This window comes from Ahaetulla prasina, chromosome 2 (assembly GCF_028640845.1).
Source record: "Ahaetulla prasina isolate Xishuangbanna chromosome 2, ASM2864084v1, whole genome shotgun sequence".
NCBI lineage: Eukaryota > Metazoa > Chordata > Lepidosauria > Squamata > Colubridae > Ahaetulla > Ahaetulla prasina.
This window is the reverse complement of record NC_080540.1, coordinates 211,144,038-211,288,216: the sequence shown is the minus strand read 5'-3', so window position 1 is coordinate 211,288,216 and position 144,179 is coordinate 211,144,038. Positions and strand designations below refer to the sequence as shown.

General features: G+C 38.7%; 1 protein-coding gene across 3 annotated transcripts; it reads left to right on the top strand.

Moving 5' to 3' along the window:
* Positions 1-66,211: 66,211 nt before the first annotated feature.
* On the top strand, positions 66,212-130,735 carry LPAR1 (lysophosphatidic acid receptor 1). 3 transcript variants are annotated; one of them, XM_058173211.1, is made up of 5 exons: positions 66,212-66,615; positions 68,147-68,279; positions 98,000-98,173; positions 104,428-105,175; positions 128,049-130,735. In XM_058173211.1, the coding sequence occupies exons 3-5, from the start codon at positions 98,114-98,116 to the stop codon at positions 128,348-128,350; spliced, it is 1,110 nt and encodes a 369-aa protein (XP_058029194.1). In that variant the 5' UTR covers positions 66,212-66,615; positions 68,147-68,279; positions 98,000-98,113; the 3' UTR covers positions 128,351-130,735. The 3 variants fall into 3 exon arrangements, with proteins under 3 accessions (XP_058029194.1, XP_058029191.1, XP_058029193.1); XM_058173208.1 differs by lacking the exon at positions 68,147-68,279; XM_058173210.1 differs by lacking the exons at positions 66,212-66,615; positions 68,147-68,279 and adding an exon at positions 69,648-69,774.
* The last annotated feature ends 13,444 nt before the right edge of the window (positions 130,736-144,179 follow it).

The window sequence follows — 144,179 nt, the reverse complement described above, 5'->3', positions numbered from 1 at the left end:
ACCTATTTGCAACACACGGGTTGTTTCCGATAACGGCCCGCAATTCACGGCATCACAGTTTGAGGCATACTTGGCAGAAGAGGGCATCCGCCATGCCCTCTCGGCGCCTTTCCACCCTGCGACGAATGGCCTTGCAGAGCGTTTCGTCCAAAGCGCGAAAGAGGCATTATCCAGACTCAAGCCAGGCGACTGGCAATCCAAAATAGATATTTTCCTAGCCGTCCAACACCGAACCCCCTGTGCCACCACCGGCAGAAGCCCTGCCGAATTACTAATGGGCCGCAAACTCAGGTGCCCACTCGATCGTTTAAATCCCAACTATACACCGGAGGGATACAAGGGGGAACTCGAAAAGACAAGGGGAATGGATATAGGCGACCGGGTATGGGCACACAACTATGGTGAGGGCCCGACCTGGGTAGCAGGAAAAATTCTAAACATAACAGGTCCCAAATCATACTTGGTAGAGTTAACTGATGGCCGAGTATGGAGGCGACATATAGATCAATTGAGGAAAGCAGTTGGCGGACAACCCGAGTCAGACGAAACAGGCCCTGACTATTCCATGTTTGAACCAACAGCTGACCTAAACCCGGGAAAATCGCAGGACTTAACTGAATCCCCGGAGGTCCAGCGACGCCCACAGGTTCCTGTAGAAAACAGCAGGGACAACTCGGAAAATAATCCAGGGCCGGATGGCCTAGAGGACGAGCCGAGAGGAGCAAACAGCCCCTCCGGCCAACTCAACCCGCTCCCAGAGACTGTACTGCGCAGGTCCGAAAGAGTCAGGAGACGCCCAGTCTATTTACGTGATTACGTGGAAAAGTAATATGTAAATAAATGTAAATGTATGGGTAAAGTGTTTTCTGGGAGGGAAGGAGTGTAATGTATCTTTAAATATTTTGGCGGGAAACAAGCACGTTGCTGATTGGTTGAAGCCGCTGGTTAAACTGTATATAAGGAGAGGTTTTTCCCCAGCCCAGTTGCTGGGTTCACCATATAGTAAAGAGCTGTTGTCACTACCCTGGTCTCCTGCCTCGTTATTGCCCGAATCTAACAGATAGATAGATAGATAGATAGATAGATAGATAGATAGATAGATAGATAGATAGATAGATAGATAGATGATAGAGATGTTGGAGATGGAGATAGAGATAGAGATAGACACGTGAATATATGTAGGTATGGAGAGAGGGGGGTAGAGGGAGGGAGAGGCAGGGGAGAGAGAACACCCCTGGGTACAATTGCAGAATTTGGAACTAGCTACCATATTACTAACGTAATATCCAGAATGAAAAAGCATATGGCTATACAATCAAAGACTGAAAACACAAGAGATTGAAGATGACTGCTGACACATATTCCGTAGATTAGAAAATTGAAAATTCCCCACTCTAGAAATTAAGGCAGTTCCCTACTCTGGATTAGAGGTCCAAAACCGATAAACGATGAACTACAATATTGTCTCCCCAGCCTAACTAATACATACCCACATATCTGGAAAGCACCAGAGAGATAATATTGTTAGAAATAGTGTAGGAAGTTAGCACCCCCCACCTCTCCTAGAAGAATGAAATATTTTAGGAAATATTAAAAAGGCAGCATATATTTCCCTGGATGAGAAGTGGAGAAACATGTTTTAAAGACAAAACAACTCCCACCTTCCTGCCCCACCCACCTTTGTCAATGGACCATCATCAGACTAAGACTGGCTACTGTTGACCTCACCCCATTCCTAAGAGGTCTGTAAGGGGCGTGCATAAGAGCCCGAGCAAGCCTAATGTCCCTATCCTAACGTTCCCTTTAATTTTATTCATTTTATGTATTCAATTTATGCTTATACTTGTATATATTATCTAATATGTACTCAACAAAAATAAAAATAAAAATAAAAAAATCTGCAACACAATAGGACCCGGTTTAGCTCTGCCTGGTAAGGCCTGTTATTAAGAACACAAAGCCTGCAATTACTGCAGGTTCGAGCCCGGCCCAAGGTTGACTCAGCCTTCCATCCTTTATAAGGTAGGTAAAATGAGGACCCAGATTGTTGGGGGGGCAATAAGTTGACTTTGTAAATATATACAAATAGAATGAGACTATTGCCCTATACATTGTAAGCCGCCCTGAGTCTTCGGAGAAGGGCGGGGTATAAATGTAAACAAACAAAACAAACAAACAAACAAACAAACCATATGGCACCCGGGAAGATTATATCAGCCAGCAAGGCTAGCTAAGACCCTCACCCCCTAGGAGTCTGACAACCAATCAGGATACTCTTCCTGTGCCCCAGGAAGTTCAAAGCTCAGAGAGGGCATAAAATCAAGGCACGCTCAGCATCTCAGTCCCTTTTCTGTTCAGGAACTCAAACCATGTGATCATGTCCACCATTAAACCATCTTTCCAAGCAGTCTCCGTGTTTCCAGTGTCTTTTTCCCCACTTGGAACTGAACTCAGATGGACATTTCTTCCAACAATAGTTATTGCCTGATCATATTTTAAAGGAAGGTTGAGTACTAAACAAGCCAGCTGAGAATTATATTTTATTGTGTCCCATACAGCAATATTTTTATAGATAAAAAGCATGTACAAAACAAGAAGAGGGACACAAATTGAGCTTTAAAAAAAAATAAAGGAAGCGTGGGAATGATGTTACAGCAAAAGTGACTTGAACGAGCACAGACTATGCATCTTTTGAGAAAGCTCACTATGAACCCTGGTTCTACAGAAGGCCGTAGGGATGGAATCCAAAAACAGCTGCTAGAATTTGCTCCCATGCCAAGACATTAGAGGCTTAAGCCATTTGTCTCTGTGGGTTGATTCACTCACTTCAAAGTAAAGCAACCTTAGGAGGCAATGCGAGAAAGAGAATCCTTTCATTAAAAAGGAAAAACAAAATTGGGGAAGGGTGCAAAAGGGGAAAAGAACAGAGAACAAAGGGAATAAAGCAAATAGCAGGCATTTCTGGACACAAGATATACAGCGCCCAAAGGAGCACCTATCCTGTGCTCAGGCAAAATAAAGAAAAAAGTTCTATTTTACCCAAAATAATGGCTGGCGTGATATCAGGCATTAATGTTGTCCTTAATAATTCCTGGATGGATCAAGTTGAAAGGGACTACTGTGTAGGTAAACAGAGACAGAAATTTTCAGTTCTACAAAGAGGAAGAAGAATCAGAAAAATTAAACTTTAAAACAAATTTAAAGGAAACCGCCCACTGACCTCTGGAAGTTCTGGGTGTACTCTGTAATTATGCCCTCATCCACCAGCTTCACATAACTACAGTACTAGGGTCATGCTTGGTTTTTTTTTTTTAATGTTTCTCTGAACAAATTTTGCGCTCACTATTGTGTGTAGGTAGGAGGTTATTATTTACTTTTTTTAGGTTTTAAATATACTTGGTACAAGTATGTTTATATTTGGTTGGGTGGAAATTCTAGCAGTAGCAAAAATGACGATTGCAAGTCAGAACATCAAGAAACCAGACTTGCTATATGATCAAATTCATTCAGTGCTTAAGTTGTACCAAAGAATGAGCCAAATTCTATTGAAATGAGGGTGTTTCTTTCAGATCATCCATGTTTAGTAACAAACTTAGATGATTCATGCCTGTTCTTCAGGATGTTTAGAACAAACTTTAGACTTAAGAGAGAGAGGAAAACAGTCAAATGTAAGAATTAGAAACATGCCGTTGATTACATTTTGTCTGTCTTTGGAGTCTTTCTTACAATGTCTATTACAGTAACACATGTTATTTTATCAACGCACTGTGTCCTTTACAGTATTATAATGTCTAGCTGGAGCCTAAGAATAATCTGAAAAACATTTATAAATAAACCTTAAAGTTCCATTTGCCTTAGATTCCCAGTTGTTAAACGTTGAGGTATCCTACACTAAGGAGCTATAATAGCTCAATGTATTTAGCAGCTGTGAGGTTATTTCTAAACAACTGTGCTCAAAATATTAAGGGACAATATTTCAATATATCACTGATTCAGTTGTGAGTGGAAGTGTACAAAGCAGTCCAACATCTTCACAAAGCCGCAAATGCTAGTATTAAACAAAATCCATTGTGGTGTGCCTTTCTCTTATCAAAATTAGAAAATGGCCTACCGCCGTGATGGCGAACCTATGCCACGCGTGCCAGAGGTGGCACACAGAGGTGGCACATATGCGCCGTTGCCAGCTGCTCTTCCAGGTTCCGTCACGTGCATGCATGCCAGACAGCTGCTCTCTTCCAGGTTCCGGCGCTTCTGGTGCATGCTCCAGTTTCGGCACTCATTGCCGAAAAGGTTAGCCATCACTGGCCTACTGTGCCTAAAAAACAGTTGCCTACAAACCCATAACTGTATAAAAGAGAGTATTTTATTTATTTTATTTTATTGATTGATTGATTTAAGACATTTCTATAACCATCCATCTTTTACCAAATTCTGGGTGGTTCCCAATCAAGAACTAAAACAATAAAAAAAAACATGCAAAAAGTATCAAAACCGTAAACATTTTTTTAAAAAATGGTGCCAGGTCAAGCTTCTGACATGCTGTCACCCCATTCTATCCCAGACCTTGGGGGGAAAGCAGATCCTCAGAAGGTTAGAAGTATAAAGCTCTGCGAACTTCATTGGGAAGATTTTTCTACAGGGCAGGGGTGGCTATGGGAAAGGCACACTTCCTAGTTCCTATAAAGTGGGAATATTTAAGGAAAGGGACTGGGCCATCCTATTTAGTCTAAGGAGTATGTAGATGTCCTTAGAGAAATGCAGTCTGCATGAAAAATGATCATAAGTCACTTTTTTCAGTGCCATTGTAACTTCGAACAGTCACTAAACAAACTGTTGTAAGTCAAGGACTACCTGTATCTATGTTGGAAGGTTTGCATCTGTTGTTTATTACATTCTAAGCACAATTTGTTGTGGTCCGCCAGCAGCCTGCGAAGCTGGCAACGGAGTCAAACAGTGATGAGGCTGAGGAAGAACATGGACCAGTCCTGGAGGCTGGGGAAGGCCCGGATGAGGGCTCTGTGTCGGAGGCAGAGATGGGGCCAGGGCCATCAGGGAGTGATGTGCAGATTCCAGAGCCTCCAGAGACTGATAGTAGTGAGGCAGAGGAACAAGAGGAGCCTGTTCCTAATGCACGCAAGAGCTGCCAGAAGGCAAGAGCAGCTAAAGCAAAGAGGACGACTCAGGAGTACAGCCAAGAGATGATTGGCCCCTCCCATAAGGCTTAAAAGACCAGCAATGGCGTTTGGGCTCTTTGCCAGAAAACAACATTGATAGCTTTGTCTTGCTGCATTTGTTTCTTATCAGCGTCTTCTGAACTTTTGCCAAGAAAGGCCTTTGGCAGTTTGCTTAATTAGACCAAAGTTGGTAATAAGACTGAAGAATTGTGTTGGGAAGAATTTGCTTTGATTTAGTTGGAACTATGCTGAGAATGAGTTAATTCTCAGTTCTAATAAAGTGTGTTTGGTTTTTTTCTGACAGAGTTTACTACTTGGGCCTGGGTCACAACACAATTTCAAGTGTTGATTTTAACCTGTAAAGCCTAGTAGAAGTGGTTGGAACATGAGCACAGTTCTCAAAGATGGGGCTCTTCAATGATGAAGGAACTCAGGTTAACTCCACCCATTGCAGCAGTTCCAGCCAATGGGAGAAAGGAAACAGGAGAATCATACCACCATTTTCTCCTTCCAGTACCACAGTGGTGGCAAGCTTGAATCCTGTGAGGGTTTTCCTTTTCACAATTACAACATTTGCAGCATCCACATGATCATGTGATCAAAATTCAGATGCTTGGCAACTGGTTCATACTTATGACCGTTGCAGTGTCCTGGGATCATGTGATCAGCTTTTGCAACATTCTAACACACAAAGTCAATGGGAAAGCCAGATTCCCTTAACAACCAGGTTAGTAAGTTATCAACTGCAGTAATTCACTTAACAACTGTGGCAGTGGGGTGAAATTCACTTAATAAATTCTCACTTAACAACAGAAATTTTGTGCTCAATTGTTTTCGTAGTTCAAGGACTACCTGTATTCATGTCAGCCTCCTCAACAGGTTCCTTCCCCCAAAATCTTAGCTTTCTGAAAGTCTCTCTTCCATATACGGTATATTATTTCAGCCCTCCAGAATAGATCAGATTACGAAATTAAATTTTAGAATGCTGATGGCAACTCTGGGCCAGTCATTCACTCTGTCTCTCTCACTCAACCCAACTCACCTCACAGGGTTCTTGCTGAGAGGAAAAAAGAAGGAGGGAAAAATACTATATCTATCCTTCAGCAAGGTGTCATTATAGATTGGCTAAAACATGATAAAGAAATTTTTAAAAACTGGGATTAGTTTTGGAGTAATACAGGTATCCTCAACTTTCAACCACAATTGAGCCCAAAATTTCTATTGCTAAGTGAAACAGTTGTTAAGAGAATTTTGCCCCATTTTGCAGCCTTTCTTGCCACAATTGTTAAGTGAATCCCTGCAGTGGTGAAACTAATAACATGGTTGTTAAGTGAGCCTGGTTTCCCCAATGACCTTACTTGTCAGAAGAACTTGTTGGAAGAAAAATATCTATCTGCTTCAGTTCCAAGCTGGAAGAAAGGCAGGGTCCATTTATTGATGAACAGAAGCAGATGTTGGTGGTCACCACATGGAGTTGAAAGTGGGGGGCTTTTATACCTTCTCCTGGGCTTTGCACTTGAGCTTCCTGTTCCTGTGCAAGAACATGTATTCTATTGGCTGTTGTCAGATTCCTACGGGGTCATGTTTGTCTGAGCTCCCAGGTTTGGCTGAAGCTTGAAAGATGATGATGTAATGAAGAGGCTTGTGTTCTGAAAGGATGTTGGGCAATTCCTGTTGTGTCTTAATGCTTTGTCCTGATTTGGATCTTGAGTGAGGGCTAATCTCATCACCTTGAGGCTGAAGGATTTTTGTTTTGTAGATAGGATGGGCCAGTCTTTCTTAATGGGCACCAAATATGTGCTGGGGGCAGGGAGTTTCTGTCTTCCTTAGATTTCTTAAGATTTTTCTTTTAGGACAAATATTTTGTCCTGCCTTTTTAAATATTTCTCAAAATATTTCATTCTTCTAGGAGAGGGGTGAGTGCTAACTTTCTACAGTCTCAAAAAGTGACCACATGATCCCGGGACACTGCAACTGTCATAAATATGAACCAGTTGCCAAGCTTCCAAATTTTGATAACATGGCCATGGGGATGTTCAATGGTCGTAAGTGTGAAAAACACTCATAAATCCATTTTTTTCACTGATGTTGAAACTGTCACTAAATGAACTTTTTTGTAAGTCGAAGACATCCTGTATATGGAGGAATGATTCACACTTCTCAAATTCCTGATGTAGGATTGTAGCATCTCAGCATAGGAGAAATAAAGGTGGGTTTCAGCAGGTTCTGACCAGTTCTGGAGAACTGGTAGTGGAAATTTTGAGTAGTTCGGAGAACTGGTAAATACCACCTCTGACTGGCCCCACCCCATCTATTCTCTGCCTCCTGAGTCCCAGCTGATCGGGAGGAAATGGGGATTTTGTAGTCACCTTCCCCTGGAGTGGGGAGGAAATGGAGATTTTACAGTATCCTACCCCTGCCACGTCCACCAAGCCACGCCCACAGAACCGGTAGTAAAAAAATTTGAAACTCACCACTGAGGAGAAAGAATATAAATCTCCTTTCATCTGGTAGAATAAAAGCATAACCCATTATCAAAAATCTCTTTTTAGTTCCTTCAGAATTTCTCAGACTCATTTAAGATCATCCCAGATCTTTTATATGTTGCATTAACCAAGGACAGCCAAGGGATACTTTGAATCTGACTCTTCCCCACCCCAGTTAATGAGGTTTTGTAAAGCCTTTTGTAAAGCCTATTTGTTGGCTTTCATCCAAACTCCTCAGATGCTTTGCTTAAGACACTCACAGGTTTGCCTTGACTTACTGCAACCTTTCCAAAACTGGTGGTGTTGCCCAGATGCACTGAACTACCATTTACACCGTTCCCAATCAACATGGGAACCAGTGGTGGGTTTCAAATTTTTTTACTACTGGTTCTTTGGGTGTGGCTTGGTGAGCATAGCAGGGGAAGGATACTGCAAAATCCCCATTTCCTCCTGATCAGCTGGGACTCAGGAGACAGAGAATAGATGGGGGCGGGGCCAGTCAGAATTTTTACTAATGATTCTTCAAACTACTCAAAATTTCCGCTACCGGTTCTTCAGAACTGGTCAGAACCTGCTGAAACCCGCCTCTGATGGGAATGATAAAAATGGCCAGGAAAGACTACTTTATAGGATACAATGGCAAGTCTGCTTTTGACAATAGCGTCGGTGTTGGAAGATGGATTTATTTTTTCAACATGTACGGCTGCCACCGCCTTGCTTATTATTTCATGCTTGCTACATTCCCCTTCCAGCATTGAAAAGGGATGGGAATCCTCTTTTTATGATATGGTAATAAGGACCAGCTGTTTCCATGGAAAAACACATACACACCCTACAGCAGGAAACTTGTCCAATAGGGCATTTTTATTGATGTGTCACTGAACAAAAGGCACACCCACATTCCCCTCCCACCGAAAGCATCTGTTTCTTGTTGTTTGTACAACGAATTAAGAAAAGAACATAAAAGGAACCCAAAGACTCAGTCTAGTCCCACTCAATCTCCTTTCCTTTCCAGACTGGGCCACCAGAAGTTTATAAGAAATTGAGCAACAGGAGAAATGTCCGTCTGGATATTTACATTTTTTCCTCTCTCTTTCTATTATATATTCTTTTAAAACAGTAAACTTCCAAGTCTTTTCGGAGTTGGGCGACTTCAAAAACCAAATAAAGTTGTACATGCTTCTAGTACGGGAGGTAATAGGTAGTATTACAACAAATAACTTCAGGAAGGAATTGGACAGAAGAACGCCCCCCCCCAAAAAAAAAGTCACTGACAATGATCAGGAGACCAGAGGCAAACTCATATTTGAGGAATAAGGTATATTGTTTTAACTCTGAGAAGAAAATACTAAGGAGGAATTTGATAGCACTGGGGTTTCATGCAGAAATGGTATTTTCTACATGAAACCACGCCTCAAGCCCTTTTGCATTTTTTGAAATCTTTGGAAGGTGAAAGGGCAAAACACATGCCATAAACCTTCCAAGGCAGCTGTTTCACCCCTTAAAACCCTCAGAGCCTCCTCTGAATGAGTCCTGGCCTTGCTTACTTTTAAACTGTGCCTACCAACATGTGTAAAACCTTATGCAGCCTTCAGGCTCCTAATCTCTCTCTAACGGAACCATTACTGTCCTTTTCATTAACTCCCTCTAGAACAGGGGTCTCCAACCTTGGCAACTATAAGACTTACGGACTTCAACTCCCAGAATTCCACAGCCAGCGAAGTGAAGCTGGCTGTGGAATTCTGGGAGTTGAAGTCCACAAGGCTTAAAGTTGCCAAGGTTGGAGACCCCTGCTCTAGAACTAGACTGGGTCAAATGAAGTTTTAGGGTCTGGGGCTCCCATCTTAATTTCCATATTCCTTGACAAGCCACCAATTTCTGGGAAAAGAAATTATTTACTCCCAATTATTTGCTCTGGATGAAGAAGAATGTTGGAGGAAGAATCTTGGCAAAAAGAGAGAAGGCATCACAAAAGGAACCTACCATATTTTAACCCAGACTTTAGCACTCTCTCACAGATTGTTCTCAATCATAGTTGAATATCGAGGGAAAGGGGGAAGAGGAGAGTGGATGGAAATATTGGACAAGCAAAGAGAGTAAAGGATTTTAAGAGAAAGAAAAAAAGGAGAAAGAGAGAAAAGAAGAAAATAAAAAAATAGCTGACAAATATATTAAATGGTTTAAAAAATAATAATGGAAATTGAAAGCATAAAAATAGCATAAATATATATTATGGTTTAAATATCAATAATGGAAGTTGAAAGTATAAAAAGTTTTTAATTGTAATTATGGAATTTACTTAAAGCATTAGAAATGATACTATGAAGATTAACAGAGTTCTTTTTCTTTTCTTTCTTTGATTATGGTTAATATTATATGAATTGTTTTTGAATTGTAAATATATGAATGACTCTAATGTTTGTTAGGTAGTTGATATAAAATTTTACAAATATTAATTGGGAAATAAACGGTTTAATTTAGAGGGAGTAAGGAGAGGGGGGAAATAATAGGGAAGTTGATAAATGATTAGAATTCAATGTGAAGGGTAAGATTAGATATACAACATAAATAAAAGAAAGAAAATAAAAATGAGAGAGAAGAGGTAAAATATATTAATATAAACATATAAAATGTGTTGGGAGAGAACTAAAAGTTGTATGAATTTGAAACCTGGCCAATATTCTGTTCAGAAAAAAATGTATTGTATGTTTCTGTGTGTGTTAAAAAATAAAAAACGTTTTACCGGGGGGAAAAAGATTCTCAATCATAGTCAAGGCAGTCCTTGATATACAACCATTCATTTAGTGACCATTCAAAGTTACAATGGCACTGAAAAGAGTGACTGGTTTTCACATGACCATTGCAGCATCCCCATGGTCTTTGGACTTAGATCCTCCCATGCCATGTAGCTTATTGGGCAGCAAGGGATCTCCAGAATTCTCGATCTTGGGCGAGTACTTCAGTTGTCTTCCCTTGTGATGTTTAGAGTCTTTAAGTCTTCCAGAAAGGTTCTTTGCTATGTATTTCAAGGGTTTCCTCCTGGTCGTTTGGCATCAGGGGTGTCCATCTCATTGTTGTGTCTTGTCCGCTCTCACCGCAGCCGGGGTCTGCTTATCTGCTCCCGAACACGGAGGAATGTATGCCTCCCGGCCCCAGCCCTGGCTCCATGCCCAAGCAGGCTGCAGAGGAGGGAGCATCCCCCGGCCCCAGCCCTGGCTCCATGCCCAGGCAAACGGAGCAGCTAGACCCCTCCCCCTCCTCCACAGCATGTGAGCCTGAGGAAAGTTTACTTCCAACAACAGCTGATTGGAGTGACCCTTGCATCAGAAGATTGGATAGGCGGAGGCAACAGAAGGAAGGGAGGGGCAGGCCTTAATGAGTGCTGAGTCATGGAGCCACACCCCATGGCCTATATAAAGGATCTGCTTTCTGGCAGTCTCTGAGTCAGGCAAAAGTCGAACTTATCTTGCTGAAGTCACTTACTGGTCTCCTGCCTGCTCTGAGGACTTTGCTAGGACTTTGGGCAGAGCTGCAGAGGCAAGCCTGATTCTGATTTCCCTGACCCGGACGTCAGCGGAGGAGTGGGACACGACACTCATTGTCATCTTCAGGATTCCATTGTTCTCCATTCAGAGAACATGACCTGCAAATTGGAGTCATTTGCATGCGACAATCTTATATAGATTGCAAGAGAAACTCTTTTGGAGCACTTCTTCATTAATAATATGGTCAAAATAGCAAATCTTTAGGATTTGGAGAAGGCATCATCGCCATGGCCAAATGGTCAAAATTCAGATGCTAGGCAACTGGCATGTATTTATGACGGTTGCAGAGTCCCGGGGTCATATGATCCCCTTTTGTGACCTTTTGACAAGCCAAGTCAATGGGGAATCCAGCTTCACTTAACAACCATGCTATTAATTTAACAATTGCAGTGATTCATGTAAAAATTGAGGCAAGAGAAACTGTAAAGTTAGGCAAACTCACTTAACAACTGTCTTGCTTAGCAATTGATATTTTTGACTCAATTGTAGTCATAAGTCAAGGACTAGCTATATAACAACCAGGATTACCACTTCCAGGTCTGACCTGGAGACAATGGGTTTTAGCCCACTATTTTAGTTAGATGGTTAATCATCTATAACATATTAATCAATGAAACATATATTCATGTCACTAATGCTCCTTGGGATGTAATGTTGTGGGAACTATATACATTATTGTGACAATGTATAGCTTTAAACGATGTATTTGTATGAATTACGATGATCAAATAAAGGTCTCTGGGAGACCCACTCAAAGTCAAAGAGGCAGAAAGATTTGTTCAGGCATATTCCAATTTGAAGAAGATATGACAAGATACAGGTGTCATAACAAAAGATGCTTCCTAAAACCACAGATAGTTCTTACGTTAATTTGTTACATTACTGGCAATCTGATGGGAAAGTACTAGGTCTATGATAAAAGGGTTAGGTTGCATCAGCCAAGCTTTGTTGGAAGCTATAAAAATGTATGGAACTGTAATCCTTTGGAACCATCAGCTAGAACAAGCCAGTATAAATGGCGCGTCTTCTGGAATTCAAACCTATCCTGGCCAGCTAGTCTTTGAGACAAATAGACATATATGGCTACTAGAATAAAAAGAACCAACAAAAGGGTATTTTATTTATATTTCCTTTTTTTCTAAACTGCCCATCTACCTCAGAGAAGGGCTCTGGACAGTGGACAGTATAAACAATATATGAACAATGTATGAATATATATGCTTATATATCGTATAGTTATTTCATATAGTTATTTCATGCTTATGCTTATATATACTGTTGTGACAAATAAATAAATAAATAAATAAATAAATAAATAAATAAATAAATAAATAAATAAATAAATATTAAACTGATTGTAGGAGAAGACTAGGCTGAGACTGCGGGAGAGGTCAGACAGGAGATCTACACAAGAGATCTAAGCCCAGCCGACCTTGAATTCCTTTGACTTCTATCTACCACCAATTTGACCATTAGTAGCCCAGATTCTTGTAGAGAGCTTAAGCTTGCAATAAATCTCTATATTATTTGAATTGCCTGGATTTTCTGATTTTCCTGGGGCCTGATATTGTCATTAAAATATTACATTATTTTAACTCGTGTTTATAAAAAATTATAACATTATAAAATGTCATAAAGGTAAAACAATTCCCAGCTGGGCATTTAGCATTGGTTAATACAGGGAGTGGTGGTGGGTTCTCAGGAGGCCACTCACCCACCCACCCACAGTTGCATGGTCCCCTGTGTTCCCTACACAGGGCCATAGAGTCACGTTTTAAACCCTTGTAGAAGGTCAGGAAAATAGTTGCAAATCTTCATTTTGTCTCTGCGTAAGAAAAGAAAAAGAAGCAACATTGGTTGGGTCTTCTGATCCCAAAGTAGAAGGAGAACTTTGCTGACATGGGAGAACAATCAACCAATGGAACAGCTTGCCTCCAACTAGATGGCCTACAAGGTCCCTTCCAACTCTGTTAATCTGTTAAAAGCGAGTAGAAACTAGGCTCATATATCTGGGCTGAGCAGCAGAATCCCTTCCATGGCCTTTAGCAGAACAAAACCTCCTGTACTGCATTAACTGACATAGCAGCCGACAAGCACTGATGAGAGCTGTAATAAGCAGGAGAAGAAAATCCCTCTCCATAGCAACCCCGCCCCCCTCATTGCAAAATGCAAGACAGTCTTCCACCATACTACGCATTCTCCTCTGCATATATATCAGCTGTGAATTAACAGCTGACAGACATATATAGAGGAAGATTTTCCACTGGCACTCTCCAGCTAATGGTGTGCTTTTCAAGTTATGTTCGGCTGAAAGTTTAGTGCTTTCAGCTTTAGACTGTTCAACCCATGCGCAAACATAACGGCAAGATTGCACCATGAAGTCTCTCTTCTGTAGAACATCATACAGTCCACCTATCTCTTAGTTGTTGGTATGGTTTATCCCTCTTTTAAAATTAGTATGATAGGATAACAGAATAACAAAATAACAGATTTGTAAGGGACCTTGGAGGTCTTCTAGTCCAACCCCTGCTTGAGCAGGAGACCTTCCAGACAAGTGACTCTCCAGTCCAGCACCCACAAAGGCAAGCCAGTTCCACTGGTTAATTGTTTTCACTGTTGTAGGTTGCTTCTCTCCTTCATTAGTTTCCATCCATTCTTTCTTGCCTTGCCTTTTGGTGCTTTAGAAGGTAGAGTGACCACCCCACTCTTCTTTATGGCAGCCCCTCAAATATTGGAACACTGCTATCATGTGTGTAATAAGTCATGTGTGTAAAAGTATGTATATATATAATGTGTGTAAAAAGTATGTAATAACTATATTAATAACTATTAATATAGTTATTACATACTCGTATATATGCTTATATATTGTATAGTTATTTCATGCTTATGCTTATATATACTGTGTGACAAATAAAAAATAAATATATTAAAAAATGTCACCCTTAGTTCTTCTTTTTACTAATTTAGACATACCCAATTCCTGCAACTGTTTTAGTCTCCAGGCCCCTAATCATCTTCGTTGCTCTTTTCAGCACTCACTCTATATAGGAGACTGACGTCCCTGCTGCTCCAAACCAAATAGTTATGGAGAACAATATCCAGGAACTTGAGTAGAGGAGAAATACTTGAGTTGCCCAAAGTGTCTAATTTTGTTAGAGTTAATTTTGTTAAAGTTGGCCATTAGGAAGTAAGCCAATCCCACCTGCTTTGAAACACCATGCTACTGACTGAATAGTATCATATTGCATTTGTGAAAGAAAATGTCCGGGAGAGGGAGGAAAAAAATTAATTCTGGAACAGATATGGACAACTTAATTCCTTCAAGTAATGGTTGGGAATCAGAAGTAATATGGCAGGGATGCAACAGAAACAAGGATTATTATGTTATGGTTAGATTGTGCCTTTTGTTGCAGCTCAGGGTCATTAGCCATGTGAAGGTAGTAAGTATTGACAATAGTTAGCCAATCTTACAATATTGCTAAATTTATATATTACATCATGGCGTAATCTAGTTTTATTTGCTTTGGGGTTAATGGAAACATTTGTGAACCATTTGTGGTCATTTGTAACCATTGTTTGTGAGTTTAAGGTTAATCCAAGGACTACTTTCAGTTCCAGAATGGTTTTTATTGGACTTTCCGACACGAGCTGAAAACATGGCTGTTTCATCGCGCAGGACTGGCCTGATAGTTTTAATTAGGAATTTTAAATGGGCTTTAAATGGAGTTAGCCTAAATTTAAATATTTCATTTTAAATTATTTTAATGTTTGTAATATTGTTTTTATATGGCTGTAAACCGCCTTGAGTCCTTCAGGAGAAGGGCGGTCTAGAAATATAAATAAATAAATAAATAAATTTATTGCAAATTATATTACTAGTAGTGCCATTTTGTCTCGTTGGAGAAGCAGTAGCACTTAGACTTAGATACCACTTCACAGTGCTTTACAGCCCCCTCTATAAACAATTTACAATGTCAGCACATTGCTCCCAACAATCTGGGTCCTCATTTTATTAACCTCAGAAGGATGGAACCTTGAGCCAGTCAGGTTCGAACTCCTGTGGAGTGAGCAGTAGATTAGCCTGCAGTAATGCATTCCAACATTGGCTTAAGAACCAAGAAAGATAGCAAGTTGTGGCCTATTTCTTCAATAGCCAATCAGAATCTTGGACAACTACCACGATAAGGTCAATTCATCTAGCTGTCTTTCATCTGTCTTTCTCTAGAGACACCGGAAATAAGACAGGTCCAAACCCTGGTTATCTCCTATAAAGCTACTATCTTTTTTTCTGAAAGACATCTGTGTAAAATAAAACTATAAGGCTGTATTTTGACTTGTCATTCATACACCCTGGAAATTCAGCCAGGAAAAAGTTGGCAGCTCTATGTTTCCCATCCGAGCCCCTGTCTGTGCATCACGTTTTTCATTCTCTGCCTTACGAATGAATGGCTTTTTCTTTTTTTTTGTGGCTTATGGTTATGTAACATTAGAAAAAAGATTCTAGGAACTTGTTACAGGAAGTACACTTTATTTATCTTGTTCCTTTTCTTGAAAGCTCTTATTGCCATAACAGAAGAATATGTTTTAATAAACATTTATCCCAAGAACAAGTAGAAGAGATGAAAATGTGTTGGTTTTGTTTTGTTTTGTTTTAAAAAAAAACAGGCATAAACCTTTGAGGCACCAAGAGGAGGAACAAGTCCAAAATAATTCGATTATTCATTTATTGCAGTACAGAATTGCAAATTATGAGGCTTCATTCCAGTTAGCACTTAGCCCACATTCCATTTCAGATATGCCCTAATATAAATCTTCTATTTAGTAATACATTTCTGCCTTCCAGAACTGTCACATTTCTGTCCTTAGATGAGTATACAATCTTTATCCCCTTCTTCCTCGTGCTAGAGATGACCATATTATGGAATTATTAAACGTCTTTCTGAGAGATGATATCTACCTGCTCCTTGATACAATAGCTGGAGGAAAAAGTAACCCAAGAAGAAGAATCATTTGTTTCAAAGCCTGGCCTTCATTCATCTATGGCAGAGGTCTTCAAACTCAGCAGCTTTTAGACTTGTGGACTTCAATTCCCAGAATTCTCCAGCTAACTGGCTATCCTGGCTGGAGAATTCTGGGAATTGAAGTCCACAAGTCTTAAAGCTGCTGAGTTTGAAGACCTCTGATCCAGGGGTGAAATCCAGTAGGTTCTGACAGGTTCCGGAGAACCTGTAGCAGAAATTTTGAGCAGTTCAGAGAACCGGCAAATACCACCTCTGGCTGGCCCCAGAGTGGGGTGGGAATGGGGATTTTGCACTATTCTTCCCCTGCCATGCCCACCAAACCACAACCACAGAACCGGTAGTAAAAAAATTTGGATTTCACCACTGCTCTGATCTATGGCTTCTTTTAATCCCAGGATCTTATGTGATGTTTATCTTCTATCTTCTGAACTTGCTGCCTTTCACAAGATAATGCAGACCATGATGAGATGGTAGAAAAGTGGACTTTTTAAAAATGATGTGAACTTGGTACTCATTATACCAAAATCTAATAGCCTCAAGATATCTTGGTTTTGCAATTTTTCACAATTCTAGACACCACATCCAGTAGACATCAAGCTGTGAAAGCTGCCATGAGTCATTTTGGAGCTCCAGTAAGGCAACAGGAGGATGAGATCATACTGCTGACTTCCCATGATGTTACATGAATCACCAAAATAGATTAGTGGTTAGTAGATTAGACTAATTAATTAATTAGTAGATTAGATTAGTGGTTAAGGCACCAGGTAGGAAAAATGGGAGTCTGTGAGTTCTAGTCCTGCCTTAGCCATGAAAGCCATCTGGGTGAACTTGGGCCAGGCACGTTCCCTCAGCCCAATCCTCTTCACAGGATTGTTGTTGTGTGGGGGGGGAGAAGGAGGAGGAAGATGCATTGGATATATTGGCTGCCTTGAATTATTCATAAAAACAATAAAGGCAAAACTGTAATAAATAAATAAAATGCCTTTTGAAAGATATTACATTTAGCTTTTAGGTGTTGTTTTCAGTTGTGTCTTAGGCAGGTAATGTTTGTGAGGAAGGTTTTGGAACCTTCCAACACCACTTGACTGACTAAACAGTGAAGGGAAAACTACTTACTTCTCATAAACTTGGGAATAGCAATAGCATTTAGGAGCTTTATGGTCCCTCTCTAAGAGGTTTACAGAGTCAGCATATTGCCCCCAACAATCTGGGTCCTCAGCCTTCATTGACTCCAAGGAAGTATATCCTAATGTTGTAATCTGAGAGAAAAGCATCTGCAGAATATTAGTAATAACGTTGACATCAGCTTCCATGTTGTAAAAATCTCTTCCAAGGAGCAAATTACCCTAGAACAGAGTTTCTCAACCTCAGCAACTTAAAGATGTATGAACTTAAGTTCCCAATATTTTTCTGCTAGCTTTTGAGTTCAATCCTATCTTCTGCACTCACAGCACTGAAAACAAAGAACAAATAATCTTGCTTTCTTGAGAAATAAACCAACAAAGGAAAATAAAATGCTTACAATTTTTCCATCCATACCCCAATTTCCTATTGTCTACATTAGGGATGTGTGTGAGAGGGAGGGAGGGAGGAGAGAATGAAAGTTGTTGTTATTAGTTGCGAAGTCGTGTCCAACCCAATGCGACCCCATGGACAACGTTCCTCCAGGCCTTCCTGTCCTCTACCATCCTCTGGAGTCCATTTAAGCTCACGCCTACTGCTTCAGTGACTCCATCCAACCACCTCGTTCTCTGTTGTCCCCTTCTTCTTTTCCCCTCAATCTTTCCCAGCTTCTATCAATTGAAAATTCACCCTTGTCATTGAAGGTCATGCTAAGCAACTGGAGTTGAGAAGTTGAGGAGACAAGATTGAGGCAATTCCCCTGTAATTGAGAAAGCTCATCTGCTTACAAGTTAAAAAAAAGTTCACTTTTCCAGAGAACTCACATGTTCTCCAGTAGGGAGATGCCTCAGATTTGAACACTGAGGTCATCATGTGAATGGTGAGGTCAAGCATTGGTTTTGAACGGGGACTGAGTTCTCATGTGGAAGTACCTGAAGATTGCAACCATATGCACTTTTAGAGCAAGACTTCCTGGAATTTACTTTATTCCGAAGTTCATAGATTAATAGACATCATTGCTTTGGAGAAATGTGAACTGGGAGCCTGAAAGCTCACGTCTGTTCTTGGGACGTCTTGAACTCATAATGTGGCTTTAATAGTAATGCCTCTTTAATCTTCAGGCCCTCTTTCCACAATATACAAATAATATTGCTATACATTCAAATGCTTTTCTCTGGATTTCTGAACTAAAGAAAGCTCCTTGGACCTGCTAAACACTGTATGTCTATACACTAAATCAACTAATTCCATACCCTTTTTAAATGCTGGGTTAGCAAAAGTAAAACATGGCTGATACTAGTTCAGTGATATCACTATTAATTATGGTGAATGTCAGCACAGGGGGGGGGAAGGGAAATAAACATAAATTTAGCATAAACTGCTGAAGATAATTTTACAGAAATTCATCTATAAGTCTTAGATCCAGGGGTGAAATCCAGCAGGTTCTGACAGGTTCTGGAGAACTGGTAGCAGAAATTTTGAGCAGTTCAGAGAACATGACCATGGGGATGTTATAACAGTCATAAGTGTGAAAAATGGTCATAAGTCACTTTTTTCCGTGCCATTGTAACTTTGAACAGTGATTAAACAAATGATTGTAAGTCAGGGACTATGTGTATATGGTTGGTACCAGGAGAGTTGAGGTTTTTTCCTTTCAGAACAACCCCTCCATTGTGCAAATATTTTGACCTGCAATAGCCAAGTTTCAGAGCCAAAGAGATGCTTTTGTTCTTCTTTTGCCATTTCTGCTGTTAGAAGGTTTTGTCTTACTAGGTCAGAAATGCCCTGCCAATGCCAATTTTAAAAAGGAAATTAATGCAAGAGCTCCGTCAGTTGGTTCAGATGTGGTCATCAGCCACAGCAATGACAGCACATTTTCTGTTTAAAGAAATGCAGGTCAGCTCTGTTAAGATCTGCTGAAGGGAGAATGAGGAAGCTGCCTATCAAAGCTGTCCAAAATGTCTATCTTTGATGCCTTAAAGATGCAAACATTCTACATTTTCTATAAAGAAGTCTCCCTTCAGGAAGATGCCCTCTGAAGGACCACCTAATGAGGATCATTTTTAGTAAGAAATATATATCATAGAAGGGTGGCATGGTGGCTCTGCAGTTAAGATATTGGGCTTGTTGGCTGGAAGGTATAAGACCCGAGACCTATCGAAGGGGTGAACTCCCCCCTTGCCCCCTCAGCTCCTGCCAATCTAGCAGTATGAAAGCATGCAAATGCGAGTAGATTAATAAGTACCACTTCAGTGGGAAGGCAATAGTGGGAAGGCAATTCTGTGACATCATGTTGGCCACATGACCATGAAAATGTTTCCGGACAGCGCTGGCTCAATGGCCATGAAACATAATTAAGCACCGCCTCCTAGAGTTAGCAATGACTAGTGGAGTAAAATCCACAGGGACTCCTTTATCTTTTGTTTATATATATTGTAGAATCCCTAATAAACTCTATAGGGTAGTATAGTTACATATTATGAAAAATTACACTGTAGGGCTACCTGAACCAAAAATCTTGAGGTTTGTGCCAGTCGGGACAATACAACAAAGTAGATACAGTGAATACCTCAGGGTTGAAAATCTGAGGGTGAATACCTCAGATTTTTATATTGGGATGCCTTAAGGGCAGAAATGTTTAGATGTTTGGAAATCCTACAGAAAACTGCCAGCCAACCAGTGTCCTCTTGCCAGTCGTTGCCATATCCCATGTCCCCAGGACTGAGCATTAATTTCATCTAGCCACAAAAATAAAAGATAATAAAACTGCCAACTTTTCCTATTGTTTCTGTCCTTGCCATGGTGGCAAAGCTCCATTGCCTTTCAGTGTGGTGGTTCTGGATGGCAGAGTGAGCTAAGAATCCTTTAACAAGAGCACAAAACACCCCTTTCAGGCATAAGACAATGTTTTCTTTTATTCCCGAGTGGCATTCGCTGTCTTGAAACGTTTCCCGTGCAAAGATACAACACTGCTGGCATACAGATATGTAAAAAATTGTTCACAACTGCAATGACATCACACAATCAATGAGGACTCATCTCAGGATAATGTCTTATTGTCCAGGCTCTTCTCTTCCATCCTTCATTCTTACTTTCTTTTACAATTACAGAAGTATCTTTGCTTTTGTTTTAATCCCTGAAGACCTTCTGAAGAAATACATCTTCATCCTAAATGAAATTGATGGTTTAGATATTTTTCAGATTTCTCTAGTAATGGTTCAGAAATGCAAAGGTGCTCTATAACTTCTCCCTCAGGCTATTTCTGAATTCAGGTCTAGTGCTCTGTTGAATGGATGCTAAACCCGTGTTCAGTAATAGCCTGACTATCGCAGCTATGGAGGAGCACTTGATGAAGCAGGAGAAAAAGCTCCAATTCTTCTCACAATTTTTCCTCCATGCTGGGACCTTGGACCTTTGTTTATGCAGCTTTACATACATGGGATTAGTGCTGCCAAAAGAACCCATTCTTTTCATTTTTAAACTACCTGTCTGAGGATCTGCTAAACCTGTATTTAAGCAATCCATTTAGCATTTTTTCTGAAGGACCTGTCAGATATTAGGTGAAGAGATACATTTGGAGGATGTATAGTTTGGTCCCTCCTGCAGCCGAGGACAAAATGACTATGGAGCAGCAATTGGAGGAGGCCACTTCACTGAAGATAGAATGGGAAGCAGATCTGGGTGGGTGGGTGTGGAGTGAAGAAAGAGGCTGTAGTTTGGAAACCGCCATTGGTTTTGTGAGAAATGGCAAGCAACCCATTTCCCTTTGCAAGCATGTCACCTGCTAAACTCTGATTAAGACATGAAGAACAGTTGCAGGAACTGGGTATGTCCAGTCTAGAGAAAAGAAGGACTAGGGATGAGGGGCTGCCACAAAGAAGAGGGGGACAACCCATTTTCCAAAACACCAGAAGGCAAGACAAGAGACAGTGGATGGAAACTAATCAAGGAAAGAAGTAACCTGGAATTAAGGAGAAACTTCCTAACAGTGAGAACAATTAGCCAGTGGAACAACTTGCCTTTAGAAGTGTTTCATCACTGGGTGTGTTTAAGAAGAGACTGGACAGCCATCTATCTGAAACGGTATAGGGCTGTAATGGCGAACCAATGGCAGGCATGCCACAGGTGGCACGCATACCCCTCTCTGTGAGCACATGCAGCGTTGCCAGCTGCTCTTCTGGGTTCTGTCACATGCATACGCGCCAGGCAGTTGCTCTCTTTCAGGTTCCGGTGCATGCATGTGCACTGGCCAGCTGGACCAGCTGTCCAGCACCTATGCATGTGCTGGAACCCAGAAGAGAGCTGCTGGCTGGCGCGCATGCGCACTGGACCAGCTGGCCAGCACACATGCGCATGCGCACTGACCAGCTGCTGTCTTCCATGCATGCTCCAGTTTCAGCACTCGGTGCCAAAAAGGTTAGCTGTCACTGGTATAGGGTTTCCTGCTTGAGCAGAGGGTTGGATTAAAAGACCTGCAAGCTCCCTTCCAGCTCTATTCTGATTGATTAAGGAGCTCTTAGATTGCTTGGTAAAGCCATAGCTATAGTGGCTGGTTTACATAGGATGGCACTAACGACTCTAGCTACCAGATAGTTACTCTTTGGAAACAGAGGCTAAGATGCTCTTTGACCATCAGTATGCATGGCATGGTCTCCTCAGATCATTCGCTCTCCTTCTCTCTACTTGGCAGTGCTTGGCCCTTCTCAGAGTTTCTCACTGCTGCTGAGGCCCTGTTGAAGTAACGTTGACATAAGAGTAGATAATCACTGTGACACCAGCCTTTGAGGTCGCCAGAGGACAAAGCTGCCATTTGTTGGGTTTCACACATTGCGAGTCTTTATTCCTCAGCTCCGTGGTGGCCTGTAAAACCCACAAATAATTGCACAGCCGGAGCATGAACAACAAGCAAATGAAAGCAATTTTTGTTTTCTTGTGTTAGTAAACTGATAATATGGATGGCAATTTGTTGGCTTGGAGACCAAAAATGATCTAAATTAGCTTATAAAAACAGTGCAGCTTTGGTGGCTCTGAAACAAAAGAAAACAAGAGAGTTTCTGGGTGAGTGCTAATAAATCAGGCAGGAGATATGTATTTCAACATGCAGTAGAGTTACAATTCCTGGTACATGGAATATAATTAGATGCTATATATTATTTTTATTATAATAGAAAATCATTTCTATAATACAAAATGATAGATGATAGATAGACGATAGAGAGATAATAGAGAGACAGACAGAAAGACAGACATAACTCAGAGGGAGAGAGAGAAAAACAAATAAACAGGTTTTTTCACATATATTTGTTTCTGTGTGTGTGTGTGTGTGTGTGTGTGTGTGTGTGTGTGTGTGTGTGTGTGCATTATAATTATCACTGGTGGTGCAGTGGTTAGAATGCAGTATTGCAGGCGTACTCTGCCCAATTACTTCATCTTATTATATAAGAAAGAGAAATATTGTAGGAAAGTACAAAATATTATCTATTTGAGGACAAGAGAGTCATATATCAGAAAGATCTACTTCAGCTATACTGAAAGAATGACTTTAACAATATATATCCTTCCCCTGAATTAATAATTCTTCTCCCATTGACTGATTTACTATTGTCTAACATGTTTCTCGATCTTGGTGTCTTTAAGATACATAGACTTCAACTCCCAGAGTTCTCTATGGCTGGCTGGGGAATTCTGGGAGTAGAAATCTATATATCTTAAAGTTGCCAGGGTTGAGAAAAATTGGTCTAACACAGGACTCTCGTCTTGAGATTTTATCAAATCCCAACTGTGATTAGGAAGCAAAATCTGGGATAATTCATTGATTCATTCTTTTTATTTTTGTAATGCATCTTTCCAACTGACTCTGGGAAAAACAAACATAATAATACTATTTGACAGACAGACATTTTGTTTGTTGAGAAAAATACATAATGTAGTTCTAGGAAAAGTGACTCAGATATCATACAATTGGCAAGCAAAGGAACTTTCTCAAGAGATTTTGGAGTTCCTTGATTGTTAACAGAGTTGCACAGATTAATGTGCTCAAGGTTGACTCAGTCTTCCAGGTTGAGATTGGTAAAATGGTGATAAAATGATGATATTGTAAACCAGTCAGAGAATGCTGTACAGCACTCAGAGCAGTATATAAGCCTAAGTGCAATTGCTACTGCTCTTGATATCTATCCCTCCATCGCCCTGTTCATCCATCTATATCTTTCATGTTATTTTAGCTATTTTCAACTTGGGTTCTAAAGGTCATGGATCAACTATTTCCAATTTCCAACAAGCCCTGTAGTGACTGCTCACTAGACAAAATAATGCAAGAGGATGGCACAAGATTTACTGACAAATAGGGATGGATGTTTTATTTGGCTCATTTTTTTCAAAACTGTAGTTAAATTATCAAATATTTTCCTAAGTGGAACAAGATGTTGATAAAGTGGATGGATGGATGGAGGGATGGAGGGATGGAGCAATAAAAATTAACAGATTCATCAGTACAGATTGAGAACTTTGAAACCTGACTTTCAGCAGAAACATCTGAACTTGAATTTTGATGTAAGTTTATGCCAAGTTTGTGTTGTGTACTGGAGCTGTCATTTCTTCTTTCAGGCAGTCAGTTCATATTTAATTTCTTTCAAAGATAGCAGGCAAGACAATATAGTCTTCTCTGCGTTAGAAATAAGTGCTGAAGCTGGATGGTGCAGATGGAGTCTAAATGTCCATTCTGGATCTAATCATGATAAATAGGCATTTAAATATGTAACACTAGATTTATTTATTTATTTATTTTGTTTCTATGACATAGTAGAACTCAGAGCATTGGAACTTAGGACAATCTAATAAGTATAATTTTTTTTAGAAAGGTTCTAATGGATATCACAATTTCAGATTGTTCTGGGTAAATCCATTCACTCCTGTTTGGTCAATGACTTTATAATGGGAAATTGACATTTTGATTGATTGGCTGGCTGGCTGGCTGGCTGGCTGGACCTAAAGGGATTTCAATTTGTTTCCAGATACAATTCAAAGTGCTGGTAGCAATCTTTAAAACTGTTTAGACCTGGATCACTTTTGAAGGATCACATTGTACCATATCATCTACAGACTGAAATCGTCCCTGAAGGCCTCTTTGTATTTTAATAGTCTCTGTGGTGCTATTTTCAATAGCTGGCTGGCCCTTGCTTTAAAATTCAGAGTTACTTCAGAGTAAATAGCACCTAACTTCCTCACTAGCTATATTCCAGAAATTGTGAGGAATATTATTGTTATAAAGGGTTTTTTAGTTGTAGTTCTTGTTAAACTGCTGTTTCAATATTTTTTGATATTTTTATTCCTGCTGTTCTTCTCCACTGCAGTTTATTTTTTCATCTTTTTTCTGAGTCTCCTAGAAATCTGTCAATGAAATTGTAAATGTTTAAATAGAATAATAATTGAATTCAATAAAAATCACATTGTAGCTGCATATATAGATATATATAGCGATATAAATGCTCAACATATAATATACTCACTGTCTGTGAAGTTGACCCAGTAGTATTTTGATTCTTCATTTGGATCTTTGTAGACATCTAAACCAGAAAGAAAACTTATCATTTGTAGTAGCATAATGCTATATCTTAAGCATTATTATTGAATGCTGTACAGGTAGTTCCTGATTTATGACCATAATTGACCCAAAGTTTATGTTACTAAGTGAGACAGTTGTTAAGTGAAGTTTGACCCATCTTATGGCCCTTCTTGCCACAGTTGTTAAGTGAATCACTGCTGTTGTTAAGTTAGTAACACGGTTGTTAAATGAATCTGACTTCCCCTTGTGTGTCAAAAGATCACAAAAGGTGATCACATGATCCTGGGACACTGCAACTGTCATAAATACAAGTCAGTTGCCAAGTGTCTGAATTTTGATCAAGTAACCATGTGGATGTGGATGCTGTAATGGTGATTAGTGTGAAAAACGGTCATAAGTAACTTTTTTCGGTGCCATTGTAACTTTGAACGGTCACTAAATGAACGGTTGTAAGTCAAGGGCTACTTCTACAAGGGTATCTATGGGTACTCAAAAATCAGTTACCAGAGTTAATTACATAATTTTGCATTAAAACACATCTTATATTGGTTTCGTCTCCTAGAGCACCTAGCTGTTCTCTTGAACAAATGTATCCTACCCTAAAGCTACTAGAAAGATCAACTAACTTGTCAAATCTCAGGTTTATTTGTTTGTTTGTTTATTAATTTTTAATACATTTTCATGCCTGTAATATTTAATGATACAAAATGCAGACATCCTTTAGCACTTTCACTGCTGAGACTTTATATCTCACACGAATAATTGCATTACAAAAAAGAGGCATCTAATCAAAGTGTGAGTCTAATGTCACACTTGGGATTGTCCTGATAGCAATCTATTAGTCTGGAAGCTCTTATCGTAGAAAGCTTGGCTATCGATGGCTATTAGTGATGATGGCTATGTGTTATCACCTCTTTCAGATGTTCTTTCCTTTCAGTTTTGCGGTAATGAAAGTCATTCGGTGATGTTGCCTTTGGGTCTCCTTTCAAAGTTGTTGCTACTGCCCTTTGTTCTCACCTCTCAAGGGTCAAGCAGACTTCTCTGTCACTGCACATGAGGGAACACATGCGTCATTTGCAGATAGTGGCATAGCTGTTGCATTCGGAATATTTGTGAATTTTCTGGCTAGGGGCACTCAAACAGCAAAGCACGGAGCAGGAAGTCAGATCAACCAATCAGCATGCAGGATGTGCTTCTCCACTCAATGCACAGACGGAATTTGGGAGGTGTTTCCATCAACCTATACTTATACATCAACCCCTTTGCAACTTAGGTACGCAGTGATGGCTACGGGCAGTTGTGTGTAATTCTATATCCGCCTTTTTGTCTTCCCTGGAATATCCAGTTAGCCACAGCTGGAGTGGTAATTTAGATAGGCCTGAAGGCTGATTCAGCCTGGCTCCTGCACTCTCGTTGTATCTGAGCATTAACAGAAATGAAGACCTTATTTAGGCTATTAGCATCATATGACTCTACAGAGCCAGACATCAATCACCTGAGGGCATGGCATTTGCTCATTCTAATCCATTTGAACCTGTCTTTCAGGGAAAAGAGACCCTGATTTCTTTATTATATCAGGGGTTACTCACGAATGCATCACGTGCTGGCCACACTCACTGGTTTAGCAAAGGGGGGAAAGTTGCAATATGTCATGTGACGACAACGTGGTGACATTGAGTTTGACACCCCTGATTTATATCAAGTATGTAAACTGAAGAGTTCACTTGATATATAAATGCAAAACATTTCTTCTTGACACTTGTATTTGGTAGACAACATTTGTTCCAGAAGCTCAAGCATTATATAGGCTAGATCTAGATAAGCCTCTGTGCCAAATGACAGGTTTAAGAAGTTCAGAATGAATTTATTTATAATAAGGTTGTCCCTTGGCAAGGCTTGCCAAGATCATATAAGAATTGTGATCCTGTTTGCTTGAACATATTCCTTTTCAAAATACTCAACATTTTTTAAAAGTACATCCTGTCTTTTACAATAATTTTTCCCTCTCGGCTCATAAAACTCTTGGCAGTTTACAATAAGATTAAAAATAAAGAGATCAATCAACAAGGCTAAAGTCAGTGATATGTGGCAACCCACCCATCCTGTATCTCCTGAGTTTTCTCTTTCTACTTCTCTTTCAACAGTACTGCTGTTTGTTACTACATATGAAAGCAGGAACATTAATGTTTTCTTTAATAAATGAAATATTAGGGTTGTGCAAAATGTTTCAGCTTGCAACATTCTAAGTCTGAAATGGTTGCTTTGAGTGTTTTAAGCTCCAAAGAAACATCAATCAGGATAAAGCAGCTTTTCATATTCCTAAGAAGCTAATTTATAAGGATAAGCAAAAGCCAGTTCTGTCTTAACTGCATTAAGTCTTAACTGCATAAAGCGGGGTGGGGAACTAGGGCCCTTTTATGACTTGTGGACTTCAACTCCCAGAATTCCTGAGCCAGCATGGATTCTGGGAGTTGAAGTCCACAAGTCATAAAAGGGCCCTAGTTCCCCACCTCTGGCATAAAGCAATGCAAGTTAAAACACAGTAATTAAAAAATGATTTTTTTTTCAAAGTTTACTTTCCATCTTCGATTTCATACCAATATGTTTTGAAGGGTTTATTCTGCCGTGAATCATGAATCTTATCTTCTATACCATACTGTACATTTCTATCCTACATGATAGGTTTTGAATATGTTTGACATGGACAGACACACTTTGACAAAGGAAGAGGGAAACAAGCAAAAGTCTGGGGCAATGAAGTCTTCTATTACGCTGACCCTGTATCGGTCTTAAGAGGAAACTGGGAGCTTCTGTCCATGATCAAAATGCAAAGATTGTAATGATAAGCTAAATGGGTCTTTTTCATGCAAGTCCCGCGAGGGTCAAAAGGTGATAGTTCAATTCTGCCAAACATGACTCCAAAGCAGTAAGACTGGATTGATGGAGGACAGGACACTCCAAAGGAATTTTAGCTGCTAAGGTATTTGGAAAAAGCTGAGAAGAGAAAGTTTCTTCCTGCTTTGTGCCCATGTCTAAATTCCATCAAATATTCTGGTTTTATCTGGAACATGTAATTTCAAGGGCAAAAATAAAAATACATTTCTAATTTAACTTTTTTGTGTGCTCATAATTAGAACTGCCTGTATTGTGCATAGCTCAGTTTCCGCTACTAGATGTTAACTTTCAAAATCACACATAGGCATTGGACAATGTTGCTTCGAAACAAACAGCCCTCAGTGGCTAGCATTTTATGTCCACTTGCCTGCAGAGGTTTTTGAAATCTCACAAGTTGAGCATGAAAGTGATGTATTCTCCCCATTGTAATATTCAGAGATTCACTGCCTTGATATGTTTAGCTATCATGTCTAAAATCCATTGATAAGCACACAGTAAAAATTTTTAAACTTTTCAAAAGATTAATCTTCTGTTTCAGAACAAGGAATTTTAATGATTGAATGACAGATCAAGAGGAAAGGAATATAGAAGTAGTGTTTGGGGGGAGTTAAGAATTATCCAAATATAATCATATTATAGTACATATAATATGTGTACCAAGCAAAGCTGTTTGTTGTAAGATGAACATGCTGAGGTGAAATAATTCTAATTTGGGGGACTGTTTTGATAATTCTATTACAGATTACAGATTAACAGAGTTGGAAGGGACCTTGTAGGTCATCTAGTCCAACCTCCTCCCAAGCAGGAGACCCTACACCATTTCTGACAAATGGCAGTCCAATATCTTCTTGAAAGTCTCAAGTGATGAAACTTCCAAAGGCAAGCTGTTCCATTGGTTGATTGTTCTCAGTCAGAAAATTTCTCCTTATTTCCAGGGTAAATCTCTCCTTGTTCAGTTTCCATCCATTATTCCTTGTCTGGCTTACAGGTGCTTTGGAAAACAGGTCGACCCCCTCTTCTCTATGGCAGCCCCTCAAATATTGGAACACTCACTGCTATCATGTCTCCCGTGGTTCGTCTCTTCACTAGACTAGCCATGCCCAGTTCCTGTAACCGTTCTTCATATGTTTTAGTCTCCAGTCCCATAATCATCCTGGTTGCTCTTCTCTGCACTTTTTCTAGAGTCTCAACATCTTTTTTATAGTATGGTTTCCAAAATGCAGTACTCTAGGTGTGGTCTTACTAAGGCTTTATAGAGTTATATAAAGTTATATTGTTAGAACTCCTAATGTTCCAATAACTATAGAGAAAACCTTTGCAGGTTTATTCCATAATCTCTGTATTTCAGTTAAATTCTTATATTTTCCTGTTTTTTTTCAGTTTCTTTTCAGCTAGTCTTCCATCATATTGCTATATCTATTAGTAAAACTTAATTTTATTAAGAAAGCAAAAGCCAGTTTGGTCTAGCAGTTAAGATACTAATAGCCATGAGATGATGAGTTCAAGTCCTGCCTTAGCCCTGAAAACCATCTGAAAGTCATTCTTCTCAACTTACCTCATAGGTTTGTTGTTGTGGGGAAACTAGGAGAAGGAAGGAGTATGTGGTATGAAGGCAGGGTCGGAGCTCTGTGGGAGCTCCGACCCTGTGGAACGAACTTCCCCTCGGACTCCGACAATTACCTGACCTTAAGACCTTTCGCCGCGAACTTAAAACTTATTTATTTCATATGGCTGGACTAGCCTGATTTTTATTTTTATTAGATGGGTTTTTAAAATTGTGTTATTTTACAGGGGAGTATGTTTTTAACGTTTTGGGCATTTAAATCAGTTTTTTAAGGGTTGTTTTAAATTATTGTGTGTATTTATATTTTATCTGCCTGTTCACCGCCCTGAGTCCTTCGGGAGAAGGGCGGTATACAAATTAAAATATTATTATTATTATTATTATTAAGGCAAAATTAAAATAAATATTTTTTTCCAATTACATAATTTACTGTGATATTATGTTCTAAAGGTTGGTTGATAGTTATAACTATCTATCACTAGTGGCACAGTGGTTAGAATGCAATATTGCAGGCAAACTCTGCCCACAGCCTGAAATTTGATCCTGACGGGGCTCAAGGTTGACTCAGCCTTCCGTCCTTCCAAGGTCAGTAAAATGAGGATCCAGATTATTGGGGGCAATATGCTGAATCTGTAAACCGCTTAGAGAGGGCTATAAAACACTATGAAGTGATATATAAGTCTAAGTTCTATGGCTACTTTTACTATAACAGCCTTAGCAACAAAATCTTGCAATTCTGAATGTGCATTCCCCTCCCTCAGTTTATATCAATGTGTAAACAAGTGGCCAAAAGGCATTGTCCATTATCATGAAAAGGGCCAGCAACTAGAAGCATTATAGTGGTGCTGGCCGCAATCTGCCAAAAAACACATTGTGATCTGAGATTTTTTTGACTCTGAGTAGTATTCCTGCCTCCTTCACCCTTTACAAGCTACTTATCCTTCCCAGAGCTCATCTTTTCTGATACAGACCAGAAGTTTGTTTTCAAACATTGTGTAACATTCCAGAGCAGGGCTTTGCTAATAAGGAAGAGGATTTGTTTTCCAGAATTGTATATCACTCCAGAGAAAGGCTTTTCTGAACACAGCAAAGTCAGTATTATTAAAACCTCATTGGTGCTCTCTTGCTAAATAAACATCCCAGCCAAAATATTGTGAGACTGTGCTGAGTTCTTCGTATTCTGCCGACTGCAGGGGGTTTAATAAAGCCTTGCAGAAAAATAAATGTGTGTGATTTTGGCGAAACCTACTGTGTGCCTGTAATTTTTCAATGAGAGGAAATCATGGTCTAAAGCGACATAAAGAACAGGGTAGTGCAAATGTTTAACCATCACCTCTCCCCAAGTGGACCAATTCACAGAACGTAGTAATAGGAAAACCAAATGTAGAAATAGATTTTCAGTTTTTAGTGCAGCATAATCCGTCTTTTATAATGAATGAAAGTTTTATTTACAATGAATGGCAGTATACATTATCTCATGCTTATTATTTTAGATGTATTTCTTGGTTTGGTGTTAGGGGAATTCTGCTGCCACCATAACTAACACTGCCTTAGTCTCAGTAATGCTTCACTCAGTTGGATTTTTCCATTTAGGACTTGAGACACAATATATAAGCTAGAGCGGAAAGGGGAAAAAACCCATAAATAATAATTAAATAGTCCATGCCAAGCAGTATTCTAAATCACTCTGATTTATATATGATACTTTCTTATTTTGTCATGATGGTAAGTATGGAAATGGCCAAAGAATAGACAGCAACATTGAATCAAACTTCTTTACTTTTTTGCAATCTTCCTCAATGAGAATTTTCCTCTCTTTTTCTTTTGATCACAAATGAGCATGGGGCCTAGAATGACAAACCAGTTCTGAAATTTGAGGAGGCATGCCAAACCTGAAAGCAAATTGGTATGCTTTCCTATGCTTGCCATAGGAAAGCATACCAATTCTCTAGAGCTTTGGGGCAAAAATGGAATATGTTTTTCCAGTGCAGAATGGAACAAGAAAGAGACAATGTCATAGTTGCATTACTGGTAATTCTCAGCCTGGTCCATCCAAGTGTTGCACAAAAGCATCATAATTCTGTTTCTTGTAGAGTTTTGGAAGCTAACCTGCTTGGTATTGGGGTGACTGCCCAGAGCCTTGCAGTTTAGCCCCCTACAGCAAACTGTCAAGTTATCTAAAAATAATCTTAAAGATCACCAGGAGAAACATTTGGCAATAAGCAAAGTACTATGCCATGTTATATTATGGTATAGTACTTTAGTACTGATAGTTAAAGTAGATTATTCATTCTTTAGAAAATGTTGGAAAGATAATAGACAAGTTAGATCGTTTTTTCCCCATGGCAATGCTTTAAAAACCAACAATCCTGGAATACTATTTATAACAGAATTAAACAATTTTAATGACATTTTTCTAGTAAATATTATCAAATTTCATATTCTCATAAAGTATAACAAATTGGCTTTGAATATTGTAACAGCTGCTAGGACTGTGTTTCTTATTAGAATATATAATTCTGTCTGTAGAAGAATGGCAAATTAATTTGTGGGAATATACATCAATGTCAAAAATATTGTAATTGAAAGCAAATCAGGTCTAAAATTCAGTTCAAAATGGAAACCATTCTTGGATGATAGTTCTACATATGATCTTGTACTATATCTGAAGCTTAAATTTTCTTCTAGTATATTGTGCTAAATTTCTTTGATTTGCTAAAAAGTATAGAATGTTTACATTAAGCAAAAATAATTATACTCTCACACTGATTTATAATTTATACTACACTGCCTATTGCTATTATTGCATATTGTCTTGACATTGTCTTGATCTCAGTAACCATCTGAAATTTTAAATTAAAGATAAAGTATTTAAGATACTTTAATATTTAGAACTAAATTAATATTATTTTCACATTTTCATTTTATTCTGTAATCTTTGTAAATCTCACATTTTTTTGTTTTTCCTGCTTTTCTTCCTAGTTTTAGGGTTTTTTCTTTTTGGGGGGGGCTTAGAAATAATTAATAAAATGTTCTCATTTGTTATTTTCTGTGATTTAGAATTCAATGCATCTCGATTATTCTGTTTCGGTTATAGGTTCTATATTGTATTGAAATTTCTAGTGATGAAACCACTGACATCAATCAGTGCAGCGGGTGTTATAGAATGTAATATAAATTTTAAATTACCATGGAAAGATGTCATAGTGTTTGCAGTCCAGCTTTGAGACAGAAAAGAAAGAAATAAGTTTGGCTGACACTGAATGCTGCTGCAGTGGAGAACTTTTGTGAGACATGCTGAAATGTGAACAGGTCCAGCAAAAATAAACGAGAGCAGACAGAGGAAATTAATATTAAGCACCATACACTTCACTCCCATCTACTTCTGACATCTAGCCTCTGATAGATTATTCCTCTCCCAGAGTGAAGTTATCTTTTAAAAGAAAAAGGAAAAAAACCCTCCACCCCTTTTTAAAGTTGAAGTAGTGTTATACTATTAAAATAACCACATTATCTGTCTTCTTTCTGTCATCTTAAAACGACAGTCTTTTAAGAATACTGAGTGATGCCAGTTAACAAAGCAGGATGTAGTGGTGACAATGTGAGATTTCTGAGGGATTTTTTGTTCCTCCAGAAACCACTGCATGTAACGTTTAATGTGACACAAGGAGAACATCTACGTGGCCCCTTTTATTATTTTACATTAGCAGAATTTGACCACAGGAGTGAAAGAAGACATTCCAGAAGCCAGGATGCAATGGAGGCCTTGAATCTCCTGAAGTAAAACTTGTTTCTGTGTCCTTCCTCAGCCCTATGGCCTATGGGGAAAGCCACATAGATGACATTTATTCATTGATATAATTTCAAACATAAATTAAATTAAAGCCAATATACTGCTAGTTCTAATTCCTACTTCTTTGTCCTGATCCTGCCTTTATGTACTTGTGTGAAGTGTAACTCTTAATCTGTCACTCAAAGGTTAAGACAGGAAAGTCTGCAGAGATTCTCAGTCATCCAGATCATGATTGTCCCAAAGGTGCTTTTTCAGGAGGCAACCAGACTTTCTTGTTTGTTTTCTCTTTGAAGACATTTTGCTTCTCATCCAAGAAGCTTCTTCAGCTCTGATAGGATTCCATTCCCCACTATCCTGTCAGAACGGAAGAAGCTTCCTGGATGAGAAGCAAAATGTCTTCAAAGAAAAAAACAAGAAAGTCCAGTTGCCTCCTGAAAAAGCACGTTTGAGTGATGACAGAGAATGATCAAAAAGTCAAGAGGGCGGCTACAATGGTGGAATCAAAGTTCTGCCGTTTTTAATATGTATTGCACACACAACATGCATAAAAAAAAAGATGGAGTTTTGATGGTCATGGTCACCATCAATTTTTAATCACACTCTGCAGGTGGTCCTCGACATAAGAGACGCCTTTCTTCCATCAAACTGAGCAAGCTTCTAAGATCAACTTTTTAAAAAAAATTTACATTTATATCCCGCCCTTCTCCAAAGACTCAGGGCGGCTTACACTACGTTAGCAATAGTCATCATTCATTTGCATATTATATATAAAGTCAACTTATTGCCCCCCCCTCCAACAATCTGGGTCCTCATTTTACCTACCTTATAAAGGATGGAAGGCTGAGTCAACCTTGGGCCTGGTGGGACTCGAGCCTGCAGTAATTGCAAGCAGCTGTGTTTAATAACAGGCTGTCTTACAGCCTGAGCCACCCACCTGGATGCTTCCCAGAGTTCAGGAATGACAGTCCAGCCATCCAGACAAATCCAGACAAACTATCATAGAAGGGGATCATTGTACCCATGATACAACAGGGGGTTTGACCAAAAGCTTGATCAACTTCAAAAGAGACATGGATGAAGGGAGGGAGCAAAGACGATGCTGCTTCGTTGAGAGAGAAGCCATTTGAAGAGCCTGCAACACAAAGTGAAAACCAACTGAGGTTTATAGTAAATGTGCTGACCTCATGGAAGAGAATAACATCTCTCCAGTGGAAGATATGACTGGGAGGGCTGAACTGATCACCACAGAGAACAAGACGTTCTTAAGAACCCTAAGGAATAGAGTCACCCAGAAGAATATTGCTTTGTTTATTTATTTATTTATTTATTTATTTATTTATTTATTTATTTATTTAATCAAATTTATATACCGCCCTATCTCCCGAGGGACTCAGGGCGGTTAACAGCCATGTAAAATATACATAAATACAAGTTAAAACCCCAATTAAAAAACTTATTACATACGGCCGAATATTAAAACCCCAATAAAATAATAAAAACCCCATTAAAACCAAATTTAAAATTTAAAATCCTAGTCCAGTCCTACGCAAATGAAAAGATGTGTCTTAAGCTCGCGGCGAAAGGTTCGAAGGTCAGGAAGTTGACGAAGTCCTGGGGGAAGTTCGTTCCAGAGGGCGGGAGCCCCCACAGAAAAGGCCCTTCCCCTGGGCGTCGCCAGCCGGCACTGCCTGGCTGACGGCATCCTGAGGAGTCCCTCCCTGTGAGAGCGAACGGGTCGGTGGGAGGCAATCGGTGGTAGTAGACGGTCCCGTAAGTATCCCGGCCCAATGCCATGGAGCGCTTTAAAGATAATTACCAAAACCTTGAAGCGCACCCGAAAGGCCACAGGTAGCCAGTGCAGTCTGCGCAGGAGAGGTGTCACATGGGAGCCACGAGGGGCTCCCTCTATCACCCGCGCAGCCGCATTCTGGACCAACTGGAGCCTCCGGGTGCTCTTCAAGGGGAGCCCCATGTAGAGAGCATTGCAGTAATCCAGACGAGATGTCACAAGGGCATGAGTGACCGTGCATAGGGCATCCCGGTCTAGAAAGGGGCGCAACTGGCGGACCAGGCGGACCTGGTAAAAAGCTCTCCTGGAGACGGCCGTCAAGTGGTCTTCAAAAGACAGCCGACCATCCAGGAGAACGCCCAAGTTGCGCACCCTCTCCATTGGGGCCAATGACTCGCCCCCAACAGTCAGCCGCGGTTGCAGCTGACTGTACTGGGGTGCCGGCATCCACAGCCACTCTGTCTTGGAGGGATTGAGCCTGAGCCTGTTTCTCCCCATCCAGACCCTTTTTGGAGGAAAAAGCTGAGATACAGAAGCAACATAAAGGTAAAGGTTCCCCTCGTACATACGTCCTAGTCGTTCTTGACTCTAGGGGGCGGTGCTCATCTCCGTTTCAAAGCCGAAGAGCCAGCGCTGTCCCAAGACGTCTCTGTGATCATGTGGCCGGCATGACTCAATGCCAAAGGCGCACTGAACGCTGTTACCTTCCCACCAAAGGTGGTCCCTATTTTTTCTACTTGCATTTTTTATGTGCTTTTGAACTGCTAGGTTAGCAGAAGCTGGGAGCTCACCCCTTTACATGGCAGCATTAGGGATTCAAACCACTGCCAACCTTTCGATTGACAAGTTCAGCATCTTAGCCCCTGAGCCACTGCGTCCCTAGAAGCAACATAGCAAAGCCTTAAAAAGTCAGAAAGGAAAGTTACAATGAGCTCTGCCTACAGACTGAAAGGCCAAGAGATAGAACATTGCACATTCAGTCTATCCCTATAAAAGCTGACGTCTGTACCTACCAAATACTTCTGCACAACACAAAAGGAAAACACACACACACACACCCCGAAAAAACCCCAAACAATGGTGTGAGCTGTGCCGGGAAAATTGTTGAAGGACAGGAGAACAATTAGAACAAACAAAGAAAAAGATAAAATCCCCAGTTTCCTTGGCAGGAGCAAAATGTATGTCAGGGGCAGAATTTATCAGAAAGCATCTGTTCTAATGATAGCTTATCATCCTGGATGCTGCCCTTATGAAAGATATTATGGGTTGTTACTGAGAACAGGGGTTTTTGTGTGCGTGTGATTTATCTGTATTTTTTTCTTTGGTTTGCTACTGAATTTCTACCCTGCCTTTTGGTTCAATTCTAATGGAATTTTTAGTTCCAAGAGAAATTTACACTATTAAATAGAAAATATCACAAAATTAATACAATGAAAACTCGTGATTAAAAACTGTGGTTAAAAATGGTGTATGGCAACTTGGATTCTATAATATTTTAATGTTGTATTAATGGCTGTGGTATTAACCAAAATGATAGCATGGGATCTCAGAGACACTGTTTAAGAAGCCCTCCCCCTAAATGGTACTTTCCCGCAACACCCATCATTCCAGGCCATTGGGGATGACAGGCGTTGTAGTCTGACACTTCTAGACGATAAAGCTGCTTACGGATCAAAAATCTGGTTTATTTATAGATTGTTATCAGGGGGGAAAAAACCTTGAAACAGTAAAATAAATCAGGATTACACTATCATGCCATTACTAAACAGATGGGATCACTAGGAATTTCATCCCATAAAGGAGAATATTTGTAGCTCAGGGTTGAAATGAGGGGTCCTTGGTGTTGTCTGAGCTTGCTTGTTTTCTTGCAGATGTTTCATTACCCAAACGAGGTAACATCATCAATGCTGGGTAATGAAACATCTGCAAGAAAACAAGCAATTATGATTTATATTGATATATTGACCATCAATTGTGTTGTAAATGTTGTACCTTGATGAACGTATCTTTTCTTTTATGTACACTGAGAGCATATGCACCGAGACAAATTCCTTGTGTGTCCAATCACACTTGGCCAATAAAAATTCTATTCTATTCTATTCTATTCTAAGAAAACAAGCAAGCACAGAGAATACCAAGGAGCCCTCATTTGTATCTCCATATATTTTCAGGGATGAGTGGCTGCTTGGTACCCACAATGACTATTATCCTGTAAGTATACAAAAGTGAATATAATTTACTTTTCTGAGTGCCTTATCTCCAGGCTTTGCTTGCAAGTTTTCCTGCAGTATGATTGACTAGTTCACGGTTCCCCAAGGGGTTGATATCAACTCCCAAAGATGGATGGCATTATCCAAGAGGTCAATATTGTTACCTATTATTTGTAGTACTGTTAGTTAAAGTAGCATATATTATGTTCATATAATAACTGTTTGGAGGTTGATGAACAATCTGAAACTTTATGAAGAGATCAATAAACCAAGGAGTTTGGGGATCTTTAATCCCACATGGGATTTTTGATGTGACTTTATCTTAGAAACATGAGTTTATAAAATGACAAATTTAGTGTTTTGCCTATATATCTTACTGGTACAATTATCCAATGAATGGACTATTTATTTATTTATTTATTTATTTATTTATTTATTTATTCATTCATTCATTCATTCATTCATTCATTCATTCATTCACTTTCTGCAGCTGCCCATCTCATCAATGATTCTGGGTGACTTATTTCTTTATTACTATAATCAGCTATTTTGATACAGGCTGCCTAATTATTGTGAAGTTCTACCCACAACTCTTACACAAGACAATTGTGTATTATTACGCAACACATAAGAATTATATAATACATGATTTTCTAGAATAAACTTCTTCAAGAATCATCTCTCCATAGTCCTCTCCTTGAAAAGTGGGAGAGAAATATTGGCATGCAGTGCTCACTGTTAGTACAGCTGAGTTAAAGCAGCTGTGAGCTGCATGAGAATTAAACCAGCCCACAGCCTAGAGCTGGCAAAGCGCAATACAGCATAGAGCAGAATAAACAGCAGGGCTGAGATACGTAAATAGCTCCTGATGTTCAATCCAGCCCAGCCCCAAAGGCCATTAAACAAGCCTTTGGCTTGTTCATTTTTATTTGTTTTTAGAGGAATAATGAATTTTCCATCTGTATTCAGTGCATTGTTGTCTAGCAACTCCAGAACTGACTGTTTTGATCTGCTCACCTTTCAAAGTTGGTTGAAGGCCTGGGGAGGGGGAAGAGTAGGAAGAGGAATCCTTCTTCAGGGAATCAAAAGAAAATCTACATTTCCAGTCAAAATTTAACATAAAGGAGACTTTTCTCAAGCCTGGTACAGCCATTCAATCTTCTTACACCGCCTCTAAAGATTTTAGCAAAGCCAAAAGAGATTGGGCATTTACAAGGAGCTCAGTAGCAGAAGCAGTACTAATTATTATTTTAATCAGATTTTTAACCTCTAGTAAGAGTTACCAGATGGCTTATTACAAAACAAAATGTAAAAAAATGAACCGTCCATGGTACCGAATTCTCTTGTGTTTGAGAACCAGGAGAGGTGACCTAACAAGGTATGGAATTACTCTAATATTTGCCTGTTCTTTTAAATAATAATTCTCAAGATGAGACAACTGTTCCTATATGCTGAAATTTTGGCAATCTGAACCTCCACTTTCAAAACAGCCATTTTATTTCAATTCTGTGGAGTCACAGGAAGGTAACCTGACCTGGACCAGACCAGTAATTAAATTACTTAATTATCCCACTATTTTTCAAATCACAAAAGTCACGAGGGCTTCTAGAATTTCAGCAACCTTTATCCACACTTCCTAATCTAGAATGCCACCCAATGAATCATGGAACGCTGTGTAATTCTTCAGAGTATATTTGCTGTGACATTTTGACTCAGTACAGTAATTGCATCTAGAGGTCGCAGAAGATTTATTAATTCAGAAGCTTTGAGGCCTGATGCAAAAAGACACATGTCTCTGGCTAGTACTGCAAGCTGTCAATTCCCCTCCACTTCAAAGCTTCCAGATTAGTACTGTACCTAGATGGGAAATTGTGGGAAATCTCAGACTACAGTCTACAGTAGAAAGGGAAATGAAAAGGGATTCAGAAAAGGACAATGTCAAGGCACTTTGAAGTGCTGCCAAGAAAAGTCACTAGGTAGCAAGTACTCTCGTTCTATTAAAATGTGCATCCAGACACAAAATATGCCAGGCTCTAGAGGGCATAGGGAATGGCCTTTTGAAGGATGGAAGACACAGCCACTACCAAGGCAATCATCAGATAAGTGGGATTTAAGCCTGAGCCAAGAAAACAACTTGAGAAAAGTTTCATACAAAGATAAAGGGAGGGAGGAGGAAAGCAGATTCAGATTTGCAAGATTCTGTTACTATAGACATCACAGTAAAAGTAGTCCCAGCCTATATAAAACTCCCTTTTTATGATCCTGTAATCCCTTAATTTGGGGTAGAGTCAAGGAGACTGCATGGAGCTGAGCATTTACTGGCTGGATGCCATTCCTGACGCCATGTAGAGTGCACAGCAGATACTTTTTCTTTGTGCCCTAGGAGAGATACATCTGCCGCTACCTAGGATCAACCTTCCGAGTGAGAGACGAGCACCTTCACCACTAGGCCACCACACCGGTCTTAGTCCTGACCTACAATATATGGTATTGGTTTATTAATCTGGCCTATTTTATAGGACTGAAACATCGTGGGGAAAAATGATTGGTTGGAAAATTCAAATAATTTGAACATTGCATTATAGTAATAATGTAAAAAGCGACTGATAGCATTCAATATTTAGATAAAATATCAAGACTTCTAATGAGCTCCTATCCATCTACATATTAGCAATCCATATGTCTGTGAATATAGCAACATTTGATGCATTAGCTCCTTATAGCATTGTGACCTAGTAGAATTATTCAAACTCTGGAAACAAGTTTATCCACTGCCTCTCTGCTTGAGGTCTAATCTAAAGGTATGTACATAAGTAGAGACCTTCAAATTTCTAGGTTCTACCATATCGCAAGATCTAAAATGGACAGCTAACATCAAAAATGTCATCAAAAAAGGACAACAAAGAATGTTCTTTCTGCGCCAGCTCAAAAAGCAGAAACTGCCAAGGAGCTGCTGATACAGTTCTACAGATGAATTTTGAGTCTGTCATCTGCACTTCTATAATTGTCTGATTTGGTTCTGCAACCCAGCAAGACAGACACAAACTTCAGAGGATAATTAGAACTGCAGAAAAAACAATTGCTACCAAGCTGCCTTCCATTGAGGACCTGTATACTGCACAAATCAAAAAGAGTGCTGTGAAAATATTTACAGATCCCTCACATCCTGGACATAAACTGTTTCAACTCCTAACCTCAGAACAATGCTATAGAGCACTGCACACCAGAACAACTAGACACAAAAACAGTTTTTTCCTGAACGCCATCACTCTGCTAAACAAAAACTCAACAGTGGCAAACTATTTATTAAGTTTGCACTACTATTAATCTTCTCATCGTTCTCACCACCCATCTCCCACTTATGACTGTATGTCTGTAACTTTGTTGCTTGTATCCTTATGGTTTATATTGATATTGTTTCCTGATTGCTTATTTGTACCCTATGTCTATCATTAAGTGTTGTACCTTATGATTCTTGATGAAGGTATCTTTTCTTTTATGTACACTGAGAGCATATGCACCAAAGACAAATTCCTTGCGCGTCCAATCACACTTGGCCAATAAAAAATTCAATTCTATTCTATTCTATTCTATTCTATTCTATTCTATTCTATTCTATTCTATTCTAAAAATAACTCAGGTTTAAGCTAGCACTATTGTTATTGCTACAAATTTTAGGTGCTTTTGAATGCCCATGAGATATATCTTATTTTAAATAACATGCTGCACCTATCAGAAATTTAAATACACACTGCTGCAACCTTTTACTGCCATATCTTGATCATTCCTCAAATCAAGAAACTCTTCATTCATTTGTTACAAGCCCGATTTGGTTTTCTTGGACTTGAGGATTACTTCATTCCTGAAAATCGCCAAGGGATCTTCTTTTAAAACTACTCCAGCAAATATATTTTCCAGGTAACAGAAACAATTCTAGGGGACAAAAATAATACAAGAACCCACTGTTCTTCCAAAATATTCAAGCAGGGTTGTTGTTTTTCTGAACTGAATTTTTAACTTCTTATTTTTATTCTCTAGGTAATAGCATGGTGGATTCTTTTCAGGCACATGTCTTTGTAAGCACGTTCAATAGCCTACAAGAGAAGTTTTTCAATCAGCAAAAACCAAGTTGTAAAGCAATTCCAGGCCTGCTCTTGGGATATCCTAACTCTTCAGGCAGCACTGCAGGAGACCTGTACGAGGGATTCGAACTGCTGACCTTTCTGATCAACAAGCTCAGTGTCTTAGCCACTGAGCCACCTAATGTAATGGCAACTTCTACCATGAAGATAGATTTTATAGAATAATGAGGGAACATAACTCACTGAATGATTTGGGTTTTGTATCAATAACTGCATTATTTTGTCCTAAAATTTTTGTCATGTAGTTAATATCCTGTGCATTATTAGAAGTATTATTTGGAACATCAGACTTAAAGGAGAAGAGTGGCAACCAATAGATTTAAACTTAATGTTAACCGCTTTAATCTAGACTGCAGAAAATATGACTTCTGTAACAGAATCATCAGTGCTTGGAATACTTTACCTGACTCTGTGGTCTCTTCCCATAATCCTAAAAGCTTTAACCAAAAACTTTCAACTATGGACCTCACCCCATTCCTAAGAGGACCATAAGGAGCGTGCATAAGTGCACAAACGTGCCTACCGTTCCTGTCCTATTGTTTTTCTTTTCTTCTTCCTACATATATATATATATATGCTTATACCTCCTAACATTTACTCATATATATGTTTATATACTATATAATCTTTTTGTATGATGTTGTGACAAAATAAATAAATAAATAAAACTTAATACACTCTACTAGAGAGAAATTCCCTGTGGATGGGTTCCAGCACGAGTCTGAAAGCTTGAAGATTAAACCTCTGGTCCTGGTGACCAACCCAGATTGGATCCTGCAAAACTTAACAATGCTGTGATATTTGCTGATCCAGAAGAGAGCCACAGAAGGGCATTTACAATAATCACATGCCAACAGGTGGCTATTACACCAAGCATGGAAAAACTGAGTTCATGGAAATCCCTAGGTGTTGGGGATCATTTAGGATCATCCAAAGCAAGTTAGGATGCCAACATCCTTGCACTCAGAGATTGCAAGAATTTAAATCCAAAGATAAAAAGCATTTTCAGATAAGGACTCGAGAAGAAGTCTACATGCTGCCCTGATTTCAGGTACAGTCTGGCCAATGCTTCTCCAAGTAGGAGACCACACTAAGAGTATCTTCTAGCACTCTGAAAGATCAGGAAGACAAATGCTTAGAGATAAATCAATGTAAGTGCAGCCAATATTATTTTTCTTTGCTTTGTATCCAAAACTGCATGTACCTTGAGTTTAAACTAAAGCTGTCCTCACAAATCTCTCTCTGCCTCTAAAGCTATAAAGAAATAGTAATACAAACACCTCTTACTGCAGATGCACATTTTAAATCCAGTGTAGACATTTCACTACGGCAAAGTATAAACAGGGTGATGTTCTTTAGTTAAACAACTAGGATGGGATTATGAAAGTGTGTGAGACAAATTGACTGACATTTATATCTTCCTAATGTTATTGCTGGCTCTTCCCCTGAGTTCTGAGTTCCTATAAAGAGCAGTCATCCTTCCTTTAGGACAGGAAGTGTTTGTAGGGGATTTACATATCCCTTTGGTAGGGGAACTGTTCACCCAGATGGCATACTGCTTATTTCCTTTAAACAACAATTGAGGAAGCAAAGTGAATTGGTTGGACTAGATGGGAAATGCTTATGTTCTGTTCTTAACCTAATGGATAAGCACTGTTTCACTGAGATAATTATCCCTTACTAAGAAAATTCTAAGAAAATTTAGTTTTATACGGAAACTTTCTTTAAAAAGGAAAATGTATAAATATATAAATATATTTTAAACGTTTATTCAAAAAAAAAACACATTCTGGTGAGAGAGAAGTTCCCTGAGGATGGGCTCCAGCATGAATCCAAAAGCTCAGAAGACTAAACTTCTGATCCCAGTGACTGACCCAGATTGGATCCTTTCCAATGTTATTAAAGAATACAAATTCATGCTGCTGATCCATGTTTCTAGGCTCAATTATGAAAACGTGTTTCATAATTAATGAAATAAATGCTTTGAATGATAAATCTGACCCTGTATTTATTGGTCTAAAACAGGAGTTCCCAATGACTGAGCTAAAGGCTGCAACTGAAATCTGATGCTAAATTTAAATGGGGATAATGCCCATAGTATGTTATGGACATTATCATACAATAATTGCATCACTGAGAACAGCCATTCTTAAAATCTTCATATATCAGAGGATAAACAGACACAAGGGTGGGGTGGGGGGAATCACAGCATGCAGAAGAGCATATGTTCTTCTATTAAATATTGCAAAAAAAGTATCTGGAAATTGTTCAATCTATACATGAGTACTGATTTCGCAAACATGCATATACATCAAATGAATTGAAAAAATGAAAACTGCAGCAAGTTGTAAACATTTATACTCCAATATCATCTCATAATCAGCCCACAAAAAAGTAAAGGGACAGAATAAAGGAAACTCCAAGTCATTCTTACTGAACACATCAGCAAGACACAATAAAGGTAAAAGTAAAGGTTCCCCTCGCACATATGTGCTAGTCATTCTCGACTCTAGGGAGAGGTGCTCATCTCTGTTTCAAAGCCGAAGAGCCAGTGCTGTCCCAAGACAACTTCATGTTCATGTTGCTGTCATGACTAAACAACAAAGGCGCACGGAACGCTGTTACTTTCCCACCAATGGTGGTCCCTATTTTTCTACTTGCATTTTTACGTGCTTTCGAACTGCTAGGTTGGCAAAAGCTGGGACAAATAACAGGAGCTCACCCTGTTATACAGCACTAGGGATTCGAACCACTGAATTGCTGACCTTTTGATTGACAAGCTCAGCATCTTAGCCACTGAGCCACCGCATCCCCTTCAAGACACAATACCCTTCCTTAATTAACAGGAAAGCAAATACTTCTTTACAAAGCAACATTGAACCTTTCTGGAAACACACTAAATCTTCCAGAGGTCCTTGCAACTTAACTGCTCTCTTTAGAATATTTTGTTTGCTTTGTATAGATGCCCAAAGGAGAGAGAAAAATATGAATTCAAAAATGCCAGGGTTCTCTGTCTTTTAGGTTCAAAATTTATACAAATTCATAATGTTAAGAAGCCGCATGCTAGTTTTGTTTGGCTTTTTGTACATGAATAACTATCACCTAAAATGATAAGTTTTAAATTTTAAAATGTTGATGTTTTTCTGGCTATCTAAATGTCATCCCTTTATGATGAAATATGCCGGCATATGGCTTATTCAAATAATCCTTGCATTAGAGCAATATATGTTTGGTCATATGTTCCCAGGCCTGGACTAAGAAATAGATAGCACCATAGAATAATATGAAGCCCATTTACTAAATAAATAAGAGTGACTTCTTTGTTTGAAAATGAAACAAGAAGGGCACTTTGTCCTGTTCCTTTACAGTACTCTTAATTTAGCAAAAACATGTTAATAGCTAGCAGGGGAAATGGCATACTCTTTGTTTGTTCACTTGCTAGTCAGTTTGTTACCTGCTAAGGAGCACTTTTCTTCATCACAATGTTCCTTAATATATAATCTTTATTTCAGTTGTATTTAAAAGTTTGTCAATCTGGATTGAAAACAGAAAATGATATGCTTTCCTGTTAAGTAGGAAATCAGTTGGTAATCCTGGGCATGTTTGTTGTGAATGACCACATTTTAGTACATATGAGGTTTTAAAATGGCAACGTTAATATTTGGGCAGGAAAACCAATAAGAGCATGCTATAATTTTTGCAGGATAAACCATATACCTACTTCTTCATACTTATGTATAGAATTGCATTGTTAATCCAAAATGAAGTTAGCCAATTTAACCGCAGTCTTTCCTTATGTCTGTGTAATATTTTGAACTGAATTTCTCTAGTCCAATCCCCACTTAAATACTCCATGAGTATTTAAATAAATATACATAGTTTTATTTCTGGGTATAACAGAAAGATAACAACTATTAACAATTTTTTGATAGAATCAATTTTGGGGGCTCAATTTCTGAAAACTCACAGTAGCTTCTAGTCATACTGCAATTGTATTATTTCAAGTAGACCTCTGAAAAGCAACAAATGAGTAGAATTCTTCTAATCCTTTACATTTTCTATGTTAAAATTTCACAATCAATCCATTTTTTCTCATTGTTTGCTTTTGTGTAATAGAAATGTTTAACAGGCTTCATAAGGTTGAACCTGCATTTGAATGTGGATTGAACTGAATCATATAAGCATAGCCATCTAGACTTTGAGTGAGTTTAGGCTAAAATTATATATTGAATAATTTGATAAAAGAGTCTATCCTTGCCCAATCACAATGAGGAAGTTTGCTTATTCATTCTGATAAACTGTTTAATTTAGGATGAGAATTAAATCCAATCCTTTTAATTGTTTACTAACAGTTTCCAGTGCCTTCATTTATTTCATATAAATTGATACCACTTTCTAAACTTTGGAAGAAGAGGTAAAGAAGTGCGACATTTTAAAGAAAATCAAAGTAGAATTTTGAGCTAAGTTTATTAACTTTTTTTTTTTGCATTAGAGGAAGATTTCGTGTAATAATTTGTCTTCTCAATATAAAAAGTTCGAAAACAAGATGTCCACAAATATGCCTTTGCAATCCAACCCTTTTAATTGTTTACTAACAGTTTGCTGTGCCTTCATTTATTTCATATAAATTGATACCACTTACTAAGGTCAAAATATGCTTATTGTCACTGTTCTTGTTTTCACAAAATAATAGCAGCCTGACTCAATCTGCAAAAACCCAGTTGAGAAACAATATCCCTTGTTGCATCATAGCTTTTCTGTGTGAATTGCAGCCAAGTGCAGGGAAAACAACTGGACCCAGCAACCCAGTGAGACAAATGCTAGCAGCAACAGATGATAACAAATACAATTCTTTTTCTAGAAAAATGAATGGAAAACTCTCCAGTAAATATAGGCTTCGTCTACAATATCTTCATTTCTTCATTTCCCCCAAATTAAAAACTTCTTATTACAAAATTGAACTCATCATCTATCTCATGGCCCCCAGCCTAATTTTAAGTTTCCTGCAAGCAATCAGATTGAACCACCAGAACGAGTGAAATTTTATATGTGGTTTCTATATTTTATTGTAATCACTGGGATCTTTATATTATTGTTAGAGTATATAAATGTAATGAGCTAATTATTAATAACTCCCTGTTCTGTGCCACCTTAGGGTAAAGGAAAATATATTAAAGGCTATAAAATACCTCTAATTCACCCATTGTTAGCTTGGGTCCCATTCACTGCTGTCATATAAATTATCTCCTGGGCAATGCAACCCTTGAAAGCAAATTGTTGCCCATCTCTGCCTTTATGCCATTGTCCTGCTTATTTGTCAAGCAATTGTTTTGGTTAAATTATACATTTCAAATATTTTTAAAAAATGATAGTTCTATGATCTATTTTCACCTTTTATTTCTATCTCAAGATGGCCAAACATTTGGATCCACTGATTTTAAGAACTGCCAGAAAAACTAAACTGTGGAAAAAGAAGGGGAAAAGTGCAACATTTTAAAGAAAATTAAAGTAGAATTTTGAGCTAAGTTTATTAACCTTTTTTTTTGCATTAGAGGAAGATTTCATGTAATAATTTATCTTCTCAATATAAAAAGTTTGAAAACAAGATGTCCACAAATATGCCCTTGCAGTCTGAATTCCTTTATTTTCAAATATTTTGTCATTTTCTGTTAAAGTATCAGCTTCAACATGCTCATGTCCACTTCTTTCATAGTACATTTGTGGCTGAGTACCACAAAACTGCCGCTTATACAGTATGCATAATCCATGACATGTGATACCATGTACAACAAAGAGACAAAGGCTGTTACCTTTCATCAAAAAAAATTATAGTGGAAAATAAATACTCTCAGTATTATTATTATGGATTGTAATAAGAAATTGTAGTAAGATGGGTGGTCAAACTTTTTTATAAATAAATAATCATAATCTGAATTATTCTCCTGCAGCTTCTTGAAAATTTTGAGGCAACTTTCCTGAGTATTCTATTGGGGAACAATTACTATTTCTAGTCCATTAATAAGAAAACTCTTGAAGCTCATCAGATTTGATCCAATATTTTACATGTGCCAAGGGCAGTCCCATGGTGAGTCTGAAATAGATATGGACGGGTCTGATTCCCAAATGGATTCTTAAAAAATTGGCATTAATGAAGCCAGAACTTTAACTTGGCCTTTTATAGCCATGGAATATTCCTCAAAATTAATTAATGGTCTAACAACACCCTTCATGATCAGTAAATATGTAATCAGTGAGTGGACTGGACATTTCTACAATCAATGAGAAATATAATTTCACAGTTTAGATTCCAATGTTGTATAGGTTGTGGTTTACTGAGATCCTTCATCCAAAATGAAACACCTTCTCTATTTTAATTTTAACTTTACCTTAAATACTGATATTTTAATAAATAAAACAGAACACTCACCCTTAAAATGGGCTGTTTGTTTCCTATATTTGCATGGTTTGGATAAAAAATAATGAGTTTGGTCACTAAGTGCACAAGCAATCAGAATAATTCATAAGTAGCTAAATTAAGTAACTTGTCTGCTACCCAAATTACAAGAATGTCCCCAGATTGCTCACCTTCCCTTAGGAACAACTTGATAAGAATTCATTGATCTTGGGGGCAGTCAAGCCTTTTGCAGCTGTACAAGGACTCCATACCTAAGTCCATACTTGGTCCCTCTTTCCCAGTCTGGCTGGCAGTTTCCCTATACTAAGGGTTAAGGTTAGGGTTTCTAATGTGCTAGAAACCTTTATATATTCTTTAGCATCTGTTGTTTTTTTAACTTCATTTACTATGAGAAAAGGTTGTGTTGCTATGTTCATGAAATGAAAATATGTCATGAATATTTGTCAATGCACTTCAAGCAACATGTCTTGATTTAATTTCCGACTGCTGGACAAGTTCCCCCAACTGAAATTCACCATCTACTGAAGTTTTCATGCTGATGACCCAGTGTGGATCTGAGTACTGGACATCTGCTGTGCTGAAAGAATGTAAAGACAGTCAACCTAGAAGAACTGGCTTGTCTGAACAAGAAAGCAGTGGAAGGCCTGTGACAGCAACTGAGGAGATTCACATGAGAAAAGTTGATGAAATTATTAAGGACATTTGGTAGATCACTCAAAGGGAAATTGCTGTCAAGTTTGGAATTTCACAGGAACATGTGGATTGCTTTATTGATGTTCAACAATATTGGAATGTTTGTGCTGACAACAAAGCTGAAAGCTTCAAGAGCTTAAATTTGCCAGTAGTGGTTGTTATGCTTTGAGAATGAAAGTGAGAAATGTCTTCACAGCTTTGTGACAGCCAAAGAAACTTGGGTCACCATAACGATCCAGAAGTCAAAATCAATTCATGGAATATAATCCCAAACTTTATCGGGGGGAGGGGGGACAGATTTCAGCAGGATAATTCATTGTTACAGTTTTTGGGGATAAAGTGCCCTATGCACGGTCACTCACGCCCTCGTGACCTCTCGTCTGGATTACTGCAATGCTCTCTACATGGGGCTCCCCTTGAAGGGCATCCGGAGGCTGCAGTTAGTTCAGAATGCGGCTGCGCGGGTGATAGAGGGAGCCCCTCGTGGCACCCACGTGACACCTCTCCTGCGCAGACTGCACTGGCTGCCTGTGGCTTTCCGGGTGCGCTTCAAGGTGCTGGTAACTATCTTTAAAGCGCTCCATGGCATTGGGCCGGGTTATCTACGGGACCGCCTGCTGCTACCAAATACCTCTCACCGACCCGTGCACTCTCACAGAGAGGGACTCCTCAGGGTGCCGTCGGCTAGGCAGTGCCGTCTGGCGACACCCAGGGGAAAGGCCTTCTCTGTGGGGGCTCCCACCCTCTGGAACGAACTCCCCCCAGGACTTCGTCAACTTCCGGACCTCCGAACCTTCCGCAGCGAGCTTAAAACATATCTATTTGTCTGCGCAGGGCTGGATTAGGTTTTTTAAATTTTTTAAATTTAGATTTTAAACGGGTTTTATATATATTGTTTTAATTATCGGGCTATATTTAATAAGTTTTTTAACGGACATTTTATCTTGTATTTATATGTATTTTTTCTGCCTGTGAACCGCCCTGAGTCCCTAGGGAGATAGGGCGGTATACAAATTTGAATAAACTAAACTAACTAAACTAAAGATAGTGATTATTCATGTGAATTTCCTTGAACCACTATCAATTTAAGCCTCTAAATTACAATGCACAAAACTTTGAAACAATGTATAAATGGGGGTTGAAAATACAAGGATATTTTTCTGTATGTCCTCCTTTTTTTTCTTCTCCTCATGAGGCATCAAATATTGTCTGGCTTTTGAGTATCTCACAACCCTTATTTTTCTGAGCACTTTTTCCTGTGGCATAGACCTTCCTTAACGAATGCTAACTACATGTTAACAATCTCTGCCCTTTGATCTTAATTACTGTACACCGGTTCAGTGTTCTCAACCTATGGTCCGTAGACTCCTGGGGGACCTGGGCAATCCATGAAGGCTTGACGAAATAAGGTGACTTAAACCTTGAGTTAAGTCTTGGGGGGTCCTTGGCCATGATCAGTGGCCACAAAAGGAATTTAAAGGGGATTCGTGTTGAAGAAAAAGTTGAGAACCATTGCTCTATGTTCTATCCACAGACATTGTTTTGTTCTTTCAAATGATCAGAATGTTCATCCATTTCCACCAGACTTTCTATTTTCTCCGCACCTTTTGAAATTCATCCAAGATTGGTTCAGACTGTTTTAACCTATTTGCAGCTCTATGAAGGTGGTCTGAGCATGATCACATCATATGTTGGCAAACCTATTGCTCCCAGAGATGATGATGTTATCCATTCAGCCATGTCCAATTCTTGGTGATTCTATGGGCCCGGTCTCTCTCTCTCTCTCTCTCTCTCTCTCTCTCCCTCTCTCCCTCCCTCCCTCCCTCCCTCTCTCTCTCTCTCTCTCTCTCCACTGCACTGCTTCTTTGAATTGTTCTATGCTCTTGCTAGTGTCAGCTTTGACGGTGTTCAGCTATTCATGTTCTTTGGCGACCTGATTTACTTTTACCGCTAACTCTTCCCACCTCATGACATGACCAAAATAAGTGAGATGCAGTTTTGTGATTTGTCCTTCTAGTAACATGTCTAGTGTTCCAGGCCTTGCTTGTTGGTTGCCGGCTTGTTCCTTCCAAAGAATTCTCAGCCAATTGAGACAGTTGATCTCTTTTTCACTGCTGTCCTTTCAAGCTGGCTAATAGCTATCTTGTCCCATTCCCCCACATGAGGTCTGTGACTAAACAAACAACCCTTCTCCCTTTCACAAAAAGAAAAACATCCCTGTCTTCCCCTTGATTTGTTTTGGTTTTGTAATGTCTGAAAGTAAATGTACATCTAACTTCATTCTCAGAAGCCATAGAAAAACGTTGTCTGAATTTTATGTTCTGAATATCAGGAGTTGCTTTCATATTTAGCAACAGCAGTAGGCATATTTTAGATATACTTTGTTTTTCACAGCTATTCATATTTTTGAGTTGAGAAACAACTTATAATGATTTTTTGGGGGGACCTGAAGGCAACTATACTTAAGTCTGATATATTTTACTGATCTAGATTTTGGTTTTCTAACCATACGTAAAACAGATTGTATCTAAATAAAATCTGAGAGCTTTTCTTTTATAGAAATTTCTTGTGCCTAAAGATATTAAGTTCAAATATAACTAAAAGCACAGTTAAAAAGCACTTTGTAATATTATACAGATATCAGCTAGGTGGGCAGAAAACAGACTTCAATTTAGTGTTGAATTTTCTGCTTTTTTAAAAAAAAAATTAGACACTTAAGCAAGACATAGAATCAAGTAACTAATCTTGATAGGAAAAGTATGAATTTTTTGAGTTTAAAAGAAATGCCATGTTTTATTTTAAATGTACTTATTTGTTTAAAACAAGCTTTTGATTTAAACCCTTCCATAAAATTTTGCCTTTTCTGGTTTTAAGATGCCTATAATGTCTTCCATAATTAAATGACATCTGTATACAATTATACATATAATCTTTCATTTCTTTAAGTTCCATAGTTTAATGGCTGTTAAATTCTTTCATTGTCTTAAAATTTGATTAGTTACTTTTTTCCCCCTCTGTTGCTTTCTCGCTGGACCAATCACCAGGCTACATACTATGACAGACTATAGTTATAGAGGCTAGAAGTTTTTTGAAATATAAAATACAAAGAAAAATGGAAATAATGGAAAAGCAGGGGGGGGGGGAAGAGAAGAGGAAAAAATATAGGAGAAAATAGCAAAGAAAAAAAGCATTGACTTCCTATACTTTTTAGTCCAGTACAATACAACCTCAACGTTTTACTTTTATATAGTAGTATGTATGAGCCATTCTATAACAACAAACTTATCTAATCATCAAAACCTAAAATCAAAGTTTCATTTTTTTTCCACCTCAAGCACAGTCCAGAAGTGGTTTCCAAGTAGAAACAAAATTAATTGTATTCTTTTCTTTAATCAAAGCAGTCAGTTTAGCTATCTCTGCTAACTTCATTGGCTTTTGCAACCAGCCATCCATTCTGGGAATTAAAGTATCTTTCCATTTTTGTTCATAGAGCATTCTTGCTGCTGTCAGTATACATAACATCAAAGTTCCATTTTTTTCAAATTATTTGTCTATTAGGCCTGAAATAAAATCTCTGGTTTTATCTTTATATTCACTTTAAGAATCTAGAGACCAAAATTTAATAGATCAGTTAAAACAAGGCAAAGCTCTTCGCAACAAGGAGGAGCAGGATGAATAAAGGGCAAAAGTATGGATGGATCCTTTTTTGGCAACATTGTTCTACTTATACCAGCGGTTCTCAACCTGTGGGTCGGGACCCCATTGGGGGTCGAATGACGATTTGCCAGGGGTCGCCTAAGACCATCGGAAATATGGGAAGTATACTTGTGAGTTAAAGAATCGCGCTCCAATGGTTGACTTCACAAGCCAGCTGCAGGCTCTTCAAATCGCTAGCCGAATTCGGCTTCAGGCGTGATCAATTAAAAAAGAGAGAAATCTTTGCTCTGATGTCTCCCTCTCAAGCCAGCTGCAATCACTCCCAATTGCTAGCCTAATTTGGCTTCAGGTGGGATAAACTTAATAGGGGAGGAGTCTCCGCTTTAATGCCTCCGTCCTCAAGGCAATCGCAAGCAGTTCAGATCGCTAGCCAATATGGCTTCATAATTTTACGGCTGGGGGTGGCCACATCGTGGGGAATTGTATTAAAGGGGTCGCCACATCGTGGGGAATTGTTATTAAAGGGGTCGCAGCACTATAAAGGTTGAGAACCATTGACTTATACAGTAGTAACATGCAGTCATGTTGGATAACTGTCCACTTCCATTTCAGTGGTCAAGAGAATCAAGTAAGGATGCATTTTGGGTTAATTTTTCCCCAAAGTAATTGTTTCATTTCATTATAAGATCTGAATATTTCATTATAAAATACAGATATTATCTGGGTACAATGGTATTGATATAATATGTACTAGGAAGTGTTCGCGCTATGCTGGTTTTGAGAAGTTGAACTTTTAAAGGTAAGAAGAGAAATGTATATAACAATGTTGAATACAATTTATAAAATGTTAAGTCAATGTAAACTGAATATATTGCAAATATATTGACAAATACTGTACATTGAATTGTTTTATAATAGAAAAAGTTTCTGTCTTGAGCTTAATGCTTAATACTAAGATCTCCACAATTATTATTTATTGTTGTTCATAAATGTTAAAAGAGAGAGGGGAGGGGGAGGGGGAAGGAGAGAGGGAGAGAGGAAGGAAGGAAGGAAGGAAGGAAGGAAGGAAGGAAGGAAGGAAGGAAGGAAGGAAGGAAGGAAGGAAGGAAAAAGAAGAGAGAGTGACTGCTTGAAAAAGTAGGTATTTAATTTCTAACTTCCCCTTTTTTTATACTCCAACTGATTGGAAGATTTGTAACATTTAGAACCTTTTAAAAACTGTATTGTGGTTGTATTTGCCTTGCTTTGTTATGTATTGTACATATATTGTCACTGTTCTATCTTTCTTCCGATGTTTGGCAAAGTTTATTCTCATATGAATGTATAACTCAGTAAATTGTGATGTTTATTGTTAATATATTCTGGAACTATACCTTATTTTAAAAATTGTGATTTCATTTCAAATTTCATTTTTTAATTATCTGGATAACACTGTATATTTTACCTGTACATCTTGTTTTTGAGTTTTTTAGCATGTGGAAAAATGTTCCTTCTGTGTCCTAGTATTTCCAATATTTGTTAATGTATGATTTGTCTATCTTTGAAATTATTGACGGAATTGTGTATCAACAGTAAAGCAGTTTATACCAATGTTCTCTTAGGTTACAACTTGGAGTGAATTCTATGAATTTGGTCCATAGTTCTTCCCATTGTTGTGTTGTAACTGTTTCTTTATAGTTTGCATCCACTTTATCCTGTACTAACTTTGTTCTGTCTCTGTATCATATCTGAGTAGATGTTTAAATATATGTCCTAACAGATGGTATTCATTTTGTATAAGTGTTTAAAATTCTGTCATACGTTCCTTTATGAACACCTGTAGGGCAAACCTCTTCCTCTTTCACTTAATGCTGATGAAGCTCATCTGGTCACATAGCCTTTAATAGAATCCTTAAGGATTCTTTTTTAATGTTACCAAGAGAAATAGTTGTTATTAATTTTTTTAAACAAAAGTCACTCAGTTTGAAAGATGGTATATGGATAATTATGACATAGAAAAATTCAATACTTTACATCCCTTAGAATGTTTTTTTCCCAAGCTTCCTGAAAGAAAACTGCTCAAGTTTACTACACCTTCTTAACGGTTGAAAAAAAAAGTATCCTAGTAATAATAAATTTCCAATTAAATCAAAGAGTAGCTATTAATCTCTATGCTATAATTATTATATGGGACATAATTAGAATTTGGTTCCAGCTAGACCTGCTTTTCAAAAGTTCAATCAAGTTTCTTAAATTTTGATTTTCAGCTTCATAGATGTTCTTCCAATATAGTTGGAATGATTGCCTTCCTAGTACAATGGTCAGGTAATTAGAGGCTGTGTTGCCCAAAATTGAAGCCAAAATGTAAATAGTTATCCTGCCTATCTAGCTAAGACTCATCCTGAAATCAAGTAGATTGTGGTGATTAGTACAATTTTAGATACACTGACTGCACATAATGGAAAATCATGAGACAAATATATTCCTACTGTCCAAACATTTATTATTTTTAAGACTACATAAGCTGAAGAGCTTTTAAAACAGAGGTTTGGGATACAGAATTACAGAATAGCATATATCAACCCCACAGAGATTTCCTAATTAGGCAGCTTTTCTGCTTATCCAACCCAAATACTCTAGAGCCAAATTTAATATTCTGCCTTTGACTCTTTTCAAAAGCAGGTTTCATAAACCCTCATTTTCTCAGAAGTTTTGTCCAGTGAATTTGGTAAAATTGAGACAAATGCACTACTACTACTACTACTACTACTACTACTACTACTACTACTACTACTACACAATTACCACCACCATTAATATTAGCGTCTCAGCTTAATTTAATTCAACTTTTATTTTCATAAAATCCAAGATATTCAGATGAATTTTATGTTCAATTACTTAGCTGATAGAAATTCTGAGGTCATACTTAAGAGTTGCCAAATTTTACTCCTTAGCAACAAGAACACACAAAGACTCCAAAGTCTGACTCAAAGACATTTGGAGGAAAGGCAAACATTTATATTATTACTCTACTCAACTCAACTCTACTCTACCCTACTCTACTCTATCCTACACAACACTACACTACACTACACTACATTACACTACACTAACTATATTATACTGAATATATTTAATTTGGCAACTAGTACTTTGACTGTATTCTGGTTTAAAACCATAATAAAGTTTGATTTGATTAATAATCTTTCAATCTCCCCCCCCCCACACTTCCTTCCTTCCACATTTTGACATAGTTAATTTGAACAACATATAGTTCATATGTGAGACTTGGTAAATTTGACTTCTTAAGGTAACATTCTATATTTTCCAGGGAAATGTCCTTCCTTTTACACAAATTAGAATAGTATTGATGAAAAGGTTTTGGCAGAAAACAGAAATTATCTGTTAAAATCGTATCTCCCTGTAGCAGCTTGAAGATCATTCCTTTCTCTTTCCTTAATCTCCAATCCAACCACTTCTCAAGTTTGTTTGCATATTTATATTTCTATGCAAAATATATGACATCAAAGAACTGAAGTCAACAGTATCTAGAATAGAATAGAATAGAATAGAATTTTTTATTGGCCAAGTGTGATTGGACACACAAGGAATTTGTCTTGGTGCATATGCTCTCAGTGTACATAAAAGAAAAGATACGTTCATCAAGGTACAACATTTACAACACAATTGATGATCAATATATCAATATAAATCATAAGGATTGCCAGCAACAAGTTATAGTCATACAGTCATAAGTGGAAAGAGATTGGTGATGGGAACTATGAAACGATTAATAGTAGTGCAGATTCAGTAAATAGTCTGACAGTGTTGAGGGAATTATTTGTTTAGCAGAGTGATGGCCTTCGGGAAAAAACTGTTCTTGTGTCTAGTTGTTCTGGTGTGCAGTGCTCTATAGCGTCGTTTTGAGGGTAGGAGTTGAAACAGTTTATGTCCAGGATGCGAGGGGTCTGTAAATATTTTCACGGCCCTCTTCTTGATTCGTGCAGTGTACAGGTCCTCAATGGAAGGCAAGTTGGTAGCAATTATTTTTTCTGCAGTTCTAATTATCCTCTGAAGTCTGTGTTTTTCTTGTTGGGTTGCAGAACCGAACCAGACAGTTATAGAGGTGCAAATGACAGACTCAATAATTCCTCTGTAGAACTGGATCAGCAGCTCCTTGGGCAGTTTGAGCTTACTGAGTTGGCGCAGAAAGAACATTCTTTGTTGTCCTTTTTTAATGATGTTTTTGATGTTAGCTGTCCATTTGAGATCTTGCGATATGATAGAACCCAGAAATTTGAAGGTTTCTACTGTTGATACTGTGTTGTCAAGTATTGTGAGAGGTGAAGAACAGTACTGCCTGTAAAATCCAACTGCATAGTAACAAACCTTGGGAAGTAAACTGCACCTATATGTTGTTAGAAGACTCCAAAGAAGAAATAATGTCAGATAATTAGAAATTCATTAATCCAGGCAGAAACGTAAATGAGACCTTATTCAAAATTGTTTTTAATTTTATCAATTTGAGTGTTACTGTCAGGTACCAACAACCAGACCCACATGCAGAGTTCAAATTAGCTACTTTATAGCTCAATCCTATTTCAAAGCAATCTTCCCAGATTAGCAGTTTGTACCTGGGCAAGATAAGGTTCAACAGAATTCAAGGGTGTGTGTGTGGTTGGATGTTGATCTCTCTGAGAGTTGCCGTATTACTTGTCAAATTTGTATTCTACTTTTAAAGGCTAGAAAGCATATTTTTTGATATTATTAATTTTAAAATGAATAATAAAGCTCAGAAATATAAATTGAAACCATATGTCTTCTTGTCTTTTCAAAAAGTGAAGAGATTGGGATTAATCACAGTTACTAAATTTTAAAGTCACACAAGGAAAGGACTACCATCTGCCTAATAGAGGAACTTTTACAATAGGTGCTCTCCTACAGATCTCAATTTTTTTTAAAAATTACTACTGTTTATTTCTGAATGTCTTTGGGGAAGCCTGAAAAACATACCAGAAGTCTGCAATTTTAATATCCTTGTTCCCATGAAGTTCAGTTATACTTTCTATGTATACTCATGGCTACAAATATATACATGATAAAAACTAAATAAATCATGGTGGAATCTATTGGATTTATTTCTGAAATACACTACACAATGTTGCTAATCATTTCATTGGTTTGAAATTATAAAAATACGTTGAGTGAAATCTTGGTTTGCACATTTCTCCTCCAAAGCAACCAGCCATAATTAAGTTTTTGTGTTGGATGTTATACTAAACTGAAATGAAAAGTGAAACTTTTAAAATTCTATCACCAGAAAAAAGTGATACTGTATAGGAGAGTCCAAAAATCCATTCTGCTTGAAAACACCTATATAGATCTTAGCACAAGTTGTGTTTTACAGAAGACAAACAACAGGGAAAGACAAAAAGGTTAATTACCAGGAATTATTGGAGAATCACCATGAGGAATATAAAATAGAATAGAATAGAATTGAACTGATTTTTTTTTATTGGCCAAGTGTGATTGGACACACAATGAATTTGTCTTGGTTCATATGCTCTCAGTGTACATAAAAGAAAAGATACCTTCATCAAGGTACAACACTTACAACACTTAATGATAGTCATAGGCTACAAATTAGCAATCAGGAAACAATATCAATATAAGTCATAAGGATACAAGCAACAAAGTTACAGTCATACAGTTGTAAGTGGAAGGTGATGGGTGATGGGGAACGATGAAAAGATTAAGTAGTGCAGATTTAGTAAATAGTTTGACAATGTTGAGGGAATTATTTGTTTAGCAGAGTGATGGTGTTCGGGATAAAACTGTTCTTGTGTCTAGTTGTTCTGGTGTGCAGTGCTCTATAGCATCATTTTGAGGATAGGAGTTGAAACAGTTTATGTCCTGGATGTGAGGTGTCTGTAAATATTTTCACAGCCCTCTTTTTGACTGGTGCAGTATGCAGATCCTCAGTGGAAGGCAAGTTGGTAGCAATTGTTTTTTCTGCAGTTCTGATTATCCTCTGAAGTCTGTGTTTTTCTTGTTGGGTTGCAGAACCGAACCAGACAGTTATAGAGGTGCAAATGACAGACTCAATAATTCCTCTATAGAACTGGATCAGCAGCTCCTTGGGCAATTTGAGCTTTCTGAGTTGGCGCAGAAAGAACATTCTTTGTTATCATTTTTTGATGATGATGATTTTGATGTTAGCTGTCCATTTTAGATCTTGCAATATAATATAATATAATAACAGAGTTGGAAGGGACCTTGGAGGCCTTCTAGTCCAACCCCCTGCCCAGGCAGGAAACCCTACACCATCTCAGTCAGATGGCTATCCAACATTTTCTTAAAAATTTCCAATGTTGGAGCATTCACAACTTCTGCAGGCAAGTCGTTCCACTTATTAATTGTTCTAACTGTCAGGAAATTTCTCCTTAGTTCTAAGTTGCTTCTTTCCTTGATCAGTTTCCACCCATTGCTTCTTGTTCTACCTTCAGGTGCTTTGGAGAACAGCCCGACTCCCTCTTCTTTGTGGCAACCCCTGAGATATTGGACCACTGCTATCATGTCTCCCCTAGTCCTTCTTTTTATTAAACTAGACATACCCAGTTCCTGCAACCGTTCTTCATATGTTTTAGCCTCCAGTCCCCTAATCATCTTTGTTGCTCTTCTCTGCACTCTTTCTAGAGTCTCAACATCTTTTTTACATTGTGGCGACCAAAACTGGATGCAATATTCCAAGTGTGGCCTTACCAAGGCATTATAAAGTGGCACTAACACTTCACGTGATCTTGATTCTATCCCTCTGTTTATGCAGCCCAAAACTGTGTTGGCTTTTTTAGCAGCTGCTGCACACTGCTGGCCCATATCTAAATGGTTATCCACTAGGACTCCAAGATCCCTCTCACAGGTACTACTATTGAGCAAGGTACCACATATACGGTACCGGTGCATTTTGGGGTTTTTTTGCCTAAATGTAGAACCTTACTTTTTTCACTGTTGAATTTCATTTTGTTAGATAGCGCCCAATGTTCAAGTCTGTCAAGATCTTTCTGTAACTTGACCCTATCTTCTGGAGTGTTGGCTATTCCTGCCAGCTTGGTGTCATCTGCAAATTTGATGAGTTTCCCATCTATCCCCTTGTCCAAGTCATTGATGAAGATGTTGAAGAGTACTGGGCCTAAAACAGAGCCTTGGGGTACTCCACTGCATACTTCCCTCCATGTGGATGTAATTCCGTTGAGGACTACGCGTTGAGTGCGGTTGGTCAGCCAGTTACGAATCCATCTGGTGGTAGTGCTGTCTAATCCATATTTTTCTACTTTATCTAGTAGTAGGTTATGGTCTACTTTATCAAATGCTTTACTGAAGTCCAAGTAAATTATATCGACAGCATTCCTCTGGTCTACTAATTTTGTCATTTTGTCAAAGAATGCAATAAGATTAGTCTGGCATGATCTGTTTTTGGCTTTTAGTTATTACTTTGTTTGCTTCTAGGTGTTCGGTGATTCGTTGTTTGATTATCTTTTCCAGAATCTTCCCTGGTATTGAGGTTAAGCTGATCGGTCTGTAGTTTCCTGGATCTGTTTTTTTTTTCCTTTTTTGAAGATGGGAACTACATCAGCTCTTTTCCAGTCCTCTGGCAGCTCCCCTGTGCTCCAGGATCTTTGAAAGATATTGTTCAGTGGTTCTGAGATCACGTCTGCCAGTTCCTTCAGAACCTTGGGGTGTAATCCATCCGGTCCTGGTGATTTGAACTCGTCTAGGGTAGACAGGTATTCACTTACCATTTTCTTCCCTATTTTAACTTCTGTTTCTAATCTGTTTTTTGTAGTGCTGTTTTTAATAGGTTGGATTGTTTTTTCCTTTTGTGTAAAGACAGATGCAAAAAATGAGTTAAGTAGATCTGCTTTCTCCCTGTTGCTTGTCATCTTCTTGCCACTTTCTCCCAGCAATGGGCCAATTGTTTCCTTGACTTTTTCTTGTTTTTAACATGTTGGAAGAAGCTTTTTGTTATTTTTACTTTTGTCGCTAGCCTTTGTTCATTGTGAGCCTTAGCTTTCCTCACTTCATCTTTACAGGCTCGGGCTATTTGCTGATATTCTGCCTTAGTTATTTGCCCCTCTTTCCACTTTTTATATTTGTCCTTTTTGTCTTTCAATTTGTCAGATAGTTCTTTATGCATCCATGCTGGTTTCTTTTGAGATCTATTATTTTTCTTCTTCATTGGCATTGTGCTAGACTGCGCTTTTATAATCTCACTTTTCAAAATTTCCCAAGCTTCTTGAGTTGTTTTCCCCCTGAGGATTCTCATCCATTGAATCCTTCTCAAGCTCTCTCTAAGTTTATTGAAATTAGTTCTCTTAAAGTCCAAGACTCTAGTTTGACTTTGTTCTACTTGTATTTGCTTAATGTGGAATTCCAATATTGTGTGGTCACTTGCCCCCAAGGTTCCTGTAGCTTCAACACCTTCTATCATTTCATCTCTGTTAGTGAGAATTAAGTCCAGTATGGCTGATCCCCTTGTTGCCTTCTCTATTTTTTGGGAAACAAAGTTGTCTGCTAGGTTTGTTAGGAACCTGTTGGATCTTCCACTTGGTGCAGAGTTTGTTTCCCAGTTGATGTCAGGGTAGTTAAAATCCCCCATTACTACTGTGATGTGCTTCCTACATACCTTAGTTAGCTGACTAGCAAAAAGTTCATTTACTTCCTTTGTTTGGTTGGGTGGCCTATAGTATAGACCTATGGCAATATCGTTTTTCACCCCTTTTATATTGACCCAAATACATTCAAGATGATTTTCATCATTGTTGTGCTCTATTTCTGTAGAGATGTAGTTATTTCTTATATATAGTGCAACTCCACCTCCTCTTTTATTTGGTCTATTTCTTTTAAATAATTTATATCCCTCTAGCTGTATGTTCCATTTGTCAGTTTCATCCCACCAAGTTTCTGTAATGGCAACAATATCATATCTGCCCTCATTTACTTGAATTTCCCTCATTTAATTGAATATGATAGAACCTAGAAATTTGAAGGTTTCTACTGTTGATACTGTGTTGTCTAGTATTTTGAGAGGTGGAAGTATGAAAGGTATCTCCTAAAGTCTACCACCATTTCTATGGTTTTGAGTGTCTTCAGTTCCAGATTGTTCCAGTCACACCACGAGGCTAGTTGTTCAATCTCTCGTCTATATGTGGATTCATCATTGTCTCGAATGAGACCAATTACTGTTGTGTCATCTGCAAACTTCAATAGTTTAACAGATGGATCGTTAGAGATGCAGTCATCGGTATACAGAGAGAAGAGAAGTGGGGAGAGCACACAGCCTTGGGGGGGGACCCTGTGCTAATTGTACAGGTATCTGATGTGATTCTGCTTAGCTTCACCTGCTGCTTCCTGTTTGTTAGGAAGCTTATGATCCACTTACAAGTCTGTTCCGGTATCTGTAGCTGGTTTAGCTTAGTTAGAAGAATGTCTAGAATGATGGTATTGAATGCTGAACTAAAGTCTACAAAGACGACCTTTGCATAGGTCTTTGGAGATTCAAGATGTTGTAGGATGTAATGCAGAGCCATGTTAAGAGTATCATCTGTTGATCTATTTGCTCGGTATGCAAATTGCAAAAGGTCTAACAGCGGATCCGTGATGGTTTTCAAATGGGACAGCACTAGCCTTTCAAAGGTTTTCATGATCACAGATGTTGGAGCAAATGGTCTGTAGTCATTCAATTCCATGATGGTTCCATGATGGTGGGCTTCTTCGGCACTGGGATGATAGTAGAGCATTTGAAGCAAGAAGGAACATAACACATCTCTAGTGATTTATTGAAGACATGGGTGAAGATGGGGGCCAATTGGTCAGCACAGACTTTTAAGGAAGAAGGAGTTATCTTGTCTGGGCCTGGAGCTTTTCCTAGCTTTTGTCTGTGAAATAGGTTTTGCACTTCCTTTTCTGTGTTCACTAGGGGTTGTGTTCACTAGGGGTTGTGAACCCAATGGGATGGGGTCAGTTGTAGGAGGCTTGGCTGTTGTTGGTGTGTCTGAGATGGGGGTTGTGGAGATAGGTGGCTGTAGTTTTCTTTCAAACCTGCAGTAAAATATGTTCAAGTCATCTGTCAGTTGTTGATTTCCTTCAGCCTGGAAAGGAGGTTTGCCATAGCCAGTGATATTTTAAAGAGTTTTCCATGTTTGCTGGTTCATTTGTTGAGAACTGATTCTTTAGCTTTTCAGAGTAGCTTCTTTTTGCTGCTCTGATCTCCCTTGTTAATACATTTCTGGCCTGATTGTACAGCATTTTATCACCTTTTCTGTTAGGTTCCTCTTTGGAATGACGTAGCTGCTTAAGTTTAGCTGTGAACCAAGATTTGTTTTACTGTATATTCGCAAGTTCCTTGTCAGTACACATAGGTCTTCACAGAAGCTGACATATGATGTTACAGTCTCTATGAGTTCCTCCAGGTCTGCAGAGGTATCTGCAAATGATATCAAGAGAGCAGTTAATGGCATAAGGCTGCATTTGTCAATACTTTTCATATTTGGGGTTGAATATGATTTTACTTTTGGTTTTCTAATTTCAATACCCAGTTTTTCTGTAACCACCATTGCTTTTTTATAGGCATGTTGTTAAATCTGTTCGATAGAAGTTATTTTAATCCTTGCAAGTGCCTTCCTTCATTAAGATGCCAGGGGGTTATTGAACACTGCTTTCAATGCTGGCAGTCTTTGTATTGTAATTCTGCTTATGCTAGAATTTTTTTAAAAAAATTCTTGTTGTCAGGGACTCAATTCATGGATTGTTTCAAAGCCGTCCTGCACTGGTTTTGTTGTTGTTACTTCTTCTAAGCTCTCATTTCTGTAGTTCATTTCAGCTGTTTTATTTATATTTGCAATTGTTATCTGAATTTCTTCTACTATTCTATTATTATTTTTGGGTCTCCCATTTTTGCAATTTCTCTGAATCTATTCCAGTCCTGAATTCCTAAATATTTTATTTCTGGTAATGAATATCCTTTGATCTGTTAATCATTGTTTAGCATATTTGAATTCTTTTCCAATGCTCAAACATTCCCTTTTTATATCCTCACTTTATTGTGTCACATTTATAATAGCAGATCATAAAAGTGCAATTTTCAAACACAGTAATTTTTGCCTTGTTTGTGATTGCTGTACTTCCAGTAATCCTACAGGGCTAGGCCTTGGTTGTCCAGCCATAGCTCCTGAGTTCTCCTGCCCACTTGTCAACAAATGCTTATTTGACATAGTCTTTGTTGAACTCAGTGGTGACCAATACAATATTTTTCTATTTTCTCACCACATTAAATGAGTTGATGGATATACTTTGTATGGTTCTTCCACTAAGATTTGCCTGGTAGAGGTGACCCTTTGGGTAGAATACACTACCACCAGCGTAGGTCTCACCTTCATTAGTGACATAAGCCCCTCCCTTATTATTAATATCATAGCTGCTGTAGAAAACAGGATGCTGGGCTAAATTTACTTAATGAAACAGAAACTTTTTTGTATTTGCATTTGTCCATGAAGTCCATTCCTTGATTATTATTTTTTAAGGAAAGTGACTGACAGTCTTACCAGTTCATTTTATTTTTGTTTCCTACTGACGTGAAACTGTGCTGACGTCAAGACACACTGACCAAATTATCCTTCAAAAGGCTATGTCTCAGGTATGCTTCAGCTTTCTTACAGAAAGACATACAGTATTTGTCTTTCAAAAACAGTGGTAATCCTGGGAATACAACAAGAAATACTGAAATAGCTAAAGAGGAACTGTTACAAGTAACCTAGTAAGCCAAATCTAGGATTTTCAAGCCAGGATTAGTTCAATTCATATACTGTAACAAGAACATTAACTTGCCACAATGTCTGAGTCCAGCTAAGGATTTCCCCACCCCAACCCCCTCTGAGTTAAAAGTGCTATTCACCCATTCTTGAGTCAATTAAAAACCATATTGTCCCCACTCTCAATTCCTAGCTGGCATCTGTTTCAAGTCACTGATGAATAGTGTTCTGCTGATTTGCAACAGTGTCACTTGTTTTAGCCAGGGCATTCAAGCTTTCTTTGGGTTTTGCTGCCAATTCTTTTCAGAATGTCTCACTCTCTCTCTCTCTCTCTCTCTCTCTCTCTGTGTGTGTGTGTGTGTGTAAGAGAGACTTTGCAACTCAATTGGGCTTCTCTTAACTTCTTGATTTCCCTTTCCTTCCACATCTCAAGTAGGCATTTCCATATTTTTTTTAAAGTGAAGTAATGAAATGACTGTACAATTGATTTTTATAGCTAGATAAACTAAAATTAAGTAACTTTTAAACATCCAAGGACTTTCTGATAAGCAGTTTTGGGTAATGAAGGGGAAAAGTATGGGAAACAGATATAAAACATTACCCATCCCAAAGCTGTGGCGAAATAATTCCAGTTTAAGTTTTTTTTAAAAAGTAGGTTTTATGACTTGAAAATCACTATACCGAATGATTACAATGAAAGCCAGTCTGGTCTAGCAGTTCAAATGCCAAACTAGGCGTGGGGAAAACTGAGTTCTACTTAAGGCATAAAACCCAGCTCATTGACCTTGAGCCAGGCACTCCCTCTCCACCCTAGAAAGATTCAGAATAGAGCTGGAAGGGACCTTTGGGGTCTTCTAATCCAGCCCCCTGCTCAAGCAGGAAATCCTATACCATTTCAGACAAGTGACTGTCCAGTCTCTTCTTTAAAAAACCCTCCAGTGATGAAGTACCCACAATGTCCGAAGGCAAGCTGTTCCATTGGTTAATTGTCCTCACTATTAGGAAGTTGCTCCTCAGTTCCAGGTTACTTCTCTTCCTTGATTAGTTTCCGTCCACTGTTTCTTGCCCTGCCCTCTGGTGTTTTAGAAAATACATTTCTAATTATGGTGGCCAGCAAAATGCATGGACTTGTAGTCATCAGGAGTCAAGTCTGAGTGGCATGCCAAGAAACAACACAAATCGCAAGGTTTCAACAGTGAAGTTATGCCTTGGGGCCAAAAGGGTGGAGTGGGATTGTCCTGTCCAAGCAGGATTGTACTATATTACAGTGCAAGTGGGATCAAGGTCATAGAGTTCAAACCCATCTCCTTAAACATCTGGACAAAGACCACATGGAAAAGTGGCTCTTGAGAAATATCACAACCGAGCAACTCAATAGATGAAGGGAGTTTTAAAATGTTCTTCCCAGGCCAAGAGGGGAATCTGTCATGCTCCTCCAACATATTTCCTGCTAATTTATAGTTTATAGGAAAGTGTTATAGTTTATACTTCCCCATCCCTCCAGGCACCCAGGTATGGATGTTCTCCAGAATGATGGGAAGAGAGCTGGCAGAACAGAACCAATGTTTATGCTTATCCTATGAAGTTATTCTTTTTCTTATATGTCCAACAGGTGAGCATTTAGCTTCAGTTCCACCAAACTGGCTGAACCACAATTTGATGATTCAAATTCAAAATAAATGTATGGTAATAATCCTTTAGATTATTATAATCTAAAGGATTATTACCTATAATCTAAAGGATTATTACCTATAATATAAAGGATTATTACCTGCGGGATAATCTGCAGGACATCTGGTTGAGGAAACCGAGCTGCACCGTTTGGCTTTTAACTACCATCTGTCCCCGGAGTTTAAAGTTCAACTCCGGCACAACTTGAAACCTTTGCTTACCAAGGAGACGAAAGTTGCCCGGGCACAACTTTCATCCCTCCCAAACGAGTTTTTCTGGTTTCGTATCCGTAACCACCTCGCTTGGTTCCTTTGGGGTGGCCCAAGGAACCGGCTCCAGAGGAGGAAAAGAATAACCGGACTTGGTCGGAGGAGAGGAAAGAGAGACACACCGTGGTGAAGGGGACGCAACTGAGAGACCCCCGTTGGCGTTAAGCGGAAAGATTTGCGCGCACAGCGACAAACCAAGCGGAGCGCCACCTCGGCACTCCGGGCAGGTGAGAAAAGGCGGGAAAAGAAAAAAGAAGAAGAAGAAGCCGGCTCGCAAAATTACTTCTAGCCGGGCCAGGAGCCAAGCGGAGGGAGCGCAAGGCAAACCACCCCACCCACCGGACTGCACACAGACACACCGCCCTGTGGCGGCTGCAGGCGCGGGCGGCGCCTCGCAACTTTTCCCTTCGCTCTTTTCTCCCCCCGCGTCGGATGAGCAGGGTTGCCGCGCCAGAGGCTGCCCCAGCCTCCCCTTCGCCTCTTTTCTCTCGGCCAGCGCGCCCTTCTCGCTTTCGCCCCCTGCCAGAAGCCGACGCCGGGGCGAAGGATGGTGTTCCTTACTCCGCCGCTGAAGCTGCTGCTGCTGCCGCCGCCACCGCCGCCGCCTCCCCGCTGCAGCTACCCCGCAGCCAAGTGAACGCCAAGAGTCCGCCGACTTGGGAAAGAGGCACACCAAGTAGGCGGCTGGCTGGAAAGAGGCGGTGAGGGCGGGAAGACCCCCCCCCTCCCTGCAAGCTCGGTGGGACGAGAAAGTCTGCGGGGGTAAAAACGGCAGCAGCCCCCCGGAGTGGGGGAAAGAGACTTCGCCTGGCCCAGGTAATTTGTCTTGAAGAATTTAAGGGGGAGTTTCTGGAAAGGCAACGGGCGTCCCTTCCTTCCTTTCTCTCTCTCTCTCTCTCTCTTTGCTCGGTCAGGGTTGCTTTTGGGGTCTCCGCCACCATTCTTGGCCGGTTGATTCGGTAAGAAAATCAGCCCAGGTTTGCTTTACTCCGTCCCACTCCGTTCCCCCCAGGAAAAGAGAAGCCGTCACGAAAACCTCGACTTTCTTCTCACCTTCCCTTCTTGCCTCTGGCGACTTTTTTTTGAGTTTTCTTCCGCTTCTTTTTGTATACTTAAAACTTACGCTGCTCCTGTGTTTTTTGCTTTCTCTTCCCACCCCCTCCTCCTGCCCCGCTGCTTGTGCATTTGAGAAAGATAATTTGGAGGGTTTAGGAATGATACTTTCTGGTCTGGAAGTCTCCCCCACCCCACTTGCCAGGGCTCTCTCTCCACCTCCCACCCCCACCCCCCCTTGCTGACACGTCTCTGGCTTTTTCAATTAGTGGGACTGAATTTTTTTTTCCCCTCGCTGCTTTCTTTTAGGGATGTTAATGGAAACAAGAAGCAGGCTATTCTGTGTGGGCTGCCTTCGTCTTCAAGTGTACTTTAGCTTTTGTTTTAGGGAAACTCCATATAATAAACAGGGATTCCTTCAGCATCTGTGGTTGGGGAATTATAGTTCTATTCAAGGGTGCGGGGAGGAAACTGCAGTTTTAAGTTCTTATCTTCCAAATGGCTTAAATGTGTATTTATGCCTCTCATTTGAAGCCATGTGGTATTTTAAAGTTTAAAGAGAGAAGGCACCCTACAGTTATTGCTTCCATCCTGGGTTGAAGGGCTGGGATACTTGAAAGGCTCTATTGGAGCATTAACTCCTTTAACTTTCTTCTTCCCAACACAGAAATTTACTTAGAGAGTGCCTGTAATGTCATTTAATGGGGAATGATGTATTCCATCCCACTGATTTATTCATCTTCACACTGGCAACCTTACAAAATGGTTGAGGGACTGTTATGCAATCTATGCTGGTGATTGGATTCTTTTCTGTGTTGTGAATTCTGTATAGCATAACCAGTAATGTACTAACATGGATTACAAAATCTTTTTGGTTTTAAATCAGTTTTGCATCACCGTCCAAATCTGGTTTATGAATACTGGAATGGGTAAATCAGGAGATTTTTCTTAGTTGATTAAATATTTGCATGTCACTTTTTGTAGAATTGGTCTTCTACATTTGGTTGAATGTAAGGCTATATGTACTGTATAGATCAGTGATGGTGAACCTTTTAGACACTGAGTGCCCAAACTGCGCACACGTGCATGCCCAAACTGAAAGGTGTGTGCGTGCACGTGCAAATGCGTGCATGCGTGGACATATGCAAACATGCGCATGCATGGACATGCATGAATGTGCGCAGCAGAGACCCAAAGACCAGCTGGCTGGCGGGAGGCAGGGCATCCCATCACCGGCAGCACAGCAGGAGGTAAGAACTTTTTTTTTCGTGAACTTCTGTTTCGTCATTTGCAGGAAAACAGAAGTTCACAAAAGAAACACCATGGAGAGCTGAGCTGGGGCAATGGCGCAAGTGCCAGCAGAGAGGGCTCTGCGCGCCGCCTCTGGCACATGTGCCATAGGTTCGCCATCATGGGTATGATGCTAGGTATGTTGTTACTTTCTTCAATGGACAATACTGACATTTCCAAAATAATAAGATGCACATGAGTTATATGGTACAGAATTGTCACAAATTCTAGACTGACTTAAGACCTTTCAGAGGTCCTTTATTTATCTACTTCACCATATATCCACAGGTTCCCTCAGCAAAGAGAAAATAAAGTGTATTGGTATAATTTTGTGGAACAATATCAGTTGAGGGATCATGGCAGAGAAGCTTTAATATTAGTACCTTGAGTATTCTATCCAATGAAATGTACAAAAGATTTGAGTAAGCTAAGCAAGCCTAACCAAACAGTGATAATGTATATCACATGAAAAACAAACAAAAAGAAAATAAATGAATGCTAAAATCAAATGGACCATAGAGTATTTTCATCGCTTGTCATTTTTGAAATGGAAATTCTTTTCATAAGGCTATTGATTACATATATTATCTTGCCTTGTTGGGTTACACTCCATGTTGCATGAGTTTGTCCTTTTTTGGAATTTGCCCAAGTCCATTACTGATTCTGAAGAAATTGCTACCTAATGTTCATTTATAGTGGATTGGAGAACCCAAACTTACTAGCACCCCCTTCTTAGTGAAAAATGCCACTGAACTTTAAAAGAAATAAAAATTGTAATGTAACATGTTATTGCTATAAGAGGCATCCAAATATTAGAAGTATTATGCCATTAGTAGACAGATTATCTAAAACTATGACTCTCGCATTCATTGTCCAAGCAGTAGATGTTCTTAATGGTTTTCAATTATATGATGATGGAGGGCAAACAAAGCAAAACCATTATCCTGAAAAGATAAAGATGCTGTTTAGCTAAAAGCTAAACTAGCCAATTAGAAAACTATAGGTTGTACATAATTTGCATGTCAATAAAGAATCAGTGTTCTAATTGGGGATTAAATGGTTGGAACAAATTAAATCAATTTGGAACTACATAATTAAACTGTTTTGCTCCCAGGAACAATATTGGCATTGGCCTTCTAACCCTTAAACAGTTTGGAGCCAAACAATTAAGAATACTCTTATAAGCCTTTGTTTTAACAGTAGTAACTAAGACTATCTGCCTTTGATAGGAAAAATTAGGTTGGTATGCATGAGGAATAAGACCTTGGTGGACATGCATTTATGGAATTACATCTTTGAATAAAATATATATGATTTATAATGATGGACAAGAACTATCATTCCAGGAATCAAATGTTTTGTTGGATCCTAAATCAGTCAAGTTCTTTTCCAAACCATGTTAGTTTGGGTGGTTTTCCAGAAGTTAATCTTTTAAACCAGAATCTATTTCTCATATTGGACGCAAGAAACCAGACCATAGGAACCAGTCTGGAAGCCATGTTTGAAGCCACCATAGACTTCCAGTTGGGAAGAGTAAAAACTGCCCAACCACTCCTGGAACAGCTGGATTTGTGAGATCCAGAGAACCAAATGGAACATTCAAGAGTTCACCAGAATATTTGATTCCTGCTGGTAAGTTTTATATATACATAATAACTTCCCACCTTGAGAAAATGTTAAATGTTTTCATATTATAATTATACACAATTATGCATGATTAATTGTACTAGATTTTAAGACAATATTATATGTCATTAGTTAATTTTTATTATCATGATTGTTTTTATCATTTTTGCCTCCCCATGAAGTTAGAATTGTAGAATACAATTCATAAAAATATTTAGGAATTATAACAAGGAAAATAGACCATCATCAATGAGGAGAAACACAAATCAACTCAACAGGATAGAGATCTGCCAGAACAAAAAGACTTTTATTGATCAAAGGAATACTATTCAGAATAGGGTAAAATAGACTTCTCTTAAGAATAACATTCCAGAGACCAATTTGAAAAAAAATAAATGAAAGACACAATTATACATTGATTGCCAGTAGTACATGTGAAAAGGATGTTCCAATAGATCATAAACTAAAAATGCGTAAACAATGTGATGGCAACTGTTAAGTAACCCAGAGCCACAGATTTGGTCTTTACGTTTCTCCCTGTTAAATTTCATCTTATTAATTTCAGCCCACAGGTCATGTATAGGTACACTAAAAAAACTCTTTCCATTTTAAAATGTTGACCACTTCTTATAGTTTTATGTATCTGCAGATCTGATAATCCCTTCATCCAAATCATTCATAATTATGTTGCAGAGCATGAAACCCAGGACAAAAATCCAAAATCCATACTGCTCATCAAGCTGATGGAAAACTGTTTATGAGTTCTCTCTGGGATGGTCATTCAGTTAATTCTGAATCAGTCTATCAGATGTATGATCTAAGCTCACATATTCTTAACATTTTCTTAATGAGGAGGTAATAAAAAGTTTCACCTAATGCTTTTCTGAGATCACAGCACACTGTCCACAACATTCCCCATATCTCATAAGTTAGTAACTCTGTCTAAAGGGAGATAAGGTTAGTTTATGACCTCTTGGGACAAACCTATGCTGGCTTGTGATTTTTTGAACTCCTATTGAAGTGCTCACAAACATGCTTCTCAAACACCTTGCCCACCATAAGTATGAAGCTATTACAGACAGATCTGTAAGATCATATGTCTTCCTTTTCTCTATTTAGCTTTCCTCTGATCTTCTAAGACTTTACTAGTTTTGATCAAAAAATATATTTGGAAGTTCTGGGATCACCTCCACTGGTTCCTTCAGAACCCTAGAGCAGGGGTTTCCAACCTTGGTCCCTTTAAGCAAAGCTGGCTGAGGGACTCTGGGAGTTGAAGTCCACAAGTCTTAAAGGGACTAAGGTTGGAGACCCCTGCCCTAGAGCAAGATTACTTCACAAAATTCATTAAAATTGGATATTTTTTTTTAAATTTTCTCCTCACCTGTCCAGTGTTACTAGACAATGATAGCAAGTGCTTTATGTCCACAAAAGCTTAATAAAATTAGTTAGTCAGAAAATGCTACCATGACTCTTCTCTTACAGCATTGTATTTTTAGAAACAGTCATTCACTGATACCAATACAGGTAGTCCTCGATTTACAACAGTTCATTTAGTGACCATTCGAAATTACAACAGCAGTGAAAAAAAGTGATTTATGGCTGTTTTTCACATTCACAATCATCCCGGTAGTCATGTGATCAAAATTCGGATGCTTGGCAACTGGTTCGTATTTTTTAGAATAGAGTGGAATTCTTTCTTGGTCAAGTGTGAGTGGATATACAAGGAATTTGTCGTATTTATGATGATTGCAGTGGCCCAGGGTCATGTGATCACCTTTTGCGACCTTCTGACAAGTAAAATCAATGGGGAAGTCAGATTCAGTTAACAACCGCATTATTAATTTAACAACTACAGTGATTCAGTTAACCATGGCAAGAAAGGTCATAAAATGGGGCTAAACTCACTTGCTTATTTATCAACAGAAATTTTGGGCTCAATTGTAGTTGTAAGCCAAGGAATACTTGTACTACATTATATTTTTTCTCCTCAAGAAACTTTTCCCCCAAGTTTGGGAAACATTTAATTTCTGTTCATCTGTGAAAATTGCTAGTTCTTCAATCCGCTTGCATTGTCATAGGGCAAAATTCTCATATTACTATAAAGCAGGAAACATATACACAGCAGTTTTTAGCATTTCAAACTTTAGGTTGTGATATTTGTGTCATAGCAGTTGTTTATACAGTTAATTTTGGCTCACCAGGCTTCTGCTCTGTCATTTGTAAAAGTGGTGTGTTTAAATGTAGAGGAAAAACCTTACATTTACTGAGAAGAAGGTCCTGCTATGTCTACAGAATTTAATCACAGGAAGGTCTGCCTAGAACTGCAGTCTTAAACCCTATATTTTCCTTGCAAAATCTGAACTGTGTTGCAATTGATATTTCAGTTTTATAATAGTAATTTGTTATGATTCAATATAAAAATGATAAACAATTTCTGGGCAAATTAAAATTCTGTACTAATAAATATTATTAATAAACTGCCGGTTTTTCCCCCAAATGTTTTATAGTATGAAAAGAGTCTGCTGTTAAGTTTTATTGTTAAATGCAGTAAAATATAATCCTGTGTATCTGGCTATCAAAATGCTTTAAATAATCTAATCTAATCTTTCTGACTGAGGATTCAGAATCTCTGTTCAAATTCTTAGCTGGATCAAAGCCTAGGCTTAAGTTCCCTTCAGTCTAATAAAAACAATTATGCTATAGTATATAGCCAATAAACTCTAATCATTGCTAGAGGGCAGTGATCTTTTACAGAGACAATTACAAAGTTTTTCACATGGGAGACAAAAATCAAATGCAATAGAGTTAAATATGTAAAGGAATAATATTCATTTGGATAATTGCTTGCATTAGAATACTTTAGCATAAGATCCTAATAGTAATAATGGATTTAGTCATTCAAAGAAGTGGCTTATCTTTCTTCCATATGTTCAAGTGAAGATATGGCTAATATGTCTGGGATGCTTTAATCTGGATTCCAATATGGAGTGTAGGACTGAGCCTACTGCCTAAACAGCTCCTTTCAGCTCTATAATTCTATGTGGAAATAATTTTCTATCAGGAGTAGTTGGCCAAAGAACATTGGAGATACGTATTCATCTTGTACATCCACTGGCTGAAATGTCTTGCTACGTACTTATCATTTTTAGTAGGTACTTATCATTTTTAGTAGGGTTTTTTTTAAGTTTATGTCATCCTCTAAGCCACATACTTAGTGCTGAGATGCTAAAAATGGTTAGGGAGTAAAATTCCATCCAAACGTTCTGGAATAAAGCTTCATAAACCTCAGCCAATGGGGCCACTTATCACAGTTTATAGAAATTGTAGTGCAGAGTATCTAAAAGTCTTCTTTTAGTCTAGTGTTGGTTAAGAGTCTTTCCTAAATAAGGGTTTAAACTTGTTTCAGGAATTATGACTCAGTGAACCATTTTCTGCATCTTGGAGAAACTTTTATCAAGACACAAATTGACTGTAGTTGTGAAGAAAACAGTATTTGGAATGGGGGGGAGGGAACCCTGTTCTTTCTGTTTACATTGCTAAGGATTTAGATTTGTTTTTCTTGGTTTATATCTATGCTATAACTATGTTTAATGGAAGGCCTGCCAGTTCATTAATACAGTTTCAGCACTATGTAAAAACAAACATATGTGAAAATAGGTCATAGCTTTTGACTACCAAAAATACACAAAGCTATGTAAAATAGATATTCTGATGTTTTAGCCTCATTATAAATTAGATAGATAGATGGATGGATGGATGGATGGATGGATGGATGGATGGATGGATGGATGGATGATGGATGATGGATGGATATATTTTGACATTTGTTGGATTAAAACGTGCACTAAATTACCATAGATTGTATACTGTTTTTTCTTTCAATCTGAGAATGAAATGAAGAGTTTTTATGTTAATTAACAGCCTAATACAACATGAAAATAGAACACCCCAGCTCTAGAAATATTAAGTCCTGACCAATTCAATAGAAATTTCCTCCTTGGTATATAGAGTGAGCCAGAAAATCCATTTACGTTTGCCTCTTTCACTTACCAGATGGATTTAGTAACCATTTGGCTGGGTTTACACAATTGTGTACATCGAAACTAAACATACGTCATGCTTAGGCAACATTTGATTACTCTGTAATTTGTAGTTTGTTTATGGTGTAATGTATTTTGTGAATTCATCAGCTGTGACATACTTAACAAACCCTGCCTTAATTAGATGCCAGAATCAAGTTACTGATATTTGTTGTGCTTTGGAATATTGGGGAAAGTATTGTATAATACTTATAGCAATAGCAATAAGACTTATATATACCTCTTCACAGTGCTTTCCAGCCCTCTGTAAGAGGTTTACAGAGTCAGCATATTGCCCCCAACAATCTGGGTCCTCATTTTACTGACCTCGGAAAAATGGAAGGCTGAGTCAACCTTGAGCCAGAGAGACTCAAACTGCTAGCAGCCAGCAGTCAGCAGAAGTAGCCTGCAGTACTGCATTCTAACCACTATGCCACCATGGTTCTATACTTCCAGTTATGGTGACTATGTCTGTCTCAGTGGACTTTCCAAGAAGGATATTGGAAATATGATTATGATTAAAGTTTTACTATGATGGGCTACCATAGAATATATGTCTTGCTTCTAATCACCCAAGTTTGGTTAATTAATATTAAGTTTGTATTTGCCCACCATATATAAAGTTAAAGGTTTCTCCTGTCCAGTCATGCCTAAATCTAGGGGGTGGTGCGGAGACATTTCCACAGTCATGTGCTATGTGCCAAAGTGGAAAATGGAAAATTATTACCTTTGCACTGAAGTAGTACACATTTATTTACTTGCATTTGCATGCTTTCCAACTGTTAGATGGGCAGGAGCTGTGGAGAGCTCACCCCATTGTGCGGTACTCAAGTCTCGAACCCAGCTTTCCAACTGACAACTTAGCATCTTTAACCACTAAACCATCGCACCCCCTCCCACTGCATATAGAACTTCATATTTTTATGGTATACACATTGCTATGCAGAAGGCCATCTTGCTATTGAACAACTCTTGCAGATAATGGAGAAAGTTAGAGGTTTAGAATTCTTCCTGGATTTTTTGCTGCCTATGAAAGCACAGGTATCTTGACAAAGTCCAGGAATACCTTTATCAAGTTGGATTTTTATATCTGCTCCAATCCTTTCTCAGGAAAATATATACAGTACTGCTTTCTTTAAATGCGCGCTCTATGTGAGGCTTCCCACTAAAAGCAAATCAGAAATTTTAAGATTATGTTTATTTTTCACTAGTTTTTTGACAATCTATTAACAGTTTTACTGAAGAGGATTAGAAAATATTTTATTTTCTTATTAAAATGGAAAATGAATAAGTAAATATGGGCTGAATGGTCTCTTGCTGACTAGATAGGAGAAAGTCAAGTGCCTACCGTTCCTGTCCTATTGTTTTTCTTTTCTTCTTCCTATATACATATATGCTTATACCTCCTTATATTTACCCATATATGTGTTTATATATTATATAATCTTTTTGTATGATACCTACATATATTGTTATGACAAAATAAATAAATAAATAAATAAATAAATAAGAAAGCCATCTCTTAAATTCTAATATGAGAAAGGAAGGAAAAGAAAATGAAACAAGTAGGCAATATGACTAACAGAAGACTCATCCCTCTTGTTATGTTTTGAGGTTACAGTGCATTATTATCCCAAATTCCAAAACAATTTCCATGTCAGTCTATGTCTGGCAAGTGCCTGAGGGCAGGTGTATTTTTAGTGATTGATTGAATGGTTTGGGAGACTGTTTGACACTTGTGTGTTCTGTTGTGAGGGTAAAACGCTTTGAAAGAAAGAATGTTTCTTTGATGTGGTAATGAAGCACTAATGCAGGATGCAAATACCAGTTTGACTCCTTTACCTGAGGTAATGTTTTACTGCCTTAACCTTTGTAGCTGAGTGTCTCCTGCTTTACTCCATAGCATTCCGTTTAATTTTCAAACAGTTAGGTTGAAAAGCTGGGAAGAAATTATGGGGAAAATATTTGTTTAGACTGAAAAACAAAACATTATATCGCAACTCCACTGAAAGTTATTTAAGACACACTGAGGACTTCAGATTAGGCTTCCAGAATTCTAGTTATATCACTGCTGTTGTACATCTTCCATATAATATAATGAATACCAGGATCAATTTACATTATTGTAAATTGACAATCATAACTTCTCAAGTTTTACTTGATTAAATTCAACAAATTTAATCTAAATCCAACCTATTACTAGGTTGGATTTAGATTAAATTTGTTGAATTTATTTCCTTTGAAATCAATGGGAGAAATTATAGCTGAGCAAAGGGGGAGATTGATTAATCCAGAGTTTTCCAACCTTGGCAACTTTAAGACAGGTAGACTTTAACTCCCAGAATACTCCAGTCTGGTTGTGGGATTCTGGAAGTTAGAAGTCCACTGCCTTAAAGTTGCCAAGGATGGGAAAACCTGGTTTAATAACTGTGAATCTGGAGTTGTTTTGCTTTCACTGAGATTCAGAATTTCATAAAAGAAAATGTAAATCTTATTAATAATATTTGAATGTCCTTAGTTGTAGTCATTACACTAAAATGAATAGGATACATTTTAAGGCCAGAATTTAAACAGAAATCTGATATTCTCTTATTTTCATCCTAGAAGGCGATTCAAAATAGGGAAGTCATTTGGTTCAGAGTTCACATTTTATTGCCTTAATCAACAGTAACTAACAGCCTATCACTGGAATAGAGAACCACTTGTAGAGGGCAGAAATGGATAACATTGCTTTTTATGGATCACCTACTCACTGTCAAGACAACTTCTGGGCATACTTTTTGTTGTCCACTTCTAAAGAACACTGTTCCATGTTATTTCTTGAGTTCTATTGTGCGCTTCAATTTATTTCAAACTAATGCCAGCAATTCAGTATCTACAATCCAGAGATAGGAATGCCCATGCAACTGAGTTACTGTAATTATTATCATGGTCCCTAATGCTATTTTGAGCAACTTTTTATTGAGAATATGGCAGTAGTACAGTGGTTACAACGTTTGCACTGTAAATAGAAGTTTGCTAGTTTGAAACCCTACCAAAACCTTTTTCAATATACTTTTTTATGTTTCCTGAGCAATCTATTTTTCCTGCATTTTTAAAAAGTCCAACATTGTATCTTTTCATTAAATTTTTAGTTATCTAAGGTTAAAAAGATTTCATCTCCAATTGCAAAGTAGTCCACATTAAACCATTATACACACACACACACACACACATACACATCAGTTAACTGGAAAGATCAAGAAATGATGCACTTATGGAAATTCATTTTAATAGTGTGTGTGTATTTGTATATTTATATGTACATATATCAAAGTGTGTATTCTGGTAAGGTCTATCCACTGGAATTACAAATTATTTTATCTGGACCAGGAAACTGGAAGGCACAGGAGCAGGGAAATTGTCCAGTAGGCCAATAGTACTTTGCTGAATGTTGCCAAAATATCACAGTCTGAACAGAGTTTTCTGAAGTTGATTTAGCGTTAAAACAGTGTAAGCACAGGACAGGAGCAGTTTGAACTGTAAGTGAGGATATGTCCTTAATTATACCTCAGTACTGTGAAACTTCCTTCTTTACTAATATGCACCTGTCTCTTTTATGCAGGCATTTAGACAAATGGGTATTATCTTTTGGTGCTCTTTGTTATATAGGAGGTTGAAGGTATACCATTTAAAATAACTAAAATATTTTCTCACTTCTAATGTCCATAGTAAACTTTCTATTGTTTAGTGACACATTATTTGGTGTATCTGGCTTTGTAAAATTACTGTAAGTAAATAAATTACTGTGTGCCAGTAAAGAGTGCTTTGGTAGCCTAGAGATGGAGCTATCGCCTCACAATCAGGAGAGTTTGATTCTAGGTAGCAGCAGATATTTCTCTCTCTAGGTGCAAAGAGAAAATAGCAATAACACTTAGACTTATATACCTCTTCACAGCGCTGTACAGCCCTCTCTAAGCCATTTACAGAGTCAGCAACAAAATATCTTCTGCTAACTCTGCATAGGCATCCGGAAGGGCATCTGGCCAGTAAACGCTCAGCTCCATTGAGTCGTCCCAACTCTACCCCGATGCAAGAGATTGCAGATTTAAAAAAAACTGTGACAGTAAAATACATTAACCTAATAATGGGTTTATTTTTTAATGAAACTACTCCAATTGAGTAAATGATTTTTAGAGATTTTTTTTTAAATGAAGTGCACTAAAGGGGAAGGAAGCAATGTATTTTGCAGACATTACTATATATTTTGTTAGAATTATTGTGGATGCTGCGTAAAGACACTTGAATAGTTTATTCATGTCCAATATCCTGTCAAGTGTTCATTAGTAATTTTATTTAAGACAATTGCTATTAAGATAAAGATGGATACAGGGCCAGTTTTATGGGGTTACAATTTATGAAATTGCATTGAGCCCCAAAAAAGAGATGAGGGTTTAAACAGGATGGAGGCTACAAGAGCGCATCTACGGGCATAGCAGCCTCCATTTATTTTCTATTCTATTTATTATCCTATGGGATATTCAAATCAGCAAATCCACCCATTGACTAATGCATCTCTCTCACCCAATGGGCACATCCTAATTACCTTTTCTACAGTATTAATTGGTACATGGAACAGGGTGATCCTAAACAAATTATTCCGGTTCCAGACCGTTTTATCAATGCCAAGGCAATTTCCGCTAGAGTAGAGCAAATTGCCTCTTCCTTCTCTCCCTCTCTTTCATTTTGCAAGAATCCATCTTCATGTTAATTTAGGGCCGTGTCTAAAGGGGCCCTCACAACCTTTCTTGTTTACCTTTATGGTCTCAGGATCATGATCTATTATCTTTTTGCTGATTTCTGTGTGTATGTTCAATTAAAATGTGCAATTTTTTTTTACAAAAATATGGTCTGGAGAGCTTATTTATAACATTTCATAAAAGATAATTGTATTTCAGTTTGCATTTTCTTCAAAGGCTCAAATATTAAATAAATTGGCATTGCCAACAGGTATATATGAGAATTACAGTGTTATTAAGGTGACCAATCATCCTCCTTTAGGGAGGACAGTCCTTCTTTTGTAAGTTCTGCCTTCTCTCAAAAACTGTCCTCCTACATGTTTTCCTTTTTGATATTTGAAGACTAATCTGTAAATCTTTATATTTGATGGATGCCAATCCAATCCGTTGCGTGTGATGTGACGTATTTGTATTTGACATGACGATTCATCAAGGCTCAGTACAGTGTGGCAAGATGCGATTATGAGACACATGCACTCCGCACAGGAGAATTGTTTTGAGAGAGTGTGCTACACGCAAGAGTGTGCTGTGCTCAAGTGGCTTTGTTTACTTCTTACTGAAACACGACACGGCACACATGCATGCATTAGACTCCCTTCTTTCTCAGTGAATATTCAGTCATACACAGGTGAGCACAATAATTCATGTTTTATTAATTCATTATCTATTTAATAATTTCCAAATATGTATAATTTTATTTACAAGTTTATTCGCTTATGTTATTGTTTCAGTTTTAATAATTAATTGATGGCATAATTACAATATAAATATAAAATGTTATTGTTACAAATGTTTTTATTATGCATTTATCATATTATAGTGTATTCTGTATTATTGTTGCAATGAATAAAATGTTTCTTTTATTTACAATATTTTTTTTCTTCAATTTATCTGTGTTCTTCTTATTGTAAAAAAGTTGGTCACCTTAGTGTTTTGCAACTAGAAGGGATACACTACATTTTCTTACTTCTGAAAGAAAATATTAGTAAGTTTATGAGTTAAATATAGTTGAATTTACTACTTGTGACTTTAACATTTCACAGACATTGAATGCTGATTTATATTCTCTTTCCCAATAATTCTAGGGAAAAGAACGGTCAAGGGGTTAAGCATATGAGTTCTTTGCCCCAGTTCAGAATCTGCTCCAAATTTCAGTGTTATCCACTTTTTCCTGGTTTTATACCAGCTTATCTGAAACTAAAGTAAAGCTGTGTTTTCTTCCAAGAGTTAATGGTTCTTGACTCATCCTGGCTCTGAATCTCAGCATTCTGTTCCTCATGTCTGTCTATAGGCAATGTAGCAACATATAACCACTGTTGAAACTATTGATAAAAGGACATAATTGCAGAAAATCATGTACTTTTGCTCCAAATCTGTCTGTTCATCTTCACAGACTACAAGGTGTTTTTAAAAAACAGCGGGGGGCGGGGGGGGGGGGGAAGGAACTTGGAAGCTGGAAAGTTTTTTTCCATATAGCATTTATTCAGATCTGTAGTAATACACACAACATGAACTAAAACTGTGAAATGAGAAAGGCCACTAGAAGTGTGGGAAAGAATTTTTGTGCGCATTCTGTAGCAGTTTATAATTCTAGATTGCTCAAGCAAACCGAGATATAGGTCTCCTTCAGATGGAAAAAGGAAGGGGCAGGTGGAATCTAAGTTTCTGTTTTTTCCATGCATTTTTACAACAATGCATGGGAGCTTAGTAGAAGGTGCAAAGAAATAAACTCTAGTGTCCAGCCACTCAGCTATGCCTTAGAGCCTTTGAGATGTCCATGTATTTTCTTTTCTACCAGATGCATGTTGTTTTCCTTCCTCAGTTGTTGCATATTTTTATATGCTATAAACTCTGGTATATTGACCTGCTTCTTTTTGTGATACAGGTAATGGAACTAATCTCTGAACATTAGACTGCCAATCTAGAGATCATAAAATATAGGCCTTACACCACACTTACCACTTAAGAGCATATTAAATAAAATATGAAATATTGTAATAAGTATTCAATCAGAATTTTGTGAAAGTCTTTTGCTTAACTGCATTCCAGTCCACAATGCTCTTTTCCTGATTGAACAATAAAACATTTATTTAGGATTCATTGAAGCTATATTTAGAGCTAAGGTTGCCCTGTGAATGCAAATCATATAAAGTTGTTAAACAGTGCTTAATACATTTTTAAAAAATACAACAGTGCTTGTTGACTTTAAAAAAGAATTATTTGAAACTTTTCAGCATGCTATTGTATTTGGGTGGAATGGTGTAATCTTGGTGCCTGACCAGAGAAATACCATTACAGGTAGTTGTAATGTATTTGAATTTTAGGAGGGAAATTTGGGCGGGAAAATGCACGTTGCTGATTGGCTGATGCCTCAGCCAAAATACTATTTAAAGAGGGGTTTTTGCCTGTTGGCTTTTGCTGGGATCACAATAAACCAAAGAGCTGTTCTCAATTGTATCGTCTCCTGCCTCTTCATTGCCCAAACTTAACATTGGCGACGAGGATGGGATTTTGAAGGCAGTGAGACTAGGAAAAGAGCTGAAGGAGCAACTTAGTTTCAAACCCAGCCAGTATCAAGAGCGGATACATAGCGATGTCTAGCTATACGCCGCCAGCGCCATTTGACCCAGCCAAGGAGAAATGGGGGTCGTACATGGCTCGTTTCGAGTGTTTCCTCAAAGCTAACGAACTGCAAGGAGTATCGGATAATTGGAAGCGCGCTTACTTCCTGAGCCACTGTGGGCCAGAAGTCTTCGATACCGCCGAATCGCTGTCGGAACCAACGCCTGTACAGTCGGTGCCATGGCAAACGCTACAGACGACGCTACGAGCACACTATGCGCCGGTGCTGTCGAAGTTTGTACAACGGTTCGAGTTGAGGCAAAGAGTTCAGCGAGAGGGTGAATCGATAAGCGTGTACATGGCCGCATTAAGGAAAGCCGCAACCCACTGTGAGTATAGAGACTTGGAGGACACTTTATTAGAACAACTCATTCGTGGGGTCAGGGACATCCGACTACAGAGGCAGCTGCTGTCGAAAAGCAACCTAACCCTGGCGATAGAATAGAATAGAATAGAATAGAATTTTTATTGGCCAAGTGTGATAGGACACACAAGGAATTTGTCTTGGTGCATATGCTCTCAGTGTACATAAAAGATACTTTCATCAAGGTACAACATTTACAACACAATTGATGATCAATATATCAATATAAATCATAAGGATTGCCAGTAACAAAGTTACAGTCATACAGTCATAAGTGGAAAGAGATTGGTGATGGGAACTATGAGAAGATTAATAGTAGTGCAGATTTAGTAAATAGTTTGACAGTGTTAAGGGAATTATTTGTTTAGCAGAGTGATGGCCTTCGGGAAAAAACTGTTCTTGTGTCTAGTTGTTCTGTTGTGCAGTGCTCTATAGCGTCGTTTTGAGGGTAGGAGTTGAAACAGTTTATGTCCTGGATGTGAGGGATTTGTAAATATTTTCACGGCCCTCTTCTTGATTCGTGCAGATACAGGTCCTCAATGGAAGGCAGGTTAGTAGCAATTATTTTTTCTGCAGTTCTAATTATCCTCTGAAGCCTGTGTCTTTTTTGTTGGGTTGCAGAACCGAACCAGCTAAAATGAGTGTTAAAGTTTATGTTTAGTATTTACAGCAGGATTAAGTTACAGTTGTGGTTAGATGCTAAGTTTATGTAAGGTTTAAGGCTTAGCTAGTATTTGTTTTTATGGCCAAATTTTAGGGTCGAATTAGAATAGAATAGAATTTTATTGGCCAAGTGTGATTGGACACACAAGGAATTTGTCTTGGTGCATATGCTCTCAGTGTACATAAAAGAAAAGATACGTTCATCAAGGTACAACATTTACAACACAATTGATGATAGCCTTGGATGAGGCCAGGGCACACGAGATGTCCACCAAAGAGGTAGAAACCTTACAAAAGCCGAACACGCCGAATGCCGCGGTGAAAGCAACGCCAGTCCACAGCGAAGAAATCCAGGCCGAATCGGACGGTGAAGAAGAGGAAGAGGTTTTCCACACCGGGAGGCCGGAGAGAGGCGACCGGGACGAGTGCGTGAGTTGCGGAGGCCAACACCAACAACAGAAATGCAGGTTCAAAGACGCAATTTGTCGGCGGTGTGAAAAGAAAGGACACATAGCTCAGGCCTGCCGAGCTCCACAACCTTCCCGCCCAAAATTCAAACCGGCCAATCAACAGGGCGCCGGATCCGCGAAGCGGCCAGGGATTGGTCAGTTTAAAAAAGGTGCGAAGTTGAATCAGACCACTGTGCGAGTGGGCCACGCATCAACACGGCTAGAAAAGAAAATATTCACCAAGACATACATCGAAGGAGTGCAGTGTAAAATGGAAGTGGATACCGGCTCATCAATCATGATTATGTCTTGGGACACTATCGCAAGGGACCTACCAGACGTCGTGAAACGCCAGCTGCAACCCCAAAAGCTGAGAGTGCAAGACTACCAGGGGAACCGAATCCCTGTTCGAGGAATCACGTCCATCAGAGTGAAATATGGACAATTCAAGAAAACCCTACCGATCACCATCATAGATGGAAACCTGCCCAGTTTGCTAGGTCTGGACTATTCCGCGCCTTGGGCATGGGAATAACCGGGGTTCACAGAAGCGGAGTCAAACTGTTGAGAGAATTCAAGGACATTTTCCAAGACAGCCTGGGCAAGTACATGGGGACCCCCATTTCATTCAATTTGGACCCCCAGGTGGCTCCCATTAGATTAAAAGCTAGGAGGGTCCCATTTGCCCTCAAACCCAAGATTGACAGGGAACTAGACAAATTAGTAAGCCATGGAATACTAGTCCCCGTCGACCATGCAAAATGGGAGACACCAATAGTGACCCCAGTCAAACCGGACGGATCAGTCCGGATTTGCGCTGACTATAAGGCAACGCTTAACAAAGCATTGCAAAAGAGTGCTTACCCCGTTCCCGTAGGCTGAAGCCTACCAACAATTACCGGTTGACAACGGAACGGCCGAAGCGCAGACGATTGTCACACATCGGGGCGCTTTTAAATGCACTCGACTTCAGTTTGGAGTTAGTGTAGCCCCCGGGTTATTCCAAAACCTAATGGAACGACTCCTACAAGGTCTACTGGGAGTAGTTCCATATTTTGATGATGTACTGGTATCAGCAGAAAACTTGGAAGAATTAGGGGTCAAATTGCGGAAGGTTTTGGGCATTTTCAGGTCTGCGGGGCTTAAGGTTAAACTCAACAAATGCCAGATAGGAGTTGAATCTGTAGAATTCTTGGGTTACCGGATAGATAAGGAAGGCATCCACCCAACTGAGAGCAAAGTGCGAGCCATTAGAAAGGCTCCAACCCCAAAAAACAAAACAGAATTACAAGCATTTTTGGGGCTTGTAAACTTCTATGCGGTATTTTTAAAAAATAAGGCAACGGTAGCCGAACTTCTACATAAACTGCTAGCGAAAAAAGCTGTTTGGACTTGGGGCAGGATTGAGGCTAAGGCATTTGAAGGCATTAAGAATCTCTTGTCCAGTGATAGCCTTCTAATTCAGTACAATGGGACGTTGGCACTAGTACTAGTTTGTGATGCATCACCCTACGGGGTAGGGGCTGTCCTCAGCCACAGGTTACTGAACAGTTCAGAAGCCCCTATCACATATTTTTCCCGCACAATGTCCGCAGCGGAAAGGAACTATAGCCAACTAGACCGGGAAGCCCTGGCTATAGTTTCTGGGGTTAAAAAATTCCACGAGTACCTGTTTGGGCGGCAATTTGAAATAGTCACAGACCACAGACCTTTATTGGGACTCTTGGCGGGGGACCGTCCAACACCGGTTGCGTTATCACCCAGGCTGACCCGTTGGACTATTTTCCTGGCAGCATATTCGTACAAACTGTCTCACCAACCGGGCAAGGACTTGGGACATGCGGACGCTTTAAGTAGATGCCCGTTGCCAGAGACTATTGAAGACCCGACCCCAGGGACGCCCGTCTTGTTAATTGACTTTTTGGACTCTGGCCCAGTCACAACTACAGAAGTGACTAGGGCATCTTACAAAGACATTGTCGTAAGAACTGTGATCAGTTGGGTGCAGAGGGGATGGCCTGCTGCACCGGGGGATCGTTTCAAAGAGTTTACAAAAAAGCGTTCGGAACTGTCGGTACAAGGGGGTTGTCTGTTATGGGGGGATAGAGTGGTTATTCCGGAGAAATTACAAGGGCATGTGTTGCAACTATTGCATGTGGGCCACCCGGGGATTGTGAGGATGAAAAGCCTAGCGAGAAGTTACGTGTGGTGGCCACAAATGGATAAAGACATTAGCGACCGGGTAGGGAAATGCCAAGCAAGTCAAGAATCAAGGCCACTACCCCCAACAGCCCCCATAAGGGATTGGGAGAAACCCCAGGGTCCTTGGTCCAGGATCCACATAGATTTTTGCCGGGCCGTTCCATGGACAGACCTTCTTAATTGTGGTAGATGCCTACTCGAAGTGGTTAGAAATTTTACTCATGAAAACCACAACAGCGGAAGCTGTAATCACAGTCTTGAGGCATCTATTTGTGACACACAGGTTGCCCGACACTCTAGTGTCCGATAATGGTCCACAGTTCACGGCCACCCAGTTTGAGGGGTACTTGGCAGAAGAGGGCATCCGACATTTCCTCTCGGCACTTTTCCACCCAGCGACGAATGGACTTGCAGAACGTTTTGTACGCAGTGCCAAGGAAGCGCTATCTAGAATTAGCCCAGGAGATTGGCAATCCAAAATTGATACCTTCCTGGCAGTCCAACATAGAACTCCCTGTGTGACCACCGGCCGCAGCCCATCGGAGTTATTAATGGGTAGAAGACTCCGGTGCCCCCTAGATCGGTTAAACCCAACATACTCCCCTGATGGGTACCAAAGCACAAAGGGAAGAACCAGAACAATGACAACAGGTGACCCGGTATGGGCACATAACTATAGTGAGGGCCCAGCGTGGCTAAAGGGAACAATTGTAGGAGTGACGGGCCCAAAGTCATACATAGTGGACATGGGGGATGGCCGAGTGTGGAGACGCCACATAGATCAATTACGAAAAAGAATACAAAACAATCCAGAAACCAAACAGCCAGACTCTGACTACCCAATATTTGAACCAACAGCTAACTCAATGCTTTGTTAAGCAGAGGACTTAGCTGAGTCTGAAGAAGTCCAGTGACGCCAACTGGCTCCTCCAGAGGACATCAGGGACGACTCTGACAATAATCCAGAGCCGGATGGCCCAGAGGAGGAGCTGGGAGGAACAAACAGTCCCTCCGACCAGCTCGACTCACTCCCAGGGAATGAATTGCGCATAGAGTTAGAAAGAGTTAGGAGACGCCCTGTCTACCTGCATGACTACGTGGAAAAATAACATGCAAATGTTATGCAAAAAACTATGTAAATATGGCAAAATGTGTTCTGGGAGGGGAGGAGTGTAATGTATTTGAATTTTAGGAGGGAAATTTGGGCGGGAAAATGCACGTTGCTGATTGGCTGATGCCTCAGCCAAAATACTATTTAAAGAGGGGTTTTTGCCTGTTGGCTTTTGCTGGGATCACAATAAACCAAAGAGCTGTTGTCACTTGTATCGTCTCCTGCCTCTTCATTGCCCGAACTTAACAGTAGTCTTTGACTGAGAACCACAATAGGAACCAGAATTTGTGTCATAAATCATTGCAGTTGTAAATCTAGTCAGCCCAAATTTTAAGAGAATTTTTATGGTGCTTGTTAAGTGTTGCTAGGATCATGAAGCAAATCCAGATTCCCCAATGGGCACTTTTTCCAGAAATCAGCAAAAAGGTCACAAATCATGATCAGGTGTCAAAGGTGTCAAATGTGAACAGGCAGGAATTATTCAGAAAATGAGAACTACCAGAATCTAAACAATCAGAGAACAAACCATCTTACATGATTGATGTTTAGAAAGCTGGTCTAAGGCCTTCTTTGAAGAGAAGTGAAATGGTTTACCATGAACCTGGATTTGTTTTAAATGGCCAAATGCCAGCACAGAACAATAGAATATATAAAAAGGATATAATATGATGAAAAGGGGCAGACATCTGGGTAGGCAATGATTTTATATTTTCCTGCTTGTACGACTAAGAGAAGAATACCATACCTTACCATATTAAAAGCTTTCTATGCCCTGAATAGTTTAATTGTGCAGTGTTTGAGGAAGTACTGTTGGTCCACTGGCAATTTGAGAATCTGCCTGTATCACTTTGCACTCCACATCCCTCATTTACTGTTTAATGAGTAATGTTGTGTGATCATGGCCCCAGCTTGTCATGAAGCTGTTTCCCCAGTTTCAATTGGTCATTTAATCAAATCCTCAACCACAGCAAAATCAGGCAGTGGCCCTGTGTTTCTAGAAGAAGGACAAACCCAACAATTAGATATTAAGTGCCCAAAGGGGCAGAAATCTTAATCCTAACAGTCTGGAAAAGATAAAGCTGACCTCCTTTCAAGTTCTCACTATTTTCTCGACACAGGAGTTGTTTATACCGAGCTTTTTGTCTGAAGAGCTCTTGGGCCTAAAAGATTCTGGACTGGATCAATAAATCATACAGCAAACAGTAACATTTTTTGTGTTTCTTGCAAGTGATTTGCTCTAAGGTAATTCAGAAAATTTCATTATCAGATGGCGTTACTTCAGTCTCCTTTTTTATTTTAACGAACGGGTTTTAGGATTTTAATTAATCAAAATACGTGCACTGATGATAAAACTTTAAGAATAATTGTCTGAGGTATTTGATTGATTTATTAGATGCCATCCAAATGGTCCTGATTTCTAGCAAAGATTTCTTTATATTTCATATTTCTAAACCATCTATCTCAAACCACCTCAAAGATGAGCTCCATTATGTTTCTAATCTGGTCTTTCAGATCTTCCAATGGTGGATTCATTGCTACCCTGAGTCCATCCATCTTGCTGCTGGTTATCCTCTTCTTGTTTTTCCGTCCATCTTTCCCAACATTAGAGGCTACTCTAGAGAGCTATGTCTTCGTATAATGTGTCTGAACTTTAGGTAATTTGAACTTGATGATTTGTGAGAATATCAGCCTGATCATTTGTTATCGCCAATGAAAATTTGACATTTATTTGTTTGATGAGCCATTCACTTGTTTTCTTTGATGAGCCATTCGCTTGTCTTTTAGAAGTCTTCTTCAACATATTGAAAGTGTCAGTATGTTTCCTATGATGCCTCATAAAAACCCAATCTGGTGAATTACCTACTATATATGTCATAAGTTGAAGATAATTGATTAACAGAGCTATTTTATATGATTGTGAAGTTACCTGGATTTTAAATGCGATTTGGAGGACGTACAAATGTGTGTAGCTCCTTTCAGGAATATTTTAAACCAAAAATATTTTTCCAGGATTATGTACCAAGTGCTTTAATAGAGTCCTAGTAGGTTTTGTATGTACAGCTATTCAAAATCCAAATCACAGTTTGCCTTTCAAATCAAGATGACTGCACATTGCAGTGCACAGCGTTCAATTTTATAGTTAAATGCAGTTCTTAGAATTTATCAGTTGGCCTACTCCCAGATAGCTAAGAATGGCAAACCACTTTCAAAATTTTCCTCAGAAAACCACATGGACTAGTCCAGGCAATTGCCAGGAGTCAACAATGACTCAAAGGTACACACACAAAAATAAATAGAATATTAGTTGGCATATCTATTATCTTAATTTAAGCATTAGTTCACCCCAGTACTTTTTTATTTGTCAAAGCTTTCTGCAACTCGAAGCCTTCTAGATTTAATGAAGCTAAACATCTAAGAATTCTCACCTATGCCATGAGATGTGCTTACTTTAATAACAAAGAAATAGTGTGCAAATTTGGGGAGGAAACATATCTAGCTAGGCAACGTAGCTATTCCTCTTGAAATATGATATTCTGGAATAAAGTAAATGTAAAGTTATACTGTAGAATTTTTTCCTTACATTATTTTAAGATACAGATAGTCCTCAACCTATGTCCACAACCGAGCCCAAAATTTCTGTTGCTAAGTGAGACAGTTGTTAAGTGAATTTTGCCCCATTTTACAACCTTTCTTGATATAGTTGTTAAGTGAATCACTGCGGTTGTACAGTTAGTAACACGGTTGTTAAGTAAATCTGATTTCCCCATTCACTTTGCTTGTCAGAAAGTTGCAAAAGATAATCACATGACCCCAGGACGCTGCAACTGTCATAAATCTGAGTCAGTTGCCGAGCATCTGAATTTTGCTCATGTGACTCTGGGAATACTGTAACAGTGGTAAGTGAAAAATTACTTTTTTCAGTGCCATTGTAACTTTGAACGGTGACTAAATGAACTGTTGTAAGTCAAGGACGACCTGTACAAAGAGTGGAATCCTATGCAAAAGTTAACCCCACCTGATTTGGTTCCAGATATGGACTGGAAGCTAACCTTTGTAATTGAATTTGGCAGTGATGAAATTCAATTTTTTTTACTACCAGTTCTGTGGGCGTGGCTTGGTGGGTGTGGCAGGGGAAAGTTACTGCAAAATCTCCATTCCCACCCACTCCAGGGGAAGGATATTGCAAAATCTCAATTCCCACTCCACTCTGGGGCCAGCCAGAGGTGGTATTTGCCGGTTCTCCGAACTTCAAAATTTCCACTACTGGTTCTCCAGAACCTGCTGAATTTCAACCCTGGAATTTGAGCAGTTGAATACTGAATTTGAAGGTATGAGAAATTGTCTCAAAAATGTTCATTAAGGTGATTGTTCACCATTTTTTCAACTTCTTAGTAAAAAGTTACAAGTTTCAATTTAATATACATGGACACCATCTGAAAGATTAATAACACTGCAAATTATTATAAGTGGAGAAAGCAAAATATTAAAGGATTTTAAATACTTAAATCTGACTAAACCATAAAAGTACTGTGAAGTAAAATATTGAAATACTAACATACTGAGTTGGTAAAATACTGAGTATAAATTTGTGTTTGTGTATATATAGGCGTTATGATGACCGACAAGAGACCTAACAGGAAACATAAAATAACGTAGAAAGCATAGAAGGTTTTGTATATTTGTGCAGGGGAGTTAAATTAGAGTATTTCCCTGGGTAGAATAATAGCAACTAGGAAAAATAAATTACAACCTCTTGGAAATTTTAGAGTTCCCATCTGACAATAAAAAAAGCACATACGATTGTCGTCAGAACAAGTGGAACTTCTATTAGCAAACAGAATTATGAGAGAATTAAGATGCTGTATAAAGGACACTGAAAAGGCTTAGTGGGTAAGAGAAACTGAGCTTGTCAATTGAAAGTCAGCAGTTTGGCGGTTTGAATCCCTAGCGCCGCGTAATGGGATGAGCTCCCGTTCCTTGTCCCACCTGCTGCCAACCTAGCAGTTCGAAAGCACATAAAAAATGCACGTAGAAAAATAGGGACCACCTTTGGTGGGAAGGTAACAGCGTTCCATGCTCCTTTGGCATTGAGTCATGCCGGCCACATCACCACGGAGATGTCTTTGGACAGCGCTGGCTCTTCGGCTTTGAAACAGAGATGAGCACCGCCCCCTAGAGTCAGGAACGACTAGCACAAATGTGCGAGGGGACCTTTACCTTTATAAAGAACACTGAAGGAACACACAGTCTCAGATTCTTCCAGGTCTCAGGGATATGATCACTCTACAAAAAAAGATGTTATACCCTCCATCTAACTTAACTGAAGGCAAGACATTAAACCTAGTGAAGGAGAAGTCTGTAAAGTGCATTGGGCAGGTAATACTGAATTTGCTTTTTTTTTTTAATTTACAGGTGTAAAGAATTTCCTGTTCATGTTTTGCCAATGGTCATTACCAAATTCAGTTTATATCCAAATTAGAAAAAGTTTTTTTTTAATTTCTTATTTTATCTCAAGAGCTATATTTGGTTTGCAGTCACTTTAGCATTATATTTATTCTTCCATTTTCAATCTTTATTGATACCTTTAAAAAAGGGAAATCTCAAACGCTGAGATAAGGGGAGAAATCTTGGTTTGGTCTTAAAAATGTTGTAACTTATTCTGAAAAAAGTTACTAAACCAAAAGAACTCTTCAGGGTTTTGATCTGTTTTGTTTTCCAACACTTCCAGAGTCCGAAAAATTGTCTCAGCATTTCTTTCTTTCTTTCTAATAAAATAGAAAGAGGTAAGATGATACTGAAGAAGTTAGTGTAAAGAGCTCTTGAGCATTTCAGGAAATTGCAGTAGTAATAGCTGTCAATCACTTAATTGTTTTTTGAAAGTCATTTATGGTCCAGGTCTGATTATTAAATGTCAAGTTTGTATAAAAACTTTCCCCCCAGGAGTTAGCATAATGTCTTTTTGTAGCCAACAACACTCAAAGCTCACTCTCCCACTCATTTCCCAGCATTATTTTCCAGAATTTAACTGAAGATTAAGGTAAAATGCTTTTCTAGTCATAGGGAGGGGAAAAAAGAATTATCAACAGAAATCATGCTTAAATGTGAACAGGTGCTATGCAGGAATGTTTTTAATTATGCTTAATTGAAGCTCTTTTAAAGAGGTATAATCGTACTTCCTATAGTATTTGATTTTCTAATTGAATTATGGTACCTATGTAAACATGAAGTAATATCAATATTACATTCATCATAAATTATATACAGGATTTCATCTGACATCATCAATTTGATGGGGCCTCTGTGGCTCAGGCTGCTAATGCAGTCTGTTATTAACAGCAGCTGCCTGTTGATAAGGTTGACTCAGCCTTCCATCCTTTATAAGGTAGGTAAAATGAGGACCCAGATTGTTGGGGGCAATAAGTTGACTTTGTATATAAATATACAAATAGAATGAAGACTATTGCTAACATAGTGTTAGCTGCCCTGAGTCTCCGGAGAAGGACGGGATATAAATGCAAATAAAAAAAATAATTCCAAGTTTCCAGTAATGTAGAATTTGTGTAGAAATTATGTAGAAAACTACAAAAACTCACCCTTTTGTTTAGAAAACTGCATACCAATTGTCTGTCTTTTACACCATTTTTAAAATTTATTTTATTGGGGCTGTTTTTCATCAGTGAGCCAAGGCCACATAATTGATATCATTTCCACTTGAAGAAAACCTGACTTCAATTTGCACCTCTGTATACAAAAATCTAGTGTTGTGTGAATGAAATACAGTTTGTCTTGTTCTTTCTTTCTTTCTTTCTTTCTTTCTTTGTTTTGTTTTGTTTTGTTTTGTTTTATTTTAAGGTAACTATAAGGCACTTCCTTATCCAGCTCTCTTTTGCTGCCTGGGTAGAATTATAAAGTACAGTAAATCAATAAACATCAGTAAAGAATTGGCAGAAAACCATAGCCAGTTCAAAGTTCTTTATAACTATGTACATAAATGTTGACAATTGGATTTCAGTGAAATCTGGGGAGAAATATTTTTATCAATGTAAAAACATACTAGGCATATCCTTGAATGTCAAGTATCTGGCGTGACACTGACAGTATTTAAGAAATAAAAATATTAATAGTATCAATACCATTGGACTTAGATCACTTGTGGCTACGTAGGGATCTAGGTTGATCCCTCTTTTAACTTATTATCATATAGGAGAAGGAGTGGCAGAACCTGGTGGCAGAGTTAAAAGAGAGATCAGCCTAAAATCTCTTACACTGCCGCAAGCAGGCAAAGACAAAATATATATTAAAAGGCAGGGAAGGGTTTTCAGGATGCTAAACAGCCCCACTGATTCATGCTCTTCTGTGAGCCTCAATCAAAGCCACGATGCCATGTTTTTAACACCTTTCCGAAGGGCCAGAAGAGTGGAGTCCATATTTATCTATCCTGTACCTTAATAATAATAAAACAATTCAGCCTCTAAATGTATTTTTAAAACTTTAAAAATTACAAAATGTCACAGATGTGTTGCTTCTTTGTGCCAAGTGCAGGAACTAGAAGATGCTGTGATAGTCACATGATGTGTTCTGCCTCACACTGTCAATTATAAAGAAGTATTAGCATTAGCGTGGAATAAATTATTTTTTTCCAGCTTCACAATTCTTTCAAGCCCTAGGATAAAACTTTTGTCTTTAAAACTTCCATAATTGTATTTCAAGTGAAAAACAAATGTTTACATCCAAGCACTCAATGAGTTCATTTAGAAAGCCTTTAATAGTCAGGATAGAAGCTTCATAAAGCTTCTCTTGACCAGAAGTTGGCTTCATTGTGATGTTTTGTAAGAGGAGCATTAAAACAAATGAATTATCAGTCTTTCCATTATCTCAGTGCTTACATCAGTGTTTTGTTTTCCTGAAGTTGTCTTTTCAAATTGTAAAAGTAATTTACAACTTCAGGAAAACAAAACATAAGAAATGTATTGATTCATTAGTCCTGGAACATATAGTACTAATTGTACATTAATTACTCCCCAGTATCCATATTTGTAGAACTGCACTATCCACATCACAGATTGAGCCTGGTAGATCACCAGATGAATCTGGTAACTCTGAAAAAGGTCATTGCTTTATTGCTGACATACATTGTACATATGTTAAGTCAATATGATACAGGTTTGACACTGTAAAGTTTAAACACTGATTTTTAGATCTGGAAGTTCAAAATATAATTCCTTTGAGATGTAGAATTGTAATTCCTTTGATTCTTTTGTACACTTAGATCTAGCACAGGTATTATATATTTTTCTTTGAATAAAGAATATATATGTGTGTGTGTGTGTGTGTGTGTTCATATACTTTATTCAAAGAAAAAAAAATCCTAATCGTACATGTGGTCCAAACCCTGGAACTACGGTAACCTAAAAGAGCTGTTCTGCTTTTCAATTACAAGTTGCTTCATTTATCTACGACACTAGAAATTTTTAGTGTATATGTGGGCTACACTTCCATTTTGGGAATAGGAAGGTCCAGGTCAGTTTCCAGCAAGACAGGAATAATGTATCATTTGACTGGATGTAAAATTGCTGACAGCATCTATTATTGAATGAGTCGAGTCATAGAATTGACTCAGCTGTGCCCACCTGGGTTCTTGCAAATAATAGTTTGCCTTATTTACTGTTCTAACTAGTTGCTAACACTTATTTCCTTTTTCTCAGATGAGCTGCAGTGACATTTTGACCTTCTCAATCCAATTTGTTCTCTCTGTGTTAAAAGGAAGTGAGTCATCAGTACAAAGCGATTGGGGAATCACTGATTTCTTTTTGAAATCTTTGGTTTAATTACCTGTTTTGGTAATGTAATTTCTATATCTTAACTGATGTTCTTTTCTGAAAATGAGGAAAAGGACCCATTAGGTGATCCTTCTGATAAGTTTTTGAATGCTGTAAGGGAATTTTTCCTGGGCCACTGATGAGAGTTGGGGGCAGTGCATAAAGTATTATTGAATCACCTATGGATGGATATCTATGATGTGGGGTGCTAAGAGTCCCTGTTTTGTCCCAGTGCTATCTAAAATTTATATTTATAATGAAACAATCAGATGTGATTGTTAGGAATAGGCAAACAATATGCAGATGACACTCAGCTCTATTTCTGTACGCACAATGAACTTTGCTTACCTCCAGACCCTTGTTCAGACGTTCCTAACCACTGCTTAAGCTAAATATAAAGTCACCTTCCTTAGTAACAGGTTCATTTGCAACGTATCTTACAGTAGCTGAGTGTCAAAGCAACAACCTGCTAGTTAGCCTAGGTAGAAGACATTTGTTGTCAGCCTTACGATGTGTTTGTGGTTGACTTCTCTAACTCTTGCCAAAATATGCTATAGAAATGATACGTCTTGCAAGAAAAAGCATAACTAATAACTCTGCTAAAGTTAATTCATAATTTACCAAAGCCTCTAATTACTTATTGAGAAGTTAATAAGTCACAAGACCCTCAAATTGAAGGGATATCATACCCATAAATAAAAACTAGGCAAATTTCTATTCTTCCTACACATGTTATATCTGTGGAAACAATTCCAATTAACTACAGAGCAGGAGTCAAGGTTTTGGTTATGATACAGGACAATTTGTAACCAGATTATCTACCAACTTGCTTTTTTTGCTTCTTATAGCCCTAGTTAGTTAGTGAGTTAATCAGGGTTCTGTCAAGTGTACTAAGAATCACTCTCTGCCCCAGTAGCTGCTTAGAGGTCTTCTCTGTGGTAGTATCTATGTTTTGTTCCCTGAAATTCAGCAGCTGCCGGATATATTTCCTCTTAGGTACCTTTTACATCCTGGCTTTCCCTGTATGAACAATGGAAGATTGGTTCCATTTTTCCTAATCATCTTAAATGCATTTCTTTGATTATGGTTGATATTGTTTAACACTCCTTTATGTACTGTATTTGATTGGTGTGTTTACTGTAAGCTGTTCTGAGATGTTTTGGCATAGCAAGCAGTATCTAAAGATACTAGATGGTGATGATATTGATGATGGATGAAATGATGGACAGGTGGAGTTGGGGAGACTGATCAAGGCAGGATTTTCCATTTTTTTTTCTGGATTAGTTGGCTTTTGCCCTCTCTCCCTCCCTCCTTTTCATTCTTTCATTTATTCTTTTTGAGGTAATTTTAAATTTTACATTATAATTTTAACATGTTTTCCACTTCAGCATTGTGAGAAATTGCTCTATTGGTTTTTGGATTTTTGCACTGACAAGTATCTACAAGATTGTTGAAGAAAGCTTCAGGAGTCACAAAAATATTTAGGCTACAGCATAGGTCTCCAACCCCTGGTCTGTAGACCGGCACCGGTCTGCAACATGCCAGAAACTGATCCACGGAAACAAGCGAAGCCTCATCCGCAGAATGCAGGTAGCACACAAAACCATTCCCCCTTCCTGTCCATGAAAAAAGCCTCTCTCCTCAGAACCGATCCCTGGTGTCCCAAAGGTCGGGCGCCACTGGGCTACAGGAAACAGAACTTGGGGTAGCATTAAGACTTCATATTCTCTTTCTTTGCTTTAGAACAGGGGTGTCAAACTCGTGGCCCATGGGCCAGATGCATCATGCACTGGCCATGCCCACCCCCGTTTTAGCGAAGGGGGAAAAATCATGATACCTCGTACGAGTTTGACCCCCCTGCTTTAGAGGAAAGTAAGTTTGGTATCCAAATTCAGAAGAGATTACAAATTTGGGTAGAAAATATAAATGTTATATTTGTCTTACAAATTAAGATATTGTATCTCTATGGTTTATTCCAGAAAGATGCAAATGAAGTAAACTTTTATCTAAAGTTCTTACTTGTCTTGTCAGGATCCCATAGAGTAATTCTGTCCATAGAACCCAGTTTTCATTTGGAGTCACTTTCCATCTCTTTAGTTTATGGCACATACAGAGTATTTGACAAAAGAGAGATTGTTCTCTGCATCTGGCATAAATAAGAATGCCTATTATGGCTTCGACCCACAACATTTCCTGCACTGAAAATATTTATTCACTTTGCAGTGTACTTTGAAGTCAATCAGAAATACCAAGAAAGATTTTTGCTGTCCTGTTTGCAAATATATCTGCAGTGTCCTCTTTCTATGGGGCACCTTGTGATAACGGAGGACTTGGGAGAGTTATTCCAGACATAAAAGCCTGCCCTTCTTTGACTTTTGCGCAGCATGGAGGGCAGGATGAAGGGATTTCTCTCATCCTGCTGGGGCTGGCCATACTAATCAGTGTTTTATTGATAATCTGCCAAGTGTGCTGCTCAATGCACAGGAAATCTTCTCACCAAATTGTACAGGTAATCCTTGACTTACAACGGTTTGTTTAGTGGATGTTTGAAGTTACAACATCACCAGAAAAAAGTGATTTATGACCATTTTTCTCACTCATGACTATTGCAGCATCCCCATGGTCACGTGATCAAAATTCAGACGCTTGGCAACTGACTCATATTTAGGAGGGTTTCAGTGTCCCGGGGTCATGTGATCACCTTTTGCTAACGTCTATCAAGCAAAGTAAATGGGGAAGCCAGATTCAGTTTACAACCATGTTCCTGACTTATCAACTGCAGTGATTCACTTAACAACTGTGACAAGAAAGATCATAAAATGAGGCAAAACAAATGTCTCACTTAGCAACATAAATTTTGAGCTTAATTACGGTCATACGTTGAGGACTACCTGTACAACCTTTTGGTGCCTTTTTTTAAAATAAAGATGCAGACCCCTTCCACACCTAAGACCTACCCTGAAGCCAGCTGAAAAAACTGTTTTAAAAAATTGCTTCTAAAGGGATCAGGCGACTCAGCTGGGATCGCCAGAATCCTTAAGAAGCATTTTTTCGAAGAGGCTGTAGAAAAAATGCTTCTAAAGGGTTCGGATAATCCCAGCTGAGCCTCACGATCATCAGAGGCTTTTTTTTTTTACTTTTAAAAGCATTTTTTCAGCCGAAGAAAAAATGCTTTTAAAAGTAAAAAAAAAACAACCTCTGATGACCACACAGCTCAGCTGGGCATGGGCGGGTGTGTGTGTGTGTGCAGGGATTTTTGCTACCAGTTTTCTGAACCACCCGCTGCCATCGCTACCGCATCGGGCGATCCGGTTTGAACCGGAGTATTTTACCCCCGAGGAGGACCTACCATATAATGTGAAAGTATGTGGCACATCTAGATAGAAAACACTTCAAATCATGAAATAAGTGGTATCTGAAGGGAATTAGGATCATATTCCCTCCTTCTCTTCATCTGAACTTGGAAATAAAGGTTTAAAAGCTTCTGCTTCTAATCAGTGGCAAACCATAGGTTCCTATTACATATAAATGCAGCAAACTATGCTTCCCCAACTAACAGTTTGTTGCATTTAAAGACAACAGGAAAATATTTATTGCTAATGAGGGACAGAAATGTCTAATCTCTTCCACCATTGAGGAAGGAAGGAGTATGCAAGATCAGGGCTATAATGTTTCTTCCCACTCTTCCAGTCTGTGGTTTGGGATAAGAACATTTAGCAACCCTACATTTTCCAGTAGGCAAAAGGACAAATATATATTTAACCTGCACAAAAGTTTCTAAATATTTTTAGGATTCTGGAGGCAGTGCTAACCTACAACTTAAAAACTTTTGCTTGAATGCGTTTCCTAATTCTGCAGAAATTCAAATCCATGAGTTAATTTTTAAAAATAGTTTTTGAAACGTGATTTTAGTTTACAATTTGTGGTATATAATTTATAAACAAAAGAATATATTGTTAATGTAAAAACGGTTGAAAGCTGTATGTATTTTCCTATATTAACATTTTGTATAATGCATTGAAAAATGCGTATATTCTTATGCATTTTGGTTTTTGTTAAATGCTTATTCATCTAAAAAGGTTATGTTATTGAAAATTGTGTTTAATGTCTCCTAAGGTTTTAAAGTCTATTTCTGTCTTTTAGGGATAACTATCAGCATGACTGAGAACTGATCAAGAATCTCGAGAATTTATCCCTAACACCTGAAGCATAGAAGGCAGAAGGTTCTTTTTAAAAAATTCATTTTGCTGGGTAAATATGGCAGACCCTTCAGCTGAAGTACCTTTTTTTATGATGATGCAGCCAGAAATAATTGAAGTAAGTTGGAAAAGTTCTAAACTTAACTGTGCCCTTTCATATACAACCTTGATGCCTATAAACTGTCAGACTTTAGATATCTCAGATTTTATGTTATACAATCACGTGATTTCCTTATGGCCAGCATGGCCAGTAAATTAGTAAGGACTTATTAATAGCAATAGCACTTATATACTGCTTCACAGTACTTTGCAACCCTCTCTAAGTGGTTTACAGAATCAGCATATGGCCTCCAACAAACTCGGTCCTCATTTTACCAACCTCAGAAGGATGAAAAGCTAAGTCAACCTTGAGCCAGTCACAATCAAACTGCTGGCAGTACAGTAAGTTAGCCTGCCATGGCTCTTTCATTCAAATGATTGTGCTGATCTTCTATTTGTTTTTGGTTTTTTTTAATTAAGATGTTTTGCTATGAGGAAGTAATAAAGAGAGGTCTGAAGATACAATTGTGACAGCTTTGGATGAGATTCAAATCTTTTCAAAAGCAAACAAAAACACAACTAGAGAAACTTCTGAGACTATGTAGAATTTGAAACGTCTTTTATTTTCTTCTCACTTCAACACATGGAGTAAGTGGTGTTCAAGGCATAAGTTATATCCAATAGGTAGCTGGAATTGTTTTCATACCTTTGCCTAGCCTGCCCTCGGTGAGGTGTCACTAAAGGGATCGTTGTTTGCATTGCCACAGTATTCTATTTACATAGTGGTTTTATATGTAAATATGATCAAGGAAAATCTAGCACAGCAAGGAAAACCTTAGGGCAAATCTACACAACCTCCTTGTCCTGGTGTGAGAACAGACTACTGTCTTTTTCTCAAGGACACGTCTACAGGACTCTGCCTGTATCTCAGCGTCCTCCCCCAGCTGAAGCAGGCCCAAAGATGGTTTAAGATGGTATGTTCTAAAAGTGTTTTTCTAATATACTACCTGAGGAATCTGCACGTAGATGATGAAGAATGTATTGATATGCTTGAAGGAAGCAACCATAAATTTGCTGGCAGTGTTGTGACTCTCGGTTCTTCTGGTTTCCTGGGATACCATCCTCTTCATTCTTTTCCTCACCTGACTTCTTTCCCTGTCCCGTCAGGCCTCTCCTTACGATAAAGTGTAGAGCTAATAAAAATGTGTATTTGACATATTCTGAAACAATAAAAGTAGCTCGTACATTACATGTAAGGACATTAACTCTACAACGTGAAGATTATTTGTGACAAAAACAAATGGAAAAACTAATTAAATTTGTTGAATAACAAAAAATATGCATTAGAACCAAACGATGTAATTCTTGGTTCCTAGATTTTCTAATAAAGATGCATTACCCGCATACAGTAATACAGTTTAATTATTGCACATGAGAGTTGGAATGTGCCTTAGAGATTGCTAATCCAACCTCTTTCTCAGACTAACTGAAGCACCCCTGACTGGTGGCCTTTGTTTGCACACCTGTACAAAGAAGACTCTGTTGCATTGTAGAATAGTTTTTATTGTTAGAATATTATTCATCATGTCCAATGAAATCTATTCCATTGTAATTTAAACCCATTGTTTTTTGTCTTGTCTTCTCAACACTGTGTGGTTTCACTATGTTGCAGTGGTTAAAGAGTAAGACTGGCACTGGAGAGACCCAGATTTTAATACACTGAAATTAGCTGGGTGGCTATGGGCCAGACACCGCTCTCAAACAAACCCACTTCACAAAGTTGTTGTGCACTTGAGGGAGGGGGGGGGTGGAATGGAGGAGGGAATGCAATGCAACGTAACTGCTAGACTTCTCTCTTCTTGGATCATGCCATTTGTCCTGAAATTGTAAAGAAAAAACATCTGGGTGTCCAGCTCCTTTTGTCCTGTTGCCACAAACATTGTTGGCTCTTGGAATGTCTTCATGGCTATGACTGGCCATTTCATTATTCCCACATGAATCAATAAGTCAGATAGAACTTTGAAAATGAAAGATGGTCACAAATGATTTCCTGTTCTTAACACTTTCATTGGCACACACAATAAATGCTTCTGCTTTTTAATTTGCATTGAAGGCTGATATTGAAGGTTTCTCTTCAGTACTTTTCCACTATAAAGACTAAAACTTCAAAGATAAGATCTTAACATCCCATATCAGTCAGTGATCTTGTCTAAAACCCTCTATCTCAAGGATAAAAAACATATTTTATTTCCTCTGAGACAATAATGCTGAGTTAATAGCTAGTTTTTGTTTTGTTTTCCAAATAAATAAATATTATTATTTTTTTGTCAATCTCACAAAAGTTTTTCTGGGACTGAAAGTAGTACCATTTGAAATTTTTTTTAAAAATATCTTAGGTAATCATTTTAATAATCAGAATTGATGCTAACCCAAGACACTTTTAAATTTTTCTGCCTTTCAAAACATTGAATTTCTCTCCACAATTTGGTGTAACTATTTTCAAATAAATCTTTGTTACTTCCTGACAAGAACAGTCCCAAATGTTTTGTTGAATCTTTTATTTAGTGTCAACCTGACTCTGCAGAAAGCTTTCTTTTTCTTGGGATAAGTGTCTTATCTTTGTATTTACACATTAATGTTTTATCTTGAGAATTTACCAAATGTTTTGTTTTAGTTAGCTGTTTATTGCATTTTGAAGCTGCATCATGATGAGGTATGCATCATCCACATAGCATTTTGATGAGATAATGACTTTAGTTCTATAACTATACTAAATTAATTAATGAATTTTACATTTTATAATTGTGAACCTTTATTTATTGAATATTTTTTTCTTTATCCAGTGCTCATTCCTCTTTTCTCTTTTGCAGTAGCTATTTATTCTGATCCTTAAATGATTTAACAAATAGATTATTAAATATTAAAGTCAGGCTATTGGTCTATTTAGTCCATTATATTGATGATGACTGATATTCCAGACCAGTGGTTCTCAACCTGTGGGTCGCGACCCCATTGTGGGTCGAATGACAATTTGCCAGGGGTCACCTAAAACCATCGGAAATATGGGAAGTATACTTGCGAGTCGAAGAATTGCGCTCCAATGGTTGACTCCACAAGCCAGCTGCAGGCTCTTCAAATCGCTAGCCGAATTCGGCTTCAGGCGCAATGAATTAAAAAAGAGAGAAATCTTTGCTCTGATGTCTCCCTCTCAAGCCAGCTGCAATCACTCCCAATCACTAGCCTAATCTGGCTTCAGGCGCGATAAACTTAATAGGGGAGGAGTCTCCGCTTTAATGCCTCTGTCCTCAAGGCAATCGCAAGCAGTTCAGATCGCTAGCCAATAAGGCTTCAGGTGCGATAAATTAAAAAAAAACAGTTTGCCGTTTTTACCCCCCTTCTGCGGCTGCTGAGGCATGCTGAGATCGCTGCCTATCACCACGATGATTACGATTTATAACATTAGCAAAAGTACAGTTACTTAGGCCTATGAATGAAAATAATTTTACGGTTGGGGTCGCCACATCGTGGGGAATTGTATTAAAGGGGTCGCAGCACTATAAAGGTTGAGAACCACTGTTCCAGACAGAAGTTTTTCCAACTGTTCTTTACTGGCATTGAACCATAAACCTTCTACATAGCACGTACACTTTACTATTGCACTGTATTGTATCTCTTGGCTAAAAAAATAAGTAAATAAGCAAACTTGTGTAAGGTTTATACACATGCCACCGGGCTATTCAGTTTAACACAACTCCAACAAGCAAGTATGCTATAACATCTTGGGCCGCATCAGGTTTGTGTTTGACCTTGGGGAGCCAGGTTGGGTGTGGCCAGGGTGGGCATGGCCAGCTCAACATGACTCATGTTGGGACGCCTATGGTGGCCCAAGCACTCTGCCAGAAAAAACGGTCTCCATTTTGGGCTGGAACAGCCCAATCCTGATCTCCATTTTGGGCTGAGACAGCCTCCTGCAACCCTCTGCTAGGAAAAAAAACTTGGGAGGGCTGCACTCAGCCCTCCCAAGCTCCGTTTTTGCTGGCAGAGGCACCATGGGACAGACTGCTGTTTCCAGAGCAGCCCCGGGGACCAGATCTAAGCACCTGGTGGGCCATATACGGCCCTAAGGCCTTGGGTTTGACACCCCTGGTCTATAGGAATAAAAGGTTTGAAGTATCCCTTTCAGAATGTCACACTTTGCATTATAACCTATATTCATCTGTCTTTTCTTAACTCTCCCTAAAACATATTCTGTTTTTCCCCTTTCTTAAAAACTTATCTTTTTAAAAATTTTGTGTGTGTGTAGTAATTTCAGAATGCATAAATAGTAAGAAAGGTCAGCATTTTCTTCCATTTTTTTTAAACCAGTGGTTTGTGGAGGATTTAATCATAGTTTCCAACAGGGACAGTTGGCTGTTTGTAATCATATCTTCCAATGAGATCTGTGACCTTTTGCATAAGTTGTATCACTTCCTGTTGTTGCTTTTTTTACAGTAACACACATTCCCTTTGCTCTATGGATTGTCCAGTCTGGGAGTTGAAGTGCAGACATCTTACAGTTGCTGAAGTTGAGAAACACTGCTCTAGACAAAAATTACACAATAGCAGGAATTATTAGAAAGGTTACAAAAAGAAACAGAACTGTAATACTATATAATATTCTCATAGTTTTGCTCATTTATTTGTTATTGAAATAATAAATGAACACCTAAATTGTACATTTATGCAAAGGGTTGATGTTTTAGGAAGTTAGTGCAAAGTCTGGATGGAAATGAAGATATAATGCAGGAAGCAGAATGGATACCAGAAACTGTGGTATTCTTCTTGTCCCAAAATACACTCTGTAGCTCTCTGATTTCTGGTGGCCAGAGGTAGGAGAAACACACATTTCCAAAAAGAATAAGAATAATATTTTAAGCCTAAAATTTTAGCACATTATCAGTCTTTTACACAAAAATAACAGCTGTCGTTTTTTCCCCCCTTATTGTAATTATGATAAAGCTTCAATCTGTATTATTAATTGTTTCACAATTTTAAAAAATGTAGGAAATAATGAGTGATTTGCAGAAGAGATACATATATGAAACGAGGAGGTAAAAAGTACAAGTTAACAGGAATGTAAAACGTACAAGCGAACATTATTTTAAAACAAAAGAAAAGATTTCAGTATAGGGAAGAGGAGCTGGGGATATATAAATTTCACAGTTCCCAGAAGAGGCTGGATGGCTAATATATGGATATTCCCTGCCATCAGCACTAATTTTGACAAAGATGTTGTTTTCTATAGTTTTCAGACTGGTCGTTCTTCATAAATACAATTATGAAAAGATTCAGCAAGAGAGAGACACCCTCTTCAGGGGTTCTTTTGTCAGAGCACCAAATATGAGTAGGTACAATGGGAATAGATACTCTGCCTCTCCTAAGCCATTCTCAGTACATTTTACATATAGAAGAGATTGTGTGCAAAGGAGACCCTATTCTATATGTTAATTTATGTAAACTTTTGTCCTCTTTCTGATATCTACTCATTGGGAACATTGAAATACTGATTTTTAAAAGGATTCCAATATTCTTGCTAGAGCTTCCATGGTTAAGAGCTAATTCTCCTATGCAAAAAATTCCATTGCTATCACAAGGTTGACAAAAATAGTGAGCAGAAGAATTAACCTGCTTCCTACTTGCAGAGCTTTCACGAAAAAAAGACATTGGAAGAGGAGTGCAGTGAAGATAGTATCATTGTAAAGTTCATTTCCTGAATATTCTCTTTTTATACCATGTAAGAAATGGAAAATCTACTGGGCTCATATAGCGAGTCAGAAAATGATATCAGCTTTAAAGGCTTTTATCAAATAATTTGTTATTTTTATATGACACAGTATGAAAGTGGCAGTAGGTAGTTTTCTCCAGCAACCACGTCCATTAGTTGAAGTATCCTAATAATAAAGAATGAAAATTTCAAATAAAATGACAATAAAGTGACAGAGTCAGCATACTTTATTTAATTTCTATCTGTTAATTTATATAAACTTACTTCCACCAATATGACCATCACAGAAACACCTCACTATCATTTACAAAACGTTTTACAGCCCCAATTTTAGACTTGAAATGTAATCACAATCTCCTTTGTTTATAACACTGCTCAACATTCTAGAGCAGCCTATGTAAGTTTAAGACATTCCCCAAAGTTGACTGAGGAATTCTGGGAGCTATAGTCCAACACCTCTTAAACTCGCTAAGGTTGGAAAACATTGCTCTAGAGAAGCTTTTTTCTCTCTCTGATACTTCAGTATTTTCTCATTCTAACTTCAGATTCTGCTTTCTGTTCTTTTCCAGTCTGCAGGCATGAACGAACCTCAGTGCTACTACAATGAAACCATTGCCTTCTTTTATAACCAAAGCGGGAAAACTCTAGCAACTGAATGGAACACTGTGAGCAAGCTTGTAATGGGACTTGGGATTACAGTCTGCGTTTTTATCATGCTAGCCAACCTTTTAGTGATGGTGGCCATTTACGTCAACCGGCGTTTTCATTTTCCTATTTATTACCTAATGGCTAACCTAGCAGCTGCTGACTTCTTTGCAGGGCTGGCATATTTTTACCTGATGTTTAACACAGGACCCAACACTAGAAGATTGACTGTCAGCACGTGGCTCCTTCGTCAGGGACTCATTGACACCAGCCTGACTGCTTCAGTTGCCAATTTATTGGCCATTGCCATTGAGAGGCACATCACCGTGTTCCGTATGCAGCTCCATACGCGGATGAGTAATCGGCGAGTGGTGGTGGTAATTGTGGTCATCTGGACTGTGGCCATTGTCATGGGCGCTATACCAAGCGTTGGTTGGAATTGTATCTGTGATCTCGCTCACTGTTCTAACATGGCACCACTCTATAGCGACTCTTACTTGGTCTTTTGGGCTGTTTTCAATTTGGTCACCTTTGTAGTCATGGTGGTCTTGTATGCTCATATCTTTGGATACGTGCGCCAAAGGACTATGAGAATGTCAAGACATAGTTCAGGGCCTCGCAGGAACCGGGATACCATGATGAGTCTCCTAAAGACCGTCGTCATTGTGCTTGGTAAGTATCTTCAGATGTGATTTCTCCCACCCCTCAGAATAGAAAGCCTGTATTTCATGGAAATGCTATGTGTTGCTTCTAATGTTCATTTTATACCGTCAGGATACAGATCAGTAAAAAGCATCATCCGCATTATACAGTCTGTTTTCATGATGCGTAAAAATGTTTAAGCTCTGTACCATTAAAATAAAGTGGCTTTGGGTCCGGTAGCTCTCCAGTTCCACAAATATTCCATCTTTGGTTCTGAAGGTGATCATGTTTCCTTGCGTGCGGCTGATTTCTACTCTGGGAGTCCTGTAAGACATAAGGCCCCAGTGTGAATTTGTGGAAGTTAAAAATAGTTCTGCTTGTGGTTAGGAAAGGCTTTGCACAAATTCACCAATTGCCACCTTTCCAGAACAGAGGATTTTGCTCAGTGTTACTGATGACCCCCATTGTGGATTATTACATTGTGTTCCCCATAGGATTGCTCTTGAAGACTACCTGGAAACTTGATCCTGCTGTCAAAGCAGTGATACAAGCAATTGTAGGTGTTAATCAATCTACCCATGTCTCACCTCTGCTCTGCAACCTATACTGATTGCCAGTTTGTTTCTGGTTGCAACTCAAGATGCCCATTGTCACTTTGAAAGTCCTTTATGGTTCGGGACCTTTATGGTTTAGGACCTGGATATTTGTAGGTCGACTTTCTCCTTGTTGTGTCTACTTGTCTTTAAGAATTGGAAGAGAAGGCTTCTATGGTGGCGCGGTGGTTAAAATACTGCAGGCTTCTTCTGCTGATCACCGGCTGTCAACAGTTTGGCAGTTGAATTCTCACCAGCTCAAGGTTGACTCAGCCTTCCATCCTTCTGAGGTCAGGTAAAATAAGGACCCAGATTGTTGGGGGCAATATGCGGACTCTGTAAACTGCTTAGAGAGGGCTGTAAAAGCCTGTGAAGTGGTATCTGCTCTAAGTCAAAGTGTCATTGCTATTGCTATTGCTTGCTCTGGGTCCCAACTCTTAGGAAATGAAATTTGTAGGTCTCCATGAGTTGTTTTTTTTAGTTGCTGTTTTCCTTCTTTGAAACAACATTCCCCTGTTAGGCTTGCTCCTCAATCCTTGGGATGTTATTTATTACACTGTTATTGTCACTCCCGCTACATAGACCAGACCAGAAAAACATCTCCACCAAAAGGCTAAAACTACTTTTATACGGATTGGCTCTAATAACAGAATCTCACCGGTCTGATTGTGCTGTTCCTCCCCCTCCTTATACTTCAGTGAATTAATGAGGCATATGTCTGAGCTGAAGGTTATTTGGTCATTCTGGACCTAAAAATGTTTCAGCCCCAATGGAGCTTGCATATCTCTGCCAAGGTCATCCTCCTTACTTACTACAGTTGTATTGTTTAATAATGTTTTGTTTTTAATATTAACTACTGTTCTAGCATCTGTAAGCCATGCGGAGTCGGGCAGATTTATTTATTGCATAAGGACATAGGCCTTGTAAAAAATAAAATAAATAATTTAATTCAAATGTCTAACACTACTAGGATAGCATGGAAAGGGGATTCCCTGCAGTGTCAGTGGCATCTTTGCCAATGACAGCACTCCTGTATGTTGTTTAGTATTAGTCATACCTAACATTTCTGTGAGTTTCCCTAACCTTGCTACCTCCTGCCTCTTACCGTTGAGGGAGAATGAATGCCGGTAGAGGAGAATATTTGTGGTTTAGGGTTGAAAAGAGGGTCCTTGGTGCTTTCTGCTTGGTTATTTCTTGCAGACATTTCATTTATTCATCAGTGCTAGCACTGAAGATATTACCTAGTTGGGTGATGAAATATCTGCAGCTAAGCTCAGAGAGCACCAAAGACCCCTTGGAGAGTCACCCAGCTGGCATTTTGTTCGAAACAGAAGTAGAATTGAATTTCTTGGTTTCTAGCTTGGTACCTTTAACCGCTGTACCAAACCAGATCTTGAGTCTATCCTTACACTGATAACAACCATTAGCCTTGAATTCAAATTGGGTTGATGTTTCTTTTCAAATACATAAACACATATTTAGCTCTGAGGTATCATTTTCATTTATACAGTTTGTTTTTATGATGTGTAATTAATATATATGTGTGTGTGTGTGTGTGTGTGTAGGTCTTTGGTTATTCGGGTTTTCTCCCGCGTAAAATTGGAAGTGTCTTGGCGACGTTTCGACGAAGTCTCATTCGTCATCTTCAGGCTTCAGCTTCGTGCTTCTGGGAGCAATGTGTGATTGCAGCTGTTTCTTCCGTTTTAACTGCTACTCCAAGACCCTGCATACAAGCCCCTAAAAACAGACCCCACCACCTACCTAGAAAAAACCACTGGATCCAAAATAAAAGCCTCCCCCATCAGCAAAGAAATCCAACAAAGAATCCCAGAGAGAAATCATCCAGATGCCCTAAGCTCTACGGCCTCCCCAAGATACACAAAGAAGGAACCCCACTCAGACCCATAGTCAGCTCCATAGGCTCACCTCTACAAAACCTAGCCAAATTTCTCACCAAACAACTACAGCCCTATGCAGAATCCATTGCCTCACACGTAAAAAACTAATTCCAGTTCATAGATATCATAAAGAAACAAAACTTACAGCCCAGCAACCTACTTGTGAGCTTTGATGTCATATCCCTCTTCACCCAAGTGCCAATCAAAGAAGCCTTGACAGTTATCCAAAACAAATATAACCCCCCCAAGCACATCCTAGATCTGACCAACCACTGCCTATCCAACACATACTTCATCTATAACGGACAAAAATACAAACAAATAGAAGGCGCATCCATGGGATCACCCCTCTCACCTGTCATTGCAAACCTCTACATGGAACACTTTGAAACCCAAGCACTAGAAAAATCTGATCACAAACCCAAACTCTGGCTCAGATACGTAGACAACACCTTCATAATCTGGCCACACGGGAAAGAAAAACTTGACAACTTCCTCACACACCTCAATAGCCTACACCCCAAAATACAGTTCACCATGGAAACAGAAGTTAACAACCAACTTCCCTTCCTAGATGTCTTAGTCTACAAGAAACCCAATGGCTCCCTAGGACACACCATCTACCAGAAGAAAACACACACAAACCGCTATCTGCACGCACTCTCACACCACCACCCAGCACAGATCAACTCCGTAGCCAAGACACTCATCTCTAGAACAAAACGCTTAGCTGACGAACAACACCTAAAAACCGAACTACACACTCTCACAAACGTACTAACATCCAATGGATTCCAGAGAAATAAGATTACCAAACTAATCCAGAAAGAACCCCCCACTAAAACCCAAGACAGAGAACAAGAAAATGGCACAGCCCTCCTCCCATATATAAAAGGCACCACAGACAGAATCACCAAGATCCTCCACAAACACAACATCAAGACAGCATTCTGCACAAACAGAAAAATATCCACCATCCTAAGAAACCCCAAAGACAAAATTGAGTTAGAAAATCAAGGAGTATATGAAATCCCATGCACCGCCTGCCCCACCACATACATTGGACAAACCAACAGAAGAATAAGTGCACGCATTGAAGAACACAAGAACTCATTCAAAAAAGAGGAACCAACTTCTTCCCTGGTCCAACACTTTAAAGTCACAGGACACGATATTGACTTTAAAAAGACCAGAACTATCGCCAAAACTGAACACTTTAACAACAGAATAATCAGAGAAGCCATCGAGATAGAAAAACGCCCACACAGCATGAACAAACGAGATGATACCTCCCGCCTACCAGCCATTTGGAAACCCGCCCTTATTGACAAACGAATCCTTAACACGAGGAATGACACCAGACCCACACTCACGAGGTCCACACAGGATGTCACCACCACACATCCACCCAGAAAGCAGACCCAAACCCACACTGATCAGGAAGCACGACCAAGGACCAGAAGCCAGACCGCAGCTGCAACATTAGCCATTTCAAACCCCTCCAATCCATACATGCAGCAGACTGACACCCACTACGAAGATGTAGCACGAACACGAACACGAAGCCAAACAGCAGCAGTGCAGCTCACCAGCTCAAATTCCCCTGCAACTCAGATTAATCTGAGCACAACCAAGCCCCCACCCAAACAGGACACACCCCCAGTCAATCAGAGCACAAAAAAAAACCCATCCAATCAGAGCACAGCCAAGCTCCCACCCAATCAGTTCAAACCCCCACTAGCAGTTAAAAAGGAAGAAACACTGCAATCACACATTGCTCCCAGAAGCACGAAGCTGAAGCCTAAAGATGACGAATGAGACTTCATCGAAACGTTGCCAAGACACTTCCAATTTTACGAGGGAGAAAACCTGAATAACCAAAGACCTACATACAAACACCTGCGAAAACCTCAGAAAACAAATATATATATATATATAAAAATAAATAATAAGTTATTTTCCTTTTTGATAAAATTCCCTTCTTATATAATAATATGATTTTTTTTTACAAATAAGAGTCCATTGGAATTGGGCTGTTAATACATTTGAATAAATGAAGGAAGGAAGGAATTTATCTTGTAGTATTGTGGTATTATCATGCAAGAGATTAAGGTGTAATATTTACATAAATAATAGAATATGACCTGAAATGTATTATTCACAATCACGGTACAGGTAGTCCTCAACTTACAGCCGCAAATGAGCTCAAAATTTATGTTTCTAAGTGAGACATTTGTTTAGTTAATTTTTCCCCTTTTTACGACTTTTCTTGCCACAGGCATTAAGTGAATCACTATAGTCAATAAGTTAGTAACAAGGTTGTTAAGTGAATCTGGTTTCCCCATTGATTTTGCTTGTCAAAAGGCTGCAAAAGGGGATCACATGATCTTGGGACACAGTAACGGTCATAAATATGAACCAGTTGCCAAGCATCTGAATTTTGATCACGTGATCTACACATGGCTGCTACAAAGGTCGTAAATGAAAAATTGTCATAAGTTACTTTTTTCAATGCCATTGAATGGTCACTAAATGTTGTAAATCAAGCACTACCTGCATTATGAGATAATGCAGCCGATGAACCTCCCCATTTAGTGGACCCTCTTTTCCTAAACATTTTCTAATTACAAACCATAACAATGTACAATTTAATACTCTACTAACTTTCCCAGATTACAAGATGCCTGAAAAGAAGCTGCACTGGTATCAGTAGAAGTTTATACAAAAGTAACATTATGGCATAGTGGACGGTTTCAAAGGCAGGAAATTTGTGCTGGAAAAGGCAAAAATCAATCATTTTAAAACTTTCCTATCTTTCAATGTGAAAGTATCACCCACTGTTTGCTATAAACCCAATTAATTAAAAGTTTAATTAAAATATCTATCTCCACATAAAAAGAGAAAGGAACTAAGTAAAATGTGTTTATACATGTTTTGAATGGATTTTATGTAGAAAAAAATGTTGGAAAATATATGCTTTGTGCATTCTGTCCCTGCTCACTGCTGTCATGTAGACTTATGACAAGCTTATTCAGAGTGAATTTGGTTTGCCAAAAATAAGTTCAGCAGCCCCAACATACAGGAAGTAAATCTGCCCTATCATTTCTGCAGAAAAACATACAATATAATCCCTTTGAAATCACTGCAGCATAATATATATTCTGTCACTTGGTGACAGAATGTCTTTATACAACTGCTTTCAATGTTTTGCCTTAAGAATTTTACAAAGGAACACAGTGAAACAATTGAATTGCCTTGTTTATTGATTTATCTTTAGATAAGATGAGATGGATTGGGCTGAGAAAGAGTGACTGGCCCCAAATTGAAACTGTCTTTGTACCACTACCTGAGTCCAACAATTGTTTTTACCATTCATTCAGGAATAAAATAATTTGGTGGTAGACAGAGAAAAGTATGAAATCAACAGTCTAGATAATAGCCACAGCAAGTAGCACTTCTCAGTGCTTTAACAGCCCTCTCTAAACTATTCTCAGAGTCAGCATATTTCCCCCAACAATCTGGGTCCTCATTTTACCGACCTCGGAAGGATAGAAGACTGAGTCAACCTTGAGCCTGGTGAGAATTGAACTGCTGGCAGTTGGCAGAGTTAGCCTGCAATACTGCATTCTAACCACTGCGCCACCACAGCTCTAAATAAGTAAATACGTACGTTCTACATTCAGACAATAAGCTTCTTGCAAACTATTCTGGGATTAAAAAAAAGTCCAGAATAGAAAAGGGAACCATCAAAAATGAAATTTACTGTTCATCTATCATTCTTTATTACTTAATTATCCCTGACTGTTCAAATAGACTTTTGTGTTATGATTAATATATTTGTAAATTGTATTTATTATTAAAGTTAATCTTTTAACCTATCCTGAAGTCCATAGCCTGATCCCTTCCATGTATATTATACTAATTCTGGCACTAGTCAAGGTTGATGAGAATTGAAATCTAACACACACTTATACACAGGAATAGAATAGAATTCTTTATTGGCCAAGTATGATTGGACTCACAAGGAATTTGTCTTTAATGCATATGCTCTCGGTGTACATAAAAAGACAAGATACATTCGTCAAGAATCATAAGATTGATTAATGATAGTCATAGGGTACAAATAAGCAATCAGGAGACAACCAATATCCATATAAATCATTAAGGAACAAAGTTAATACTATTAGGAAGGTAAAGATTACAATCCTGCAAGCTTGGGGAATCATTCTTTATTTTATAATGTTATAATATGGAAAAAGAGACAAGCTTTTCAGGGTTTGGGATGAGAAATTTAAAAATAGGACTGTATAAAATTATTTGGAACTATTGAAACAGATCATTGCTTGCAAGGGTAGTTTGGAGCAACTGCCTCCTGATTGTATCTGCAAGCATGTGGATGCACAATTGTTTTGCCTCATAGGGGGAAAAGTGAATCAACTGTACACCCAGAAGCAGCCACTCAACTTGAAAATCCCAGCTTCCAATAATACCAAAAGAGATGCTTCATATATGTGCCTTTGCTTTGAAGCACCTCTTTGCATAGTCCTAATGAATATTAATAACTAAGAGGACAGACTTGGTGCTTATGAAGGGAGAAAATATTGAATACATTTATTAGAATATAAACCCCTTCAGGCAGCTAAGTAAATCTGCTTAATGTATTGCACAACAAAGCAATACAAAATGTTCAAACAAAACCTATTCTGCTGAGTTGTTTTTAGAGGTCTCCATTACTTAGTTAGAAATAACTGAATTTGATTAGAATCAGGTTAACACATGATATAATCATAGTTATGCTACCATAATGAACCCAAAATCTTTAGGTTTTGTTTCTTGTCATATTAGCTTATTTGAATCGTGCTACCTATGCATATTTTGCTTCAATTGTTTTGAAGTGTTGTTGCTGTTTAGTATTGAAAGCTTTATTTTTGGAATTAATCACCAAGTCCACTATTTTAAAAGTCTGGGACTACAGTACTTTTATTTAGACTTTGCCAATTTAGATCAGATGAAAGTTGGAGTGAGGATTCTCCTAAAGTAAAATATTTTATATGTTTGAACGAATAGAAGTTTAACCTGCTGATTACCCTTCACATTTAGGAACAGCTGTTATTAAAAGACCAGATAAATGGAAAATTCATTGCTCTAGATCAGGGCCTTTTTTCCCTAAGCAGTATGAATGGCAATGATAGCAACTTATTTCAGCCAACTTGGATGCATTTCCACAACTGGGGGGAGGGGGGAATATTCCTGTGCTGTGAGATGTATTTGTGGAAAATACTACTAAAAGTTTATTTCGTGAATTTTTCCAAAGAACATATGGTTTATGCATCAGGAATCCTTGTATACAATACGATTTTGAGAAATTATACACAGGCTTTTGTAGTTGTTGCACCAGTATTTGTACTAATTGTTGCACCAGTATTTCAGACAAAATATATGGAGGGAAGAAAGGAGGGAGGGAGGGAGGGAGGGAGGGAAGGAAGGAAGGAAGGAAGGAAGGAAGGAAGGAAGGAAGGAAACAAAACAATTGTATTTTTTGAAAGAGGAAAATCTTTGGCAAATGGATCAGGTTTAATGGGAATTAGATAACAATGACACAACTAAGGGCTAGATAAAATCAAAGAAATGTACAATATATAAAAAACTTCTTTCCCTGATTCATTGTCTAATGCCAAAAAATTTCTAATGACAGCTACCCACCTGCCTATACTTGCAGAATGCAAACTGGTTCTAATAGTAACACACGTAGACCTCTTCAAAAATAATTTAAGCACATATAGAAGTAAGCCCCATTTCAGTCTTTGTACTAGATTGTAAAATCAGAGATTTATTATAGCGCTTTTTAATTTAACTTCCTCCCAAGCAATTCAAACAACTCCGTCCCTCCCTCCTTCTCTCTTTGAAGTCAATCCCTTATGAAGGGAGGAAGAGGAATAATTCTTTCCAAAGAACAGAAAAGTATTTTTCATACACCCTTCTGCACATGTACAAAGGCCAAACAAGAGAATCTTGTATATCCATCTCAGAAAATGCCTGACATTGTGTCTGCCATTTCCGTCCAGCCAATGCAAGAGGATAGCTCCCCTTTCTCCTAAAAGGGGAGAAAAAAATCTCTTGATGGCATGAGTGATGTGGAGTCCAGTCGAGTTTCACAAGAGGGTTCATTGTTTTTCCTTGTGACTGAGATGACTTGAACCTCTGGCTGGAGCATTCAGGAGCTGGCAAATGGCATCATCCCACAGAATTGCTGAAATGTTGAATCTTGGGGCAGAGTCAAAGCAGAAGAGATTTCCCCGTCCTCTATGCTCTTTTCTTCCCTCTGAGTAAAATATTTCAAACAGAAGGAAATGATTTCATAGTTTGATCACTTTTCTCATTTTAACAAGGCTGCTTTTGAAATATCCAAAGCAATAGAGAATATAAAAATTCTTTTTCCACAGCATGTCTCTTTTCTCTGGAGATTACATAGGAGTGATTTATATAGCTTACATAGGCAAGAAAATGGACCTTGGGCAGGCAGAGATTCAAATTATAAAAGGAAAGTTTTATATTTGAAAAGAAACCCTGCAAAACTAAAGACTGGCGCAATTTCCAACAGACGGCAATCTTAATCATACTTTACTGAAGTCAAATCGCTTAGAAATTGCACTGAGCAAATTTGAACTGAGACACTAAAGCAAAAATTTGCCAGTTTATTGTGTGAAATTTCTTAATTGACAATTCAAATGTCATTTGTCTGGCTGCACAGCTCAAGATATTTACACTTAATTTTGTCCCATGGTATAAATAGTGTGAGAAATAGCCTTGACCTCACAATTGGAACTATCAAGAATACAAAGCCAAGGGTACAGAGATTAATTGTGTACTATCAACTTCATCCTGAAGGTCAAGAGCTTCAGTCCACTCGTATTTCCTACAACAAATGTTATTACTATATTCAACAATTATATTATTCCTAAAATGAGATATGAGCAACATTAATGATAGACATGCTATTCATTTTTACAAGACAGTAAACTTTCTGTGTTAATATTCCTCTAATCATTCTTCCCTAATTTGTCAGATCCAGGATGCTGGATCATAACTTCAGTATAAGCCAGAATATAAGCAAAAGTCTTAAGAGTTGACTTTATATCCTGTTCTGGCTTGTCTAAAATTTTTAATCTTCGTAGGTGAAATTATAGTTAACTGAAGAGATAATAGTTTGTTTATTTTTTACAGTAAAGAGAGAAATGAAGGGATTAAGTGCACATCTACAAGATTCATTCATTAAACTGAGTTTATCATTTGAACCTGTCTAATGCTCCATTATGTAAGGGGAAAATTATAACAACACACATTACTTGGGGACATAAATGGATACTGATTGACTTGAAAACCACAAAGAACCCATGTGGTTAAACCCAATTAGGTTTAATACAACCTGTATTGCTGCATTAATTTTTAATAAGGCATTCATTCTCTTGAATTCAGCCCTTGAGGGTGCTCTGGCACATCAAAGGCAGTGAATCGAGAGATTTTGGAAGATAAGTGTTTAAAAATGCAACAGAGTTAGAACATTGTTTGCACAGCTGCAGCAAAAGATGCTTTTTAGTCTATAGCCAAGGATTTTCTAGTAGGTGCGAGTTTAAGAGTGGTGATGGGAATAGCTCTACTTGGCACAAGGGCTTTATTTTATCAGAACGATGACCTTGGCTTCCTTTCACATTCTATTGTTTATTTTGGCCTTTTCTATCACTGTTACTAGCAATTCACCTTGATGTGGTGTAAGGGTTTATATTCCTGATAAGCGTGTGCAACAAGGATACAGTATAAAACAGGAAGGAAAGTAGAAGCTTGTGGTATACATAAGATCATATGAAGCAACACAATTTATGCTTCTACACTGATACTCAAACTAATACTTGATATGTACCTCTCTCTGGACAAATATGCATAAATTATAAAAACCTGAACATGAAAATTAATGTATTAGAGAAAATCGTATGAGAAGGCATATATTAAAAGTACATGCTTCCAAAACCTGATCAGAGAAATTGTATACAAAAATGTATATAGTTTGAAAGCGTAAGAATTTTCAGGTGGACCTTAAAGGAGCGTTTTGAAAACAATGTGGGAAAAATGCAGAATGAAAAAGTGCTTGTAGAAACGTGAACAACATCAAAGAAAGAACTGTTTTGTTCGTACTTAGGACAGCTAGGATATGTTGTCATTTGCTAAATGAATCACTCTAACAAGGCAATTAAGACATATTTCAATAGAGAAGTGCTTATCTGGAGATCCTGCTGACTTTGATCCCGCCAATCTCAATGGTTTCTCATGCTCTTCATCCCTCTCTGCAGACTGATTCAGAAATAAATTTACAGATTTTGCATACTCCATAGAACTTGGAGGAGGAAAGTAAGTTTACATTTTCATAACTTCATTGTGATTGGTGGCACAAGAGGAAGAGAACAATTGAGGGGTCCTTGGTAATCTCTAAGCTTGGTTGTTTTCTTGCAGACATTTCATTACCCAAACTAAGTAAGGGCATCAGTGTTCAGAGAACAATTAGTATTTAAAATGTTCAAGCAAGAAAATTGGTATCTGAGATCATGTAAGCATATTCAGCAAATTGTTCTGAGAATTCAAGGAAATCAGTGCTGAGAAACACTACCACAACTTTTCAGTTTGGAAGCCAGCCTCAATTTTGCCAAACCAAACTAACCTCTAACTTCAACTCGATGGGGGGGGGGGCGGAATAAAGCAGTAAATTCAAGAACTGAGTTCTCTTCTGAAATAAAAGCAGAAAATCATTGCTATAGTTTTGCTTTTTATATAAATAAGTATATTGTTAAATTGAATGGATCATAAATTTAACTGATATACAAGTAAAGGATAGTTCTTGCTCTCCCTAAATTTGTCATTTTTAGTCAGTATTAATGGGAAATAACTGAAAATGATTCAGGAGGGCAGAGAGTGCCAATTGGGAAAAGCTAATGTTTTCCACTTAAGACAGTGAAAATGGAATCTGCCAGTAATTATTGTTGTTGTGAGCTGCCCAAAGGTGCTTAGGATGGGCGACCAAATAAATCTTTTAAATACATGGGAATGCAAAATAAATCCTTAAAGATGGATTGAGTTGAAATAACAAATGTTCGTGAAAATGAAATGGAATGCTTTGGAACAAACTTGATGTTTTTGCCAGCTGTGATTTAAAGAAAATGTGTAGTGCTTATGGGTAGTAAATACAAAAATAGGAAACATTGGAAGTATTAGGAAGCCTTGAATTAATTACTGCACACCTAAAAGTAGTTTTTATCCTTAAGCACATTCTCAAGTATAACAAGACTTGACTTCTAGACTTCACATTGCCAATAATTATAAAATAATATGGAAGTCAATATTGAGATACCCTGAAAAACATATAAGAGTCTTGCCTCTGCTGTTTTTTTAATGCCATTATTAACAAGATTTAGAAAATATTTGTGGTATGATATGAAAAATGTATTATTTAAATTTTTTTACAATCCTGTAAAAGGCTGTATAATTTTCTGAATGTTTATATTGAAAATACATTTATACGTGTGGAAAAATACCTCTATTTATCCCTGTGTTGAATGGGCAAGAATCACAAACCCCCTTGTTTATTGTCAGCAATTTAATTTTTAAAAAGGAAATGACAATTTATCAAAATGTTTTGCAGAATTTTTATTAATCCAGGATAATTCAAATGTCTTGTTGGTTAATTTATTTTATTTATTTATTACTCATATTTAAATGACTACACATCTCACAAAAAACAATTCTGTGTGGTATACAAAAATCAATTTAAAAAAACAAATATATAAAATATATATAAAAGCAATCGTTATAAAAATAGAACAAACATTAAAAATGAAAACCACTATACATAGTTAAAATATATGAACCACAGAGAGAGAGTAAAAAAGATCAGCTACAGTGGAGTCATCTAAATTTCTCCAGTTCTCTATGGGCCCCAGACCTGGTGACATAACTCGGTCCCAAGGGACTTCTGGAATGAAAATATGGATGGAGATAATCTGACTTCAAGATGGAGAAAATGGGGTGGGCGCTACAGCAAAGGGCTACCTCCTGCAACCCATCAAATGTAGATCCATAGATGGTGGTACTCATAACTTGCCTTTTCTGCCAGATTTTAGTTGTGCATTATCAAGTCATTATCAAGAAAATCTTATTTAGTGCTAGATTTGACTAGAAGGGATACTAAAACACAGAAAACAGGCTGCTTTCAGGATAATTTCTGAAAGTGGAAGAAGAAGAATTGCTTTCAATTAAATATCCATTAAAACATCTTGCGAATTAATAGAGGTACTGCTAATAGACTTTGTTACAGTCACTGACAGAATCCTGACATCAACCGGGAGACAAACTCTGCATCAAGTGGGAGATCGAACAGGTTCCTAATAACTTACTTAGCTTACAACTTTGTCAGGAGGGAACTAGTGGGACAGCTATACTGGACCTAATTATTATTGACAGAGAAGAAATGATAGAGAGGGTTGAAGCTGCGAGAACTATGTCATACTGGAATTCAGTATAATGCAGGCACAAGTATTGGAATATAATCAAACCAGTGTCTTAGAGCTGATTTTAATAAACTTAGAGCTTGTGAAGGGTTCCAAGGATGAAAATCTTAAAGGTGAAAACAACTAAAGAAGCTTGGGAAACACTGAAAAATATGATTATAAAAGCCCATCCCAACTCAATACCACTGAAAAAGAAAAAAAAAGAAATCCATGAAGACACAAGCATGGTTGCACAAAGAACTCTCTGATAAACTGAGAGAAAGAAGGATAAGTACAAAAAATGGAAAGAGGGACACATAACTAAAGTAGAATACTAGCAAATAGCCCAAATCTGCAAAGATAAAGTCAAGAAACCCAAGGTTCAAAATGAAGAAAGACTTGCAACAAATGTCAAAATTCTGCAATTTCACAAAATAATGAAATCATTTCTATCTCAAATAATTACATAGGTTATGTTTGTGTTGTAGTGCCATTTAGCAACCAGCTTAGTAATATTAATTTAGTGATATTCCAAAATCACTTTATATTTGCAAGCTGAAAGAAATTCCAGATGTTTATGTTTTTCAGTCAGTTTCCATCGTCTGGTGCTCATTCCATCATGCCCTTCATCCAGTTAGATTAAAACTAAACCAAAATTAGTATTATACCCATATACTCCTCACTAAGAAGTATGCTTTACTACCCAAGGCTCTCTGTTTCCTCTATTTCTTTCCTGAAGTGGATCTCATCCATTAAAATGGATTAACTGGGTCCAAGATCTGGGATTTCCTTTAAAGAAACTCATCATTTATTAAGGCAGGCAAAAAGACGAATGTATAGGGAATTGCTGAGGATTTTTTCTTCTCTTTCATTGAAGCAGCAAGTTCCCAAACTATTGTTTTTTTTAAAGTATATTCACACATATGGGGCATATTCCAGACAGATTGTTAAGTGACAGGAGTTATGAAATAAGCATCTGTGTTATCTTGCAGCATGAGGTTGCTTAGTCAGCTTTAAAAACAGTGATAATACCAAGGGCTAATCTCAGCACAGAAAGGAAATTTGTCCCACCATGGAGGTGAAGGGACTATGTGTAGTCAATCCATCTGTCTCTCACTCTCTCTAAATATGCTATATGTAGACAAGCTCTAGCATAAGCCCTCCCTCCATAAAATAACCCAGTTTTCATTAGATGCCTACACTAGCTCCTTTTCCCATGAACAGTCATTGAAAATGGTGCAAGGAGCAGAAAGCAGTTTCTGAGAACATTCCTGTTTTATTTCAAATCCCTTGCTAAGTAAATGTGTCACATTCCATTGTTTTTTGGCTACCGTGCTTCTCCTCCTCATCCTCAATGATAAGTCTCTTTTGTTTTTACTCTTCCCATTTTTGAACTCGCTGAGTGCATTTTTTTAAAAAAAAGTCACAGATTGTTTTTGTTTCTTGTATCAGTATATTTTCCATAAACTGTGGCATTCCTTGTACAAACTTTATGTTCTTTTCTGAAAGTGTTAAACTCAGAGACTTGTTGGCACATCTGTTTAAAGAAGATGTGATGCTGAGACATGTTAGGAAAATTAAGCATTTCATTAGGGAAAATTAGTCCCAGAAATTGAATCATCTAAAAATGCCAATCAGTGCTAAAGGAGTAGCTGGGAATCAGTGGTGGAATTCAAATTTTTTCACTACCGGTTCTGTGGGCATGGCTTGGTAGGTGTGGTGTGGTATGGAGGCCGTGGCAGGGGAAGGATACTGCAAAATCTCCATTCCCACCCCACTCCAGGGGAAGGATACTGCAAAATCCCCATTTCCTCCCCACTCCTTGGAAGGATATTACAAAATCTCCATTCCCACCCCATTCTGGGGCCAGCCAGAGGTGGTATTTGCCGGTTCTCCGAACTTCTCAAAACTTCTACTACTGGTTCTCCAGAACCTGCTGAATTTCACCTCTCCTGGGAATCCTAGGAGACCAACACACCTGGAACATACCAATTAGGGAAGACTATTTAATGAAATGCAAAGAGCGGTGTGGTGACCTAGAAGTGAGGCCGCTCACCTTTCACGCGGAAGATTGAGAGTTCAACAGATGTTTCTCTATCAGAGCACAAAGAGAAAATTATCTGTGAACTCCACATAGGTATCAGGAAGGGCATCCAGTCAGTAAATGCTCAGCTCCACTCAGTTGCCCTGACTCCACCCTAATAAAAAGGGATTTCATGGTCGTAAAAAGAAAAAAAAAGGAATTTAATTGAATATAATAAAATGAATGGAACTCTGTCCTTTCTGACCACCATGCTTTTAATATATTCATCTAACATAACATAATAACAGAGTTGGAAGGGACCTTGGAGGTCTTCTAGTCCAACCCCCAATCTATGTTGGTCAGGCCTATAAATTGCCATAATCAGGCCTCTCAGGCCAATAGCAGATGTTCCAGTTAGGTTATTGTCTCTGAAATGTTTCACATAGAGTAACAGTTTCCTGTCCTTAGCATAGTGGAGGGATACATGAAATTGGGTCATAGGTCTTCTCTCTTTTTGATCAATGGAATATCTAAGCTAGGTGTGAAATGCAGTGTTAAAATAGGAAGAAATCAAAGTATGTCTGAAATCAGTGGGGTCTGATGAAATAAGTTTGGTGCTCAACTGAAATTTGATGTAAGAGACCAGTCAGTTACTGAGCATATGTTTCGCATGGAAAAGTTCTCGGTTCAATTCCTGACATCATGAGTTAAAATATAATGATGATGTGAAGAGTTACTGCTATAAATACTCTTAATATGCTGGAGAGTCTCTAGCAGCTAGGACAAATTCTACTCTTATGTAAAGAAATAGGTTGCTCTGACATGAAATGCTTCTTGTATTTCCCATGTGTATTTTCTACTTCTAAATCGGGCAGCACTGAACTGTTGTCATGTGGTCAAAGCTTGTCTTCAGTCTTCTGGTGTAATGAGATAGTTGCTAGAAAACTGAAAAGCAAAGGAGGCGATTAAAGAATCAAACATTCCCAAAATAGCAATTGATGTAAGAAGAGGTAATTGTATGGTAGCGTTAATATTCCTACATTAGTAGTAGTAGTAGTAGTGGTAATACTTATCATTATACTATCTTCAGTAAAGCAGGGCAGCATAAATTCATTATATTCTGCTGGACTTGATAGCCAGTGGTTTGCTTAAATCCTCAGTGAATTTAAAGCATAGAGGTGGCTTCATTAGGATTGCCACAAAGATGATATCTATCCCTTTTAGGCTATAAAGCTATGGAGTATGCAATGCAGCTCAAAACACAGTAAAATTTACTTCCAGGTAAGCATGCATGTCTGTTGCTGTTGACTGCCACCCTGTTTAAGTCTTGTTCAAATATGAAAGCTGGGTAACAACTAGAATAAATGGAAACATCAGGCCAGAGGTGGGCTTCCCATAATTTAACAACTGGTTTACCCAGAATTGAAAATGTGAGCACACGTTCACGTGCACCTGCCTTGTGCACATGCATGCTCCATCAAAAACACGGCGATTGTATAGGATGGGATAGCTTTGCTCACGCGCGTGCCTTGTGCACATGCGCACTGCATCAAAAACACGACAATTGTATAGGATGGGATAGCTTCGCTAGCATGTGGCCTTGTGCACTTGTGCGTTGTGTCAAAAACACGGCGATTGTATAAGATCGGATACCGCCAGGGCAGGTGGTTGGGCCCAGCCACTGGCCATAACTACCGGTTCACCGGAACCGCTCTGAACCAGCTGAATCCCATCCCTATATTAGGCCCATCAGCCCAGAAAAAATGGAGGAGGAGGAGAAGGAGGATCTCCCATATTTTATATATTTTATGAATTGTAGAAAGTCTCTTCTGGGAGACTTATGCATGTTCTCAAAACTCTAAATATGCTCATCTGCAAAAAATAGAATTGGGCCTTCTCATATGCTGGTATTTGATGGTGAAGGTGTGGTCTCATTATGTTTAAAGTTTTTTTTCCTTCCTATCATAGTTAACTAGGAAAAGTATACCAGAACCCTTACCAGCTTTTGCAGATGTATAGCCATTGTCCACTTTATGCTTCTTGTGACCTCTTGTGGTGAGCCAAAGAGGGTGCAGTAACAGAGTTGGTTTGAAACTTCATGGTTTGCAGGAAACGGATGGAGGCTTTATTGCCAAAGGAAGAATGTTTTAGAATGTGGCCTCGTTTCATAAGATCTCAAGTCACCCTTAGTGACACTTAGCGATCATTTTCCTCTGAAACTATTCTGGCACGTGTTTTGGGTCTGGATATATTTGAAAGATGTCTAAATAGTTCAGCCTTATATTTCATAATCTTATCTGGGGAAGTGTTTACAAAGAAATGTCATTTAGTATTTTCATAATGTGATGTGAGAAAACTCCAGCTCTTTCCATGAGTCAAGGAGCAGCTTTGAATTTTGAAGGTTTTAGATGTTCTTCTCCTGCAGAATCTTGGTGCTTCCCAGAAAAATGCACATAATATGGGAATAATAAAAAAATGCATCTGGTTAGTTAATGACCCTAATTTAATATTAATGGTTTGAACAAGAAGGAAGGAATGCTGTCTAAATTATTTCTTCTGCCATTTGTATTACTTTAATATGAATCTTTTAATTGTCCTGTCTAATACATTAGTCTGATGTAGGGCTTAAGGCGTTGTGATTGGGCTGGAGAGATGCAGAATCCAATTTGCATTCTGGGTGACCTCTGGACCAGGGGTCTCCAACCTTGGCAACTTTAAGACTTGTGGACTTCAACTGCCAGAACTCCTCAGCCAGCAAGGTTGGAGAACCTGCTCTGGACAATTAGAATTGCTTAGCCGAACCTAGTTGCAACCTAGTGCTGGAAGAAAAGGAAGACTGCTTATACATAATCTTCATTTACTATGAAGTAGTATATTTACTATGAAGTTGCTAGCTCTCAAAATTTAAGTGATGTTAATATCTGCTTAATTTTGTTTTTCATGTAGGCTAACATTTTAGAAAGGCAGATTATTAAATGAAAACTCTGGCATGCAAGCAAGATCTATTATACAGTAGAACCTCCTGTTTATCCAGAATGTGGCATGAAATTCATGCAGTGTGTGTGTGTGTGTGTGTCTTTCTGTCTGTCTTTCTGTCTTTAAATCAATTTTGATTCTAGTGATGTGCACTTTTCCTGGCAAGATTTTTAGAAGTTGTTTGTCACTGCCATCTTCTTCCCAGGGCTGAAAGTGACAGGCCCAAAGATGACTTCAGTGCCTAAAGAAGGACTATAACTCATGATCTAGTTCCGTAATGGCAAACCTATGGCATGCGTGCCACAGGTGGCACATGGCACACTCTCTATGGGCACATGAGCCATCGCCCCAGTTCAGCTCCACTGCGCATGCGCGCATGCCTCCCACCGGTCAGCTGGTTGTTGGGTCTCTGCCACGTATGTGCGGGGGGGGGTGCGTGCGGTGATGCTGCATGTGCATGCGCAGGGGTGGGGAGTTGCCACATGCATGTGTGGTGGTGGAGTGCATGTGCAGGGCCCGGATACACATTGCATTTTGGGGGTTCGGGTGCTTTGGGCACTCAGTCCAGAAAAGGTTAGCCATCACTGATCTATTCTTCTAGCTAAGTGCTTTTAACTACCACACCAAACTGGGTCTCCATCACCTCCCTAGTTGAATATTAATAAATAATTACCTGAATGAAATCTAACATTTAGAATAACCCTAGGAACCTTGATGAAAATGTATCAATGGATTCTGCCATTATCTCCCAGTTTTGGGATAGCTTCTGCTGTCCACTATTTTCTAATTGTATTAGAACTGAATTCCCAAAATGTCGTAGCCATTCTGGCTTTGGAATGATGATTTAAGTCTAACAAGTAAAGGTTATCAAATTTGGGAAATTTCATTTAAGTAATGCAGACACAACCCTGACACAAAAGAGAAACAATAATCCATTACTCATCCCTCAAAAAAAAAAAGGATTAAAGCTCATAGTTTAATGTAAAGTTTGTTTTAACCATAGGGCACCTGGTTTTTCAGTTCTAGTCTTTTCAGCCAAATGTTTCCTGCCACATCTCCTTTTACAAACTGTATGTTTCCTAGCACAGAGCTATTGGGTCATTGATAAAAGAAGAGAAAAATACAAACACTTCCTGTTTATTTTTGGCCTTCAGCAATGATAAGATCCATAGGGGCAGCTTTGTGTGTTTCACAATAATAAATATTTCAAATTGTTTCGACAACCAGCTGGGATTCATCCATTCCACTAATTTCACATATCTTTCTGGCTGTAGCTATCTCTGAAAGGCCTTCCCATCCTCTTTTAAAACTTCTGGTCAGCTTGAATGTTCTGTGCATAAGCAACTCCTGTTCGTTAATCAAAAAAAGTAATTTAAGTCATGTAAAATGTTCCAGACACTAAATGTGAGGTGAATAAAATTTTATATTGGCTATAATTGAAACAGAAATTGTTAATCTGGATCAGAGCCTTTAACTATGTCATGGTTTTGTTTTGTTTTGTTTTGTTTTGTTTTGTTTTGTTTTGTTTTGTTTTACATTAATGTTGTTTCATCCACCTACCAGATAGATACTGATCCTGTTTGATTGATAAGAATATCTCAAAGAACTTGTTACTTACCACAGGAATGGTGTGGGAAGCCCCCTCCCTCCTAGAGAATGAAATATTTGGGGGAAAGAGGCAGAATATTATATTCCCCCAAAGGAGAAATGGAGAAACATATTCTTAAAGGCAAAAAGCAGCCCCAGTCTTCCTGCAATAGGAAACAGCCTCCAGCAGATACCTAAAGTCTTTAAAGATAGATATTTTCTGCCCATTAAGAAATCCAGGCCAGCCTCTTCATAAACAAAATGCCTTCAGCCCAGCTCCTCCAGAAGGGATTAAAAGTAGAAAAACAAAGACTCCTAATACCTACATTCCCCACACAGCTGCAAGGAGAGGAAGTGACCATTTAGACATAATATGATTTGCCCACCACCATTAAAATAGCAAAGGACACAAGGCATTAAGGTTAGCAAGGTTCAATGCCTTAACCTTTGATGCTCATGGATGGGAGATACAATAACATCACTTATGAACAATAGTTTTGCATCTATTCTTCTCCACAATCAAATCAATACAGTAGGTCCTATTTTATTTCATTGCCCTCTCTATTGCTATTGGCACATCCAACTCCGAATCTCACTTTTTACTCATGGTGTGAATTGCTTTGAAACGAAAGTTGCTTTTTTTCCTTTGATGTCTTTTCTACAATGAAATTTCCATAAATGTGTCAAAGTTTTATTCGGTTGCAAATGCAATTAGAAAATTATTTCATTCTTATGCTGGCCAAAAGCAGATGGATAGATGTCAGTATATAACAGCAATATATTCTTTTTTAATATAGATCTGTTAGCAAATTAAGAATGTGCAGTCAACAAAATAAGAACTAGGGACAATGTGATATATTTTAATGTAATAAAAAAAGAAAAAAAACTAGTGAATTTATCGCATAAGATTATGCAATGTAAAAGTGAATATTTATACATCTTAGGCTGGTCTCTGAATTACTTTAAACAGCTGTCCAGCAAGAAGGGACAAAATCACTATGAAATTGTTCAAATAGAGTTTGTTAAGTTGTAGCTTAAGCCCTTGGCTCTAAATTCATATGACTAAAGTGGACTTTATATTAGCTCTGACTATGGGCATCCATAAGGGGTGGCTTATGGGAGGGCAAATGGTGAAAACTGCATTGTGACATGACATGTGAACTTGACTCCTTTTATATGTGCATTTTGATTTGCTAGAAAAGAAGCAATGAACCCTGTGTTTCAATGTCACAATGCAAAATTTTGATACTTTCATACTTGTATTTTAACATTGGAGTAACATATGTAAAGGGTAGTGATTGCATTATGATGTTACGATTCACATTTTGGTACTACTTTGGCTAGCTGAAGGCATCTCTAGCCAGGATGTATGCTTTTAGTTTTATACACAGTGGAATAGTCATTTACTTCAAAAATAGCTGAATAATAGCCTTATTATTATTACCAGTTATTTAAATATAAATTACACTTACGGTTATAAAACATTCTCCAAATTATTAAAATTACTATTAAAACAATGCATACTTGTAGATAGGAAGATGAACTGAATGGAAGATAAAGATGGGTAAAAGATGAGTCTAGCATTGAAAAGGAGGGGAAGAGAAATAAGAAAGCAAAACACTGGGAGAACTGGGTGTGTAGCACAGCTAGTACAACACTTGTGCTGATTTGTTGTTGTTGTGGAGTTTCCATGTGTGTTCTTGTTTGTGTACTGTTAGTCGCTCAGAGTCATGAATTTGGTTTGGGCAGCCATATAAATTGATATAATAAACGAACAAATTGGATGGTGGTGAGGGGAGACAAAGGAACAACTGGACAGGAAGGAAAGAAGAGCAATTTAAATGTTACAAAAAGGATAAAATACAGGCAAACAAACCTCTTGCACAAACTAAGGTTATTCTCCAAAGGCATCTATAGTTTTCAAGAGTCAACAGTGAACAGGATTTGAAGGAGAAAAGGTTATTTGAAATATGTCTGGGTGCAAACATCACAGCTGTTGGTAATTCCTCAAATGAACTGGAGCTATTCAAGGAAAGTTATATTAGATTTAAGAAGCTGACAACAGGATCATTTGTGCTTCTCAGCAGATGTACAAGTAGCCAATCTCTGCCCTCAATGCGCAGATTATTAGTTACAGACTATCTTGATGTTTCTGTTTGGGAGGTATGATACAATTGAGGTATGTAGTTAGCAGGAACAAGGTACAGTATAGAAACTTTATAATAATAATGCTCAGTTACAGAATCAATTGCTTCAAAACATATATCCAATCTACTCATTGTATTAGTTACTTTTAAAAATTTTGGAAGGTGATCAGTTAATCTGCTAAAGTTAATCCAAATTCAGATTCACAAATAAGTATGTGATTGTATGTCTTATTCTTTGAAAATAAGGATCCCTGGCTGAATATATATTTAGAAAGCAAACCAAAACATTGATATATATTTTATATATATAATATATAGAGGAATAAATCTAGATTCATCCCCTGGCTTCATACTGAACATCAATCTCAGACTTCATGTGCCAGCAAATTCTTTCTGACTCCTAGCAACCTCATAGATTAAACTAATCAAGCCTAGTCCAGTTCACAGAGGCTTTCAATGGATAAATGAGAATGAAATTTGAACATGCCAGGACGCTCCTTCAAAAAAGTGTATGATAGAATATATAATATCTAGGCAATATTATATAGCATCTTGAACCCTGGTGGTGCAATGGTTAGAATGCACTATTTGGTTCCTTTTTCTATTCTGGACTTTTTCTTATCCCAGAGTAGTTTCCAACAAGTTTATTGTCTGAATGTAGAATGTACATGTTTAGTTTTTTAGAGCTATGGTGGTGCAGTGGTTAGAATGAAGTATTGCAGGCTGACTCTGCTGACTGCCAGAAGTTCGATCTTGACCGGCTGAAGATTGACTCAGCCTTCCATTCATCCTTCCTCAGTAAAATGAGGAGCCAGATTGTCTGGGGCAATAGGCTGACTCTAAACTGCTTAGAGGGGCTGTAAAGCACCATGAAGTAGTATATAAGTCTAAGTGCTATTGTTATTGGCTATCTTACATAATAATAATAATAATAATAATAATAATAATAATAATAATAATAATAATAATAATAATAATAATAATGTTCAACTAGTGATCTGTGATATGAAATCCAGCATAGTTATCTCGTTTGCTGTGTATACTGTCATTTTAATTTTATAAAATTTAACTATTATTATATAACAGTTATATATAATAATTATATAATATCTAGAAGACCAAATGTATTTTTATTTGTCTTTTCCAGGTGCTTTTATAATCTGCTGGACTCCAGGATTAGTTCTCCTTCTTCTTGATGTTTGCTGCCCACAGTGCGATGTTCTTGCCTATGAAAAGTTCTTCTTGCTGCTCGCGGAATTCAACTCTGCCATGAACCCCATTATCTACTCTTATCGAGACAAAGAAATGAGTGCCACCTTCAAGCAGATTCTTTGCTGTCAGCGCAGTGAGAGCGCCAACGGACCCACCGAAGGCTCTGACCGCTCGGCCTCCTCACTGAATCACACCATTTTGGCTGGTGTACACAGCAGTGATCACTCAGTGGTCTGAACAAAATCCCACTAAGATAAATTTAGTGCTAGGTGAATGCCTAGTTGTGAAGCTATTGACAGCATTGTTGACAGTCTTTGAAGCAAGGAGAATAACAAGTTTTACAAGTTCTTCATATTCACTAATGGGTTATAGTGCTTATTCACCAGTGTCCAGCCCACAAAAATTCCCTAGGCTAGCATTTTTTTCTTTTTTTCTTTTTTCTTTTTTTTTAAAGTATAAGCAGCCCACATTTGGAGTTGAAAAAAAAATTTGGACAAGTCATTTAGGTCACCCAATTAGCCATTCATCAGCTGATGCTTTTATGACACTCCTAACACAAATCATTTCCACTTCTTTAAGCTTCATATGTGCTCCATTGCCTTTTCATTTAGGGCCTAAAGCTTTGTCTTTTCCCCTCGCCTCAAATGCATTTCAGTTTAATAATCCATCTCCCATCACTTCACTTTGGGACACACATTTTCTGGGCAAAGAATGAAACAGCTTTAACTTACATTACAGTGCCAATAACAATGAGAACTATATGAAAATAACAGAAAGAAATAACTATACCTTGTGTTTTATTAGTGTTTGGGAGCATGTTGTGTATATGCAGGTGCATTTAATCCTCACACTGAAATCGGTGGGATATAAAAGTGTTGTCTTGGCTATTTCATCCCTAAATTTTAATTGTCATTAAAGGATGACTGTAAATTGCAACAAAAATCCAACTTTCTTGTGGCCAAATATCTTAATGTGGAATGGAAAAAACCTAAAAGATCAGATCAAAAAGCCATTTCTTTGTTTTCTTGTATGAAGGGGAAGGTTTTTTGTTTTTTTTATAATGAGAGCTGAGACTTATTTGCCAGATTTTAAGATCTGTCCCAGATTTTAGGGAAGGTTGATGCCACAGTCCCAAAAATGGATGACTGAGAAGCGAGTTTATTTTCTGGTGATCAAATGTATTGTCTGGGGGATTGTCTTTTTCTTGCTAAAGGGTTCTGCATGTGAGGATGGTAACATCAAACTCTTTTCCCCCCCAATTTTCTTGATGTTTCAAACAAACTCTGTGACATGGTACTCAGTCTGTCCAAATGCTAGAGTGTAAGTGGAGAAAGAGAGATTGACAGCTGCCCAGGGACATCCTAGGAGGACTTGCTACCTAATTAGGCAGCACCGGGACTAAGTCTGCCTCTTGAAGTGGAAGATAAACCAGGAATCTCTCCATCATTCTCTTCTGCATGGCTTCTGCCACTAATTCATTGCCCAGATGGTCTGTAAAAAAATATCTGAGGATTTCTCAGAGCTATGTAAACTGAGGTGATTACTACAGCTGCCTGTACAAGATAGTTTCCGTAGACATGATCTCACAATGCATTTCTCAACTGTTGCCTTTAGAGCAACATCTACAGCACTCTGTGCCTTAGTTATAATGAAAGACATGATCTGGGTAGCAGGTCTGTGGGTATTGGGTGGACTACTGTATATACTAATCTACCACCCAGAATGAAAATATTTTATAATGTGGTAGAACTGGTCTTGTAGCACCTCTTACAGGCAGCTAGCTGTAAGATGTTGGAGAAAGCAAAAGAATGTTGGACCTGAAACTGAATTATCATTTTTATAGTATCCTTTCATAATTGAAATAGCATCCCAATTTTAATATTTAAGAATGAGAAATTTGAAGCACTGTCTCTTATGTAATTTTGCTTATACCCAACTGTTTCCTGACTCAAAGTGCAAATCCCATTCACAGTTTTTATACAGAACTCCATGAAATAAGTATTTGACAGTAGTCAAATGCAACAAATAAGTCTTAAGAATGAGGAAAGTGACTTTTAAAAACAACATTTCTCTCTGTAATTGTAAGTTCTTAAGATCAAATATAAAAATGTTTACACCGAAGGCTGAGGATTTTTTAGAAGAATTTGGACCATTATGGATAATTGTATAGTGATGGCAATTAGCAGAAGTCCCCTTCTATGTTGAAAACCTGCCTACATAAGAAAATTTGTTTAGAACTTTTGTTCAATCAAATCAATCAAATACTTCCACATGAAGGATAATAGATTTGAGCTAGTGTCATGTTTATTTGGATAGAGTAGGTAGATTTCTAAGAACAAAATATAGCAATGTCAAAAAGATAGACTATTTAGCTATGTACAAAATGACTAGGTTAAAATTAAAGGGAAGTACGGCTGATCCTATCAGAGGGAATACAGGAATCATGAAAGGTTCATCTAATGAAAAATACTATATTAATTTCATAATGAAATTAAGATCAGTGAGCCCATTCGTCTTTACTTATGTAACTTGTATAATAAAACAGATCCAGCTGTTAGAAAGTTTTAAAATACACTACATGCTAAGCCACTAATAAAGTTTTTTCAGTAAGTATATAATATATGCTATGTGTATCTTTTTATCATTTTTCAGATTTGAAGTATTGTAATGAAAATAGTCTTGCAGTAGCTGGAATTCCTATTTGTTTAACTTCTTGAACTTATGTCTTGAGAACATATACTAGGGTTTCCAGAACTTGCTACACATTTTTTCTGCTAGTAAACATATAGTAAATATAGTTTCATTTTCATTGTATGTATAACAAATGTTAGATTTGGTACATTCGGACACCAGCTATCACCAAATCATGGCAGAGGTCACATTGGCAACTGGCTATGGATAAGTAGAACCAAAGGAGGCAGAGAAGAAATTGGAAAAGCTCAGCTTCAGCTGTGGAAATATCATTTGCCTACAACTGAAGGAAGCTCCTAACATCTATAGAGCTATTTTGACTCCCTTTCCTTTTTTTCCCCCCCGGGGCATATGAAAAGCAATGGGGAAGGCATTGTTTGTCTTCTTCTGAGATATTTGTTGTGACTTCCTGTCCAGTCAACCGTTCTGGAATTCCAAGGAAGTCTTTCACCCAAGTGCTAATCTGGACCAATCCTGCTTGGATATTCCACTGAGACACAGTAAGAAGTAGCAGTTGAACCTAGCTCAGGTTTAATCTAGTCCAAATTCGTTACGCACATACTGCCAAAGTACTCAATACTTCAGCTCTTTTCAGTTTCTTGAAAGTACCAGTTTAATTCAGAATGCTAGCTTTAAACCAAAGGAGAGCTATTTTGGAAATGTTCTCCTTTTTATTTATATGATCCTTTGCAATTCTCGAAGGCATTGCGTAAGTTTTATCTCTTGTCTAGCACAAGGCAAGTGTTCTGCTATATTAGGTGTGTTCTGTACTGCCCTTCCACTTTCATAACAACTGCAAGATTTCCTTTACAGTTTAGACAGCTGTCTGAAGACACATTTGCTTATCCTCTCACTGATCACATACAAAATGCCATCATTCTCTCACACAGAAAATTACAAACAGTTTGACATGCCCTTATAAAAAAAAAACATTGTGTTGCTTTTTTGACTCTTTGGGCCTGTAGTGAGGAATTGTTTATTTTTTAGCATTAGAGACCTGGAATTTCTTCATGATTGATTGATTTTACAGTATATCCCAACTTTCCATTCAGGTGCTCAAGTCAGTTCCTTTCCCAAGTTCAGCTCAATCCTGTTGCATTGTATTCCAACAAAAGAGCACGGTGGCTATTGCTGAGAAGACCCACTCAAGGGTTGTTCCTTATTTAGATAACATTGCTTCATTACTTGGTAGCCAAAAGCCATTTTCAAAGCTGCTCTCTATTTTTTTAACCACACATGTCCTCTGAACAACCACACTGAGTGGAGGAAAACTGAAAGGCCAGTTGGGGCAGGACTTACTACATGGTCAAGATTTTTTTTTTAAAGTCACGATTAAGGAGTATATGACTATTTGCATCCAAGAATTCATCCTACTACATCTTGCCCTTTTACATGATCTTACACGTTGTATTTTAGAAACATAATCCATTTTTCAAATTTTTTATTTGTTTATTTTATTGCTAAGCAAGGCAGTTGATAAGTGAGTTGTGGGGAGGTTTTTTGTCATATTTTTTAAAGTTGTGAAGGGAATCACATGGTTGTTAAGCAAATCCATCTTTCCCCCATTGACTTTGCTTGTCAGAAGCCAGCTGGTAGGGTCGCAGATGGTGATCACGTGACCACAGGATGCTGAAAGGGTTGTAAATACATGCCAGTTGCCAAGCACCCAAATTTTGATCACAGGACCATGGGGATGCTGCAATAGTCATAATTGTGAGGACTGGTCGTAAGTTACCTTTTTCAGTGCTGTTGTAACCTTGATGGATGTTAAACAAATGGGCTTTTAAAACAAGGGCTACCTGTAAAGGACATTTTCAAAATGTTAAATGGCTTATTTCTGTCAGCTCTAGTTAAAATGGACTTTTCCTGTGTAGTCAACTGTAAATGTGCATATCTGCAAATCTGCACACAGCCCTATCAGATATAGAAAATTGTGCTAATTCTAAAGCAGGGTTGATAAGTTCATATCTCCTCAAATGCAGTCACAGCAGTCCCAATCACTAGCGCCAGGGATTTTGGATGCTAAGAGCTGTATTTCAGCCATAAGTAGAGGATAAAATCTCCCTGTTTCTGGTTTAAAGGTTTCTTTTCCCTTTGAACCAAAATTACTGGAAAGCTCTTTTGACCATTGCAGTTAATATACTTTCCTTCTTCAAAGAATCCCATTTGTATTTAAGCTCAATTTTACAGTTATGGATACAAGTTATGGTTTTGTTTTACAAAATTCTTTAAAGGTTCAGCTTAAATATACCTGCCACAAAAATATCCTGAGAATGCATGTCATTTTAATCCATGCAGCTTTCTTGGGATTTGAACTATTCCACTGTATATCATAAGACTCTTTAACTTGTTAGTTTCCCACATGCCTCTGTCAAAACCCAATTTCTTAGGAACAAAAATAAAGGCTGAGGTTATCCATAGGTCAACTTAGTATGTATGCATTGACTGAGTTGTTTAAGCATGTAATGTGACATTTATGCAACTTTCTAAAGCAATGTTCCTACAAAATATGCCAACAAAAATGCCAAATCTTGCCATTCATATCCCATATTCCTTCATATTTTGGGATTCTTGGCCTCCTCTCCACAACCTCTACAGGTGGGGAGAATAAAAGACAAGGGCCTTTTCAGGAGAGGCCAAAAAAAATCAAGAAAGTGGGCTTGATTGAATATTTGAAGCCATGACTCTGTCTGACATGGGTGTAATGTACTTTAAAACGGAGGAGGGTTTGATTATGAAGGTGCCCAAGGGGTAAAATTCAGCATGTTCTGACAGGTTCTGGAAAACCGGTAGCAGAAATTTTGAGTGGTTTGGAGAACCGGCAAATACCACCTCTGGCTGGATTGCAATATCCTTCCCCTGGAGTGGGGTGGGAACGGGGATTTTGCAGTATCCTTCCCCCTGGAGTGGAGAGGGAATGGAGATTTTGCAGTATCCTTCCCCTGGAGGGGGATGGGAATGGAGATTTTGCAATATCTTTCCCCCAGAAGTGGGGAGGGAATGGGGATTTTGCAGTATCCTTCCCCCAGGAGTGGGGAGGGAATGGGGATTTTGCAGTATCCTTCCCCCTGGAGTGGGGAGGGAATGGAGATTTTGCAGTATCCTTTCCCTGGAGGGGGGGTGGAAATAGAGATTTTGCAATATCCTTCCCGCAGGAGTGGGCAGGGAATGGGGATTTTGCAGTATCCTTCCCCCCAGGAGTGGGGAGGGAATGCGGATTTTGCAATATCCTTCCCCCTGGAGTGGGGAGGGAATGGAGATTTTGCAGTATCCTTCCCCCTGGAGTGGGGAGGGAATGGAGATTTTGCAGTATCCTTTCCCTGGAGGGGGGGTGGGAATAGAGATTTTGCAATATCCTTCCTGCAGGAGTGGGCAGGGAATGGGGATTTTGCAGTATCCTTCCCCCAGGAGTGGGAAGGGAATGGGGATTTTGCAATATCCTTCCTGCAGGAGTGGGCAGGGAATGGGGATTTTGCAGTATCCTTCCCCCTGGAGTGGAGGGGGAATGGAGATTTTGCAGTATCCTTCCCCTGCCATGCCCACCAAGCCACTCCCACAGAACCGGTAGGGAAAAATTTTGAATTTCACCCCTGGGGTGCGCCCACCGTCTTGACTTTTTTGACAGCTCCAGTGAATTTTCCTTGAAATAAAGGGGAACAAACAGCTGAACGAAATACAGTTGTTGGGTTGACTTAGTGCAACATTTCATACAGCAATCTGAAATCCATCACTCATTGATGCGGGAATAGATCCCATTAACCACTTCTGAAAATTATTTTCGAGTATGGGTAGTTCTTGATTTATAATGGAAATTATGTTAGACCTTCCAAAAGATACTTATAACCCAGTTTCAAAGCTACAACTGGTACATTGTCTCTCCCTCACTACAACTGCCCTTGTACTTGTCACTTCTGCTGACCAGCTTTAGTTTCCCTTGCCAGTTGAATAGCAGGTTTGGGAGCCAGCCAAAGCCTATGGGACCTCAAGAGACATGGAGCAAAGCACCAGATGCCTCAGTGATGGGGGAGGCCTTGGGAGGCCCGGTGCAGGCAGGCAGGCCTGGGCCTTTGCTTGGCCCTGAGGCACCCTGTGCTCTACTTAATGACCAGCACTTTCATTTCCATTGGTGAGAGCAAGGATGGGTGTGTGTGTGTGTCATTAAGTGAGATGCTTCACTTAATGGCTGTTGCAACGTGACTGTCAGGGAATTGCGCAGCAGGTGTCCAAATAAAGTTAGAGACGCTGACACAAACTTGAAGTTTTATATAAATAAATGTATTTTACATCTATATTTACAGTAAACAACTTAGGCAAACTGGAGCATCATGAGGTAAATCACAGAGGCTATAGGACAGAAGAAAAAGGCGGGGCAAAAGGGAAACTCCCCCTCCAGACCCGCAGCAACCAATCACAGCGCAGATTGCCTCACACAGAAACCAGCATTGTCCAACCAGTAAACTATAATTGTGTCTTTTGGCTCATTGCACAAACCCACTGCTCTAGCTACTAAATATAAATACTGTAACAGACTATATAATGGGGAGGCTCTGTTATGGTCATAAGCCGAGGACTATCTATTAACTACACTTGGCCTTATTTTCTGTCTTAAACTGCTGCTTTTAGGTTACAAAGAAAGATGACTGGCATAATATGTTCCCCATTAATTCTTTTTTAAATTGCTGCTTATTATTGGGCTGCCTGAGAGGTGGATTTCAACAGGTTCTGACCAGTTCTGGAGAACCGATAGCGGAAATTTAGAGTAGTTCGGAGAATCAGTAAATACCACCTCTGACTGGCCCCGTCCCCGTCTATTCTCTGCCTCCCAAGTCCCAGCTGACCAGGAGGAAATGGGGATTTTTGCAGTAACCTTCCCCTGGAGTGGGGTGGGAATGGAGATTTTACAGTATCCTTCCCCTGCCACATCCACCAAGCTACACCCACCAAGCCACGCCATGCCCACCAAGCCACGCCCACAGAACCGGTAGTAAAAAAATTTGAAACCCACACTGGGCTGGTTAAAAGAGAGTAAATCTCAAAACGAACATAGGTTTTAATTTCACAGTCAGAATTGCTATGGGAAACCTGCCTATTGCCCAAAGGGAGGGAAAAAACATGTGTGGTCTTGGAAGGTCATACAAAATTGTGGAATACTTGTTTCTTGACAGTGGTCTTTTGAATTCAGGATCACATTAAAATGGAGACTTTCTTTAAAGTCTTTTGGAAACACTACAAAATTAAATAATAAGAATAGATAAGCTGCGTGGAACGCTCCTTTTAAACAGAACAACACGACAGATTATTATATTTCTCTTGGAAAGCAAGAAACAATATGAGGTCAACTCACCTTATAATGCCAAAGAACAGATTTTTTTAAAAAAAATATCCTAATACAATAAAAGAATAGAGGATTAGGTTCAGCTTGTTCAATTGCATTAACTCATCAAAAGAAAAACAATCAGTTGTGTTGATATTGGAAGATGATAGCACTAGGACATGATTCACACTTGTGTAATCGGCATTCAATTTCTCTGCATGTGATGAAAATATATACAGGTTTTCTTCAACTTACAATTGCAATTGGTACCAGAATTTCCATTGGTAAGAGATATGATCATAAAGTGTGACCATATCACTTAGTGAGAGCAATCCCTGCAAATCCCGTTCCCATCATTAGATAAATCCCATAGTCATCCTGATGGCTTCTCACCACCAGGTTCCAGGTTGCTCACAAGCAGATCAGCAGACAGGTTAATGGCTGCTGCTGGGTAGCAGAAGGGGCACAAGTGTGCGACGGTGATATGATGAGGTTTGGGAAAAGAAGACAGGAATGAAATGTGTACAGGTAGTCCTCGACCTATGAACACAATTCAGCCCAGAATTTATGTTGCTAAGTGAGAAGTTTGTTGAGTTGTGTCCCATTTTACTACTTTTCTTGCCACGTTTGTTAAGTGAATCACTGCAGTTGTTTCAGTTAGTAACATGGTTGTTAAATGAATCTGGCTTCCCCATCAATTTTGTTTGTCAAAAAGTTGCAAAAAGGGAACCCTGGGACACTGCAACTGTCATAAATATGAACCAAGCATTGTTGTCAGGCATCAGAATGTAAATTTATTTATTATTATTTATTTATTTAATCATATTTATATACCGCCCTATCTCCCGAAGGACTCAGGGCGGTTTACAGGCACTTAAAAACACATAAATACAGTATAAAAACAATTAAAAAACTTATTCAAAAAGCCCGTTAATTAAAACATACAAATAAAACCCAATTAAAACCCATAAATTTAAAATCTAGCTCAGTCCTGCACAATTAAATAAGTATGTTTTAAGCCCGCGGCGGAAGGTCCGAAGGTCCGGAAGCTGACGGAGTCCGGGGGGTAGTTCGTTCCAAAGGGTGGGAGCCCCCACAGAGAAGGCCCTTCCCCTGGGCGTCGCCAGACGACATTGCCTCGCTGACGGCACCCTGAGGAGACCCTCTCTGTGAGAGCGCACGGGTCGGTGAGAGGTATTCGGTAGCAGTAGGCGGTCCCGTAAATAACCCGGCCCAATGCCATGGAGCGCTTTAAAGGTGGTCACCAAAACCTTGAAGCGCACCCCGGAGGCCACAGGGAGGCAGGGCAGTCTGCGCAGGATGGGGGGTATGCGGGGGCCACGAGGCGCTCCATCTATCACCCCCGCAGCCGCATTCTGGACTAACTGTAGCCTCCGGATGCCCTTCAAGGGGAGCCCCATGTAGAGAGCATTGCAGTAATCCAGGCGAGACGTCACGAGTGCGTGAGTGACCGTGCATAGGGCATCCCGGTCCAGAAAGGGGCGCAACTGGCGTACCAGGCGAACCTGGTAGAACGCTCTCCTGGAGACGGCCGTCAAATGATCTTCTAGAGACAGCCGTTCGTCCAGGAGGACGCCTAAGTTGCGAACCCTCTCCATCGGGGCCAATGACTTGCCACCGATGGTCAGCCGCGGATTTAGCTGACTGTACCGGGATGCCGGCATCCACAGCCACTCTGTCTTGGCGGGATTGAGCTTGAGCCTGTTTCTCCCCATCCAGACCCGTACGGCCTCCAGACACCGGGACAGCACTTCGATAGCTTCGTTGGGGTGGTCCGATGTAGAAAAGTACAGCTGGGTGTCATCCGCATACAGCTGGTACTTCACACCGAAACCACTGATGATCTCACCTTATGTGACTGTGGGGATGTTGCAATGGTCATAAGTGTGAAAAATGGCCACATGTCACTTTTTTTGGTGCCATTGTAACTTAGAACAGTCACTAAATGAACTGTTGTAAGTGGAGGACTACCTGTACTTCCTTAAAGTAGAAACTGAATTGCAAAATGGGATAAAAGATTTTCTTGTTATTAATGCAGATTGATTTCTATCATTCTTTCTGATTGCTTATGCCCTCCCTTCCCTTTTTTTGCTCCTCAACTCTGCTGTGCATCGTACATATAACAAAATTGAATTTGAACTCAAGAAATAGGATCTCCATATTAATCATCTGGATTTTGGAAACTATAATTCCAATGAATCTGGAGGATGTCAAATTGGGAAGAGGCTCATTAAACAAGCTTTTCTCAGTGGGCGAAAAAAATCCTTTTGTTAGCTTTCATGGAATCATCAGTTTGATTCCATTATGTACACTCTGTGTTTTTTTTGTTTTTTTTTAAAAACAGAGCCTTATCTTTCCAAATCCACTAAAGCATTTTAACCACTACTGCCAAATTAGGAAACTCTTGGGCCTATTCAGTTTGTTCTTTGGGACGGGGACGGGAACGGGGTGGGGGAGGGGGGAGGGGAGCTAGAAACATGATTTCAAAATGGGTGCTTAATTACACAGTAAGTTAGCCAGGAAAAATATTTGTGCAACATTGTGCTGAGTCAACATATGGTTTGGAATAAACAACAGCCTCATTAGTTTGGCATCATGGTTTCTGTCATGGAAGTCATTAATAAAACTGGACTGCAACTGAAACATCGCAGCTTGCATTAGAAGAGTCTGTGCCAATCCCTAAAAGGGTATTTTTCTTTGTCAGATATTCAAGGAAATACGGTTTCCAGCAAATGCCATGAGTTGTGCTTCTGACCAAAGGAATGCTGTGCTGATTTGCTTGATTAAGTAACAGTAGCTTCTGCCCATCAGAAGATCAGAGATAGGTCAGTGTTTTTTTGAGCAAGAATGATATGCTTGCAGGGATGAGCAGTGCACTTCTGCTGGACCAAGGGCTTTATGGAGAAGGTTCAGTTCTATCCACTCAAGCCAAGAAAAGGTACGCTTATCTTTAAAAAGCACTCTGTGAAAAGGCAACACGCTCCGTCCAAAGATATGCCCTTGATGTCTATTTTTATTTGTAACTGGCCACATCTTTCCAGAAACATTGGACTTTCCACCATACAAAACAAGATCTTGGATTGGGTAATTCCCTGATCTGGTCCCGTAAAACCCTTTGGTAAAATAATACAATTCTATTGCAAAGTGGTTTAAACAGGGGTCTCCAACCTTGGCAACTTTAAGATTTGTGGACTTCAACTCCCAGAATTGCAAAGCTGACTGAGGAATTCTGGGAGTTGAAGTCCACAAGTCTTAAAGTTGCCAAGATTGGAGACCCCTGGTTTAAATGATAGGCCTGAAACAGCAGCTCATTATTTTTTCTGCCTTCTGGAACCCTGTCCATGATCTGATGTTGGCTCAAGATATATGGCACTTTTAGGCCACATTGACTGGCATTGTCTGCTGTCAATTGAAGATATACATTTTTAGAATGATTCTCAAAGAGGGGTAGTGAAGGATCCTCTAAGCTGGGGTCCCCAACCCCCAGGCTATGGACCAGTGTCAGCCTGTGGCTTGTTAGGAGCTGGGCCACACAGCTGCAGATGCACAGCGAGTGAGCAAGCAAATAACCAAAAGCCAACATGGGTTTGTCAAAAACAGATCATGCCAGACTAATCTTATTGCATTCTTTGACAAAGTGACAAAATTAGTAGATCAGAGGAATGCTGTCGATATAATTTACTTGGACTTCAGTAAAGTATTTGATAAAGTAGACCATAACCTACTACTAGATAAAGTAGAAAAATGTGGGTTAGACAGCACCACCACCAGATGGATTCATAACTGGCTGACCAACCGCACTCAACATGTAGTCCTCAATGGAACTACATTTACATGGAGGGAAGTATGCAGTGGAGTACCCCAAGGCTCTGTTTTAGGCCCAGTACTCTTTAACATCTTCATCAATGACTTGGACGAGGGAATAGATGTGGAACTCATCAAATCTGCAGATGACACCAAACTGGCAGGAATAGGCAACACTCCAGAAGATAGGCTCAAAATACAAAAAGATCTTGACAGACTTGAACATTGGGCACTATCTAACAAAATGAAATTCAACAGTGAAAAAAGTAATGTTCTACATTTAGGCCAAAAAAAACAAAATGCACAGGTACCATATATGAGGTACCTTGCTCAATAGTAGTAACTGTGAGAGGGATCTTGGAGTCCTAGTGGACAACCATTTAGATATGAGCCAGCAGTGTGCAGCAGCTGCCAAAAAAGCCAACACAGTTCTGCATAAACAGAGGGATAGAATCAAGATCATGTGAAGTGTTAATACCACTTTATAATGCCTTGGTAAGGCCACACTTGGAATATTGCATTCAGTTTTGGTTGCCACGATGTAAAAAGAATGTTGAGACTCTAGAAAGAGTGCAGAGAAGAGCAACAAAGATGATTAGGGGACTGGAGGCTAAAACATATGCAGAACAGTTGCAGGAACTCGGTATGCCTAGTTTAATGAAAAGAAGGACTAGGGGAGACATGATAGCAGTGTTCCAATATCTCAGGGGTTGCCACAAAGAAGAGGGAGTCGGGCTGTTCTCCAAAGCACCTGAAGGTAGAACAAGAAGCAATGGGTGGAAACTAATCAAGGACAGAAGCAACCTAGAACTAAGGAGAAATTTCCTGACAGTTAGAACAATTAATCGGGCCTCTGGTGGCTCAGCAGACTAAGTCTGTCTGTTATTAACACAGTTGCTTGCAGTTACTGCAAGTTAAAGTCCCACCAGGCCCAAGGTTGACTCAGCCTTCCATCCTTTATAAGGTAGGTAAAATGAGGACCTAGATTGTTGGAGGCAATAAAAGTTGACTTTGTATATAATATACAAATGGATGAAGACTATTGCTTAACACAGTGTAAGCCGCCCTGAGTCTTCGGAGAAGGGCAGGATATAAATTCAAATAAAATGCCTTATACACTGTAAGCCGCCCTGAGTCTTCGGAGAAGGGTGGGGTATAAATGTAAACAAATAATAATAATAATAATCATCATCATCATCATCATCATCATCATCATCATCATCATCATCATCATCAGTGGAACAACTTGCCTGCAGAAGTTGTAAATGCTCCAACACCGGAAATTTTTAAGAAAATGTTGGATAGCCATTTGTCTGAAATGGTGTAGGGTTTCCTGCCTGGGCAGGGGGTTGGACTAGAAGACCTCCAAGGTCCCTTCCAACTCTGATATTATTATTATTATTATTATTATTATTATTATTATTATTATTATTATTATTATTATTATTATTATTATAAATCATCTGTATTTGCAGCTGCTCTTTAGCACAAACATCAGTGGTGGTTTGCCCCCCACTGAACCCCCTGGTTCAGACCCCCTGGTTCAGATAGTAAAACCAGCGGGAGGCTCCGCCCACTGACCCAAATGTCATAAAAACTCTTCTGCGCATGCGCGCATGGGGGCACGATGCAAATTGGTAGTAACGGTAAGTAGAACCCATCCCTGACGAACCCCACCCCTTCAGCTCCACCTCAGATCATCTGGCATCTCATAGGAGCACAAACCCTACTGCAAACTGCACAAGGGAGGGATCTAGGTTGTTGCACTCCTCTTCCACCCCCCCCCCAGTCCATGGAAAAATCGTCTTGCATGTAACCTGTCCCTTGTGCAAAAAGGTTGGGGTGGGGGCACTGCTCTAAGCTTTGGCAGCCTTAGCCTAAGGCCAACCTTGCATGGCTCAAGGCACAAATATTCAATTATTCCAATGATAAGCATAGTGAGATTTCATGTGAGCGCTACTTTTGCAGACGAAACTCATCCTTCCCGTGATTGCATCAGAAAAATGAAGTCTTTTTGATCGCTTTATCAGGAATTGTCAAGGGCCTTACAAGTCCGTAGTTGCAATTTATTTATTTATTTATTTATTTATTATTTATTATTTAAACTTATATACCGCCCTATCTCCCAAAGGACTCAGGGCGGTTTACAGGCATATAAAAACATCAATATACAAATTAAAATAATCATTAAAAGACTTATTCTAATGCCAATAATTAATAATACCAATTAATAAAAATAGAAATATAAATATTAAAATCAATTTAAAACCCCTCTAAATTTAAAAATCTAAGCCAGTCCTGCACAGATGAATAAATGAGTCTTGAGCTCGCGACGGAAGGTTCGAAGATCTGGAAGTTGACGGAGTCCTGGGGGGAGTTCGTTCCAGAGGGCGGGAGCCCCCACAGAGAAGGCCCTTCCCCTGGGCATCGCCAGACGACACTGCCTAGCTGACGGCACCCTGAGGAGTCCCTCTCTGTGAGAGCGCACGGGTCGGTGAGAGGTATCTGGTCGCAGTAGGCGGTCCCGTAGATAACCCGGCCCTATGCCATGGAGCGCTTTAAAGGTGGTCACCTTTAAACCCTATTTCTCCTATTTATACCCTATTTCTCGAATCAGGTACCGTGGGATTGTAAATGGATATTCCTTGTGTGTCCAATCACACTTGGCCAATAAAAAATTCTATTCTATTCTATTCTATTCTATTCTATTCTATTCTATTCTATTCTATTCTATTCTATATGAAGGGACTTCCAGCCAATCCTTAGTTCTGCAGACCTTTCATCAGGGGTGAGGCACACTTGGCGTTTTCCTCAACAGACTGTCACATGTCTGGACCTTAAGAACTTCCTGTTCTTTTCTTGGAGACATGCTGTATCATTCTGCTCGCTGGGCTCAAGATCCCCCCCCCTCCTCTGTAATCCAACCCTGCCTGTCTCATTTCTTGGCATCCCAGATCTTGAACGAAACCCAGCTCCAAATTACAACTGGTAAATTTAGAAGTCAGTGATATCACTGCCAAGGAGAATGTATGATACTCTTTTCATTCACTAACCCTTCTGGATCAGCTCTTCACCAAGCTATTTGTTTACACAGGATGTTGATCCTCCAGCTAAAGTCACAAAAATTCAAAGTCCTCTATGACTGAAACACAGAAATATCCCTCTGCACCTGGTCAATACATACCATGTACTCCTCTTGCAGTCAAAGTCAATATAAGAGGCATGAAATGAGTTTATAGTTGCAGCATTTCAACAGTAACTGTTGTTTTAACTGCACGCAAAACTGTCATTCATAATAAGTTGTGAATCAGTGTGCGACTACAGTTGCTACCCATTCATGCTTTCTGTGATGGTAGATTATATATATATGAGTGTTTGTAGACAGAGTGTCCCAGAAGTAATATGGCAGTCAAAATTTTGCAATAATGATCTCAGTGATTGATATTTATTTGATGACTACTTTTGGGATACCAGGTATACATCTAGAGGTGGGTTTCAGCAGATTCTGACTGGTTCTGGAGAACCGGTAGTAGAAATTTTGAGTAGTTCAGAGAACCGGTAGTAAAAATTCTGACTGGTCCCGCCCTCATCTATTCTCTGTCTCCTGAGTCCCAGCTGATCAGGAGGAAATGGGGATTTTGCAGTATCCTTCCCCTGAAGTGGGGTGGGAAGGGAGATTTTACAGTATCTGTCCCCTGCCATGCCCACCAAGCCACGCCCACCAAGCCACGCCCACCACAGAACCAGTAGTAAAAAAATTTGAAACCCACCACTGTATACATCTACGTAAAAATGAGTGGGGCTGAATTTTTAGGCAGAAAAATCTGATATAACTTCCCATGACCTTTACTTTGGGGACAAATTCCCATAGTACTCAAACCAAATATAAAATCAGCTGTAAGAGGTCCGCAATTCATAGCTCCAAAGGACTGCATTCTGGAAACCTGATACTAACCAACCAGATTGCAAAAACACAATTCTTCATATTAAAACAAGTAATATATTTGCTTGTTTGTTTAGCAAGTTCATACGCTGCTCAGTTCCTTAATGGCTATGGGTGGCCTAGAAAAATGCTACAAAAACAATAATAAAACATTTAAATAAGATCTGTAAAGCCAATCCCCACTGAATTCTAAAAAAAATATTAAGATTGTTAATGGCCTGACTAAATAAATATAGTCCATTCCTCAACTTGCAGAGGGAGGGTGTTTTCTTCAAATCTGGTGATAATTTATT

Bases quoted from the DNA above. Each gene is read 5' to 3' on its own strand.
- LPAR1 (XM_058173208.1), top strand. From the start codon at position 98,114: ATGGCAGACCCTTCAGCTGAAGTACCTTTTTTTATGATGATGCAGCCA. The intron at 98,174-104,427 runs GTAAGTTGGAAA...GTTCTTTTCCAG, and splicing joins TGCAGCCAGAAATAATTGAA to TCTGCAGGCATGAACGAACC. The intron at 105,176-128,048 runs GTAAGTATCTTC...TGTCTTTTCCAG, and splicing joins GACCGTCGTCATTGTGCTTG to GTGCTTTTATAATCTGCTGG.